Source organism: Periophthalmus magnuspinnatus, chromosome 6 (assembly GCF_009829125.3).
Source record: "Periophthalmus magnuspinnatus isolate fPerMag1 chromosome 6, fPerMag1.2.pri, whole genome shotgun sequence".
In the NCBI taxonomy this organism is placed as follows: Eukaryota; Metazoa; Chordata; class Actinopteri; order Gobiiformes; family Gobiidae; genus Periophthalmus; species Periophthalmus magnuspinnatus.
The window spans coordinates 20811369-20955547 of NC_047131.1; the positions used below are offsets into that span (position 1 = coordinate 20811369).

The window sequence follows — 144179 nt, forward strand, 5'->3', positions numbered from 1 at the left end:
AGATGCAAGCCCGCTCACAGTAAGGACCCATATTTTTCTATGTTTTTCAGTGCAGTGTGTAAAACACAAAAAAGCTTTCAATTTTTGGCTAAGGTGGCACAGAGGGGCTTTAACAGAAATACTTATGCATATTTCTTTCCAACTGTTCCCAACTGTTATTCCAATGGTTAAACCTCCACCACTTTGGACATAGGTGACACTGTCTGCAGAGATGAAGTCTTTAGCTCCACAGGAAGCGGCCCTGGGACATTCATTGGAAGTGACTATGCATCAGAAGTGTCAGCTCTGACCCCTAGAGGCCACAGAGGTCAGCACCCCTCACCACATCCAAACCAGATGCTTGATGGATTGCACCTCATAAGAATTCCTGTTTTACAATGAACCGTGCCGTGTGTCCAAATAGACCAGTGCTGTTACGTGACCAGTGCACAGTTGTTAAAATTCTTACAGGCTATTTCACAATGGCATTTGGATATGTTTGGGGAATAGGGAGATGATGAACTTTTCACAGAGTGTATCCCAGGCTAGAGGCTACACAGACTCTGCCCAACTGCGGTGAACTGCAGTTGAACTGGAAAGTATTGCTTCTCCTACACAGATGTTAGCTTAATTTGCTGACACATTTCCATCACTGAAGCTTATTAATAAACGGTATATTTTCCATATTCTTATTCACTACAGGTTTAGTGAATAAGAATGAACTGTCCAGAGTACCATTTTATTGTCCTAACTACTATTTTTGCATTGAATTTAAGTAATAATTTGTGTTTTGTTGCACAAAATTTAAGACAGATTGAGAACTGTTTGTTTGAGTAAAGATTTAAAGCTGCACTCTGTAACTTTTCTGGTAAACGATCCACGACCTGCTTGTCTTTGAAGATATTGCTTTGTCTCCACAGTATCACATATACCTCCATGACAAGCAGATGGCATCTCCAGGCCAAGTTACAGGTCAGATCTGTGGAGATGAGCCTGTTCTCAGTATGAATGCATAATTTAAAAATTGCTGTAACTAAATAAATACAATATAGACAATATCGGCTTAATTTCATACAGTAGAACATTCCAGGGAAAGTAATATTTCCATGGAGACCCATCATCTGAAAATTTACCTAGTGCAGTTAGCTCATACGGTCACTATAATTTCTGCTTTTACCTTCACTTAAAAGATGTTTCCATTACATTCAAATAAACTGTTGAACAAAGTTGTACTCTTTCAGTAAAACAGTACTGGGGATAGAGGACCTGTAAAACCCTGTGCTGTAAACAGTGGAGACAGCTGTCCGGTGCTCTCTGTTGTAGCTGTGTGATAGACACTGGCCTGGCCCCTCCTGCTCCTATCACTGTGTGTTGTTAGCCCCACTCCATCAGGATACTGCTAAACTCTGCAGACAGGACACGCTGCGTGGGAAGAACCCTGTCAACATGCCACTACGCAGGTTCACAAGTGAGCACAAAACAATGGGGTGACATCAAACATTGCAACATCACTGTTTAAAGGTGCACTATGTCACTTTTCTATAGTATGCGCTTGTAAACATGTGGCAACGATGTTCCCTCAGAGTTGTATTTCGATGCATATTTGAGTACAGTATACCGCTATTGTCCTGCATTCAAGGTCTCACCTGTCTCCGCCCACTTCTTTGCACTTACTTGTGATTATTTAACAAAATCTGTCTCTGGGGAATACACTTATAAACTTGTCACATAGCAATTTTTCACTGATTAAAACATGTAACTGTAAATTTGCTGCTTGCTACATTTTTTTGAAGTTTTGACTTAACAAAATGTAAAATCTACATAGGTTATAGCTTAATACACATATAATAAGCATAATATGTCTTCATAAACACATCTATCTTGCATTTATTCAAGTTACAAGTGTTTTATCAGGTGGTAAAATGGACAAGCAAGCTGATCAGAGAGTCTTGACTTTATCTACGTCTCTTTACTCTAGGCAGGTACAGAGACTGGCAGAGGTCATTTTAAAAGATCGCTCCCATCCTCTTATGAATTCCAACTGCTCCTATCAGGACGGAGGTTTAAAGTACCACCCTGTAAAATCAAGTGCACAAAAGCACCTTTGTTCCAGCAGTCATACGTGCCCTGAACAAGTCATTTATATATTTATCACTTTTCCAGATGCAGATGGAAACACACATATTCTATTGAGCAGGATCGCCTCTCCACAGATCTGACCTGCAACTCAGCCCGTTTCTGCCAACTGCTTGTCTCCATGATAAGTTTAATGCCATACTGTGGAACATCTAGGAAAGTCAGTACCACGGCAGCTGGCGAACCCTCAACCTTTGCAGGTCTGTCTCTGTTCAGTTCTATTTGTGATCTCATTTTAAGTAAGTAAGAGATTAAACATGTATGCATCTGACAGAAACAGATGTTCAAAGGTGTATGTGTTGGGATGACTTTGTTTTCCAGTAAACATGAAGACAGTTGTGCATCAGATGTGTGATCCCAGAGGAGAGGTTCAGACCGTACAGGGATGGCATATGAGCTGTGAACACGTGTGAAGTGTGTGCATGTCATCCTTCAGTGTGTCATCAATATACCATAAATATGAAGGCCCTAATTACAGATTTGTGTATAACTGTTTATCTAGTCTTATTGAGGTTCAATACATGATCATCTCAAACCCTGGATGACTGAGGGATTACACACACATCATCTCCCTTACTTAAAACAAACGCCCAATCAAGTTTTAAATTACATGCATGGAGCCACTTAAATTGCGTGATTGCATGGCACTAAGTTTCCACGTAGCTTTTATCTGAGAACTAGAGACACAATGTTTCAGTTTGACATGTGAATACATTTCAGGTATTTGGAAAATTTCGGGACCAAACCAAATCTGTCTCATTTTGAGCGTGGAGGACAACGCCTGCTGGGCTGGCAGAGCAGGCATCTGACGCTGCTGCAATCTCTGGTCCGTGTTAGATTCGGGACTCAGGGTGTGAATGAGCTCAGAGACACAGCGGACAGTTGAAGCGCGTGTTGTGTCAACACTTTGGGATTACTCTTTTTACAAACAATAGAAAAACATCGCCAGTGCCACTCACGCGCACTTGGTTTGGGCATCGGTATCTTGGAAAGTCACAACAGGAGGACACAATGGGCGCATGAAGCAGAAGGATCGGACAAGGAGCACGCTGACGTCCTGCGGGGACTCCAGCCTTTATCGTTACCGCTGCCGCAAGAAAACAACATGACAGGAATCAAAGAGACGCGCTATAAAGAGGGGCAAAGGAGGACGCGCGCGTGTGCGCGCGTGCGAACGATCGGTGTCCTAGATCTGTAACATCTGACTTTTCCTTTATGTTCCCGGTGAATCCCAAGAATCCCAGTGACGGGACGCGTGGCCAGTGAGTAAACGGAGACGCGACTTTTCAGAGTCCGGTCAAACATGTTTTTTCAGTCTATAACCTGCTTTTACCACATGAATTACTTCCTCCTGGTTCTTTTGTGTCATGAGTGATGGCTATGCCTGCGGACTGTGACTGTAGGGGCGCTCACGACAAAAGCCTTAATGGTTACGTTAAAGCACGTGCTGTCCCATTGAGCCCAGACCCACACGAGCCGTGGCTCAGGCTGCCATTGTCCCGAATATGGAGTTCTCACAAAGTGGCACTGTGCGTTGGGTCGCTCTCTGCGTGCCTCGCGCTTCTGGTCAGATGTGCAGAGTGGAGGGCTGAGCACAGCACGCGCTCTCACTCTGTCCTTCACTTGGTGTCGAGCTGCGTGGCGGAGCTGATCCAAACTTGCTGGAGCGCGCTCTCGCCGCTCTTCAGCCTCTTATGTGCCTTCTTTTGGCTGGGGGTGTTCCTGTTCCGCGGAGGGGTCCTGCTCCACACTGTGCTCGCACTGCTCACCCTGTGGCACCTGGCCGAAGGGGCGGCGTGCTCTCTTTTAGACGGGACACATGAACCACTTTTGTCGGTCCCCAGCACGGCCGTGGTCGTGCTCGCGTGCGTGACCGCAGGCGCACTGATGGTAGTGCGTCTGAACCAGGGCATTTCCGTGATCTTGTTCCTCAGCGTGGCCAGGACTTTATCCGTGTTTTCACTCCACAAAGTGCGCGCCGCGTGGAGACCATACGTGGCGTACCTGCTGGGAGTGTTGGGCATCCTGCTCGCGAGGTATGCTGACAGGCTACTACCCGGGACATTGCACGAGGAGGGCTGCACCCCTGCGAGGGCCACTCAAGAGGTGCCTGTGTTTAAAAGGCGCAGAAGGTCCAGCTCTGTGATCTCCACAGACATGGCCCACAGTCACAACAACAGCAAGTCCCACCGAAGGACGTCTCTGCCCTGCATCCAGCGGGACCAGGTAGGACCAGCCCGCACTACTCCTCTGCTGTTTGTTTGGGAGGGAAAACACGGGACAGTTTGTGTCCAAGACAAGGATGGAGCTGTTATGGCTCAGATTCTGGTGGTTTGGTTAAAACATTCTGTTCTCGCTATCATTATTGAATTTAGAAAGTGTTTTTTTGATTTTATTTTTTTCCACATTTCACAAATAAATACTACATAAACACCCTTTTAGGAATAATCTACAAATCAAATATAACCTCTTTAGACAATTTATAACAAAACAAACATGCATGTAAAAAAATAAAAAAACAAAAACTGGTATAACACCATAAATTATTAGAAAGCACAGTAACACAATTTTAAGCATATTTCTGTTGCAGTCCTGTTCAGATCAGGGGGAAGCTGGGGACAGAGTGATTCAGCTCATTACTATTTGATTGTCTTTGATGCAGTGTGCACTAATATGCTTTTATGATGTCTGCATATCTTATCAGATACTGGACCTGAGTTTCATTGTTGATACCATATAGTGCCAATAAGCCTCTTAGAGCTGCATGGGACAAGTGTGTTATATGTGTGTGCTTAGGACTTATAGGGTGTCACTTATAAGCAGGGCCACATCACCTCATGACTATTATGGACTGTTGAATCAGTGATAGTGCTTAAGGTGTGAATGGGCATCAGGTTTAGAAGTAATCCATAATTGCTTTTAAATGAGAAGTCCCAGCCACTTGAATGGTAAGTGGGATAATGGAACATGTGCTCTTTTTGTTGTTGTTTTTTAACTTTTTTTGTAGTTTGTGGTTTCAGTGAGATTTAGGTTCAGTTTTACTCAAGCTCAAATGTAAAGTTAATACTGCAGAATTGATTTGGCTCGGATGTAGATAGGATGTGGTCTTTTAAATATTCATGATTTTTACAGTGTGCTGACGACATCTCGCACACAGAAGTGGTAATGGTGTAAAACATTTATCATTCGTGCCTCGCAAATGTGTTGTTGACGTATGCCTCATTCATTATGAATATGTTTTGGATGGATTAGGTGGTTTAAGAATTAAGCTGTGATGTATTCTTAGTTAACACAAGCAGTGGCCTTGGGAGCTGAGCACAACAATAATTTCTTAATGATTTTACTGTGTTTTCTTAAGTAGATGTTCCTATACCACTTTGAAAGAGTAGACAAAGTAGCACACTGACTGACACACTGCTTTTTGATATGATCGTTTCAAAGACAAATTACATAACATTTACGTCGCATCCCATAGAGATACAGCCAATGTTTTTTTCAGAACGGCACCATTTATTAGAGCAAAAATAAAAAAAAAATAAAAAAATCTAATTGCAAATTTTCTAACAATATAAGATTTGTGATACAATTTTTAAAAAGAAGGACTATGAATGATTCCAGGAGCATTAACATTTCAAAGAAGACTGACATATGAACTAATGAACTAATACAAGAAGCATGCATTTCAGAACAACAGATCTAAACTAAAGGTACATGTTTTTTCTCGATAAAAAGACAGGAGATTTTGTCCTTTGCAGAGGACATTCTAAATAAATAATAGCTCCCTTTGAGATTTGATAATGTGCCAACTCAAACTGCACCTTAGATCTGATTGTGTACCACCTAAGAAAATATTTGGCCTTTCGAGTGTCACCAGATTTAAGCCAGGTCTATTCCAGGCCTGAACTAGGACTAAACCAGGCTTGAGCTTACACCGTTGCTGCAATACTAAAAAGCATAACCCAAAGGAGGACAGCTATGACCATGACATTTAAACCACAAGTATACTGACATGATTACAACCTTAATCCACTTATTTAGCAGCTTTAGAGGAAAATTGGGCATGTAAAATGTGTTTATCAGGTTTTCAGGAAGTAGCCTTTTGCATCCTTGGTGGCACGGCTGCAGAGTTGACCAGCGGGCTGTAGTAGAGACGCATGGAGGACATATGATTAGTCTTTACTGTATCTTGTGTCTTGTCTGTGCGCTCTGTAATGTCCAATTAAGTTGGATGTGACCCACCCTCGCATCCTTTCACATACAGGGGGCACCGGTGTCCCTCAGAGGGTCACATCACCATAGAATCACAATATCCTAGGTCAGGGGTCACTGGAAAATGAAGTTGATGGAAGTATTGATTTCAAGTGGGAAAACAAATATTGTTTATTTGAATATTTTATTGTGTTATAGTAGATAAAGTGTAATTATTTTTAATCTTGAAATAATTGGGGCACAGGTGTAAATCTACACAGACGATTTACTATTTTTGAAAAAAATTCCCAAACTGGAAATTCACAGATGCTGAATATTTTTGAAGGATCGGGCCCACAGTTGTACCATCTCAACTGTATGGCTTTAAGTCTTTTCACTGACAGTGATTTTCCCTTTGTGTAATAATGCCAATGCCAATTTTTATTGATTGCAAAAAATAAAGAAGAAAAAAGATGAAAAAAATCATCTTGCCGTGGAAGAAAACATTGAACTTGGTGTCACTTTCTGTTTCATGCGAATAGGCTAAGTAATTACAAAGATATCAACGATTAACTTGATCAAAACATCTGCAATCTGATTGTTAAAAGCCAAAGTCTACCATAGAATTCTGACCTTTCCTCCCACACTACACATTAAAATAGGAAACGTGTACATGTGTAATATGAAGGTCTGGTGCTGTGTCAGGGTGGAGTGTTGGAGGAGTAATGGAGGTTTAACATTTTCACTTTATCTCCATCGCTCCATCCTCAAGAGCTCTTCACACGAAGCCTCCAACTTTCAGTGTTTACGTAAATAACGCAAAGAGAGGCATTTGTCTTCCCATGTTCATGTTTGTAGATGGAGATCTGCCTCCTCTTTTCACTGTCTATCTAGTACAGGTGCAATGTGTGTAATACAATACAATCTACATTTGCTTAGATGAGATAAGAGTAACCTTAAGGTAAAGGTGCAGTTTATTGTCCCTGTGGGGAAATGAGTCATCTACATTTGACCCATCCTTCAACTCAGGTGCAATTCAAAATGTATTTTTTGTAAATTGTGTTTAAATGTGTGCACTCTATGGGTCCATTATATTCGAGGAAGTTATTGCAGCTCTATACTCCACCCAAAGACCTGAGGACAGCTGACCAGCTGCTGCTGCTGTGCCCCATGGCTTAAGACCAGAGGTGAGAGGCTTTTCTGTGGCAGCATCTCCCTTTTCCTGTCATGTTAATTAAGACTAGACGGAAAACTCACCTCTTCTCCCTGACATTTAATAGTAACTAGACAGGTTATCGTGGTGTATTATTGTTTTTTCCCTATGTTTTGTATTATCTGTGTATTTGTTTTTTGTTGACTGTTATGTAAAGCACTTTGGTCAATTAAAGTTGTTTTTAAATGTGCTATATAAATAAAAGGCAGCATGGGAGTCGAACCTTTTTGACGTTAGGTGAGAGTGCTAGCCACCACACTGTGCAAAGATTGGCTTCATTTGTTAGTGTTTGTTCATGAGAAATTGAGGAGAGCTCTTCTTTTGAGGCTTTATAATAGCTTGTTACCACAAAATGCGAGATATCCAAGAAATCCTCAAGTAATACAGGTAAAAAATTACAAAGTTCATATTTTAAATCAACGCATTTTCCTAGTCTTCCGTTTTATCGAGTTGCCGGCGTGTATCAACTCCCCAAGTCGCAGTGTCCGCCTCATCGGAGTGCAATAAAGAAACTCATTATCGGCTGATCTTTGGTGCTTAGAGGGATCGCTTTGAGACCGGGGTTAGACCAGACATAGTGCTGTGCGACGAGGAGGAAGAGGTGGATGGGATGAATAAGACAATGTGTGGAAATTTGAGTTTGTCTGTTCTGTTCTGAAGATTTGAATAGCATATTTATGGTTTTAGCTACACGTGCAATGCTATGTCCCAGGCAATTATATAGCAGTAACCATTTTAGCGTACTTTTTTCATTCGAGTATCACTGGGTTAAGTTTGCCCATCCACCAGAGGGTAGCCTGTTCTAGTCCATCCTCACAGAAGTGTATCTGACTTGAATTGCTTGTATACATATGTCACATAATTTGAATTTGAACCATAATTTCCAATATTCTCATTCAAAAGCCCCTCCCGTTTTGCCTCATTGCTCCACCTTTGTCCTCTCTCCAACTTCGACACAGATAAATACTTCCTTAACGTGGGTGATAAAGAGATTCAGCGCGTCCTAATGGCTTCCTGTGAACTGGCATCCAAACTCAATTACACTTACTGTTGTAAATGTTTCCTCTTCCTCTATTTTCCCCCCTATAGTTTATAATTGAGTGGCGTTTGGCACTGGGAGGTTGTTGACAGTCTGCCGGACAATGTTTTACCTACACGCTCCTCTCCTCTTTGCCTTGTTTGTATTGTAAACACACAAGCGCACCGGATATGATCTGTTAGAGCACTTAACACTAAGGAAGGCCTCATAATATTAGCACATGTAAACTGCGATCTGATTGGCTGATCTGCTTTACGCTCCGCTCAGCCCCTGTGTTAGCGGCGCAGTGTTAGCCGTGCCGTGTGTGGATAAATTGGGGTAGAGATGAAACTAGGTCATTGGAGGTTTTGTTTGGTAGCCAGGCACAACAGCAGGCCTGCTCTTACCCCCTTCTCAACCTCACCGCGGTTTGGGCTAATGCATTGTGGGATTTTGTAATTCTGTTAGCTTAATGTTCAGAAATACGGCTTATTTGTTATATCATACACAAAGTACAAAGCTGTAGTGTAAGGGAAATTTGGTGTGGAATTTTGAGAAATTGGTACAAATTTGAAGCGTGTATAAATTCACCCGTTAATGGCAAAGCGTTTCGTTGATGTAATGAGCTTTGATATTAAAGGGCCCATATTACACTATTTCCTGATCTACGTTATAATGTTGTTTCATCATCGAAAACATACCTGAAGTTATGTTTTGTTTCGTTCACACATGTTTAACACACAAACCCTGCATATTTAGGCTAAGTTCTCAAACTGAAAACACACCTGTTCCACCTTGTGATGTCATGGGGTAAAACAGGAAGTGTTCCACTGTGTTTTTAAACTACCGTACATATTCACTTAGAATCATTTGGATCATTTCAGCCCTGTAATTGCCAATTTCTACTGAACTGAAGATAAAAGGTAGCTGTTAACTTGAAAACTACTGCTTCATGACATCACAAGTTGGAACAGAACATTTTGTGCTTTGGAGATGTAGACAGATTAATAATAAAGGATTACTCAAACATGTGAATGAAATAAAACACAACTCCAGGTATGTTTTTGAGGAAGTAACAGCATTATAAACTCACAAGAGTCTCTGAAGATTGTTGAATTTTAGTGGAACAAGTGCTTATAACTGTAGGGTTCTATCTGTTTTCTGGAGAGTTTGTAAGTTCTTTTCACAAAGGCTTTCAGTTAGAGTTTTTCCAGACTGACAAATGTGTAGAGCTCAATTCAAAGTGATTAATCAGATGTCAGCTAAGTTACCTGAAAAAATATATGTACGCATAAATTTCAGACACAGATAGTACTTTGTTACTACAAAAGAAGCCTCTTACACTAAGGCGACTTAACTGTTTACACTACTTTAATCACACCTTAACTTTTCAAGGCAAAACTTCAACCTCAAGAACACACCTTTCACTCCATAAACACCATCGTTCTTAAATTGTTACATATTCTAAACAGGCGCCAATACAACTGCGAGCTAGCCTGTGCCCTGTGCTTCTCAGAAAAACCATGGTAGACTTCTGGAAACATGGTGACGTAGTTAAAATAAACAAAGTGGCAGGAGTACACCTCTCAGACACTCACACGCGCCTCTTTCCACATTACCTAATTACATTTCAGAGATAAAACACAACTGGCCGCGTGATGGATGCTCCTTGCAGCCTGCTCATCTATTATGGTGGAGATTAGAGGCTGCTATCACTTACTAAAGCATAACAAAGTAAAACCAGAGTGGTGTTTGTAATGTAAAGGAGGAGAACTGTGAAAGCATCATACAGTGTATTGTATAGAAAATAAAAAGACGTATCAAATAGGCTCTTTTTAGAAGGTTTTACATGTGCTTGCAATCGAAATACAGTATACTGCCATTGGCTGTTGTATCATGATGGCAGAAGTTTAAGAAAGTTTCTGTTTCCGTGCTAATATTTGAAGGTGGTGGTTCAAAGCTCACTCTCTCCAGTCATTCTGTCCATGGGCATGACACTTGTCTTACCTGCACACATGGGTGCATATAAGTACTATTGACTTTATGAGTGTGGACAGTTGAACAGCTTTTTATTAAGAATTACAGAAAATAAATTGTTAAAGTGACCTTACTTTCTGTAGTGGATTATGGAGATATAATATACACACTACAGCCTTTACTTTGAAATCTTTAGATACACTCTTTCACTCAGCCCTTCGTTTCATAACAGGTGATAAATTTAAATCCACCACTGGACACTCTATGAAAAAGTAGGTTGGCCATCGCTATCTGTCAGAACAGAACAACACTGAATAAAATGTTTTTATAAGAGAGCACTTGATAGACTGCCTGAATATCTCACTTGTTTGTTGAACTTTGAGGCGGGAACTTTTAATACAAGATCTCATGATTGTCTAAGTCTAAAAACTGGCCGCACTGCAACTGTCATGGAGAAAAAAAAAAGCTTTTGGTTATTTTACTTCCCAAAAATGGAATATATTTCAAGGACATGCAAAACTGGATACACTGGTGCCACAAATGCACTTTAATAACCTTGTGTTAAACATTTATAACAGGACCTGTGCTTGTTTTTAATGTTTTAAATTGACAAGTGAAGTCTTTTTTTAATATTTTTGTGTTTGTATTTTTCTGTATTTTAAACATGAAAAGAAGAGTTAGAGTGTTCTCATTGGGCTCTCTCTGTATAGATAAAGATAAATAAATAAATAAAGAAAGAAAGAAGAGTGTGTATTTAAAGCACACAGTATATACATTACATATATTAGTACAAAAGCTACCCATTTAAACAACATGCTAATATAAACATGCAGTTGTAACGAATGTGATTTGACAGCAAAAAATTTTGGAGATTTATGAAGTTAAAGACAGAGCAAGACACCTCTGTAATTCTATGTGTGATGTTACAATCCAGGGAATATTGAAATGGAGTGAGCCTCAGAGCAGAGTTAGTAAACAGGATTAATGATACAATTATATATGAATAATTCAAAAATATGAATATTAAAAGATCACAGTTCATTTTGCATACTGCGTCTCTTTTAACATTAGATTTTTTTAATTCAATTGATATAGTGATCTATCTATCTATAATATTACAACTACATTTCTGTCCCAGGGCAGCATTGGCTAAAAAATTACATTAACAGAAATTATGAAGAAATATTTTAGTCAACAAAATGAACAGTATCAACAGTATAATCTCTGTGTACATGTGGCATACCAGCACCACATTTTGAGACCCACTATCCAAACTACAGTACCTCTCCTCTCTTTTCCCCAAACCTCCTCATAATCACTTTCTCCCTGGCTCCTTTCACTATTACCATGGAAATTATGGACAGACGATTGTAAGCGGTTGAGCCAGGACTGTGATGACTGCCAGCTGCAGGAACCCAGGGGCCTCTAAAGCAGTCAGACACAGAACACAGCTGGAACCTCTGCTCGGGCCCCACACACAAAGCATTAGTAACACCTCAACATCCGCTGCAGACGTCGTTGTACTGGAGGATGTTCTGATGATGAAAAGTGAAAAAAGTATGTATCTGATTTGGGTGTTAAGAGAAGCTGTGAAGAGCGATGGAGGTGCACAGAATGTTCTTGGCCCACATGTGGATGGAGCAGTGCTTGCCTATTGAGTAATCGAATGGAAGTGGTTACTGTATGTTTGATCTGCTTTCCAGACCATAAGATCGATTAGCTTTCTGATTTTCAATACTTTCGACAACCCTGCTCACTACAAAACATGTAATTTTAGATCCCCAGTTATTAAATTTTTACCGTAAACGTTTTGATCGGACAGGCAGGCTAATAGTCCCATGCATGTTCTGTGGAATGGCAGCACATCACTTTAAGGAACCGAATGCAACAAGTCGGGCTTTCATCTTTATTTATCCTGCTCAAGGGGCTTTTCAATCACACCAGGAGCACGCCTCCGCACAGACTTTCCTTACATGACGGCACATTCCATGCTGCTAAATGGACAAGAATGTAGCTACAGGTAAAGCAATGGCTCCTCTCCCCCCTCCCTACTACTCCTAACCCCCTCCAAAGGCAGCCCCAAGCCCGCAGCATGGTCCCAGGCTGTCACCAGGTGTGGAGGTCATGAATGGACACTCTGACTGGCCTCCGGGACATGTGTATTTGTGCATGTTTGAGAGGGCGAGCTAAAAGTGCACAGGAGGGGGGAAAGAGAGGTCCTCCGGGCTGTAAATGTCCGCAGTCAGGACAGGAGAATGTGTGTAAGTAATTGAGACAAACAACTAAGTGACTCTGGTTCATTGGCGCAGCAACTTTAGCATCACTTTTGCTGTATGGTGGAGTAAGAGAATGAGCTGCTCAAGTTGTTGTCTTGTTTGGAGGTTTGAGTGATAGATTTAAAAAGTGCCATTGAACAAAACAAGTTGTATTTTTCAAGTGTGTCTTTTACTTTATAATTTGGTGCTCTATGTAATGTAAGGAAGGAAGTACTATGTTTTTACTATGTGTCACAGTAGGCCATTAAATCTAGGGTATAATCTATATATCTACGTGTTTTTGTTGCAAAAAAAAAAAAAAAAAAAAACACCTCTAAATGCATACAGCAGGCTTACTTCTCCACAGATCTTACTTGTAGCTTGGACCGGTGGCGCCGCCTTCTTGTCTCACATTCCAGGTGAAGCAATAATAATAACTCCATGGAGACAAGCAGGTGACAGACCCTTCACCTGAAAAGTTGCGTGATGCACCTGTAAGTTTGTTGTCAAGATATTCAGTTAATGTATGGGCACGATTGCGAGATATGGCCAATGCCTTAGTAAAGGTCTGTCTTGTTTGCTCAGTTCTCTCACTGATTTTAGTTGTTGGTATAAAATATGTTTCCCATTACCACAGTTTTGATTGTGATTCCTCGGCTCAATTAGAGGCAGTGCAGGCCATGCTCTAGCTGTTCTGAACCATTTAACGTTCAGGAACATTTTGAACTTCCACAAAAGAGCCCGTCCAATCAATCCATGTATGGTCCGATTTGTATTCATGAGTTATTTCTGTTAAAAGGCCCTGCGTCTTCAGATATCTTTTAGGGTTTCTGAAACTCTCCTGATCTAGAGGAGTAGAGTTATTTTAGTCCAGCACAAATCCTGCCTTTGGGCTACGCTCAGTGCTCATGTAATTGGAAGCTCAGATGAGGGTGAGAACATTTTTATACTATTGTAGTTCCACTCCTGGTTTAGTCCAAGTTTAGTCTGGGTTAAGTCCTGGTTTTGCACAATTACATCAGTTTAAACTTAGTGCCCTATGTAACTTTTTTGCTTTGCGTAAAGATAAGTAAAGGACAATATCAGGCTAAGTGACAGGTCAGCTCTGTGGGGCATGTTGTTGAAGGTATTAATCTTCTTGTATAATTAAATAATGTAAAGTATGTAAGTTTAATGGCATACTGTGTAACCTCCCATGCAAAAGAATACCATTTCCAGAAAAGTTACACAGTGCAACTTTAACCCTGTTTTATGTTCGTTAAGTTTGTTCCTCTATTTTCCTTTACCTGGCAAATGACAAGATGATGAGCTTAGTGTTGGAATGTTATTTTAATATCAAACCAATACAGTAGAATTAGCAACATCCTCGCTAACATTATGTCAGTTGTTGCTGCAAAGATTTATGTTATTACAAACTACCTGGTGCCCTCCCCCCTCTCCTCCCATCTCTGCCCACTGCCCTGCTGCCTCTCCATGGGTCTGTCTGTCCCGGCTACAGCCAACAAGGCCTGTGCTGTTCCCCATTCAACACTATGTTTTACTCGCTAAATATGTTTTTGGCCTGAAATAAAAAAAAACTGTACATCTGTCAGTGGAGTCATTTCACCACTTGTAACGCTGTGGTCCTATGATTTTGGTGTATTTTTTTTGCTGTCAAATTTAATTAAAGTGCATATGACAGGTTAGACTACTAATTTTACAAAAACATAGCTAACATAACTATATTTTGTAGATTTTAGTGAAAATATTGCCTTGTTTTTTTGTAGTTTTCATCCTGGTGAAGATTATAATTTTACTTCCTGGTTCAACAGCGGCTGTAGATATAACATTCGCATAGACTGAATAAAGAAGTGGACTAAGGGAGTGCGACGTCACCCATAGCGCTCGGCTCCTGTCAAATGAAGCTCATCGAGGCTAGCAGTTATAGCACATTAACAATTCTGACTGCAAGTATCATAGCAACCAAAGAGCCAATCTGAAGCGAGGCTATTGAAGGTAACGCCCCTTCTCTCCCTTAGCAACACTGTCGATCAAACCTGTTGCTAATGCTAGTCGGAGTGACCTCGGGGAAAGAAGGTGCGTGATTTGTCTGTTGTTAATGTTCATATCTTGAGTTACGCACACAATAGTGGAATAAAAATGCCAGGATCATGTAGGGTGGGTTAAAACAAACATTATAAGACCAAAATGACAACACTTACAGCAGCAGTTACAGAGAGAGGGGTGACAGTTTTCTAATGTTTAGTAAATTGGAGCCGGAGTCGATGGAGCCTTCTCACTTCTTAGCTATGTCCATTTAGATACACAGTCTATGAACATTCGTAGTGGTGAGCAACAGTAATCTTAACAGCAAAAATGTGTCTAAATTGCACAATAGTTATGCTTAGACAAATAAAAATCAATGACAACACCTTTATTTTGTCAAATGAAGGTTTAAACTGCCCTACTTTAATTAAAAATGTTCAAATGGCAACTTCAGAGTGTTCAAAATGAGACTACAATAAAAGCAATTTCCATATTAGGTTTTATAAATAACTACACAGTCCTAATTACATTTAAAGTGGTTTAAAAGAGTGGCTCAAACATGGTAGCATGGGGGTGGGGGACACTCCATTGTTAATAGGATCTAAATTCACATGTTGGTAAATGGTAAATGGTCACTTTCAAAGCACTGAGGCATCAAGGAACCGCTCACCGATTTACAAACATTCACACACAGACACTGGGGGTGATGGGGGTTAAGTGTCTTGCCCAAGGACATAAATAACAGCACTCATCTGTAGAAGCTGGAATCGAACCACCAACCTTCAGATCAGTGGATAAACGCTCTACTATCTGCACGTCCGTTGCCTTTAGCATCTTAGCACTCCCTTAGCTCCTCCAACCAAAAATGTCTGGCGCCGCCCCTGCCGCTCCTTCCTGTATTTTCGTACTCTTCTTCTCAACTTTTTATCCACAAACTGCCACTTGAATACTTACCACAGGTACTATCCCACCAAACCAAGTAATAATTAGAAAAACATGCAAACCTGTCACATGCACTTTAAGTTACAAAGACCAACATAGTGCTAGTATTGTCAGTGCATCACGGAACATGGCTGCAAAATTTCAACTTGATGCATTTAAATGACTTCTTCTTGACGTCAGTAGCCAGTTTCGCAATCATTTTATTTATAAGCCTGTCCCCACGTAAAGCTCGATTTGACATGCGGCGCGGCAAAGTGAAAGTTATTGCGTGGTGACTTATTTATGTTGGATGGTAAAATGGGTGGGAAGGACTGTTTCTCTTTGCGTTGATGTGCTGAGTGCTGTAAATAATGGATTTTATTTTGAAACTTAATGTTGACTTTGACTTGTTAGGTGAGAGGACAAGATGCCAGAAGGAGAGGGAGGGAGGGTATTCCTAGATTTCCGTGAATTTCATGGCATGTTATTGGGTTAGGAGGAGTGTGCTTTCTTTCGGAAAAATGTCGGAAAAGGCAGCTGGGGCCTGTCCTCGGCGCTTTCAAATTAAGTGGTTAGCAGTAATAAGTTTTATGTAGTATTTATTCAAGTTGAATTGTTATTGCCGTTGAATAAACTACATATGAAAGTATCTTTGAATTGTGAGCCTTATACTTGTCTCTTTGTGATATAATTTAATTTTCAAAGGTTTCTCAAAATGTAAAAGAGTTAGGGAGTGCTTTAAGTATGTGCGTATTTGAGTCGGTAACTGATCGGTAACTGCTAATCTCGGTATTATTGGCTTTATATTGTGAAATTATGGGCTGTGCAGATTAATTGAGTTTTTGTCATTTGTAATTACTAATGATATGCTTAGTTTTTTTTAACTGAGGGGTTCACAGCCAATCTTCAGTCAGTAAAAGATTTTGAAGGAAGACATTTTACTGTTTGTCATATTAAAAAGTATGCATTGTTTAAATTCAGGCCACCCATTTTTATTTGCTTTTAATAAGACAAAAATAAACTTCAATCAAAAATTGAACATTGAAAAGTAGTAAAATTTCCAATTTGTTCAAAGTTAGTAAGTATGTTTTGACTACAGGTATGTTGACACTTCCACACAGACTATATCAAAATGACGACTAAACTCAGAACTAAACCTGGACTAAACAGGACCTAAACCAGGACTAGAACAGGACCTCTCCAAATCTACACCAGGATTAAACTGGTTAGCTATATCCATTTATGTATACAGTCTAAGGATATTCGTAGTGGTAACTGTTACCTAGTAACCATAGTTATGATTAGACAAATAAAAATAAATGACACCACCTTTATTTTATTAAATGAAGGTTTAAACTGCCAGAAAAAATACCTTCCTTCCATTTTCAGTGATGAAATAGGTGGAGGTGTTCTGTTTTACAGCTTGCCGCTACTTTCCTGTATTTTTGCACTTTTCTTCTCAACTTTTTGTCCAAAAACTGCCACTTGCATAATACCACAGGTACTATCCCTCCAAACCAACTAATAATTATTACTAAACTGGGATAAACCAGGACCAAACCAGGACAAGTTTGACAATTACCATACTTTTTCCTTATAAATTTGAAGTTGAAGTAACTCCTGTTGAGCCCATTCTGTCAACCCTTCTCGAACCCTGTATGTTCCAGTGTGTTTTCTCAGCACTGTACCTCATGCTTGAGCAGACAGGCCTGGTCCATTGATTTGTTGCTCCTATGCTGCACATTGCCTAGAGACACTGAACAGTCTATGGGCTGACGTGTACTTGTGGAGGTGACATCCGTTTGTCCTGGTTGACAATCAATAGGAAAGAACAGCCGATCCTCCATGCATATGTGTGTGTCTGCATATGTGTGTGTGAACTCTACTATAAGCTCTGTTCATGTTCAAGATGTACCTCATTGGTTGTAGTTTTCACGAAATAACTTAAAGGGCCCATTTTGCGCAATTGTATAGTTTATGTTATAATGTTGTTTCCTCATCGCAAACATATCTGGAGTTGTGTTTTGTTTCATCCACATATGTTTAACACACAAATCCTGTATATTTGGGTTGAAACAGAAAGCACTCTGTTCCACCTTGTGATGTCATCTGATAATACAGGAAGTGCTTTTTAAACTCCATACACCTTCACTATAATCATTTGGATAATTTCAGCTCTGGAATTGCTAATCTCTACTGAACAAACGGTAAAGGGCAGCTGTTAACTTGAAAATTACCTCTTCATGACATCACAAGGTGGAATAGAGCATTCTGAGCGTTGAAGATGTAGAGAGACTAAAAAAGCAGGATTACTCAGACATGGGTAAATGGAACAAAACACAACTTCAGGTATGTTTTTGAGGAGGTAATGACATTATAACATGGCTTAAAGCTCACAAAAGAAGGTTTTGAGTGATATAGGCGCTTTAGTGTGAAAAAATAACAAGCTAGCCTGGTCGATGCAGGGACTTTTTCTTATAAGACAAACTTGCTAACCTTTGTGCCAATATGCCCTCAATGTTTTAGTAAGCATTAGCGTATTTGTTTATATACGGTTTTACATGGCATGCAGGTGGTTTAACTCTAGGAAAGGTGAAGTAAGAGACAGCATGTCCAACAACTTTATGAGTATAAAAATAAAAATGCAAAAAATAACACCAGATTTTGATGGCCTAAAGGTACAAAGTTAATTTCTGTGAGAGAAATAATCATAATCATAATCATTATTTCATATTTTGTCTGACATGATACACAAATTTAACAAACAAGCTACACGAGGACAGTATGATTTACTGTACCTCATGTCCCCAGCGGTCAGTTCTTACCAGGCCCGACCCGGCTTAGCTTCTGAGATGTGATTCGATTGGGTATCCTCGAGGTGGTATGGGCACTAATGAATAATGACTTTAAACTATGTGATGGAAACAGAAAGGGTCATGTCTTCAATGGCCATAGTGCTGTAGGCTAGTTCAGGTTACTCATATATCTCTATAATGTTTTCCATTAGCTGCTGCTGGGGCTGCATTCATCCTGGGGTACATCCGAGTCTCCTGAGAGCTGGAAAGACCTTTGTAATCACCATACCTCTGCTGCACACACCTCCACTTTAATATTATCTGTACATCAACTTTAACTTTCTCTGGTTTTGATTTAGGAGACTGAGTGTGACTAAATGTACATTTCATTTGGGCTCTATTATGATTTCTGGCATTATTGACTGTTCATATATGAGGTGTTTAATTGTGCTTTACATGTATATTAGTTGCATGATTATGGTTGACTTGTGTCTTTGAAAAACTGTTTAATAAAATGGGTCAGTGAAATGGCCAGAAATCTAGTGTTTGGCTAGGGCTGCAAGATTAATCACAATCAAACTGAAATTGCAATTTCAATGTGTGCAAGTGCCATAATTAACTCCAAAAACAACACAATGTCCTGTTTTATTCTACATAAAAATGTGATGTGTCAGTTCATAATTCAATGTTTTTGTCAATTCTTCTGGACACGTTTAAAATATGAACTGTGAACAGAGTTTATTTTTAAAAAACGTAAATTGCATAAATCTAATTGTATTCACAATTCATGTCAGAATAATAGCAAGTAAATATTTCTCCCTAACTGTGCAGCCCTACATTTGGCATTCCCTGTGGTCTCCCAACATTCTCAGTGTTTTATGACCATAATACTGTCACTCTGCTAGATGTTTATGCAAGACAGAAAAACATCATTATACTAACATAAAATCTTTTTCCTGCTCATATCTCTATTCAGTGCTTCTACTTCAGCTCCTCGATTATTATTTTTATTAGACATGCACCGCTACCAGTATCAGGTATCGGCCCGATACCAGGTGCTTGTACTTGTTAATGTGCTGCCGATATCACTATAATTGCCTATAACTATGGTGTGTCTTTATTTGACAGCTCGCCTCTCTGCTGAGCAATGACCTCTGAGCCGTGAGGAGTTGACCATAAAGAGGCTGTTCTACACATTAAGCTTAACTGTTCTGAACATTAAGCTCAGCTTTTATCATATGTGACTCTCACATGAACTGTAAAAATATTTAGCACTCTTAAAGGCTTTTATAGTTCAGAGGATATCAGTGCAGTGCTTGTGTTTACATAGCAGCAGGCTAACATGCTAAGTGCTTGCTTGTGCATGTATTGTGTTTTATTGTAATTGACAACAACAAACAAACAAACAAACAAACAAACAAACAAATTTAGCGACTGGATAGAGTGAGTTCCATGCTTTTAAAAGAGGTGTAGTATACTGTCCAAACATGTGGCCAAAACAACATTCACTGTTATGCTAAAAGCTGCTCCTTTTGGTGCGGAGCGCAGCCTGCGAGGATGAAGGACTAATATGATAGATAAGGTATTGTGTAAATTATATTGGAACAGCTACAGTGATTTTAGCAGACCCTCAAATAAGTATTCCAGTGGAAAAGGATCTACTAAAATGAATGGTAAATGTATATAATATTATATAATGAAATAATTCATTGAATAATAATACTAAATAGTAATAGAATCCCTGTAAAAAAAAAAAAAAAAGTGTGGTATTGGCATCAGTATCGGTACTTGGTATCGGCAAATATTCAAATTAAACTTGTACTCATTGTGGAAAAGTGGTATCAGTGCATCCCTCATTTTAATGTTTACACTATGAGATGATGCGTTGCTACTTTCCTACTTATCAGTATTACACCAGAAAAAATAGTCCCACATGATTCCTCCTGGTTTTGGACAGAGCATTTCTATTGTAGGCATGAGGAATGGTGTGCAGTGGTCGTGGGTTTGGCCCCTCTCCACAAACGACAGAGGCAGAAGGACTTTTGACGTCATCAGGAAACGTGACCCACTTCTCAGGAGCCAGGAGCCTTGGGCCAATCCAACAGATGTTGCACAGATGAGCCTTTATGCACATACACACATACATGGATAATATGATGTGGCTACCTAAAACACTTTGTAAAGATTATAGATATATCACTTCTCTAGGCACATTTACATATACAGTACATGCATATGCTGAATGTGATATGCAACTGGTAGAAATGGGCAAATATAGGCTGAGGTGTTGCTCAAGGACATAATGATAGTATGCCATGCAAAAAGTGTGTACTTATTAGACTTGGTTATTTCATAAAGGTACACAATGTAACTTTTCTAGCTCCACAGTATGACATATCCATCTTGCATTTGATCAATTGCAGATTTTTTTCCTCATGAATACTTTAAAAAACATAATTTCTTAATGGATCGGATACCGGCTTCCAAATATCGAACCAGCAGATACCCTGATTAGACATATAAACTGATGTAATATTACTATTTACTGACCATAGTTGGCCTGTAAAGTCAAATTTTTGGGATTTTTATTTATACAAAGTTGTTCTGTATTTATTTGAGAGATAAAAAACCTGCTACATAACACATTTTGATCAGTTTTGTGTTATTTTATGTTTGTTTAAAGGAAATAAATGCTATTTTCAATCCCTGCTTTGGTATCGGTCGGGTATGAGCGGATACTGTGGAGTATGCTGCAGTATCGAAATCTGTATCGAAACTGAAAAAGCTAGATCGGTCCATCCCACCCTTTATTTTCCATTGCATCAGGCTCAGCAGAAGAACCAGTGCAGTTGCGTTGGCCCCTTCTCATGTGGGTCAGGAGTAATGCGCTGGTCCACTCCCGGGCAGAGGGGGCAGTGCGTCAGCAGACATTTTATGGGACCGTTTGTTCTGGTGCTGATGGAGCTTCTCTGTGCTGTTATGTAAGGCACAGAGTGAGGTGAGGTGAGGCTCGCGGAACGGCAGCCCAGGACACTGCTTTTAATGGGCACATCACTGTCTGTTGCACTGGCTTTGTATTATGTCAGTGCTAATCCCTCACAAAGTTCACATGCAAGTTTAAGGACGCTCAATAATTGCCTGACAAAGCGAAAGCAAATAGCCTAAATAGTTCCCTCACCAATTATTACTTTGTGTTTTATCGACTGGTCCAATGTAAGAGTTGGCACTATGATGTTATAATATTGAATTGTGATGTACTTGTAGATGACCTTCCTCTTTCTTTTCTGTTTAATGCATTTGAATTTCTTTGTACAATAGATGGTGGATTTTGTCTGTCTACTTGCCATTTTTTCTGACAAATATTGTAAGCAATTCGAAATTCAAGTTTTAATTAAAAAACATTGTAAATTAGTTCTGAAAGATGACTTGTTAAACTAAAATCCCATCATTTCAGAACATGTTTGTAGAGGTCTAAACTACAGAAAAAGTAGATTTTAAGCACAAGAAGATATAACACTTAGTTGCTTACAGAGGAAAATGTGTTATATAACTGGTGCCGTCTTTGCGATTTGCAAACAGAGACACTTCAAATTGCGATTTTGATTTGAGTACAAGTACAGCGCTTCTTCACTTGTCTTCACTTTGTCAGGCTGTGAAAGTCGTAGAATTACAAGAGCTGAAGGTTATTAAAAACACTGAAAACAGCTCCATGAACTCAAATACTGTTTTTACGAGCGTGTAGTGGCTGTGTCGTGAACTTGTGGCTTTGTTGGTGCCAGTTTAATTCAGCCTCATTTGATGGAGCTGATATTGTTTTGTCTAATCTGCTTTGCACCAAACCTGATCCAGACATGAGGATTTGTGCTGTAAGTGATCCTGTACATCAGCAACGTAATGACAGGGAAAAGTTCAAGCATTTGGGTAACTTCATTGCATTCAATCTTATCAAATGAAGGGAGGGTTAGAGTGTGTATGTTTATTTTTAGATGAAGAGTGTATTTTCTTAATGAATTATGTATTTTGACAGCTGGTTTGAATATGTCTTTTCAACAAGAGTCGAGCCTATCAATAAAGTGAAATATTCCAAATTTCTAGAAAATGAAGTGACCCATTATTTTGGGTTTCAGAGAGCATTTACACAAGAAAAACACTAGGACGGAAAATTATAGTACATCTCCTGCCAATATTGCACCAAAACATTGGAAATTAGAGATTACAATGCCCAATCCTTATGTTGTCTACCAAACATGTAATTAACAGAGGCTTTGTCCAATGGGCTTAGCTATTGATACACTATGGCCATCATTACCTCCTTTTGTGTGCAACAAACATGGATTTATAATAAGAACTGGATAAGACCCTTCTTCTTCTCCCCCATGTGAGATTGATTAGTGGCCGCTCCATAGGTCCTGCAGCTCCCGGGAGCTCTGGCCCAGAAATAATTTGTCCGTAGGGCACAATGCATTTTGAAGAATTCAAACTGTTTGTGATCGGCTGACAAGGCATCCACAGCAGAGGTCGGATTTTGTCAGGATTCTTCTCTATTTTCAGAACCTGAAGTTTTTAAAAATTTTAAATCCTCAAAGCCTGATCACACGGTGCACGTTTCCGTCCAATATTCAGGAAGTAATGTGGCACCATTGAGCTCAGGCCATTGAAGACAACACATCGCCATCTTTGGTTCATCTTCCGGATCTAATTATACTTCCAACTGAATTTTTACCATTCTCAAACAGTTTATTTCAAAAAGATTGCAACAATCCATACTCATGCCTCACTTTCCTAAGGCATTCTTTAAATACAAATTCGTCTACTAAATCAGTTGATGCTAACAGCACTATTGGCCATGTCTGCAATAGATGAAAACACTAATAATTGTATGCAAACACCTCATACCGATCTCATTTTGTCACATAAATAGCTGCCTTTATAAAACAGATTTTACTTTACTACATGAGAAATTTGTCACCACAGTTAGCGTTGGCTTTTTACATGGTCCCTATAACATGTTAGCTGATTGACAGGGGAATGCGCTGGGCGATTGAAGGAAACACAAACATTCATACACATTCACGCACTCTCACACAGTAGCTTCAGTGAGCACTCTTTTATTTACAAACTGGACGCCTGAATATTTGGGCTAATTCACGGTCGGCACATGAAGAGTTAGAATGTGGGCTTGTTTTGAGTGAGTGTAAGATTTCCATCATCGCGACGCACGCTCCACTAAACCAGCTCCTAACTACACAAACTATGTCTATGAAACCTCTGACAAGCTCCGCTCCGCAGGGCCGGATTAAGCCACAGCGTGCTGTGACTTTTATGGGTAGGCAAGCGGGCTTAGGGTGAACATCATTATGAGGTCAATAACAATTAATAACACCACTTTTTAAACAAACTACATCGTAAATGAGTATATTCATTTTTACTGACATACTATTGTTCACCACTTCTGAACTATTGTTATCTATGTAATTATCAGAATCAGAATCAGAATCAGAAGACTTTTATTGCCATAGTCTGTGAACAGAGTTCACAAACTAGGAACGGTGAAAAAGTGCAACATAAACACACTGAATAAATACAAATACAAATACAAATAAGGGCATGCACAAAGTTAAAAAGATATGCTTAAAAAAATCAAATGAAATACTTAAAGGGAGAAAATATGTACAACAGCAGCATCAGAACAACAGTGCAAAGTGGCTTATTAAAGTGACCGGTGTTATAAAGTGTCCAGTATAGTGCAGATATTATAAAGTGTTCATGAGACAAACAGCAGAGGGGAAGAAACTGTTCTTATGGCGAGAGGTTCTGGTCCCAATGGACCGTAGCCTCCTGCCAGAGGGAAGTGGCTCAAATAGTCCATGTCCAGGGTGAGAGGTGTCAGCTGCTATACGGCCTGCTCGCCCCCGAGTCCTGGAGACGTACAGGTCCTGTATAGATGGAAGGCTGCAGCCAATCACCTTCTCAGCAGAGCGCACAATGCGCTGCAGTCTCTGTCTGTCCCTGGCAGTGGCCCCAGCGAACCACACAGTGATGGAGGAGGTGAGGATGGACTCAATGATGGAAGTGTAAAACTGCACCATCATCTGGACTGGCAGCTTGCGTTTCCTCAGCTGCCGCAGGTGGAACATCCTCTGCTGGGCTTTTTTGATGAGGGAGCTGATGGTCGGCTCCCACTTGAGATCCTGGGTGATGCAGGTGCCCAGGAAGCGGAAAGAGTCCACAGTGGTGATGGGGGAGTCCGTCAGAGTGAGGGGAGGCAGGGGGGCTGTGACTTTCCTGAAGTCCACGATCATCTCCACTGTCTTCTGGGCATTGAGCTCCAGGTTGTTGCTGCTGCACCAGGACACCAGCCGGTCCACCTCCCTCCTGTAGGCAGACTCATCGCCGTCCGAGATGAGTCCGATGAGGGTGGTGTCATCCGCAAACTTAACCAGTTTGACGGAGTCGTGGCTGGAGGTGCAGCAGTTGGTGTACAGGGAGGAGAGCAGGGGAGAAAGTACACAGCCCTGTGGAGATCCTGTGCTGATAGTCCGAGTGTCCGAGACATTCTTCCCCAGCCGCACGCGCTATTATTATGCATGTAGAAATCAATGGAGTGACGTATGGCCTCTATTAAAAACAAAAAAAACAAACCTTACCAAACAAAATCTACAATTTAAAAGGAGGGTCAGCGATGGCTCCAGTCAAATCACACTTATCCTGTGATAAAAGCCTACATCCACCTGATGCTGGTCAGACAACTCACCTGCTATCCTCCACGACACGAGTTTACATGTGCACACACACACACGCGCACGCACACGCACCCCCCCCCCCACACACACACACACACGCACGCACGCACACACACACCCCCACACACACACACCCACACACACACACACACACACCCACACACACAGCATGCACTGCTCTGTGTTTCACCTGTAATCAGGGCAGGCCACCCTGATTACAGCCAATCACACTGTTGCTCATATTTCTGCTCTTTCCTGTATACCTCCTGGCACTGCCAAGTTTAGTAGTTCTATTTGAAATGTGGTTGGGGGAGGAGTTTAAATGAACTCATTGGAGCAGGCATGCTTTACTGACAGAGGATTGGCTGTTTAGCTCTTGATTTAAGAGACTCAAGATGATCTTTGACAATTAGAAATGATAGAATCTTGATTAAATATTGATTTATGAGCCAGGCATAATTTGTGTCTTTATTAGATAGTGATTTTACCAGTAACTGTATTTTGCTTCCAGTACTAGCACACCTGCACAGCCTCTGTCTCCACACTTGTGTAGCCATAGCATCTGTTCTCAGGGACAGTTGAAAGCAGTGACACGCACACAGGCACACTCATTTTGAGACACGTTCCAGGACTGGCTCCAGGAAAGTGGCATCTGTGCAGTGCATTAGCTGGGGATGCTGGAGACCTGTGTGGCCATCTTACATATGGTGGTCATCTGCCAGACAGGAACCTAAAGACAGGGGTCACATTTGAAAAGCACACATACAGGAAGAGACAACCGCATTTCAGAGCTGTTGGCACACAAGGCAACATATGTGCTTCCAAGTCCAGCTAGTAACCTATATCCTTGACCTGCCCTAATGTTTCAATGGTTTTCACATCTGCATTCACCCCAACTCTTTTGCAAAAGAGAGAGCTAAAGGGCCCATATTCCACTATATTCTGTTCTATGTTGTAATAATGTTTCAGAAACATACCCAGAGTTGTGTTTTGTTTTATTCACACGTTGAACACAATAATCCTGCATATTTAGGGTGTGTTCTTCTCTCAAACATTAAACATTCTGTTCCACCTTGTGATGTCATGAGGTAATACAGGAAGTGTTGTGTTTTTAAACTCCATACACTACCACTTCATGACATCACAAGGTAAAACAGAACATTTTGAGCTTTAGGGGTCCAGACAGACTAATAATAAAGGGTTACTCAAACATGTATGAACAAAACAAAACACAACTCCAGGTATGTTTTTGATTAGGTAACAATGTTCTAACATGACTAAAAGCTCACAATAGTCAAATTTGCATAATATATGACCTTTAATTCTATGATGAGTAGAAACCACCTTGTTGGAGTGAAAGCTGAAAATTCCTAGTCAGAGGAAGAATCTTGCTTTTTCAGACTGTGCAGCTGTGATTCATTAATATATTTGTGTTGTCAGCTCCAAATGACTGGCCGTAAGAACAAGAAACCAGTTGGGACCTTTCGGCTGTTCAGACTTTTTCTGTGGATATGTCTCATTGCTTAGTATTACGCAATAATACATTTCTTTGGCAAACAGAACATTTTACAGGAAATGCGTCAAGACAGTGTTTCAAATTGTACTTATAAGTATATGCAAATCCACGCACACTAGAAAGTACATGTTGTGATGACCATGGGAAGGAAGTGCTTTAAGGCAAGAAGAATGCATGAAATTAAACCAGGAAGTAAAGGTTGTTTTGTTCTTTCTTGTGTCGTATTTGCTGTTCCACTGCCATGAGGTGTTGTCAAGCAGTTTTTACACATACAAGTCATACTGGTTCAAGCAGCTCCTATTTTTCAGAATTACTACTACTACTCTTCACATATTTATCATGGCTTAGTTTTGGACTAAAAATATCTTTGCAAGTAACCATTTTTCATTTTAATCATTTATGTGGCAACTAGTATCAGTGCATAGTGAAACAAATGCAGGGAGTGTAACGTTTGTAGTGGAGGTACAACACTTGTTTGTCCCCAGGGAGACAGGTAAGGTGAATAACATAATTTGGAACATCATAGGCAAAGAACTAAAATCTCCATAGTGATCGAGCAGGTGGCGGACACTCCCCCAGAAAAGTTACATAGCGCACTTTTAAATTACATTGCAAAAAAAAAAAAGGAAGTGCTTTTCAGGACACTCAAAAATGCTTCACAGAACTATAATAAAACTGTAAACTGAGTTATTTTTGTGTGTGTTTTTTGTATGTATTTAAATGTGGATACCAACTGAACATTTTTCCACGATTTGAAAACACGATATGGGGAAAATTCTCAAATCTATAGTTGAAGAAAAATTCAAAAAGTGGCTTGGATGAGCAGCGAAACGGCTTCACTCCTACAACTTTTTCTTCCGTTGCCAGATTAAAATTTTTCTCATACTTGGATGACTAAGGGATTGCACAGACGTCTCAAATCTATAATTTCTCAATCCATTTTTGAAATCACTACCAGAGATTTTGTGACTACCTCACATCCGTTACGAAAAACTGTTGTAAACCTCATGCAGTAAAAAGTCATTAGTGTTGGTTTTACTGTACAGCTTCTGGGTGGTATAGTCCCGCAGTGGTCTTACGAGAAGCAGGGTCCTGTTTTAGGTTTAGGGCAATGCACCTGGCTCATTAAGTCGGCCAGACCAGGTGGACAGCAGGCGCCCTCTCTCTCTCTCTCTCTCTCTCTCTCTCTCTCTCTCTCTCTCTCTCTCTCTCTCTCTCTCTCTCTCTCTCCATCTTTCTCTCTCTCTCTGGGTATTACAGTTTGCGTGATGGTGGCTAATAGGTACACAAACATGTTCACACAAAACACAGGATGGGGACAGAGGACTTGCGCTGGTTAGCTGCTAATTTCATCAGCCCCGATCACTGTATCGCGGTAACTACATTAGCGATGATGCACACTATAGTATATCAAGTTTTAGCTAGCGTGCAGTCACATTTGTGGCAGAGATGCGACATGCAGTGCTCGTCCCAAATGCAATAAAAGAACTTGCGTCATGGCCCATTAAGGAGGACAGTTTAAAATAGTGGGAGAGCAATGGACCCATGTCGCACCGTACTAAAATAAAGAGTGTGCCGTGGATCAGAAGACTTTGGCTGGATAAATGTGGTTTTCTTACTGTATTCTACCTACAATAAAAGTACAAGGGCATTCGAGCGTTTGTCCACTAACCCGAAGGTTGGAGGGTCAATTTCGTTCAGGCCAAACTCTGTCGTTGTGTCCAGACGCGTGACACTTGTACGAACGTGATGTGTGAATGTGTGACTGGTGGTCGACACAAGTTACAAGTGTAAAGCATTATTATTATTATTACAGATATATTGTAAATGCAGCTCTTAGAGTCAAAATTAGACCGCTGTGTGCTGCCAGATTCTAATTATAAAACATTTTTATCGTTGTGCTGTTAGCATTACTGTGAATCATTAGGATGCTAGAATGCTTTATAGGAATGTGAGGAAGTTTGGACCACTGCAAAATATTTTAATTCCAAGAGAGTTTCCTGACAATAATATTTTGCAAGTCATTATACAAAACATTAATTTTATCAGGCAGAAGTGTTTGTTGACACACATTACATTTTGGGCTGTACGTTTGACTTTCCTGGGGATCATTTTCAGAAATTTGAAAACTACTATTTCCCTCAGTACTGCATCTAAACATTTAACTTGTGTCTTACCTGTTACAACCAATCTCAGGAATATTAAATGTATTGTATTGTATGAACGTATATAACGGAACAATATTTAATCATTTTCATTTCTTCGCGGGTATTCTGTCCCCCGTGTAGTGCGTTGACCTTTGCACGTTGCTACTTCCCTCTCCACCACGCCGATGTTGGGCTGGGTCTAGACTGCGCTGCTGGGAATGCACTCGGAAACTTGTAATCGTGTCTGTATCACATGTTTGTCGGCTGGTACTTCGCTCTGATTGGTCGATCGGTCCTAATTACTACGCCGATTGTTTATCCACACTGTTTGCCCTGGATCCTTATCAGCTCTAAGTGTTTTAACTCTCGGTGGAGAATGTAAGGGAGAGGGCCAGAGGAAGTATGCCTGTGAACACTCCTCAGGCCCATGTTTTGGATGGGAACTGTTCTGATTGGTCGAGGTGCTGTGGTATGCAGAACATGCAGATAGAGTGTCCTGATAGCTTGCCTGTGGTTGTCCTGATGAGGTATATGTTTTGGTCTTTGGAGCATTCACTTCTTGTCCAAATTGTGGGTTTTTTTGTGGCGTAGAATCACATTATGGTTTGCTGTTTGTTGAGCAATGAGTGGTCAAATTTCTATGATCAGGAAAGGAGGGAAATACCAGAAAATTCAGATGGAAAAGTACTCCTATGTATTTCAAGATGACCTGATGAATCTATGAAATGTGGTCAATGTGAAATTAAAGGTGCAATATGTAACTTTTCTGGTCAGATCTCCATAGTATGACATCTAAATATTTGTTTCAATTATATGTGTTTTTTTTTTTTTTTTGGCATGTATTCTTACTGTGAGCAGGGTCGCCACTCCACAGAGCTGACCTTAAACTTGACCTGGTGGTGTCACCTCTTTGTCTTTATGGTGATAAATAAGTTTAATGCTATACTGTGGAATGTCTCAGGCAAAGCAATAGCATCTTCATGACACAAGCAGCTAGTGAAAGCTACACCAGAAAAAGTTACTTATTAGTGGATCCGATTCAGCATTTGTGGGTTTTTCTTTGGGATTTCAGTAAGTACTATGTCATCAAGGTGTAAAACTGCCCCCCCTATAGGACTATGAAATCTTTCTGTTACTTCTACTACAACTTTGTCAACTATTACTCTGCTGCTGTAATTATTTCCACGTCTGTTAAACTAATTTGCAACCAATATACCCACTACTACTACTACTACTACTACTACTTTAACAATTATTTCCATTAATATTATTACTATTTCCTGAACTCGTAAAACTGAATCCTAAAGCGATCGTCCATCCTCGTTGCTTTCTACATTATGTTCCCTGTAAAACCGACTTCTTTTAAAGTAAAAATTTCCCTTTTCATCTCAGTACAAAGTATATAGTTCCTTCCTTTCCCGTAATTCAGACATTCCTCCTAGCTAACGTTATCATGTCAGATATTCCAAATGAGCAGCTCGAGTAAAAAGTGACTATTTTATTGCGTCTGGGGCCGTAAAAGTGTTCGCACCACAGCTTGCTTCCATTAGGCCTTGTCTTGTGTTTTTGTGCATATACAGTATTACAGTGTATCCTTGTGCCTTTGTGAGGCTGGGAACCTGAGCCCGGCCCAACTCCCCCTGTGTGAGTAATGGCCCTTGTTTTATTGGCCCGCTCCTCTGCACAGTCTATGAGTAATCACAAAATGCCTGCTCTGACGTCAGCAGCGTTTCCATGGTAACATTATCCCCACTCCAGGGAGGTGTAGGACTTTTTTTTCCCCTTACATCTTAACCTATGCGTGCTGAGGGCTGCTCCAGCTCGGGATGGAGACATGAGTTGAGTTGAACCACGTCCCCCTGATCGTACAGTACAATACTCTGGTATAGTTAGACCACCACTACACTGCACAAAGTTTGCGTGTTTAGGTTTATGTTGTGAGTGAGCTTTCTGTCGCGGCCGACTTTTATGATTAAACACCATTTTAAACCCAAAGCAATTTCTTCCTTACTTTAAAATTCATCAGGTTTTTGTTTAACATCTTTGGCTCGTTTAATGCTGGTTTTAGGCAGACCATGGGCGTCAGTGGCTAGAGCGTTTGTCCCCTGATCCAAAGGTCGGTGGTTTGAATCCTGCTTCTGGGATATAATATACAGCATAATGTACAGAATTAATGTTTCATTGGTGGTTTTCAGATTCTAGGTCAATTCACAGATATTAAGCCTGATCTTTTCTATTAGTGACTAGACCCTAGAACTCACAGTATTACAGCAAAAATCTACATATTACCAAATCTGTTTTTAGCTGCCACTCATCTAAATTAACAGTTTGTATTGACCTATAGAATCTTATGATGTAATCTGAAACCCAGCATAAAAAAAAGGTTAAAACGCCAGGCTTCAAGTTTAGAAGTTCAGAAGTAAAATGCAATGCCTTCCTAAAATTGCACCTTATTCGGCAGAGTACATGTCCTCTGATCCGAAGGTTTGAATCGCGTTCTCGACATAAACATCGTTGGTTGAGCAGTCAGATCCACTGACTAGTATTCCAGATTCCAGCTCCCACAGATGATTGTTGTTGTTGTGTCCTCGGGTAACACACTTAACCTCCTTGCCCCTTGATCCACTGTTGTATGAATGTGTGTGTGAATAGTACTTTGAGTGTTTTGAAGGTAGAAAAGCGCTATACATTTACCATTTAACCTATATACTGCCGCAATCATATTATTCTGTACAAAATAAGTTGGTGGAGAACAATGGTGAAATCCTTCCAGATGCCCTGTCTGTCTGAGTATCTGTCTGGTGGACTTGTTCAGTTTGGCTGGGTCCACTGGCTGTCACAGATAATGGGTCTGTGTTATGTCTGCTGTCACTGCGCTCAGAGCCTGAGCCCGAAGCAGCACATGAACTTTTTCCGTGACTGTAAAAGAAAGTGATATCACAGTAAGAGATGGTATTGTCGTCTGTGGTTCTCCAAAAATGCTAAAATGGTTAATAAATATTTTAATGGTATTTAGTGTATTTTAGTATTTTAAAAGGGGAGAAAAAATATGGTTTTAAAAAATAAAGTGATGTTAAATAAATGTACAGAGATGTAAAAAAAATCCCAAATTCCTACATAGTACTTTTTTTTTTTTTTTACATTTTAATTTATTTTACATACTTTTTCTTTAAACCCATGGGAGCTCATTTTCTGTCACAGTACTTCCAAATGCCTTTCCCATCCCTTCTGTTACTGCAGTGCTTCCATGTGGGTGTGCGACAACAAGAAGCATGACTTTTTTTTGTTGTTTCGCAATCTCAAATCAATATATGTCTCAATTGTATCTTTCCTTTGTCAATTCCAACATTTTTCCACACTTTACTTGTAATTCAGGATCTTTGCAGCAGTGACAAAAGTTCACAGAGTTAGCACTTGAACGCTTCTGACCCTATACCGTTTGGCAGAAAAGCAGCCGTACCAGATGCAGGTTGTTAAAAGTGCAGCCCTGGAGTTATGGTGAGACTTCTGGCTGACTTGGCTTTCCCTAACAGAGCTGCAGTATAAGTGCGCTGTTGCATGTCACTGGAGTTGTACCCTGGCAGCTTTACCCAACCATAATGTTAGCTCAATCTATGCTCGGGGCTCAGACTTTCTGCCAACAGCGCCAACAGTCGGGCGGTGCCAGCTGAACCTGCAATGAGTCAAGGACAATGGCAAGGTTATATAGATTTACAAATTCCATCAGTATTCTATGTGGCCGCAGTGGTAGGCCTTCTGTGACTAAGTGATTGGGATGTGATATGACAGATGCAATTAGACCTTATTTTGTAAAACCCTCCCCTTTGAATTGACTGGCACATGTTATTTGTGCTTATTATTGTATGTAATTGCGTTCTAGATTGAGGTTTTATTGGCAATGGGATGTGGTAGAAATTGAACTATTAAAGGCACTTTTCATTTAATAGTTTAATATAGAATTTCAAATGGAAAAAGATGCAGGTATGAAGACAGAATGAAAATAAAACAACGAAGAAAAAAAAGCTTAATTAACATGCATGTGGCATTTTAGTGGTGAGTGCAAAGGAAAAAAAATCATATCCACAATTTTGATTAGATTCTTATCCATGTACTTGCATAGTTTTATATAGTTATTTTAGCTCTCTGATTCTGAGAGTTAACACCTTACTATAATTGAAATCCACATGTCACTCAGGGATGGCAGAGGGTGACCAATAGGAATTATGGGTGAGTAAAAAGCATTAGGACTGTATTTTAATAAAATCATCCTCTACATTTGACCCATACTTTATTCTGCTGGTGCAACAGTTGGTGCCACAGTGCCGGAGTCATGGACCCATCTATAGATCTTCAGCTAGGCTAGGTCAGGATTACCTTAGCTGGAGGGTTGTGCATGTTTTGGGTTGATGGGGAAAACCGGAGTGTTGAAAGGAAACCCACTCAGATAGAGGGAGAAATGTGCAAACTCTGCACAGAAAGGCCTGGGCAAAGTTGAACCCTAGCCATGGAACCACAAATGACAAAGACACCAAAGAACTAAACCCCTAGAAATCATTTGCGCTTTCAAACATTGAACTGTATTAAAATGACAAGCTCGGAATAACAACTGAAGTGTATGACAATGTCCACACACCTTTTAAAAATATATAGTTATAGCTCAATAGTCTCATACCGCAAGATCCCAGTACTTAACTCCCCGAATGTCATTTAGTTGCTCCACATTCACTGACATTTTGCTGCCCTGCTAATCTCTTTAACAAGGGAGAACTAATTACTCCTTGGGCCTGTTTCTCATTATACACACACACACACACACTCACACACATTCACATACATAAAGACATATGGAGAATGGAAAAATCATCGTTTTCATTGTCTTTAACTTCGGGGTGGCCATGTGTTACAGTGGACTCTTATCTGCAGTGCCCATATAACCTTTTATTGCGTGGCTTTACGACCTCTCCCCTCCTCTCCTGCTCTAATGAATTGAACTACTTCCCATTATAGTAGATTATGTTTTCCAACTGGCCATTTTCGGAGCCAGGATCATGAAAACAGTGCTTGTCTGTTATCCAAAGTTGTATTGCTATTATTATTTATATGGTCCACGGAAAGTTCAGGGGTGGCAATTACAGAAGCTGGCACTATAGACTACTTGTTTTGAGCGATTTGGATTCATTTATTCACTGACCTTCAAATGCAACTCTGACGGATTTGGGGGAAAAAATCGAATTGGGATTTTTCTGACGTATTATGATTGTGATTAGTTTTGCGATTTATGTTTTGATAATTCTGGATTCTGTTCAAATTTTGCAACAGGGGCGATAGTAGCTGAGTTGGTAGAGCATTTGTCCACTGATCCGAAGGTTGGCAGGTGCGATTCCAGCTCTCACAGATGAATGCTGTTGTTGTGTCCTTGTGCAAGAGGCTTAACCCACCTCACTCCAAGTGTCTGCGTACACTGGTGTATGAGTGTGGCTTCTTGATGTAAAGCGCTTTGAGTGCCTTGAAGGTGGAAAAGTGTTATATGAAAGTGACCATTAACCATTCCCATTTTAAACATGTCCAGAAGAACTGACAAAAAGAAACATAAACTAACAAACAAATACAAGAATCCAGAACATGTTTGCACAGAGTTAGCAGCTTTCATGCAGAATAAGGCAGTACTTGAAAGATTGCAACCATTGCGACTTGCTAATTGCGTCCATTCAAACTGTGATTTGGTTTCAGTCACGATTAATCTTGCAGCCTCAGTTCTTCAGATGTTAGAACTATTTTTTCCATTTGTATGTAGCGTGCAAAGCTAATTGTAAAAGGCAAAGGTCCCTGAAGTTGTTTCCTCAGCTGTGGACCAAAGGGGGCTTGTTGAGAACTTTTGAAGGCCTCCCGTTGTCTTAACTTTATACAATACGAGAGGTCTGGAGGATTGCAGCTCAAGAATGTAAACTAAAAGCCGCAATTTAGTCCCTCGAGTAATGAAAAAATGAACAAATACAACAAAAATATGTAACTGATTGGATGTTTTGTATACAGCTCAATGTGTTTTGTGGAAGTAATCAATTATTTTGCAATAAAGTGGTTTGGTAATGTACTTGGTAATCAACATAGGGAGTGGGAATGATCATTATTATGTGATTCAGAGCTTTTTTGTTTAATGCAAGTTTATGTGGTTTAGGTACCTCCGAAATGAAAAATTAAGCTGTTACGTGTACATTAATTGTGATCACATTGAAACTGTGACAAAGGCTCTAAGAAAATCTTCCCATATTGCACTTAGCACTCAATTTGGTATTTCACTTATAATCTACAATACAGTAATACCATGAAAAATATGCATTTGTACTGTGAGTGGGGTCACCTCTCCACAGACCTGATCATGGCCTGGTGGTGTCACCTAATTGTGCCCATGGGACTAGAGAAGTTTAGTACCATACTGTCATTCCAGGCAATGCAATCGCATCTCCATGGAGACAAGCAGGTGACAGACCCTATACCAAAAAGTGCATATAACTTTTAGCTTCTCAGATCAGTTTACCTGCAGAGTGAAAAAGACTTCTGGATGGAAACTGAAATGTCTTGATTTCTAAAGCATTGTCCAGATGATCACCTTTGAAGGAAGGAATGGAATTAGGGATTACACAACTATACCAAAAAGATACTTGCAGATGATGTTGTCCTGATGGCTTCTTCGAACCAGGACCTACAGCAAGCATTGGGGCGGTTTGCAGCCAAGTGTGAAGCAGCTGGGATGAGAATCAGCTCCTCCAAATCCGAGGCCATGATTCTCGACCGAAAAAAGGTGGCTTTCCCTCTCCAGGTGGGTTGGGAGTCCTTGCCTCAAGTGGACGAGTTCAAGTATCTCGGGGTCTTGTTGACGAGTGAGGGAAGGATGGAGTGTGAAATGGACTGGTGGACCGGTGCAGCGTCTGCAGTGATGCGGACGCTGTATCGGTCTGTTGTGATAAAGAAGGAGCTGAGTCGAAAAGCAAAACTCTTGATTTACCAGTCAGCTACATTCCTACCCTCACCAATGGTCATGAGCTTTGGGTAATGACTGAAAGGACAATACTGCAGATAGAAGTGGCCGAAATGCGATTTCTCCGCAGGGTGGCTGGGTGCTCCCTTAGGGATAGGGTGAGGAGCTCAGTCACATGGGAGGAGTTTGGAGTAAAGACCCTCCTCCTACACATCGAGGGGAGCCCGCTGAGGTGGCTCGGTCATCTGTTCAGGATGCCCCCTGGACACCTCCCTAGGGAGGTGTTCCAGACATGTCCCATCGAGAGGAGGCCCTGGGGAAGACCCAGGACACGCTGGAGGGACTGTCTCTGGGTTGGCCTGTGAACGCCTTGGGGTCCCACTTGAGGTGCTAGAGGACATGTCTAGGGTGAGGAACAGAACTGTAGGAACACCTGTCTTCACAGTTTGCAGTATCACATAGTGTAGCAAAATTGTGATCCTCTGACAGAATACATACAGAAATGCAGTGTTGTAACAATAGGCCGCTCTCGAGTGTGATGTAAAAGTCAGCCTTCATACATATTAATGCTGCAGTGAGTTGTTTGTTCCCTGGGATCTTTCTCCTGACAGCACAGTTGTAATTATTTATGGATTGTATGTTTTAAATGGAACAGGAAGACTATTTCAGGAGAGGGGCTGCTCATGAGCACAGCAGCTTCAGAACACAGATTATAAAACAAAGCAGCATTTATTTATTTTATCACTAAGACTTTCTAAAGGTTTGACATTGTAGTACTAACTAACTTTTCAATGTTTGGTAATGCTGCAATGGTCATATTTTAACATACAGTTTATCTAAGGACAGTTATAATACAGATCTGCTGTTCTGTATTATGAGGCTTCAGGTATTTTTGTTGTCAAATGCATTTATACATTGTTCAATCTTTATTTTTTATTTTTTGGAAACTTTTAAAAAATCTATTGCGCTTGTGTCTGCTATATAGTTATCATCTATGACACCCATTGATCATTAGGTTATTAAATTAGATCATTTAAACCGCAATATTAATCTAAAACACTTTAGATCTTAATAAAAGAAACAAGTCCGCTAACAATACTGCTTTGCCCAATGGGTTAAAACGGTCGTTGATCGGCAACATGGTTTCTTGAAAATAAGAGATTAAATATTGCTCAAACAGGCACAAATCACAAGTAAATGGTGAGGAGAAACCATAACATGGTTGATTTTTTTTTTTTTATCGAGTTTGCATAATATGTCTGCTTTAACTACTCTATAACAATAATCTTAAAACCTCACAATCTTTCTAATTGCACACAGCAGCCCCTTTTTGTGGTGTTCCTCTTGGTTCAGTTTTAGGGCCTCTAAAGTTTACTTTGGCATTAGCTGTTTTGTTCATTGCTAGCTAGCTCAAAACTTAGATTATATTCAAACTGACAGCATTAACAGAAACAGTCCAGTGGATAGTAATGAAGGCTGTCCTCTGTCACATTGAGCTGTAAACAATAGCGGTATCTGGAGGTGGCACTGGTGGTTTGGGTGTGTAACAAAGTCAGGATCAAAGTGCCCCTGCTTCATACTGTTGTGGGTGAAACTGTAACAATTGCTGTGTGTATTTTCACTGGGACTCAGGCCATGTTTGAACAAAGTTTGAACAATGTTTTCATAGCTTGTGGGTAGAGCTGGATCTGGAGCTTGGGCAAATATGCAACACAGACACAATTATTCATAAAGTCTATCACTGTGCATCATTTTTTTTTTTTTTTTTTTTTTTTTTTACAAATCGATTATCCAGTTGAAATTTTTTGACTTTAATGTGCATGGGTTTTTATTTCTTTATACACTCTATCAACTGTATTATACAAGAATTTAGTAGTAATTTGAGAGAAAATTATAATTCATTGCACATGTTTGAAATGAATCATCATCAGGCCCCATGCAGCCCCTCAATAGTTTAGATTTATATGGTCACCACATCTTCAAAGACTGTTCTTACATCTGAAATTGTAATACTCGATTGCATGTTTTGTATAAAGTTACCAAAATGAAATTAAGCAGGAAGTTTGTGGTTAAACTGGTTAAGCTGAAGGTCAATTGTTGTACTTTCTAAGCCTCTGAATTAATTTTACAACAATATCACTATACTACAATGTGAATTTAATTTGGTGACTTGAAGATCACAGAGTTTTGAGGCAATATGTTTTGTAATAGCCAAACCTAGAATTTATTTTAAAATAGTCTAGTTTGGGGGAAAATGCATAATTCTTTTATACTACAGAACATCCCTTACATTTATTTCTTGTAGGAATTCTAAACCAGTCATCAAATTTTGCAAGTGTATTTTTAGAGCCCCTGTCATTTTGGTCTACATCTCTATATGTTAATACATCACGATACTCTTGCCCGAAGCAAAATTGTTGATTTAAATATTGTGGACGCGTTCTGCTGTTTCTACCATCATGCTATATTTGCTGTTGGGGAAAGAATTATAGGAGAGTAATGTATGTATTTGTCATCTTGAGACATCAGTCATGTTGTCCATTATAAGTCCCCATATTATTGGACTCTGTGCTAAGCTTGGTTTCTCTTCACGCTTCGTGCCAGCTCCACTCTTCTTATTGGAGGGTAACCATCCTTTGGGAATATTTTGACAAAGCCAGCGTTTTAGCGGCTAATGGCTGAAAACATGCCCGAGGCGCTGACCCGAGCGTCTTCAGGTGGGAGACAGGAATCTTGCCACCTGCACAAATAACAGGAAGCACAGACTTACAATGGCAGAGTGCTCACCTGGGTATGAACCAGATGTCCTCTAGTTCAGGTGTTAATGCTTTATATTTTTTTAAATATATTTCACATATATAATGACCATTTGTGTGTTTCATATAGTTTTAGCGTTTATCAGTGTAGAGGGGCAAAACAACTGATATATGGTTTCAGATCACTCTTGGAAAGGTATTTGCAAGGAATTTGACATATGGGCCTAAATATCGCCTACATGTACACTCTTTTATGTATCTTTATGTATTTTGTAATCATAAAAGGGACAGTTACATCTGAATTACGTCTGAAGTATTTACAGCTCTATATTTTTGCACATGCATTTTATTCTATTTTTGATTAAAATTGCATTATGTAATTTTTCTGCTGGAGTGTCCAGCACACTTGCTTATTTCCATAGAGATGTGGTTGTTTTGCCTGAAATGTTGCACTGTATGGTATTGCAGGCTTATTCAAGTGCAGCGTTTTTTATTCCTCAAAACACCTTGAAAAACATGCATCTTATGTTTGAATGAATTTGCTTGTCCACAGATCCGTCCTATAGCTGGGTCTGGTGGCATAATCTGCTGGTCTTGTCAAAGATAGCTAAGTTTAATGCCATACTGCAAAACATTTTGGGTAAAACAACAATATCTCTTACCAGTAGTACACATTTTGAGAAAACTTTAGAAAGACAAGTGGGTCTGGAAGTGTATTCTGTCCCTCCAATTCCAGAAAGAGCTATGAAGAGAGAGCTATAAAAAAAAAAAAATCAAACAAAGAACCTAAGTCTTATTTATCTCAGGTAAAACAAGTAGCATATTTTAACATATTTTGTTCTGAATCACACAAGTTTTGAGAGATGTCTTCTGCATTTGACCACGTGCTACAAATTAGCTGCTGTGGTTGGACCGTCCCAAGTTAGGATGGAGATTTTTTATGCTCTATGGTGATTCGAGATTCGAGACCCTTCTGGATTCAAGTAGAATGTAGCAGGGACTGGCTGGTCAGGTAATAATATCTCCATGGAGACAAACAGGTAGCAAACCCTCCATTAGAAAAGTCAGGGCACCTTTAATGTCTTTTTTTCTTAGTTTTAGATCAATAGCTTTAGATCAATGCCCCCTACAGTCTGTAATCCTCAGTGTGGGCAGGTACACATTGTCGTACTATGGGTGACTCTGTGTTCACACTTGTACTGGAGTGATTTATACAGGTCTGTGATTTAGAGCTGTTTGCTTGAGAGGGCTTGTTGACTGGACTCCAGTGGGAATCTTGACAGGATTGTAAATGCTCTGTGTGCAGCTGAAGGGGGAAGAGATGTGGCGGGGGCCGAAGCTCTCAGATGACCACATACACACATGCACACACATGCATATACACACACACACGAGGGCTGTGCTGAGTCAGCCTGTGAATAAAAGATGAAACAATGTATTAGCTGAAGGACTAATGCATGCAAAAGACCTACAGTTCATTAAACTCTGTTCTGAAAAAAAGAAAATAGATTTGATTATTTAAAATTAACAAACGGAAACAAGGATGAACTGAAGGTGTCATAAACTGCATTTGTACCCCTGGTTCGGTCCTGGTTTGATCCCAGTTAAGTCCTGATTCCTGTTCCTAGTCCTGAATCCTGTTCTATTTCTGGTTGAGTTCCGGATTAGTCCCAGCTTTGTCCTAATTCTGATATGGTGTGTTTGTGTGTGTGTAAAGACTTTTTTCACTCCAAACTTGTCAGGCATGTTTTGGTGACTGGTGGCCTGCGTGTGTTTAGTGTGAACAGCATCATCAAACCTCAGAGGAGAGCAGTGGAGCTCGGGGGGCCCATTTTTTGGAGGATTCCTCTATAGGGTCTGCGTCACCAGTCGCCACCCACAGAGCGCTCTAACTGGCCTCATGCTCCATTCACAAAATTCTCTTTTCACTTGCATTTAAGATGAAATTACCCCTGGAATAAAAAGCAAACTGGGCACTCTACAAGCTTGTCCTCATATAAATGTTATTGTATTAAACATATCTATCAAGGCAAGGCAAGTTTATTTGTACTGCGCAATTCGTGCAAAAAGTAATTCAAAGTGCTTTACACAATAACAAAGACATTAAAATCACAATAGAAATAAGTATTCATACGGTTACACTCCACGCAAATCTGATCTGCAACTTGGCCTGGTTGCATTGAAATACATTTAAATACATAATGGATGTTTAAATGATAAATTATAGGTCACATAAGAAAGTGTAGCGCAGTGAAAAACTACTATGAATTGAAGTCATTTTAATGGAATGTGCTCCAGAGGAGAGGTCAGATAGTGTACATAAGAGGGATTGCTTTAAGGAGCTGCAGATGAAGACCAAAGATGAGATTTATCGATAAAAACAGCATTCTGTCAGTGGCCTGAAATGTGAGTGTATTTAGTGAAGTTGTCCTTGCAATGATTCATTGGGAGGATAATTGTGGGACAAAGGCGCCCTGGTGTCACTCTTCCCCAGTAAAATGTTTTATGAAGCCATAAGTCTGGCTGCGACAAGAGGCTGTAATTCATTTGGACCAGTCTGTTTACGTCACAAGGGCCTTTCAAAGTTAATCAACAGCTAAATAACAAAACAATAGACCCAAAATGAACACGCCGCACTTTTGGATAATGATAATTGTGGTTTATGTGTTGGTATTGTTATTGTGTGCGGAAATCTTAGACTGGTTATTGCAAAAGTAAAAATCTTGAATTCACAAAAATACAGAAAAGGGAGGCAAAGCGATAACTTGATGTTTAGTTTAAAATAAAAATAAAAATAAATCAAAATAAAATAGACAACAGTGTAGTCAGAAGCACTGTCAGACACACATAATAATATAATAGTGTGAATAATTAATAATATAATAAATATATTAAATAAGTCAAAACTACACAAATCATTATAAAGATTGGGTAATAGACATTTATGGGGTTTTAGTTGCTAACAAGTAATAATATGTAGATCACCACGATACCTTTTATTGTTTTCAAAATGCTGTATTTGCTGAAAACAACATATTAACATGTCTAACATGTTTCGTTTGTGACATTCTGAGTCCTCCCTTGCTGTGCTTCACTCCCTGTGCTCATTCAGAGTGCTATCATACAATCAGCATGCATTTCGCTAATGAAACTACTGCACATCGTATCAGGTTTGTGAAGTTGTAGTGTAGTGTTTTGCATCATGCTTTAGTATATTTATGGGTGGGTATATTTATGTGTGTATGTCGTGTGGGAGCTTGTGCACTTGAGGGCTGAGCATTAGACAGAATCATACTGTGAATTGTTTGAATATAGCCCAGAAGAGATCACTAGATTACTCAAACATACATGGAGAACATCAAGTTCCAAAAATTCCAAAGATTCTATAATTCAACATATTTTAAATTAAAATAATCTAATCTTTTTGCAATGCAATGTCCCCAGTAGTGCAGCCATTGTTAACTGTCTTAGGGTAATTTATTCATAACACATTATAAATGTTTTCAGTCTTATCTCTCACCTTTTCTACCCCTCCTCTCTACAATACCTCAATAGGAGTAAGTTTTAGTTGGACTGGCATTTATACTGGCAGTTTTCTGTCCAGAGCTGAGGCTTGTAAAGCAAACAAACAAGTGGGCACTGTGTCTGTCCCTAAGCTCTCCTGACTGGGCCATTATACGGTAATGGTTTTGGCAGAATACTGGAGGTGGGCTGCCAGGTTGGACCTGCCACATCCCCCTTTCTCACCCAGAGGAATGTGAGGAGCTGGCAACATCATTACATCCGTCAGTCATGGCTCATCAGCCATGACTCACCAGCTATGACTGAAGACTAATGTTTAGAGATAGGGCTATGCAAATGATAATAAAATCGGAGAATATTGACAGAATATATACAGTAACTCATTTGGTGTTAGTTGATATATAGAAAAGATTTAAAGGGTCAGAGTTGGAAAGGCCATTTGTTTAAAAAAAAAATAAAAAAAAATAGAACTTTATTATTAAGTCTATTGGATACTGTCAAGCTAGGGCTGCAAGATACTTCAGCTGAATTGAAATTGCAATTGCTTACAGTCCTTTCTCAAATGTTACTCCTCCATAATTTGCTTTCTGAATGGATACTCACAAAAAATAAAAATAAAATAAAATAAAAATCACACTATATGTAATATCAATTGCAGTACTGGACAAAAAAACTTAATATTATTCCAAAACAGCTTTTTTGTGGTCAAAGGAGATGTTAAGTGACATACATTATATTTCATACAGAATATTTTGTGTGCATCATTAAAGAATGGATTTAATTTCTTTAACATTTGACCTTTTGGGCATTGTTCATCGAGCTAGCTCTAGATTAGTGCGCTGTCAGTGGCATACTTCCTGCCGCTCTACGCTGATGATTTTGAGGTCAGAATATTGGAGTAGTCCCAGTGAGCTCCCCTCCAGGCCACTCTTTCTCTGCACTTTCCCTCTATCTCCTCCGCAGCCTCTACACCCTCTGAGGATAAACCTAAGTCTCTCCCAGGAAACCTAAAGAGGATAAATCCCATTAGTCACACTCCACAAATGAGAGGAAGAGGAAGTGCGCAGGCCAGGAGAACCGTGGACAGAGCGAAGACGGTACAGGGCAGGAAAACTGTGGGTCTTTATTAGAATATCCACGGGTTTCTGAATGATGAAAGTTTAGGGCTGTCACCATAACAATTAACAATATAAAACAAAATAGTATATCTTTTGCATCTTGAAACGTTCTCAAAATGTTTATGCTTAAAAAGATGAAACATATAGTACAGATAGTATTCATGGCTGTAGATGTCTTGAAACATTTAGACTATCTCTTATTATAGAGATATGAATATGTAAGTCTTGTAAAGCTAATTATAATTTTAAAAAGGGATATTTTCTGGCTAGTTTTACCGTCTATTTCATTTTTGTGTGATATTCAAACCTAAACCATGGCATTTACAGGCCTGTTTAGCACATTGTAGATGGATTTCCACAATAGTAACTGCATTTTGTTATTGGAATTATTAGATGTCATAATTCCCTACCCCAAAGTAGCATTTGGTTTTACCCTATTAGTAATGGTTTAGTCCTAGTTTTGATTTAGTCTACCTATTTTAGTCTATCTATCTTTTTTTTTTGAGTCTTTGGTCTCGGGTTAGTCCATGATTAGTCCTGGTTTAGAGTCCTCGTTTAGTACCGCTTCAGAATGTATCAAGTCCTGCATGGTTTGAAACAGCTTTTGCATTAAATGTGTCCTTATTTTGATGCAACAATGTAGACAATGCATTCATCTACTTACCCTCCAGAGCTGAATCTGCCTATTTTACACTAAAGGAATTTTAAACCCAAATATTTTCAAAGCAGGCAATTTGTATGAACACTTCAGAATCCCTTTTTCCTATTTCGTCTCATTCATTTTACATTTGTGTCTGGAAAAACAAGCCCATGTGCACAACAGCTTTAAGAGGACTTTTCTCTTCACACACATTCTCACAAGTTCCTCATTCCTCGCTTTGGCCTCCACGCTTTGGCAGCCCACCTCTACAGCTCCCTTCCCACCAGTGATGACGCAAATGACCCACAATGACTGACCCCCAACGCTAAAAACCTGTAAAACATTAAGCGGTGGTGAATAGGAGCCAGTGGAGGCGCAGGCTGAGGGATGGATTTATAACATCCCCGGAGCGGACAGCTGCGGCAGGCCTTTTTATGCACACTCACCTGGACGCTCTGGTTGGAAATATACTAGACCTACGGCGTTACGGAACATTCCCACAGTCAAGCCATGATCGCTGCTTTCTGCAATATAGCTTTAACTGATGGGTTTCCTAAATAGATTTTGAAACTTTGAGTCAAATGACCATACTTGTGCAGAAAAAATAGAAGACTGAAGAAATTATAGTGTAGGAACTATATAGGTAAGTGTATGAGATAGTTTGAAGGTCACTAGCGTCTTGTTTAGAGGTGACATTTTGAGGAGTTTTGACTATTGGAAAAAAAAAAAAAAAAAGTTTCTTTTGATTTGTTGATTGCTATAGTAACTGCGCAAATTATTCTTCATTCTAAAAGTAAATCTCATGCAAACATATACTTTCTTTTTTGCAAAAATGATACATCTTACGGAAATAATGGCTAGATTTTGAGTTCCATTCTGCTAAATAAGGTTAGGTTGCTATCATAACTCCAAAAAACAAAAAAACAAAAACATTATTTGACTCTATGAGATATGTATAAATCATTCACCATTCATCATTCTCTTTTAACTAACATGCAAAAATGGATATTCTAAGTAGTGTAAATACTTGCACGTTCTTGGAACAGTTCTGAGTTTTATGGCATAATGATACACCTCCAGCTTCAGGTTTAAGTCCAGATTACAGTGAATCACAAAGCCTTGATGAGCCCTTTATCCCAATATTTGTGCTGCCGTGTCATCCCGTGGTCTAAGCTGCTGTCACTGCCTAAGCTTTCATATGAATACTCTTTTTAGTCCAACGCGACCTACTTTTATTTTGTCCACCAAAGCTAAAGGCGTAGTAGTGAGAGTAACGCTATAGAGGAGAATTTATAAAGAAATAACAGTATGGCCTGGGGCTCTTTGTGTGTGCGTGCTCTGGACTCGGCCAGAAGAAAGAGAGGTAGTAATTGGATGGAGAGGTGCTGCAGAAACCCCAGGGTCAGGACTGCACTGATCTCTGGGCTCCTACAGTAGCTTCATTAACCTGCATATACTGTGAAATCAGCATATCAAAATATGTCTATGCGGTCTTACTGAGGAACCGTAAACTGAATCCAGGGATCAAGGGCTTATCAAGTAGTTTACAGAAGTTAAGGTTCCCATATGCAGTGTTGTTGTCTGCATTGGTGCTGTTAATGTTCTTTTTTGTTTTAAATAAGCATAATTTATAACTCAGCAATACTTTTTCTTGTCAATGAAAGCAAGAAAGTAAACATTTCATTGTCTATTGTTCAACAGTTACATAATGTTTACTTTATGGATCATGTGCACATGAGCACATCATCTCTTCCATGACAAATGCTTAAGTGGAGGTTTAAGAGCTCAGACTTTTTAATAAAATTAAGTATAATTAGGGTCAGCAAAACACCTACTTACCAGCAAACATTCATACTCCTTGCTGTGAGACATGCTATAAACCATTGGCTGTTGGGCATTTTTCCTCAAATACCCACAAACAAAGGTAACTGAAAGAATTGTTTCTATATAGATAGAGAGAGAGATAGATGACCATGATATTTTCATTACACTTCACCATTGTGTTTCAGTCAAAGTTCTTCAGGAACTCCCAGCTTCCTGCCCTCCTCAGTCTGCCTGCAAAACGGCTGATTGGTTTGCCTAGCACAGAGGCTTGATTTGTGTATTTTCATCTGTTTTTTTATAGTTGTTTTTATTGTTAGCCTACTGATATGTGTTGATGAATGTGAATGTGCTCTTGTTATTTTATGGATGGAAGTGTTGCATCCCTAATTACTCTGACGTTCTGTCTGCAACTGAAGTTCTTAACAGAGAAGTAAAGTTATTTTAACTTTGACTGATTTTTGCACCTTAACACAAACTGGTAAGCTAGGCTCAGAAAATCCTGTGTTTGAACAGTTTGAGGGGTATAACAGCCCTCAGGACAAAAGTAGTGGCATTTCTCACACCTTTCCCAGGTGAAGCCTTCAGTCGTTCCCATATTCTGCATTGGTTTGTTTACTTTCACACTGTTTGCATTGGGCCTGAGAGACTGGCTGAGTTCTTGTGCATTGGCTCGGCTCCACAGCTCCTCAGTTCTGGATGGGGCAGACTTGAGCCCTGGCACCCTCACAGTGCCTCTTAACACTCTCACTCACAGCCGCTCTGGGACTGCCCCTGCCCCACTGCAGCGCTGCCCATGTGAGAGCTGACCATCTGAAGTGGCCACAAGGTGCTTATCTTGGGTTACATGCGTACACTTTACTTTTATTGCACCTTTTGAAGACTGACAGAAGATATTAAAAATGCTTAAAGACAATATTTATTCTCTATAATCTCTATTGAGTGTGCTAAACATGCCAGCTAATTTCCTCAAATTAACTATAGTCCTGTGTACTGCCAAAAATAGCTCATTTAAATGTGCTGAATAGAATGGCCTTGGCTGCTTCATTGGTAATCGGTTGATGGTGTCTTAGTCGATCAAAATTTGTATTAGTCGGCTAGTTATTATACTGGGATTATAAGCAAAAAAAGCAAAGAAATTCATTGAATCAGCTGAACTCAGTGAGAGAGTGGGAGTGACTGGTCCAACTATTCTATTATTAAAAAAAAAAAAAAAAAGTATATGGAAATATATAGATTTTAACTATTGTGCAATTTTTGCATCAAAACCAGAGCGCCCAGAGAAAACCCACCCAGACAAACTCACACAGACAAACTCCTCCCACACAGACAAACTCCTCATAGAAAGCATTGGCGGCGCATGATCAAACCTCGAACCTTTTTGTTGTAAGATATGAGTGCCAGCCACTCAGCCACCATGCTGCCAAACCATTTATAGCCCGCTTTGGTGAATTCACTGTGATTGGTTAAATTTACAGGTGGGTTACAGGGTTACAGAGCTGAATCACACATCATTTATTGACCAATTTGGATCATTATGTACAAAAATGCCTTTTACTCTTTAGAGTCCAAAACCATCTCTTACTCATTGTTAGATGTATGGGTCAGTGGTCTGTGCTGTATATCTGCCATAAACCCAGTGAACTACAAGTGACTTTTCCACAACAGCTCAATGAGGAGATATTGTCTGTGCTTATCTCTTTATAGATGGAAAAATAGCCTCTGCAATACAATACATCAATAGTGTGTTCTTATGGTCTACACAGGGATCACTTTGAAGCCAGTCTTTCCAATATCATAGTGTATGTTGACAGCAAGGTTTGTGGTTTTCGTTGTAGCCAAAATGTTGTTCCTGGAAGAAGAAGGATGTGTTGATTTACATAAAACAAAATGTAAGAGTTCATGTTTGAGGCTGTGGGAGGGTGTAGTGGACATTTGCTCTGTTTGTCTTTTACATCTGAGGCTGTCTCCTATAGAGCCCTGAGGCCTCTGAGGCTTAACCTAAGTAACATCACATTGCATTGTCACACAGACCTAATATTACTATTTCAAGCCTTATTTAAAGTATGAAGTCAAAACTATGTTAAATACACCATCTGAATTATCCAGAGAATTGACCACTGGCCCTCTGTGTCAAATATTTTTCAAGATATGGCCCTTGGTGAAAAGAGTTTGGGCACCCCTGTCTTAGATGCAAAATGGCACAAACCCTCAGTATTTATCCCAACTTGGAACTGGCAGCTATAAAATAATTTGTGTTTGTTTGTTTGTTGTGAATTTGCGTATTTCTCAATCTGTGTATTAGATTTGTAAATTGATTTGAAAATGTAATGTATAATGAAATCCTCTCTGATTTTATAGGACAAAATCTTCTTCAGAATTATTCATTAAGAGCCATGTAATATGTTGTTTCTGCATTTGAAGTCCTGTAATGGGAGTGTGAAAGTCAGGTCAAACTGGAAGCTATGATACACTAGAGGCTAATCAAAAGACATGCTTAGAAATTCTATGCAGATGGACTACTTCTTCAGTTTTACCCGTTTCTCAAGAGCACCGCTAAGTACCGTAAATCACCTAAAAAGGCTCACGCTGAAATCCAAAGACAACACAGCAGTATGCTCAGTTGAGTTTGTCATGTTTGTAGTAGAGATTGAGAGACGTGGGTCTGTTATTTACAACATTTTTCCGCTATAGAGGACTTGCGTTAGTCACCTATAAATCAGCCATATTACCCCGAGTGATGGAGCGCATACAGCTAGACCCTTTGTGAATTATATTTTCAGTGTAATGAATGTAGCAGGGGTGGAAGCACACGGCAGCACATACATGTATCAAGTTGTTATTTTTCTCACCAGGTTCCGCTATGCTTTTAGGACAAATAAATGAAAAATTTCGTCTGCGTGTACACCTCTCGCAGATGTACTGGCAGCTAGAGAGATGTCATGGGTTTTTAAGAAGAATCAAAACAAGGCAATAAAAGCTCAAACATGACATTTTGTGTTATTATTCTTACAGTTTTATGGTTATTGATGTGGTTTTGAAAGGATTAACAAGCTTGGATAACCTCCTTCTTTCTTCACAATTCATGATTCTGTTGTTGATGAAGCTCCATGATGAACTTTGCCATTTAGTTGGGTTAAAAGTTCACAGTGAAGCAAATTGAGAGTGATTTTTGTTGTGAAAGAGTGGTATGAATAACAATTGTTGCAGCTGGTAATATGCTGCATTGTGTATTTAGAGTAAGACATATTTATCACTAGGATTGTCAAATAATTGATACCCAAACTAGTATCGAAGCTAGAGCAGGTATCAGTATCAGGAAAGTTTTGTGTTGCGTTATTTTGCCGTTACTACTATATCTCAATAGAAACTCAATAGAAAAACACAATTTAAAGTTGCTAGCTTCAGTTCTTATACTGGATGCCCTGAATCTGGCATCTCTCATAGCCTATTATCCGAGATCAAAGCAAACAATGCATTAAGCGATGGCCTACTTTCCATGTACAGTCTCTTATACGGTGAAAATGAACATGGTTTACTTGCAGAGGAAAATCTACAACATTGCAGATATTTTCCAAGGCAGAAAAAACTAAATATAAACTGGTTTTGGATGGATAAAATGGACTATATTCACGTAGATAAACAAGCCAATGCTAAAAGCCAATATAATAGTAAAGTATCGATTATGCTTTAACTTCAGCAAGATAGTTCAGGAATATGTTTTGACATAGCTCTTGGACATTTACTCAAGCTTAAAGAAATTTCATAACTTCTCTGGCAGCGTCTTCAAATAACACTTAATAAATTTAGCAACTTTTTTTGCCTTCTAGATTCTTGTAGTCACACTCTGATACCGAATTACTGTAGCTCTAAGCCCAACTTGGTCTGTAAAATCGCTTAATCTGCACCTTTCCTGCTTTAGATTTGACTTGTTTTGGTTTCTGTTTCAAAGCAGAGCATATAGCCTCGTCTGGAGAGTGAGAGATGCAGATGAAAGCCTGCGTTACATAAGTGCGCCTGCAGAGCCTCACTATACTACGGTCGTCTTATGTTTAGCAGCACTGCACTGCTACTGTTGCCAAAACCTATACCCTGAATGCAAGAGGTTGTCTTCAGCAGTGTTGGGAAGTAATGAAATGCATGTATTGAATATATGTGTTCAGGTTCAGAATACTAATATGGAGTAACTGTATTTAGGTACAGTCACTTTTTTATTTGGTGGTATTCATACAGATGCTTTACTAAATTCTAAGAAATACATTACGATACATGTAATTTAGGCTTCAGACTGCACTATTAGTATTAGCAAGAAACAATCAAACCCTTCGCTTTTGGTAAGTGGCTTTGCAAGTTTTCCTTCTCTGATATGTCTCAAATAAAGCAGTTTTAATCCTGTGTTCTGTTTTTAAACTATAGTATAATGCAACTCAGTGTGAAAACATACAGAACGCAATACCAGTACTGGAACGTAACAAAGTAAAATGAGTAAAGTGCTGTACTTAGATAGAATTTTTAGGTGCTGTATTTTGCGTAAGTGCATTTTACAGTGCATACTTTTACTTCGCTTTGAGAGCAGGTATCTGTATTTTCTACTCCACTACATTTTTGAACTGGACTGAAAAATAAAAATGACTTTTCATATGATTTGAGAGAGGTTATTTTTACTATGTTTGTGGTACCTCCAGATTAAAGTTTTGAGTTCAAGCTTCTACTTTCAAAACAAAACTTGCAAAACTGATTTATATTGTTAATGTGGACCAAAATGTATCATCTATAAAGTAATATCATTACATTTAACACTACTACATACTAACAAATGAACCACACTTGTTTGAAATACTGTACTTTTTGGTACAAATTTAAAGGGGTACTTAAATACTTTAACTTAAGCAGATTTTTTCATGTGATACTTTTACTTTTACTTGAGTTACCTTTTTCCTCTGTATCTGTACTTTTACTTAAGTAAGATAAATGAGTACTTCACCTACCACTGCACAATACTCTGATTTAGGGCTGAACAACTTGGGGGGAAAACATCAAAAACTTTTTTCTGATTAAACGGTTTCATTGCAGTTGCGTTTAGATTTGTATTTTGTGTTTTAATAATAGGATTCTGTTCAAAGTTGACATTTTAAATATGTCCAGAAGAAAAAAAATTAAATATGAACTGACAAACTGACACAAGAATCCCATTTCAGAACATGTTTGTACAGATCTAAACTACAGGGTTAGCTGCTTTTATGCAAAATCAGACAGGATATTTCGTTGTTTGTGGAAGAAATTATGGTACTTCAAAAACTGCAGCTGTTGCAATTTGTTAATTGTGTCCAATCAAATTACGACTTCCATTGCGATTCATCTTGCAGCCCTACTCTGACTTGACCATGTACGGGACAAGAAAAAATACATATTCTTTAACTAAATACATTCTCAAGTATTCTTCCCATCCATAGTCATCAGTGCAGTAAAAATCCACAAATACTATAATTTACAAGTGGTTTACATCTCAAACATGGAGACGCAGATCTTTTTGACTTTTTCCAAACAGCCCAGAGTGTGGTTGAGTTTAACGCATGAGAGAGTAGTGACTACAGCCCAGCGCGAGTGAATCGAGCGTATCAATGTGCAGCCTGTCAGGAAGCACTGCTCAGAACTGCAGAGCCCAGGACAAAACAGAGGACAAGGGCAGACAGGACACGCGACTGCTGCAGTGGGATCATTGTACTTGGCATGTGTAGAAAAATGTCTATTCGCTGCAATTTGAGTTTTTGAGTTTCTGAACTTCTGAACTGACGATTTCACGAGTACTGGCATCTTGATCCCTGTATTTATTTTGTACATGACCAGCTTTCTGAATGATAAGTAAAATGAATGTGTAGTAAAAGAAAAAATTCAAATCTGTCAACTGGACAAAAATACGTTTCGCTGCTCATGCAATCTGCTTCTTCACTTCTGGTCAAATTACTGGTCATCAAAAACATGTCTGAAGAGGTTTTAGATGTCATCCATGCACATTTCAGTAATTTAGCGATCTCTCCTGGGCCCTATTTGAACCCACCTTATGGTTCTCTGAAAATATACAAAAGCATGATATAAAAAAACTGTACACAACAAGTTGACAAATCTGATGCGATGTGCAGTAGTTTCATTAATAGGAGACATGCTGATTTTGTTGTGATAGTGCTCTGAAATGGGAGGAGAGAACAAAAGTGAAACTTATAAATTCTGTTAATACATTGTTTTCCCATGCAAAGCCTTCAAATTGATCAAAAACTAGGACTGATTCCATAGCAGTTAACAATTTAACAAAATATTATAGCTTTCCAATGATGAAAAGTCCTCAAAATGCATGGCACATATAATATGGGCCAAAATGTGTAAGGGGGGAGTTCTGGATGGACAAAAATAAACATTGACTCAGGATTAAATATAATTGTAAGATATCAGTTGATATTCTAAGGCTCATTTTTTTCACAAATTGAAAAATAGTTTGGTCCACGCAAAATGTTTAAACCTACATCCTCCGGCAGCTGCATAAATGCACTCTTAAGTCTCACAAAGGTTGTTACACAAAGGATATCAGATGCTTACGTAAAATGGGGTTTGGCACCAGAAGGCTCCTTGCTGCCAATAGCTTTAGTGAACTGGTCAGGAGCATACCTCTTGTTAAAGATCTTGATTTGCAGTTTACATCTCAATAAACATTGGTGTTCTTGAATAAAATCACCTTATTGTCCAAATTGAAAGGTTTGTGGTTTTACAGAGTTGAAATAGTGAAACTGTACCTTTTGTTTGTGTTGAACATGATTAAAGATAAATTCTTTCCAGTAAGTTGCTTCATTTTGACCCAGTGACCGGGGGATGCTATAGAGCTGTGGTTCTTCTTGGTAGGAAGTTGGGTTACAATTTGAAAAGGTCAAATGAACGTTGCTCTGTAGACTTCGGGATTGAATGTCACAAAACTTCATTCTATTGGAAAACCATCCATAGATGCATCAAGAACAATATAACTGTATAGGGTCGAGCAATTGATCAAATTTATTTGATTCAATTGCAAAATTGTGATATCAAGAATTATAACGAAACAAGTTTCAACTTTCTTACTTGCAGAGCAGTGTTGATGCAATTAAACCATTCTAATTTAAACTATTCAAATTAGATTACATATCTTTATATGTAAGTGAAGGCAGGTTACAATTTCTTAAATAATAGGATATGATAAGAATGAAGATGTAAAGAGCCTCCCAGTCCCTGCACTGAGTTCCATTAAAATTGTAGTTGTCCATTTTGTGCAAAAAACATCAAGATCAAGATAAAATTTTTGGCCATACCGCCCAGGCCTATAACTGATTAAAAAAAAAGAGCCATCAAACAATCCCATTAGCTGCTGGGAGGGAAGATTTTTGAATGAGAAACAGTAGTTGAGCAGGTAGCAGATCTTCTTAGTGAAGATATGATAGTTTACCTTTGATATTCCATAGTAAAATTGTCCATTTGCATTCATTCAATTACATGTTTTGTTGTTCAAAAATGCCTTGAAATTACACATTCTTACACACAAGACTCACCTCTCCACAGACCTGTAAGTTGGTCTGGTGACATCACTTGCTTATCTCCATGGAGATAAGATAGTACTTTGAAGAATGTACTGGGGCTGTGGTGAGTTGTGGCTTGACTTGGCTTTGCTGCAGTGTACCACACAAGAAACAGTGACTGAACACTCTTGATGCATTCACTGACTTCCAGGAAAGTAGGAAAAAGATTTTACAAGGCATGTGGGAGGAACCCACAGCCAGTAATTAAACAGTGTTAAAACCCACAGCCTCTAGCCCCACAGCCACTAAAGAAAAGTGAAAGTAAACCAATCCAAACTATGAGGTTAAATTGTACAGGGCCTATTTGCAACTGTATTTACAATTTAGATAAGATTCGATCACAATCATGTCTCAGATTAACGCTTTTATGACAAGGGAAGCATCATTTTCCATTTTTCAGAGATGAGAGCGATTTTTACACATTGTTCCAGCCATTTCAGCATTGGGGTTGTTCAAGCATTTTGGATTCTCTTACTCTTTACATGGACTTCCTCTATTGTAAAGCTATATTCAGGCTCATACTGGCGACTGTGTATGGAAGAGAATGTAGAATGGAAACAGGAAGTGGTCTGACCATGTGTGTGTGTCTCTTCCCACAGATCCTTTCCCGCTCCGACTGGGACCACAAGAGGGGCTCCCGAGGATCACAGGTTAGCCACGTTCACATAAGAACTACTCCAAAACAACCCCCAGACCAAGAGCTGAACGGATAACATACAAAAGAGATATTATAGTCAGAAAAAAGCATGTTCTAATGTTTATTGCAAGAGGCAGTTCAAGATCTAATTGTGCTTTTAACCATGCTACACTGTTCTATCATCAGAAACATACCTGTAGTTGTATTTTGCTTCATTCACGCTTATTTCATTAAGCTTGTTAAAAAAAAAAAAGTCTCGCTCTGAGTCTCAGAAATCACTCCATTTAAAATTTCCTACGTTTGTTTCATCACAGGTAGAAATCCTGTACAAGTCCATAAAATATTGTTTTGAGTATTTTTGGCATCAAATCATTACAACTGTTTCATTTGAGCTGTGACTTTTCAAATAATGCATAAACTGTGTTCTATAAATAGTAGGCCCGTCGTGATAATTACAATAATGACTTGTTCAAGGAGCCTGGATTCAAACATTCTCAAAGCATAAAACTGAAATGCTGATTCCCCATATTTAGTCCTGACTCTGGGCACGAGCAGGAGGCCGGTCCCTGAAGTCCTCAGAGTGCGAGATGGTTCATCTGGCACTAAAATGTCAGATGTGTACTTTGGTGCTAGGCCATGGAGAGATATATGAAAGCTGGAACAATCTATTTTGGGGCTTAATATTTATCGTGTGCACAGTTTCTTTGCAACAATGAGGAGATTTTAGCCATTTTTATGTCAAATGATACGATTTGAGCTGTGGAGAGTTGAATAGGTTCATTCTGCTATTTATTTGTTGCAGCTCATGCCTTTTCATGATACAGTGTATTTAAAAATAGATTGACTGGGATTATCCTGCTTTGTGACAGTGGTATGAAGTAGTTTCAATATTAGCATTTATCGCAGTGTTTCTGTGTAGCGATATATCGTGCTTCGAAATGTTTTACAGTGACAGACCTAGAACACTATACACCTATAGATATTGTGGATAATGTTAAAATACATACATTCTTATTGTGGTGTGCCCCGTGTGGTTTTAAAAATTCTGAACATCCTTACAATATCTCAGCTTTTCTTTCTCGTCTACTTTTTTGTTGGCTCACCTTTTGACATACAATTACCCTTTTCTTTGCTGATCTCTTAGCTGGGTAATGCTCCAAAACCAATGTGTCTCCAAGTCGAATGCAAATATTGAAATAGCTCTCCATACATAACTTTGCTGTCAATCGCTAAGCTAAAACATCCAGCACTAAGCTTTGGAATCAGACAGGAGGGGAAAAAAAATGCGCTTTTGGAAAATGGGTTAGCTAATGTGTCGATGGTAGTAAAAAAAAAGTTTGTTGGAATGGTCAGAAGACAGGGGAGGAGAGGAGGTATCGGAGCTTACAGAAGTCCTAGCAGCTCCTCTAAATGTTAACATGGGCCAAACTGAAGTAGCCACAGGTCGAGTGCAGGTGCCAACATAAGCCCACGCTTCTTACACGTCTTGTCAGCCTGGGGATTATTACAGGATTCCACTGACGAATGCACGGCTGTAAAGTAAATAAACTGAAGCAGACTGACCACTGGGGTCTAATGGCGGCCCAATCAATCAAATATATAGGGAAAGTATTCTGACATTCACAACATTATAGAGTTGTAGAGAAATTCTCAATATTTGGTAAAACGCTGGTTAAAGACCTTGTTTATATTATTATTGGACCTTTTTTTTTTTTTTTTAAAGAAAACACTTAAAGCTCCTCTGTGTCACTTTTTAGTCAAACATATAGATAAGAAAATATCATGCTTTTAACATTTTGGATGTATTTGCATTGAAAACATAGAAAAAACTGCATCCTTACTCTTGAGTGGGCTTGCATCTCCACAAACCTGACTCTTATTTAGCCTTCTTTCTGGTTGCCATGGAAATGCTGATCCTTTGCCTATAATATTACACACTATTGGTAGTTTTCAGACTCTAAAATGTCATGATGTTATACTCTCAGATGGGAAAGGGGATTAGTTTGCAATGAAATATCCAAACAGTAAATTCACAAATGTTGAACCTGATCATCTCTATAAGTGTCTAGACCCAAGAACTCACAAAATTACAACAAAAATCTGCATTTTAACAATAGCTCTCCCTTGTCTGTATTAACTCAGTCTATACAGTGTTGTTCCTTTACCTCAATGGTCTTTTGAATCATAAATTTGCGCTATGTGATAAACTTTCTTAGCATGATGCCTTTTGGAAGACATCTGACATTTAGAGCGGGTTGTATTTATAGACATGCCATTTTTACCCGGTGTGATAGTCCCCTCTGCAGCGCCACTGTGAACCCACTCTTAACATTTATATCATTTTGTCATGTCTTATTTAGATCACAACATCCTATTCGCCTGTATGGAGGTTCGCAGGAGAGGCCCAACGCTTTTGAAAACTAGGATTTTTTCTTTTCTTTTCAGGAATGGGCAGTTTGATGAAATGTTTCTTGTTGTTTATTCGTGATTTGGGATTTCTCTAAAGCATTACCATTGTCTAAAAATGTGTGAGCTTTACTGTATCTTACAGTGCATGACAGATCAGACAAGAAATTTCACAAAAACATATTAACATATTTCTATTTTGCAGATCTTACTGAAAATCTTGTCGATGCAATCGATAGATGCAATTCCATAACTGTTACTTAGCAACTTTTATACTAGCATTTCCCAGAACTTGTCTAATTTGCACAATACTTATGATTAGACTAATAACTGGAAGCCAACTCACCACTACTTACTGTATTTTTGTGCTTTTCTTCTCAAATTTCTTTCCATAATCTGTCACTTATCTCATGCCAACAATGATAAATAATATACCACCAAACCAAGAAATGCTTTCTCACTTCACCTGCAAGCTTTGTATAATACATTGTTGTGTCCTTGGGCAAGACACTTAACCCACCTCGCCCCCAGTGACTGCGTACACCGTTGTATGAGTGTGTTTGTGTGTGAATGGGTGAGTGGTGTCTTGATGTGAAGCGCTTTGAGTGCCTTGAAGGTGGAAAAGCACTATATATGAAAAAAAAGTGTGTGTATATGTATGTGTGTGTGTGTGTGTGCACTGGGTTGCACAGGGTCAACATATTTTGTACTGTTATAAACTTGAGCTTAGCATCTTCATATCCCCTGGCTGCGTTCTCCCTGATCCCCCTTCCTGCTTAAACTCAGAAACAGAAAACTACAGTGTAATGATTTTTCAAGCCTGCTGCGTCAATCAAGTCAAATTAGTGAAATATATTGCACACTTTGGATGTGTTCTCTCCATTCTTCTCTCTCAGCTTATTTCTGGCTGTCAACTTATACTTACCACATGTAGCTCAAATTGCTTATATTATCACAAAGTGTTTACTGAGACTATCAAATAACTCTCTCCCCAGTAAAGCCTCTGGGGCATTTTTATACTTTTTGGAGACTTTTTCTCTCAAATAGATTTTCCACATTGCACAATTTTAGAAAGCCCCAACATGTAACGGCATTTTTAGCTATCTTATTTAGACCAGTATAAAACCCCAAATGTGTGCCTTATTATTATTATTAAAGAGGCAGCTGCATCAGTGTAGCTTTTATTGCACGTATTATATCATGTAAAGGAAGATTAAAGCCACGCTATGTAACTTTTCTGGTGGGAGGTGCTCCGCTTTCTTGTCTCCATAAGTTATTTTTGATTTCCCTGGAATGTTCCACAATAAGACGTACCTTACATTTATTATAGGCATTTTTCCTACTCAACTATACTTCTCATTATTACTCCACCAGAAAAGTTATGTAATGCACCTTTAAAGCCGACCTATTATGCAAAATGGACTTTTCAGAGCTTTGAACCATGTTATAGTTGTTTCCTGTCACCGTTTACTCATCTGAAGTTGTATTTAGAGTGATTCATGTATGTTTGAGCAATCTTTAATCGCTTATTTTCAAGACACCATTTTGCTGATCAATTTTTGCTTTCACCGCCACCGGCATACGCCCAGTGCTCTGTACATACTTCGTTCTTGAATTTTACTTTCTTAATCGGTGATACGCACAGAATTTGGCAGCGATGTGTAGACTTTTTGGTTCAAGAGGAAAAAAAAGGGTCCGACAGCTGCATGGCTCTTTGCTTTGATGTCATTTACGGCGACGTCAGCTCCCATTGGGCACTGCAGTTTTCTAATGTGGAAATCAGCAAACTTGTCTCTTTTATTAAGTAATTTTCTATAAATATTACGGTTTAAAATGATCCACGGGTCTCATAGATTATAACTATATAGCACACACAAGCACAATAGTTCTTCTTTAACAAATATAACCATAAGAGCACACTGTTCTTCTAATTTGTCGTAAGTTTATCCATGGACTTTTTTGATAGATAAAGCAGTTGAAGGACTCTGTTAACTGTGTCAGAGTTGATAAAACTCAAACAGCATTTTTCAATACGCAGTTTGTAATATTTGTAGATAACATTTATTATTCTATGACCCAGTATCGCAACAGCTGCCTCAGAGGGGTTCACATACTGATTCATACAAACAGATATTGTATCAGACTATACAAAACAACATCCCCATGGCCTCAGACCCTCTTTCACGACCAGGGAAAAACAGCTATGGGAAAAATGAAGAAACCACAGCCGAACCACGGGAGAAAGGATGCACTCCCATAGCTGACATGACTGGGACATATGTAAGGCAGGATAACTTTCTCCACATACATATTATATAGGTCAACTGAGATATAGCTATTTGTATTTTTGTTTGAACTGTCATCATACTCTCATGGATAAATAGGAAAAAACTAATCATATGCAGTTACATGAAAAACTGAAAAAACCCAAATCTGATTGCATGATCATGTTTGATTCTGGCTCGAGACACGACGGAGGGTGTGGTGACCAGGCTGATCCCTCTGTATAAAAAAATACATTTTGGATTTACCAGGCACGTTTTATGCAATACTTAAGCGAAAACATTTACAATCAGAATTTAGCACATTTCTGATAAAGATCGGCCTAACGTTGTCTGAATATTGCCTAAGGGATAACAATACTCCTACATGTATTTTCTTTGCTGCTCTCAAAAACACTAAGGACCTCATGAAATGCTACTACAAGAAATAAATACTCCAGAATGGACAATGTGTAATTACGTTTTTCATTCCGTGGTATAAAGTAAATACACTCTAACCAGTCCTCCGTAGCACATCCACCTGCTCCGAGCTGCACATACAGAGCATATGTGTGTGAACAGCTCCTCAGTGTTAGGCTGAAGGCCGCTTTGTTTCGCCTGGCTCACACAGCGTTTACATGAACTGTACTCTGTGTTAATCTATGACATGTCTATTGACTAACTGTTCAGGCTGCATTCACACGGCCCACTAGGAGCATTGATCACGTTAGCTCTTGTTATTCTCAGGGAAGTGTCATAACACATCAGGTACACACGGCTAACTTACTAGCTTGTTAGCAATCAGGGAAAAAAAAGAGTTTATTGTGGCTAGGAGTCAGACAGAAGATCTATGAACGTGTGTTACTATAACAAATAACTATTGTGCTTTTTGAAGAGATCCTGTTGCCCAATTAACTATATACAAGATTTTCAACCAGGATGCCGGGGAACACTAGTCTGCTGTGAGGTGTTAAGGTTAAAGTACCCCCTGTATTTTACTTCTATGGGGTATTAACTGTTCACACACAACATATTAAGATCACCGTGTTACCTTTTATTGTTTTGAATAAATATATTTGCCAAAATAATATATTAACATGTTTTACACGTTTCACTTTTTGTTTTTGATGCCCCACCTCCCTTTGCTCTCTGTGTTAAGTCACTGCCACTTCAGAGCACAACACTATTTTTTTTTTTTTTTTAATTTGATTTAATCTTTATTTATTTATTTTTTATTTTATTTATTTATTTTTTTAAATCATGATCTGACCAGCAGGCACCAGCAGAACAACATGCATACAAACTGTACACATCCAAGACAGAGACATAATACATAGAGCTTATCCACATTCAATAGGCTAAAATAAGAGACTAGTGTAAAAGTGCCAACAAGAACACGTGCCAACCACCATCTGCAGAAGTTTGTGTTTAAAACCAGAGACAGACATCAGAGAAGTGAGATTAAGGCTATTCTGCAGAGCACACAATCAGCGCGCATGCCGCTAATGAAACTACTGCACTACGAATCAAGTTTCTGAAGCTGCTGTGTAAAGTTTTCTGATTTAGCATATTTATGGAGAATTGTAGTGTGGAAGCATGAGTGACATAAGCTTGTGGACAAATCTCACAGCGAATCATAGGGATAGATTGCTAAATGACTTAAACATGCATGGATGACATCTAAAACCTCTTCAGGCATGTTTTTGATGAGGGAACATTGTTATAATTTTTTGCATAATACCCACTCTTTAATTTACAGTTTATTGTCACTTTCGTAAAATTTGTCCTGTGCATTTGACCCACTCTTCAATGTTCCTGGGACAACCTGTCAAGGCGTGATCAGTGCTACCTTCAGTGGTGTAACATGAAACTTTGGTCACTGGATACAAATCATCGAATCATCTTGGTGGATTCGCACTACATGTTGTTTAATGAAAATGCCCATTACAGACTTTGTAAAGGGCCCTCCCTGTACTGACCATCATCAAACATCTGCACCAAAAAAGAAAGGAAAATAATCACTATTGCCTCAGATAGGTTCACGGGCAATATTCGGCACAAGTTGCTGGGATAGACACTATCTACCAAAACCCCCGTCAAAGAAAGAGTTAAATGCTTTTACATATAACCTTGCAACAGCAGTCTTTTGATATTTTACAATGCAAATTTTATAAGTTTTACTCTTGCCTGAAACACATGACTCATCTTCATTCAAATTTTATAGAGCTAATAATATCGTGAAGAGTCTGTAGTTAAGGTTCACTCACTACTTCTAAGGTATGTGGTTCAATCCCAGCCTTTCTTTATGCATTAGTTGTAGTTTTTAGGTTTAGCGAGACACTTCACCCACAATAATATATGAGGAGGTAGTAGAATAACCATTGTTTTTACATAATGCCATACTATATCTGAGAAAAGTATTTAGTTTTCCCTTTAAAGGACATTTTATTCGCTTCCAACTTGAAAAGATGTTATTGTGGATCTATGTCACTATGCCGTCTTGAAGTACACCATATCTACTACTTGGAAATATATTGCTTCACTCTTGAAATACACGGCTACTACATCATTTGAAGAGACATATTTTTCTTTATCCCTTATCTCGCCGTTTTCTGATGTACGGTGACTGATACATTTCTAAGAGAACAAGTCAGGGGCAGAAAGTTGTTACACCACTGTATTGTCTCATGTGGTGGTAGTAACAATGTTTTGACTCGTTCTGGTTTTGAGTAGCCGTAGTTGCCAGGTCAGGCGAAACCACACGCTTTGACCATACTAATTTCACAAAGATGTGTGGGTCCAGAATTGGATCATGTCTCCCCGATTTCAGATAGACGGGACTGACTGGTGGATTAACTGGTCAGAAAAAAGGCAGAGAACTGAGACACCGATTTTTTGCTGAATCAACAATCAAAAGTCTTATTTCTAGTAAAAGATGTTATATATTTTGTTGTGAACAATATGACGCATTTAAAAAGCCACATGCTTCAAATTAGCATCTGTGATTGGACAGTTTGTTCTAGTTTGTTCTAGGTTACAACTGCTTTCATTCTGCTTGAGATATGCCTATTGAAACCCCTGATATAGACCTGATGTGGTGTAGTTTAGGACCAAAACAAGTCAGATTCTCCGAACATTCTTTCATTATTCCTCAAAGATGGTACTGGCTTGTACAGAGCTGACATGAGCCAGTGCAGGTGTTAGCATTATTAGCACAGTGGCACAGTGGTTAGGACTCCCACCACACAGCCAGAAGGTCCTGGACTCCAATCCTAGATGCACTCTAATCTACACTGTGCAAATTTATAAGAAACATGACATTACGGTTGACCTAACTTATTTCCATTGTAAACTCAGTTATGCTTGCGGTATCATATAAGGAAGGAAAGAGTGCAGTCCATTCAGATACAGGTCTCTGGTTGAGCCTGTCCAGTCCACTACATCAGGTTGTAAATGAGCTACAGCTCATGTGTTTACATCCCAGCATGCATTAGTGAGGAATACAAAGAAGAAGAGGTCAAAAGTGCGGAGGAAATGAGGGGGAAGTCTTTTAAAGAGATTAGTGTCCCAGTGCTGATCATCTTTCATACTTATCAATACCTGCTCACATGTGCGTAAGAGGCTTTGGTTGCTAGAGTGTTTCTCAAAATAATTGTTTTGTTTTTTTCTAAATTGTGATGATTTAGATGATATTATGGCAATCTATCAGAAATTAACTACTTGATGTACCGGTTTTGCAAAGCTGCCTAACAACTACTGGAAATACAAACATTTCAGACTTTGATACTATTGATAGTCATTACAAATCTTGATAACACAATGATAATAAAAACACTATTTTATTTAAACAATAGAATGTAATCAACTCAGTATACCTGTATACTTAATTTTTACCATATGGTTCTATGGTAGGTCTGATATCAAGAGCATCCAAACTACTACTACTTTGTCCTATTTCTGATTTTAATAGCAATCGGTATCTGAGTATACATTTTAAACAACCCAAAAAATGCATACAAGTGGTAATATTTTCATTTTTTCAGTACATTTCTCAAATCTAATCTAGAGGCCTTTCCAATTTGATCAGGAAACACAACATTGCTGGTCTTACTGGTCCCTTGTGTGGAGAGCCGTGAAAGCCACCACAGGCCAGTGTAAACAGTATCATTCTTTGAGCTGGCGGAGGCTGTCAAGAAGACATGGATGGAGGAGGAAACTAATCAGATAACATTCTTAGGCCAGAGTATGAACTGTGTGAGTGTATGTGATAAACAGGATTGTAGCTCAGGCTGGGCAGTGTTATAAATTAGCAGGTAGTTTCATTCTGGCAGTGGTTCCCAAACTATGGTAAAGCTCCTGGTACTTGGGTTTCCACAGGTCTATATCCAGCTTAGTTTAATGCCAGTTTTATTCCTGTTTTAGTCATGACCTGGTACTGTATTTTAATATTTTAAATACATTGTCCATTTGAGGGAGGTACCATATTCTGTAAGTGTTTCATAATGTGAGTTTAGTCTGTATTTAAAACCAGTGGAGCTCAACAATGACCGCCCACCACTTGGTTACAGAAGTAAAATGTTTCTGAAACAAATTTTGATATATGCTTTTTGGACGCTAATTACCTAATTTTCCACTTTCCATGAAAATTTTAATGTTTGAAGTTCTCGAAGTCTATGGCACAAATAACTAGGAAAATTACTTCAGGTACTGCAGTGGCCTTAGGGAAACATTCATTACCTTTAAATTCTGCTGAGTGCTGATTTGGTCAGTTAAGTTCTGTAGTAGACCTGGTTTAGTTCTGGTTTAGTCCAGGTACATCCTGACCTCTGATGTTGATCCTGTTTAGTTACTTTGGGCTCATAAATTCAGAAACTGGATCATTCCGTTCATTACAGATGTGACTTGGAAAGCCAAATATTGACATGTGCCTGGTATGAAAAGCTTTGGGCACCAGTGATTAGGAGCAGGTTATGTGAAAACACCAGCAGCACTCACACACGCTCCATCAAAGCTTTGAGCAGACGACACGAAACACACAGTGGCTGTGGGTGCAAGGGTCAGGGGTGAGGAGGTCAGAGGTCAGAGTCTACCGGAGACATGTTGCTAATGAGCCCATTCATTAAGGTCTAGTACCACATGCCGCCTGAACGGGTCCGGCACGTCATGTCGTAGTGATGTGTAATAGATTTTCCATATGCGGCTAACACTAACCCTCTTACATACATTGATGTAGGGATGAGTGTTGCAAAAGAAATTAAAATCATATTACAGTTTACCTGGGGTCAGACTGGAAAAAAGCCAAAAAAAAGACATGTCTTTTATTCCTCTTTATTATAATACATTGTATACTGTTTTGTAAATTAAAGAAAAAAGTTGTCAGTGCACAATTTGTGTGAGTATGCACGAATAAGGAAGTGTGGTGTTAGCATGGTAGTTGTTAGCATTACCGTGATGGCAAAATTCTAAGAAACACAGCAAATAGTTTTTTTATGTTTTAAGACAGCCGCTTACCTCTTTTCTTTCTCTCTCTGTCTCCAGTCGTCAGGGACCACAGTCATGGTGGACATTGCAGTGATGGGAGAAGCTCATGGACTCATCACAGATTTGTTAGCAGACCCCTCTCTGCCCCCCAACACCTGCACATCTCTGAAAGCTGTTAGCAACCTGCTAACCACCCAACTCACCTTCCAACCGCTGCACCGGCCACGCCCTGCACCCCTACTCAACCCCAGTGACGCCTACACCTGCTCCGACTCAGAGGACGTGCCAGAGAAGGGGGAGAAGACATCCATACACAAGGTAAGCAACATGATCTACACTACATGTATTTGACATGTTCAAGATTTCAACAAAAATAAACTTGTTTATGATTATTTTAAAATAATGCAAAAAGGGCAAATTAAAACAGCAAAGACCATTTTTTTGTTTCTGATTAGAGTTTTTGATAATTAGATTTCTTTTTTGCATGAAAACATAAATCAAAAATCAGATTTAATTAAAACTCCAAGCAGTGATAAAGGACCCCCGCAATCCTTGCAACCACAGAAGGACGTGCTTCAGTAAGAGTTGCCTATCAAGCCTGGCTTGACATTTGTTCCAAAATTGCCACTGTCACACTGGAAACAAATGTTTCTGTCCCGTTTTAACCTTGCAGGGGGTGCTGGAGAGCTCTTTTTTAAAGATAGACTTTAAATCCACACATGGCTTTGTCTAGGTAATCGAAATAGACATTGGGTCCTTCTGAATCAAATGTCGGATGTCGGATAAAAACCCTAGGACAGGTTTATTAAAGTACGAGGGCTAGATTTTTCAATTGTCTGCATAGTTTGATCAAAAAAAAATATCACATCAGAGATAGGGTGTGGTCCCCATAGACTTTTTTGCACAGGGGCACATAAACAATTTGTGGACTAAATTTCACCAGATTACAATAAACTAAATGTTTTCACTTCCCCTGACTTTTTTACGTTCTGGGTGGTAATGTTTTTTGTCTATCTCAAGATGCTCTATGTACCTGCGTAGTTTTATGTGTCCACAATGAAAAATTAGGCTCCACCCACTCTTATAATGTAATGTATTAAAATTTTCTAGAGGGCGCCACTGACCCGTCTTGTAATGTACCTTCTTAGCGACGTTATGTAAATTAAATTTGAGTTCACCTCTAATTTTATGGCAAGATTTTTAGCATTTTTGGGTTCTTTCAGGTGCAATTCACTTGGCAAAAGGAGATAATAATTAAAACTACAGGCAATGATAAAGTGCCCTTGCACCTGCAGAAGTGCACACTTCAGTGGGAAGGCTGCCTATCAACCCTAGACAAATTAATCTTTGTATGCACATAGTCCATTTCAAGACAAGTAAAAAATTAGAACATTATGACCCCACCGTAAACCCTACAGGAAGTCGGCCATACTGGTTGGAACCAGTTTTTTGTTAAATCATACCCCTCATACTTTCACTATCTCCACCTTGGACTTTCATTCAAAAGGCTTGAAAATTGGTCACAATAACTCAGACCCATGTGCAATTAAAGATTATTGTTTAGATTTTCTATTAATTTTAAAATGTGGATGCCGCCAATCCGCAAAGCAGTAGCAATTTTGAAGAGCTTAAAAACATACGTATTTCTCACAGGTGATTTAGTTGACCCCAGCGGAACACTTGTGTGAACTGACAACTTGAACAAACAATATATATATAGATATGATATGAAACCGTTCTGCAGCATCTATACGAAAATTTGAATGGGGCCTTAAAATTTAGTTTTTCGTAGACAATACAAATTTGACACAGACATCCTTTTGGTCATACTCAACAAAAAAGCCAATGAGGACATTCCTCCATCTGCAGTTATTTTACCATGGCAACAATAAAAGTGTCAGTCAAATACATGGGGTTCAACAGCTGTAGTTTGTTGTAGGCTAATATGCTTTAGACTAATCCAACTGTGGCCTAAAATTCAAGTTTCCCAAGAGAAGGATTTATTTAAAAGCACAATTGGCATAAAAATAGCCCATGTCGTGACAATTAAAAAAACAAAATAATAATTATGACCCCTCCCTAAACCCAACAGGAAGTCGACCACTGTGGGCAGATTCAGTTTTATTCAAAATTGTGAACATTGTACTTTGAATATTTCTAAAATTCAATTGAAAATTTGAATGGGGCTAAAAATTGACAGTTGAATTTTGGCACAGACATCCTTCTGGCCATGCTGAACAAAAAAGCCAATGAGGACATACATGTATTTGCAACCATGTTACCATGGCAACATCCAACATGTACCATAGAAATATGTGGGTTTTGGTTAACTGGGATGAAAAAAAAGTGTTTGTGTGTGACCGTGATGTCAGAAAATGTCTCATTGTAATAAACATTGTTTTTAGGGGGAGGATGGTGTTTGTCATAGACGACTGAAATTTGGCACAGACATTCATCTGGCCATATTAAACACAAGAGCCATAGAGGACTTACCTCTATGTACACTCATGTTACCTTGGCAACATCCAAAATTGGTCGCGATTGTGATGCAGAGATGGTTGTGATGCAGAGGCGGTTGCAGCGTAAAGGCTGTGGCAATGTAGAGGCGGGTGAGGTGTAAAATTAAAATACATTATGAGGTAAGAGGGGGCAGTGCCTAATTTGTCTTTGTGGACACATTAAACTAAGCAGGTACATAGAGCATCTTGAGATAAACAAAAAAGTATACATCACACGCCCCACATCACACAGGGCGTCAGCCATATTGATTCAAATTTGAGATGTAAAAAATCTAGGCCTCATATTTTAACAAACTTGTCCTAGACTTTTTATCCAGTGGACTTAAAACTGAGGTTGCATCATCAGGACATATCTGGGAACAAAAATTGTTAAAAGAATATATCAAGTCTCAGAGTATAGTCATAACAAACTCTTAACAAAAGTTACATGGGCCGGAAACATTTATCTCCAATGTCACACCGGAAATATTGGATCAAATGTCAAGCCATGATTGATATGCAGCCCTCCCACTGTAGTGTTCCCTTCCACGGCCATAAGGGTTTTGAGAGCCCTTTATCACTGCTTGCAGTTTTAATAATAATAATTTGTTTACACTCAAGCTATAAAAGTTGCAATGGTATTATGAATAGCCTCTCTTTAAATTCTTTCACAAACAGATTGGCTTTTATTAATTTTTTAAAGATAAAATTTGAAGGGGGCACTAGAGAGCCATTTTATAAGCTACAGCACTGAATCTGCATGGGCGCTTCATTGGGTCCATTCAAATCCATTCAAATGTTTGCGAAAGATTGACAGTTTGTTGAAAATTCATCAAGACCACATTTTGCTCAGGCCCTTATTATTGTGTTATCTGATTACTCTAGTGATCTGATTTGTCCTGGCCATGTAAATATACCCACTGACTTATTTTTAAACACAAAGTGCAATTCAATGCACTCAAATGAGTCTGCAGAAGTTTCTACATTAGTTAAATGAATTGGCAGGACTGGTTTAAAGAAGAAAACTCACCTGGGATCAAAGAACATGCAAACTCCATACAAAATCCCAACATACATCTGTTTTCTGTGATGCAAAAAAGCAAAAAAAACATTTGACCGTTTAAACAGTGCAGAGATATGATAGCTGAAAATCACTTGAGTACGCCATGAACTGGATGCTAACTCATAAGAATGGTCCAACATAAGCAAGACAGAGCCGTGTATCGTCCACTTATCCAGAGCCAAATGATTTATACTGCACGGACTTACGCACACATGTTAATCTTTTAGGCCATGTTTGGGCTAATGACTGCTTCCTGCTCTCTAAGCTTTTAGCATCGACTGAAGAAGGCCTGTATTTTCCTAAAGCTGAGCGAAGAAAAATAGAACGCGTCTACGGCTCACTACCCCGTCCTCTCTTTCATAGCCCCATGCAGCTGTGTCAACAAGACAGATGTGCTCGGCCAGAGTGTATGTGCGGACGGGACGAGCTCAGAGTGGTGGTCTATCTCAAGGAGGAACACAAATACAATCTATGTCCCTGCATGGATCCAATTAGCCTGACACTTCAGTTGAGAGAAGGTCCTCTGTGGATTTGAGGGAAGCCTGTCCATGGCCTTTAAGTAAATGACATGTCTGACAGGTGTATTTTTACATGGTGGGGACTTTGAAAGAGAAGCTTAAATAAACTGTCCGAGGAGTGGTCAGTCTGCTGGGCCTATTAAGCTTGTCTAACTGCCTAACATGTGAACAGTGTGTTTTTGTTAACGTGTGTTGTTTTATAGCTATTTGATAATGGAATGGAATTGACATTTTCCAGTTTATTATAATGAAATGTAAGGGTTAATAATGCATGCAGAAGTGTGCGTTGTTTGCCACAGTACATCCTTGCTGTCTGAGAAGATGGCCATTCAGGAATAACTGCTCATTATAAAGAAGTGGTTCTCAATGTGAGGTATAGGTGCCTCTTGTGGTAAACGAGTCAGGTGGTAGTCAGACTGCTCTACAGTTCTAGTTACTCCTTTGGGTAAGTTGGTTAGAGCCAGTGCAGCAATGATGTAGTCCTATTTTAGACTTGGTTTAGTCCAACTTTACAATAGTTGTGTTATAGCCAAATCTTTTCCTAGACCTAAGATTGAAGGTATAATACGACCTGGATGATTAATTAAAGATGGCAATCGGACTGGTTTCAGTGGCACATGTTCAAGTTGACGCATGAGACTAAAAATGTTTTTGGTCCATTAGCATGACTTTTGAAAGCTGTAGAACCCTATCAGCTGAATACAAGCAATTTAGTTTTATGGAAAATACATTGAGCTTCATGAGAGAATTCTTTCTGGATCAAAGTGCCAACTAATAATCAAATTTACATCAGAACAGATTATGCATAAATCCATGGACCTAGGTGGTACTTGGTACCATCTATTTGAAAGCCACTGGAATATAGGCAATACGTAAGGAGATAAGAAATAGAGATTAAAGTATCTTAATGCCATTTGACTGTATTACATAATCCTGTTGTACCACAAATTACTTAAATTGAACTGAACAAGAGAAGCTTTTTGGTAACTGTTTTTGTTGTTTGTGGGCTCTGGGTTCACGGCAGACCACTTCCTGTCTGAAGGTCAAGAAGGCCTGAGCTGACTCTTATCTGACCTGAAACAACAACAAACACTTTGTTTGTGGCTGTCCCAACAATTATCAACATGTACTTACAATCTGCTATGGCCAAAACAAAATCAGATATTCAGTAGAACATGATAATATTAGGAAAGAGTTGTTTAGACAGAGATCTTGAATGTTAGGATCTCAAAATGGTTAGTTTTGTTTTGTTTTTTTCTAGTAGCGGTACTTAATCGCTGAAAGCTTTCTCAACTAAGATGTCTGTCTGATCTTTTAAGGACATGAGGACCTTGCTTGGATGCAGTTGAGATAACCAGTGAACAGTGTGGGTTGTGAAGGAAATGTGAAATATTACAGGTTAATAATGTATCACATTTCAGTAGGCCTAACAATTATTTTAGTAGTCGACAGTTGGTGACAATATTTTTTTTCAATTAATTGACTAGTCAAACTATTATTTCTATAATTTAAAGAGATTTTCAAAATACATATGAAATGGCCCATATTACATTGTTTTCTGTTATAATGTTGTTTCCTCATCAAAAATATACCTGGAGTTGTGTTTTGTTTGCTTCATACATGTTTAACTCGCAAAGCCTGCAAATTTAGGTTGTTCCTCTCTTAAATGGAGGACACTCTTTTCCACCTTGTGATGTCATGTGTTAATACAGAAAATATCCCACTGTGTTGTTGAACTCTATATACCTTCACCAAATCATTTGGCTGATTTTAGGAATTTCCAGTCTTTGCTGAACAAAAGGTAAAAGGGAGCTCTTAACTCAACACTCTTTGGTCTTTGGGCAAGTGTTTCAGAGTCTCTATACTCTAGTTAATGAATTATGATTGTCAAAATAATTGTGATTATTTGAGAAGACAACAATAGTCACAAACAGATTACTCATTGCACATGTTATTATGGTAACGGACCAGGTTCCTAAGCTTCAGTGCAGAGAAAAACAGATATGAAACCCAGACAAATGTAGACAAAGATATCCCCTGCATCATTCTCTTTCTCTCTGAGCAGGTGAAGCCAAACAACTGTCTCATCTAAGTGATGGATTTGACACATGACTTGGCCATAAACATGGAGGTGGAGAGCTGAGTGCTTTTATCCAAACACTCTCCCTGTGCTGTTGCTTCACCCTTGTACAATACTCCGTCATACTCACAGATGTACTCATAGTTATTAAAGAAGACATATTATGCTTTTTCTAGTGTTTACTATGGAACAATAACATACAACAAACAACAATTTACATTTTGTTTGTTGTAAACTGCACAATGCGATTTAATTAAAGAAATGGGACTATTGACTTTCTGTTAAAAAAAAGCAGGATAGATAGGCCACACCTTGTACATAGTTGCTTGCAAGCACTGAATTTTTATGTGTTTGCGTGGCACATAACATGTTTCAACCCTATGACCTGTAGTCTACTTTTTTATTATAAACACAAGTTAGTATCAGGGAAGTTGGTGGGCTAGGCAAAAAGGAGAATTTTTTGAACACTCAAACACACACTCAACACTCAAAACTATTTGCAGCTCTATGCTCAAACAAAGGCACTTTTTTCCACAACTCCTCCTATTGGTCAGCTTCAGCAATACTCTGAGAGGCATTTGGATTAAAGCAATATCAATGAAGTGTGGACTTTTGGGAGAAACAGATCTTAAATTCCAAGAAAATTGTGATATGAATGAGCGCATGATGACGGAACATCTTTAAAACATGGTTAGATTTATACATAATATTTCCCCTTTAATCATCTGATTCCATGTCTTTGTGCACAGCGTCTGAGGAGGAGTCTGCACCCAGGACTCTTGAGGAGGATCTCATCCACGTGGACCACCACCACCTCAGCCACAGGCCTGCCCACCATCGAGCCCGGCCCAGTCAGGAGGGACCGCAGCGCTAGCATCAAGCCCTACCACGAAACACTCACATGCAGGTACTCCTTATTCTGCCCTGCCCACTTTTATTTCTACTGCTACTGACCCGCGCTTCCAATTGTCTTGGCATTTCTGCTTCAATGGAGAACTGTTCATTGTTCATGTGCACTAACAAGTCAACAATGCACCCTTTCTCTTTGGGTGGCTTGAAAATTGTTTTGTAGTTGGCGAAGCAGTGAGGCAGTTATTTAGCTTAAAATGTAGTGCTACCTCCCTAATGTCCCACTATGGAGTATTACATTGTTGTTATACTGAGATAATATAATAAAAAAACTATTGTTCATTGTGCTCACTGTGGTAATAGGGCTAAGCAGATGCCCCTCCTATGACTGCTTAAGATCTAAACATCCATCTTGAGCTTATAAGGCCACTCCCAGCAGAGCACCCGGGTTTTTGTCATGAGTGCTAGCGCGCAGTGCTAGTTGGGAAAAGACTGCGTGCGTGTCTGTGTGCACAATGGGAGCCAGAATGGAAATATTGCCCAAAGGTAAACGCATTAACCTGAATAACTAAGACACACTCCCAGAGCATTACCGCTGCAGATAGCACTGAATTACAGCTCCGCTGATGCCTATCTCCATAGGCTTTTGTATTTTAGCTTCATTATACACTGGCTGTATATATAGTGGGAACTTTAAGGCAGTTTCTGTGCAAATTGCAATTAGTTTGAAGATGGATTAATCAAATAAAAATATAAAAATGTTACCCATGGTAATTTTCTATAGGAGCAACAATTACTGACATCAAATGAACTGTTTTGTGCTAAACTGCAGTGCTAAAACTTCACCATTATTTTATTTATAGGGTTATATTTATGCAAATCACATTATAAAGTCCAAAAGAGGGTTTGCAGTGTGCAAAATATGCAAGAACATTAAGTCTGCTCACCTCCATCGCTTTGCCTGGAATATTCCTCAATATGGCAGTAAACTTATCAAACATATCTCCATGGAAACAAGCAGGGGAGCACCAGGCCAAGCCACAGGTCAGATCTGTGAAGAGGCGATCCTGCTCACACACAATAATTGAATAAGTGTATGATAATACTGTCAAATGTTTAGGCAAAGCGATAAAATCTCCATGGAGACAATAAGGAAAGTTACATAGTAGCTCTTTAACTAAATTCTTCCTGGTCTTGGCCTCAAAAGGACAAGTACAGAAATGCTCAGTTCCATGTCAAGGCAAAATATACTGCATCACTGTACCACAAATATACCCCAGTGTACTTTGTTTTACGGTTAAATCACCATGGAGTCCAGAATAAACACAACTGTTAATTTATTAGACTGATTACATTATGGACGAATTGAATGTAATTCACAGTGATCAAGCGTGCGCACATTCCACACAATTAGTTTGGGATTCATTGCTATGACGTTGTGTTTGGACAGTGTTAAAACAATTCATAGTTTTTGAGAAATTTACAGAATCTTGGCTTGAGAATTTATGGTCCCTGTGTACTTGAAAATGAGTTATTGTATTTTTGAAATGTTTTTATGTGATGACAGTAAAGCAGCGGGCAGACATCACAATCTAGCATTGATTATAAAATACTTAACCCAGATCAGAAAGAGACTGGCTTGTTTTATTGGTTTATGTAGTTTTGTAGTGTAGTTTGCACTGGTTTGCCCTCTCATATATATATATCGAACAGCTTAGTTTATTGTAAAGTGTATTTAGTGTAAATAATTAAAAATAAGCAGAATCTTATTACGTTGCAACTTAGATATAAATATGGTGTTATATGTCACGTGTTTATAAGTCTACTTTTCAAGAAAACAAATGAGTTTACTGGTTGAATGCTTAAAAGGACTGTACCCATTTTTTTTTTTCAGGAGATAAAGTGCGAATTTGTCTTGCCCCTGTATAAATAGCTGGCTGTAAATGTATTGTAAAAGCAAACTCATTGTGGTGAATAATTAGAAATATGTTTGGAAAGTGAGGAATAAGTTAGGAATAATTTAAAACTGACGACTTTTTAACTTTTTTTTTTACACTTTGTTTGCTTCAAAAACTATTCATGACAATATATTGATACTACCTCATGATATTAGTACTGTCAATTGTTTTTGTCACACTCTAAGCACATGTTTGCGTAAAACTTGAGGTACTTTACTGCAGCCTAGGATAATTACACAATATATAGCAGTGATACTTATATTTATTCCATATAAATGATGTAATAATCTGGTAATACACTGATGTCACCTTGAGTAGCTTGCCTAACCGTCTTAAACTAACGATCCACTTCTCATGATGTGTGTGTTTAATAAATGAGCCTCAATGAGACACGGCCAATATGAGTTTGCAGAAAGAAACTACAAAAAATTTGCCATGTTTTTACGAATACGCCAGGCTCATCTAATACAGAACAGAGGCAGAAGTTTATATTGTTATGACTAATTAAACTGAGTGTGTACAGTGCAGATATGAGCTCTGTCCATGCATGAAAGAACACAGACTGTCAGTGTTGTGTTGATGCTAACGCTAATTATCAAACCCAGTCCAGTGTTCCAGTGAAAACATGTGGCTCCATTCCGACAGCGAGAGGCCAAGCGGGCAAATGAGTCACACTCTGCCCCCGGCCAATATTTCATATACACTGCACACTGTAAACAATCAGATTTATGGTCATTTGAGCAAAGATACACTGACATGTTGGTGTATACAGCAGTGCAGTAACAAGAAACAATGTGCCAAAGCAAGAATTTGTATCAGCAGCACGGATTAAATAGACAGAAGAATGGGACATATATGTAAAAATTTCATCATAGAAGTTACTCTGAGTTGTATTTTGGTTGATACCGGACAGATACAGGAGTAAAAAAAATATTAAAGTACCTGTTTAAAAAATAGAGTTAAAAGTAAAATATGTCATGCATGTTCAAGGTTCAAATATAGTGATTTTGATAAACTTTTCAGCTGAAATCTTTTATTTGCATATTTTTGTTTGCTCAAACTATGAACATGCTAAAAATTAAACACCTCAGATTTTCAGCAGGTCTCAAACAGTAATAAATAAATACTTTTACTATTCAGTCCTGTGCAAATGTAGTGAAGTAAAAGTAAAAAGTTTAATGTGTCCTTAAGTAAAGTAGATACCTAATATATTTATTTAGTACAATACTTTATTACTTTTACTTCATTACATTCCACCATAGCTTGTTTATGTTACCCTGTATTGTCCTACTTTTGAGGCTTGACTGCTCAGAAAATTACGTCTCTGTACTTACTATGATTATTCCAAAAATTCAGTCTCCGGGTCATGTCACAAATCCATTTTTCAACAATATAAAAAGAAAAAACAAAAACATGCAAATTTACTGCTTGCCGTGTTCTTGTTGTTTTATGCCACTAAATATTTTTAAATAGTAATTAGTGTAGTGGTTCTGTTTAGGTTAGTTAATTTAGATTCTTATAGTAACAAGCTGTGCAGTATGACTTCATTCACAGCTGCCATGTTGTTTACAGTAGTGAATAGGCCTGTTTGTTTGGTGTCTGGGTCTTGGCCTGTGCTGTGGCCGCTCTCTTTCAGTTGTTTGGGTGAGTTTGCGAAGTATGAGTAACATTTTCAAACCTTGAGCATTTGTGTACTTTTGAGATCGTGTAGCTACTTAATGAACCGTATACGACTGCAGTTACTTATAAGGATTACTCTCATTAGTCACTCTCTGCCATTTGTTTGCAGTTCTGAGTGTATGGCATATACTAGCTTGTAATGTGCTTTGTGTGTTCTGTTAATTTGGCTAAAAAACTAAAATCTGAAATAACTGGCACAGTGGTTAAGACTTGCGCCTCAAAACAAGAAGGTGCAGGGTTCTGTGCAGAGGTTGCATCTTCTCCTTGTGTCTGCTTTAGTTTCATCCAAGTAATTCCTTTGGTTTAAAAGTACTACAGTGGTAATATTTTTATTACTGTGCAACCTACAGATACCTGTCAGTGTATTTTGCTCAAATCAGCCATAAATCAGCTTGTTTACAGTATGCTCTGTATATAAAATATTGACTGGGGACTAATAACTACTCGTAATGTTCAACATGTGGCAAATAAAAGGCGATATGTTTGTACTGTTTGTTTATTCCATCACCAGTTATTATAAATGTTAGGACATTTTCATTCAGCAGATAATTCTCATGAATGGCTGGAATTTTCAAACTCCCTCAGTCAAGTGACTGGCCAAAAAATCTGATCTGATCAGAATGTGATGTCATACCAGAATGTGATCTTATCGGAATGTGATGTTATACTGGAATGTGATCATATCAGAATGCGGTACCATATTGGAATGTGATGTCATATTGAAATGTGGTGTCTTATCACATTGCAATGTCATATTGTAATTCGATTATATCAGGATGTGATGCCATATTGGAATGTGATGTCATATCGGAATGTGATGTCATATCGGAACGTGATATCATATCGGAATGTGACATCATATGATCATGTGATCCCATGCGATCATAACAGAATGTGGTGTCATATCGGAATGCGATCATATTGGAATGTGACCATATATCAGGATGTGATGTCCTATCGCCATGTGATCTTATCGGATTGTGATGTCATTTCGGAATGTGGTGCCGTATCAGAGTGTGATGTCTTTTTGCAATGTGATGTTATATTGGAATGTGATGCCATATTGTATGTGATCATTTTCCACTGTGATGTCATATGTCACAATGTGATCTGATATGTCACAATGTGATCATATCAGAAAGTGATCATATCAGAACATGATGTCATAGCATAACATAACATGATGTCATAGCATAACACAATGTGATATATGGGAATGTGATGTCATATCAGTGTATATGTGATTTCATATACAAATGTTTATGTATGTACATGTTATGCACATAAAAAATACCCAGTATATCATAACACATCAGAGAGATTCAAGTAAACAAATTGACTTCTGACCCTTTTGGACTAAGACTAGTTCTATTCAATAGGAAAGCATTAAACAGCGGTAGAAAAAACAATAACACATGGCTTCAATTGTCTCCTCTGCGCCGCCCCATCAAATCAGTAAAATCTTAATTAGGACATTAGGCTTCTTGATTCCACTCTGTTTTTCCATCATGTCAGCTTGAAGTCAGGAAAGAACAAGACACACTTATCAGACTGGCCTCGCATTAGCGTTATAACCTGTACAATATGTTTGTATCTTCAAGTCTTCACATCTTAGCGTAGGTGGATTTCTTGAAGTTAAAATAATGGGCTCTGTGTTTATCGAAGCTTGGTCGGCTGCTGTCCTCTTGGGCTTTTAACCAAAAGGTGATCTATCTTCTTGCTGGGAGCTTAAGTAAGGAAATGGACTGAATTACAGTAAAGTTTCAGACAAGGCGGCAGCTAGTCACATTTGTAATAGAGAAATGTAAAGAAATAAGGCCGAATGTGTATTATTAACCTTCAAGATATGTTTTCATACAGTCTATCCCAGTCCATTTTGAACAATTCAAATCAGGTGTCAAATAAGAACGAAACTGAAAAAGAACCTAAACTATAATGTGTTTGCTAAGAGACAGAATGACTAACCACTCTGCCACCTTACATTATATGTTGAAGGTGTACTATGTGACTTTTCTAGTGGAATGTCATCTTCCTGCTTGTTTCCATGGAGATGTTATTGCTTGTTTATCTTACATTCATGCAATTAGAGGTATTTTTATTGCTAAGAAAATGCATTCTTACTGTGAGCAGATCACCTCTCCACAGACCTGAACTTTAACTTAACTGTGGCTCTATGGAGGAAGATACGAGGAACATTCCAGGCAATGCGCTGACATCTCAATGGAGATGGATCCAGAAAGGTTGCATTGTGCACCTTTAATTATTTAATAAACTTGCCCTATTTTTGTCCTCATGAGTTAATCTGATAGTCGAGCATAAACTATAAACATGGCACAGGCTTAAGATACAATTATTCTTTAACGATTCTTACACAGTTTTAAATTTCACCACTACAACAAAATATTTAACCTTTTCACATAATAAAACTAAAAGTCCAAACTCAAAAACCCTAACTCCAGACACACAGAATTAGATTTTCACCTTGTTACGCATTTAGTGGAAGAGGCTAATGTTAGTGGTCATGGGCATTGATCCAGTACATACCTGGAAAAGCTTACTTACATGAGGGGAGCCAAAACACTCCTTCAATAGACTGTTATTTGAGTAGTCCAGTACTGCTCTGGCTGCTTTACATCTATGAAAACATCTACAATGTTACAGTATGAGCCACGATTGACCTCTGGCTTCCATTACTAACATTGTAAAACGCAGACAAAACACGCTGGGTGGCACATTGATCCTCATATTATTGGTTAAGCTTTTTTAGACGTTTAAATTGCCCTAAGTGCAGTGCTTATTACTGTAACGTTTTTCATGCTGTAAAAGTGGAATGCCTGTGCAGTTGATGGACAGATTCCTGAAGTGAAAATGAGACGATCTTATTTACATTCTGCTCTGACGGCTCAATGTCACTCAGCCTGGGAATTCTGCTGCATTGGCAAAACAGCGAGGCTTGTAGTGTGTGCCAGTTTCTACACTTTTCAATAACACTAGACCTTGTTCAGATATAGGTATTCCAAATGTGTACTTGTGTAAAAATACAGTTACTTCAAATATTATTGCTCAAGTTAAAAAGTAGTCAATAAGTAGTCGTTAAAAGTATTACTTGAGCTAAAATACAGTTTCAGTATTGAAAAGAAAGTCAATGGGCCAGTTTCTGTTTCTTGTTGTTTTAGATGAACAAAATGTGACCTGTTTATTACCACAAAAAGTACAATGTATCTTCTTTAAAGTAGCTATAACTTATTTTTTTCCACAATGAGCAATATTTGTCTTGCCCCAGTAAAGATCTATTGCAAAAAGCAGCTCTCAGGCTCAAATAAGACCATTACGGGGGTGTCTGCATCTTATAATAAAGAGTTGTATTGTCCAAGAACCAGCAAGTAATGTTGGTGTGCTGTTAGCATGCTAGTTTTTGTTAGTTATCATGATAGTAAACCTCTGACAGTTGTGAAAAGCATTTATTAACTCATGGCAGTGAATAATTAAGTGAATAATTAGCAGAGATCAAACAATAAGGGTTTTTTTCATGGACAATGCCAATTTTGATTATTGTCCCCAAATTCTTCCGCCTAAGCCCATTTTTGCTGTGTAGTCAAAATATATAAGAGAGCTGTGTAGTCGTGTTTTGTGCAGCTGTCTCTTTGTATTAAAGTGTTAATATAAAGCTTTGTGTGTGTTTTCTAGGCAACAGAATGACCAAAACTATAATATCAGCCTGTGCTGGAGATTTAAGGCCAACTAGTTCTTTTTTTTCACATTTTTAAGACAGTAAAAATCAGGTACATCGCCTTTAACGACTTAATTAAAATGAGTAGTAGCTTGTTTCTGCTACCTTTTAATCCTCTGCAATATTGTACAAAGTGTTCATTGGCCAATCCATCAAACCGCTAGATACTCCACACCTGCTCCACATTAGAAGCAGCATGGTCAGTGCTGGCTGTGAAAACACCAGCTCTTTGTAAAGGCCGAGCGCGGAGCGTTAGTCTGTAGTGGGCTGGGCTCTGAACTGTTCACTACATGTATCAGATAGAAGCTGATCGACACACAACAGCTCTTTGTACCCCCTCTGACACCACGGTGCACACTGCAGGCATTTCCTGTGCTCCGGCAGCTCTGACTACATTTAAGTGGAGGTATTTTAATTGGAAACACCTCCTGCCACATAAGGAGGCATGGTGATGTAGGAGAAAGAGAGAGATAGCTATTCAGAGTCCCAAAGATATCGATGGACCAAGCGAGGTTATTCCCAAAACATCACACTGTTTGTTTTATTGACCACATAACTGACTTTTATAGAGAGCTTAAAGTAATAAGGAGTTGTGTTTGTTGATTTAGAACATTGCTAAAAGTGTCAATTTGTTTGTCTCCATGGAGATGTTGCAAAATATGTCAGTAAACCGATGGTTTGGGGCAACAGTAGCTCAGTTGGTCTCTGGTGGAGTCTTTGTCCACCAATCTGAAGGTTGAGGGCTCGAATCCCGTTCTCGATATAAACGTCTTCGGGATAGCGCTCAGATCTACTGACCCACAGGTTAGCGGTGTGATTCCAGCTCCCACAGTATGCCAAATGCTGTCGTTGTGTCCTTAAGCAAGTCACTTAACCCATCTTGCCCCCATTGTCTGTGTACACTGGTGTAATAATGTGTGGGTTCCTTGATGTAAAAGGAGTAAGTGTCTTTGAGTGAGTGTCTTGAAAGTGGAATATTGCTATATAAAAACGTGACCATTCACCCATTTACCAACCAACCTCTGTTCTGTTTTCAATAAGTTTAATGCCACACAATGAACATTCTAGACAAAACAATGACATCTCCATGGAGACAAGCAGGCGATGGACCCCCAATACCTGGAAAGTTACAAAATGCATCTTTAAAATAGCTTGAGTTGCTATTTGTGCATTATAAATCTGAGAAGACAAGCCAACTACCAATAAGACACTGGAGCTGATGTGTGTTTTGTGTTGATGTGTTCGTCTGTTAGGCTCGTTAAGTCTTTTTGTTGTTACGGGGATGGAACTGCAAATGTATCCCATTAAAATTTGACTTTTTAATCGTTTCTCACATCACATCAGATACACAAGGACTTCAAATCCTCACAGTCACTGATCCATATTCTCTTTGGATGATAGGTATTATATAGATTTTTTGTTTGTTTTATTTTTTAATTTATTTATTTAATTATTTAATTGATTTATATTTAATAGTTTGAAAGATTTAGTCATACAATTCATTTTAAGTCTAGTTTTAGTCAAAAATAGTCTAAAGTAAAAGCGTGTTTTTAAATAATTTTGGATGTTTTTTTATTGCACTTAAAAAATGTGTCCTTGTAAATTGTAATGCATTGACGTGTTCCTTGGGGTTTGTACATGGTCTGGTTGGGTCTCTGCGGTTAAAAAGCATTTTCACTCATAGTTTTTATTGTGAAATATCCATAATTTTGGAAATAAATATTTCAATTTTAGTCATACTGTTTTAGTTCAACAAAAATCTATGTAACTAAGCAATTTATTAGCTGGTTTTAATGTCTTTCTTATTCTGTAAAGCACTTTGTATTACTTTGTGTACGAATTGTGCTTTACTAATAAACTTGCCTTGCCTTGCCTAGCTTTAGTAATTTTGATACTTTTTATTAAGTTTTGTCATCTAAAATATTACAAAAAATGATAGATAATGTTTGAGTTGATGAAATGAATGCTGTTGTAGACTTGTGTATTTCTAACCTGTGTTCCTTCTGTTTGCAGCTGTGGGAGGCCATACATCAAACTGAGTCATGGAGAAGGGTCTATGGACAAAGGAGACAGGATACCTCGCTCAGGTATAGTCCCAGATACTGCTTATTGTCATGGCATTTACAGTGGGCATATGGGGGAGTCTCAATTCTGAAGGCATCCCAGACTGCTATAAGGAGAGAAGTGTTTACCTAAAACACCCTGAGAGAGAGAAAAATACAATTTGGCATTTGTTTATGAGATGGCATATACATTACATCCTGAATTCAAAACAGCAGCCTCGTTTTCAAATGGATATGATTGACAGGTGGATTAGCCAATCGGGGACACGCATGGTCTGTTCATATCGGAAATTATCAAGGGAAAAAATATCACAGCGAGGCACTAAACTCTGTTAATTTGATGTGAGAGAATTTCGATTTTACTTGTAAATTGTAGGTGACCAATGCACTCCTTTCTTTTACATGTGTCACTAAAGGAAAAAAAAACAAAAAACAGATCTGATTTGAACGATCACTTTTGACCGAGCTTGAGATGCAGCAGAGGGCATGAGGACCAGGATGATATCAATGTGTATAAAGAATATAGAGAGATATCACTCTGGTAACCAAACTGCTGGTTACCTGACTATTTGTCCATCAAATAGTCAGGTAACCAGCAGTTTGGTTACCTGACTGTTTAAGATGACATTTGTTGATTTGTCCATCAACAAATGTCATGTTAAAAGATGACATCTAAGCAGCACAAGACTGAATCTCACTGTATGACATAAAACAGTGGCGAGAATGATCTCCCTCTGTACTAAATCAAAGATGAGTACAGTTGCCAAAAAATGTACTCAAGTAATAAGCATGAATTTGTGGTCCAATAAAATACTCAAGTAACAGTATAAAAGTATCTGGGGAAACTACTAGTCACGTAGTAGTAACTGTTTGGATCTAACTTCTGATTTATAATTCCAAGTTACTGTGGTTGGAAGGACAAAACTTCAATTAATACACAAAACCTGGTGTTTTCAAAGGAGGCATCAGAAGAAGTGGTGCAAGGCACAAACATGTTGAAATCATTTTAAAACTTGTAATTGTCAACACAGCTTTTGTCACTTGAACTATCACTCTGTAAAATATTATTTCATAGTAGCAGTTAAAGCAGTTAAAGAACTGGGTTTGAAAACTACTCCAAGATGTAGAAGAATTTATTAAAAATGTTACTAAAAAGTTTCTTAAATATACTTCCCATCTCTACTGAGAAAATAAGTGCTAAGTGAGTGTTCAGTCCTGTGTTTCTGTACCCATTCAGGAGAGGACCCGGTGGTTGCGTCATCAGACTGCGAGAGCACCCATGAGGCCAACCACAGTGACAGCAGTGATGTAGCACCCACAGAGGAGGCCACCGAGGAGGGCAAGAGCACCTCTCAAAATGTCATTCTGCACCCACTTATACCTCCGGAGGTGAGCCCGTCTACCACAGTGTGTACAGCTGAAGGTCCTATATTACACAAAATTGATTATTGTGAGCTTTAAACCATGTTAGATTGTTGTTACCTCCTCAAAAACATACGCAGAGTAATGTTTTGTTTCATTTCATTCATTTTTTGAGTAATCCTTTATTAGTCTGTCTTCATCTCCAAAGCTCAAAATGCTTTATTCCACTTTGTGATGTCATCAAGTGGTAGTTTTAGTGGTAGTTATCTTTTACCTTTAGTTCAGTAAAGATCGGCAATTCCAGCATTGAAATTATCCAAATGATTCTAGTGAAGTGTATGGAGTTTAAAAACACAGTGGAGCTCCTTGTATTACCATATGACATCACAAGGTGGAACAAAGTGTTTTCTGTTTGAGAAAAGAACTCAGCCTATGCAGTTTTTTTGTGTGTGTTAAATATGTGAAAATAGTGTAATATGGGTCTTTAGATTTGAAATATCTGAGTGTTATTTTGCTCACTGGTTTTATATCTGCACAGGACAAACCCATTCTGGCCCCTGAACCCTTGTTGATGGAGGGTCTGGAGCCTCTGATGAGCCAGCTAAATAATTGGAATTTTCCTATCTTTGATTTGATGGAGAGGACTAGTGGGAAATGTGGAAGGATCCTCAGTCAGGTAAATATACCCAATTAACTAAGCATGTCCTTTATATAGCATGCATTAGCTTGTTCTAGATATATACTGATTTCAGTATACTAATTATAGACTAATTATAACACCAATTATGATTAAAAAACAACTGAATAGGCTGTCATTTTCAAGACAAAATAATAGTACTTTCTTTATGTCACCGTGTATACTAATATAAAGCTCTATTATACACGTATGGTAAAGCTGCAGATCAGGGGTGTCAAACTCATTTTCACCAAGAGCCACATCAGGAAAATGGTTACCGTCAAAGGGCCAGATGTAACTGTAAGACAGTATAAATGTAACTAAATGCAGCCAAATGTAATGCAAAATAAATGTAACTACTTTTTTTAACTTATTTAACTGTTTCTGTATTTATCACTTATTCAAGTTACAAATATTGCATATGCATTTGCATAGATGTAAAAATAATATGGCTGTATAACTGCATATCTCCTGATAAACTGATATTTTAAGACACTCATACCTGTTAATTTACATGTCGTGGGCCACATTTGGCCTGTGGGCCTTGAGTTTGATACATGATTCTAAAACTCTCCAGGAAAGATACAATTTTATGTGATTTTTCTCCTTTTTTGTGATTTTTATCATTTTTTGCCCCTTAATTTTAGTAGCTGATTTGCAATACTTTTTAAAATTGTAAAATCATATTGAATTATACACTATATTTGGTCTTTCTGCTTGTATTGTATTTTAAACAGGGAACCCTTAAAAAAGAGAGCCCACATAATCTCATTGGGTTCCCATATATAAATAAATAATTCAATAAGTCATTAAATAAATAAATACAATTCAAAGTAAGATATTTGTGGCTATGTGAGATTATCAAGACCATAAGAAAAAAATAAAACATAAAAAAATAGCTGGGATGCATGAAATAAACCTAAATAATAAATAAATAAATAAATAACAATGATACTAAAGTGACAGAAATGATTCATACATTATCGAGTAATTGCAAAAATAAAATAGTAGAGACATAATAATAGTAGTATTTGGGCCGGGCTTCTAAAAGCATGTGATCCAGGCATCATGGTGAATAACTAACAGAAGACTGTTGTGGTGTAGGTCTCGTACCGACTCTTTGAAGACACGGGCCTGTTCGAGACCTTCAAGATCCCTGTTAAAGAATTCATGAACTACTTCCACGCCCTTGAGAACGGTTACAGGGACATACCATGTAAGTCTACTGGCCTCTCACTGCTGGAGTACTGACACTGAACACTAGAGGGCAGCAATTTAGACTTTGGAAAAAATGTTGAGCGCTTGAATTGTGACTTTTGATCTTAAAAGGTGGAATGAGTTATACTGGTGTGGTCCTGGTTTAGACGTAGTTTTGACCTGGTTTTGACCTCGTTTTGACCTGGTTTTAACTTGGGTTTGACTTGGTTTTGACCTGGTTTTACACACGTACTTTTCTAGCGGAGGGTCCGCCACCTGTTTTTCTCCATGGAGATGTTATTGCTTGTCTAGAATATTCCACAGTATGGCATTACTGTTATTTATCTTGCATTTATTCAATTACAAGTTTATTGTTACTATAAAAGGGCTTGGATCTCCACAGATCAGACCTATAACTTGGCCTGGTGGCATTATTTGCTTATCTATGGAAATAGATCAGTTAAATGCTATGTTAAATGTACGCACAATCAAGGCAATTAAATACAACAACAACAACAAACAAGCAAACCTGAAAAAATTGGTGATGGGGAGAAAAAATCATTCTGGATGCATGGAAAGGTATTGTTAAATCTAAATATTTAACATTTGGTCTTTGCTGTGGAAGAATCACTGACCTGGAGAGTTAAATACAGAAGCCAACACTGCCCCCTCGTGGATTCAGATGGAACTCTTAACATAGTGGTGTCTTTTTTTTTTTTCCTCTTCAGACCACAACAGGGTGCACGCCACAGATGTGCTTCACGCGGTCTGGTACCTCACCACTCAGCCTGTGCCTGGTCTGCCCAGCCTCCTCAATGACCACGGATCGGCCAGTGACTCAGGTAATTCGCACTGTTGTCCACATGGGGGTGCTGTTATATACATTATCTGAGCCTAATTTGCAGCTAAAATAATATGGACTTCTAAAAGTGTTTCAGTGCTGTAAGTAGCCCAGGTTTGTGTTATTGTAGCTTTCAATTGCTGCTAGTTTTTACAATGTACTGTTATATTATATGTATACAGAGCATCAAACCCTACTCTGTTTTTCTTCTTATCTGGGCCCGGGCTTTGGTGGTAAAATTCACTATATGAAGAGTAGAAAAGCATGAAATTGCAGGCAGATTAGCCCTTCATATTTCTATAACCATTGTGTGCGTTACTTTGGCCATCCCTTTGATCCACATATAAGGGGATTGGTGTGGTGTCTTTTGTGTTTAGACTTGGCTTGGGGTGAAGAAGTATAGTGCCTGAGAAGAAATGAGAGCACTACTTCAAAATAATACTGCTCATGCAAAGAGTAGTAACACATTGAAATTTAGAGGCTGGAGTACAGAAGTCAAATTTCACTCATTGCCTGGTAATTATGTCTGTCCATGAGAAAGCAGCCATCAGTGCTGCAGTTTGAGGTAAACCGTTTCTTGTTGCTATAAGCCCGCTCTTTGTTTATTGAAAGGATCACCACAGCTAACTGTAACACATCTCTTCTCCTTGTTGTTTCTGGTCTTGTGCCTAGACTCGGACAGTGGGATAACACACAGTCACATGGGCTTCCTGGTGTCTAAGACCTACACTGTGTCAGAGGACGGCTACGGCTGCCTGTCCGGCCTCATCCCTGCTCTGGAGCTCATGGCTCTGTATGTGGCAGCAGCCATGCACGATTACGATCACCCCGGGAGGACCAATGCTTTTCTGGTGGCCACCAGCGCACCTCAGGTACTCACACTCTAACTACTGTTAATACCATACTGGCAATGTGCACAGGAACCATGTGCTCGTCCATGTGCTCGTCACATGATCATTTAGTCTTTACAAATGTCATTATCACACATTTCGATACATTTTAAAATGTAATTGTTGTTGTTTTTTACATGTTTTAAGCTATTAACTGCAACTGCATCTTTATTTATAATGCGCTTTAAAAACAACCAAGTTAAATTTACACAATTAAAACAATATATTAAAACCATTTAAAACAGTATAAAATCTAAAATATGTCAGAAACTGTGTCAAAACTCCAAAGTGAACAAGCTCGTTTTAAGACGTGATCAGGTACAGAAGAGGCCTTCTGACGTGCGAAGGCTCATTCCACAGTTTAGGTTCTGCCACCTCTGAGCTTCCGGCTGGTCTTTGGCACATAGAAGCTGGTCAGCTGACCCAAGAGACCGTGCAGGAGCATAAGAATAGAGAGCTCAGAGAGGTACAGCAGGGCAACACCATTCAAACACTTAAAAAAAAATAAAGGCATTTTAAAATGAACCGTAAAGTACACGGGCAGCCAGTGAAGGGATGATAAAATCCTTCTGATGTGCCAGTTAAAAGACGTGCAGATGAATTTTGGGCGAGCTGCAGTCGAGCAATGGAGGACTGACTCACCCCAGAATACAATACATACAGTCACCTAAGCACCTGCACATCTGGTGAGAAATGCTTTAATGTGTCTTTTCAGGCAGTCCTCTATAATGACCGCTCGGTGCTTGAGAACCACCACGCCGCCTCGGCCTGGAACCTGTTTCTGTCGCGACCCGAGTTCAACTTCCTGGTCAATCTGGACCACGTGGAGTTCAAGCGCTTCCGCTTCCTGGTCATTGAGGCCATCCTCGCCACTGACCTGAAGAAACACTTTGACTTCCTTGCTGAGTTTAATGCCAAGGTAAACTTTTTTTTTTTTTTTTTTTTGCTAAGTGATAAGTAGAAGTATTTAAATTTGATTTTAAAATAGACTATCCACCTTATTCCAGATGCATGGGGCTGCCGTGACAGCAAATAAGTTCTATAAGGACTACAGTGTGATTTTAAAGCTCCCCAGAGAATCAGTGCAGTGTTGATTTATTGGTCACATGAACACTGACCGTTTGACACAAATGAACCTACTTCACGTCATATTTCAGTAGCAAAGTTTTTCTCAAATTCTCCATTGAAATGAATGGGGTTCCCAATTAACCAGAAGAGCCACCACAAAGAAAATGCAGTTTAGTTGCATTTGAGTAAAAAGTGGCCTGAGTGGAATAAGGTCAATGAACTAGCAATTAACTGGACCAAAAATCTGGACAAACCTATAATGAGGCAGTTCATCTTTGTAGGAAAAGCATGCAGTACTGGATTCATAGTTTTGCAGATAATATACCTGAGAATTAGAAATAAAAAACACATTAAAAATACATTTTTATACACCGTGGCATACTTTGTGAGATGCTTCATTGAAAATACAAAAAAGAACAAGGATGTGCCTGGCTCGGCTGTGCACAAACTTCTATACACACATAGTTCTTTTGTGAGCTATAGTGCAGAAGAATGTTGACCGCCAGTCCTGTAAACTGCACAAGTTTCCTGGAAGCAAGTGTATGTGACCCACCCTCACGTGCTCTGCTTTACTGCACTTCCAAGGGAAAAAAGTCTATTATATAAAGTGTATTTATTTGATCCAAAACATATGAAGAGAATGTGCCTGTATTGAAAAAGTTATAAGATTGCATATGTTAAATTTGAGTGCTATTGATTTGGCAGAGATTACAAAAAATAACAATAACTAAGATCATAAATTACTGAATGTATTTCTTAATAAGTCTACTCACTTTTTAAACAACAGCAACAACAGCTCCTCTGCTGGACAAAACCTTAGGCCATCCTGTAGTGCCTATGCTACATCACCTGCCCTACTTGTCTGGGATCCAGAATACTCATCCAATACTTTACGAAGATGTGAGTCTGGCCCTCATTTAATCTCTTCGATTTCAGATGGGCATGATTGACAGGTGGATTAGCCAGTCAGGCACAGGCAGGGTCTGTCCATGTCAGCCATGTCATGGCTGCTTATTAGAAATATGAAAAAAAAATCACAAGGGACTGAAAAACATTGCAGATTTCAAAGCATTAAGTTGTGTTCACTGGAGGTGAAAGAAATTTAAAAAATTTATTTGTAAATCATAGGTGACCAATGAGCTTCTTCTTTTCACACTGAAATAAACAAATCTGATTGCATGAACAAACTTGATTCTGGCTCAAAATGTGACAGAAGGGGGGACCAGGCGGAGATCCCTCTGAATAAAAAAATACAGAGAGATACCATTCTGGATTTGCCAGGCAACAGTCTTTCCTCTGTTTCTGTCTTGAACTATTTTAATAGTTATTGACAACTGCAGACCAGGGACATCGCCATTTCCTACTGGTAACATATAAAATTGGATTAAAACAATTTCTGAAAGCTGTGTGTTGCCTAAGGGCACAACAACAGTACGCACTGTAGCTACTACTGTCCCATTGCCTCACCTGGTATTTTCCCATCCAAGTACTAACCAGGCCCAGCCCTGCTAAGCTTCAAAGAAGTGACAAATATTATCTCCACAGTGATTTTGTATCTTGCTGATCTCCTCAGGTTGGTGATGACCCCTCCACCGGGATCGACTGGTCCAATGAGAACGACCGTCTGCTGGTGTGTCAGATGTGCATCAAACTGGCTGACATCAATGGGCCTCTCAAGTGTAAAGACCTGCACCTGCAGTGGACCGAGGGCATCGTCAACGAGTTTTATGAACAGGTACTGCCTGACTATATGTAGTTACAATAATTTTATCACTATCGCAACCTCACAGCCTGCTTCTTCACACAGCTGCACTGCGTTCATTAAAAAAGGGCACACATTGAAATAACCAGCCTTTTTTGACAATGTTTGATTCAGTCTGAAACTGACAAACAGAATGGATAAAACATGGCTATCAATTCTTGGGCTTCTGCTTCTTGTTAGGTGATACTTCACCACCATTCAAAAGATGTAATATTTTGTTTTTAACTGTCAATTGCCATAACAATTTAAAATTGTCATCATTTTGAAACCCATGGATAGTCTTTTCAGCAATCTCAAGACAAACTTCACCTAGACTTCCCCAAAGTTCTCATTTATACACATAGGGACCTCAGATTGACCTTCTGGTTTGCGCTGCTACTAGTCCAGGTCAGTGTCTCTCCAATACAGTTCTGTGCAAAAATAACATTAAGGACAACTTCAATATGTAAACTACTCCTGGTCAAAAAGATCTCAAAAACACGCCTCACATCACCACAAAGCAGTTTGATGATCCCTGAGAGCATTTTCTAGATCTTGTTTTTTTGTTGTTGTTGTTTTTATTTTTTACTACCGTGGGTCTTAACGAACAGAATGAGATGTAAAAATAAGATGCATTTTGATTCCAAGGACACTCATGAAAAAAAATGTCCATTGATTTCCATATCTTCAGCTCTGTGCCCATTCACTCATCTCTACAAAATCCTACCTCAGCTAGTGTGTCACAGTCAGTAGCTCAGCAAATACAAGATACTTGAATTCAATTGGATCAGGGCATTATTTCACCTCCTATGTCCCCAATGCTTGTAGTGTTGTGACCCGATTACATGCTATACTCTCATAAAGACCTTACACTGCCATTTCTCTGCTGACCCCAGTAACCTCTGGCACAATTTCCCCAAATGCTGTAAAAGTGCGTCTAATCTCTGCTAATTACATCTGGGATTGTTCTCCACACTGCCCCCTGTTGACACAATCATGATGTTACAAGACACATGAGCAACAGGGTAAGATTCAACAAGAAAGTGTGAGAAAGAAAGGAAAACATATAACATTGACACATGCAGGGAGCCTAGGCAACTGTCAGATACAGAAGAGGCTGCATATGATTACACAAACAGCCAGTACCCACAAGCTTAAGGACCTTCAGCTGAAAACAAGCCCCTAGTACCTCTCCTCTGAGCATGTGCAGTCTAAAGAGATGTTACGTTGTTCAGAGCTATTGTGAAAAGTACGATAAGATATACTGTTGAAGGCTTTTGTAAAAATCTGTTGTTAAGGTTTGCATCAGGATGTAAAAGTAGAATCTATTATCTTTTGATTTTCTTTGTGATTAATAGGAATATAAAAATTGCAAATTGTTTGTGTTAATACTTTCACTAACTAAATAAAATATTGTTGTTTGATTGAACAGGGTAATTGATTAAAACGTTTGTTAGAAAATGTTACAACACATACAGATATATAATATAAGGAGTGCCAGCAGCTCAGGTGTGTGCTCGTCCACTGATCTGAAGGCTGGCAGATGGGCAAGACACTTAACCCACCAAGCCCTCATTGTCTGCATACACTGCTGTACGAATGTGTGTGAATTTGTGAGTGGTTTCTTGACGTAAAAGGCATTGAGTGCCTTGAAGGTGGAAAAGTGCTATATAAAAATGTGACCATTTACCATAAACAATTATAAATATGTTTTTCATAATTTATTTACCTGAAAATAAATGTCTAAATAACTGCACACTGCCACATTATCATCATGACATCTGAAATAAAAAAGATTATAATGTTTGAACTGTTAAAATACAACATTTTACTATATATGAACTATATAAACCTCATAATCTCAAATAACCATGAAATTGTATTCCACACATTCCATATTCCAATTATTGTTTAATTTGGTAGGAAAAATACATATGCTCATGGGCTTTTCATTGTATTTGAATTGTTGAAAGCTAATCTAATCTAAAGTGTATGGGATGACTTGGGGTCAGTTTCCAAGGCAACGATAAAACCTCGTTACAGTCCTTGTTTTGTCCATCTGCAGCATATGTCCAGTATACACAGGAGCGCTGTACTGAGACTTCCACTGTTCTCCATCTCAAATCTTCTAATACACAAATACGATCGTCTCCCGGTGCGCTCTGTACAGTATGTGCCTCTGAGAAGTACAGTAAACGTTAGAAGGAACAAACCTCGTGACCCGGTCCAGCTGATATTATTTATTTAGGCTTACCGCCCTTTGATGAGAAACATATGATAGTAGCAGCTAATCAGGACCTGCTGTGGCCGTGTGACTGTGGAACCAGTGGCAGGAGCATAGAGCATGTTCACTGCTGTACATGTGATTAGTCTATGGGGATGTAAAGTGATGCTGGTAATTGCGTTACCACTGCAGGTGTGAAGCCATTGATTAGCTGCTAGAAGAGCCACGGGGAATAAGGAAATGTATATAACCCACTAGACATGTCCTATCCTAATGCTGTGGGGCTTGGTACACCTGTTGCTGAATCTTAATCAGTACACTTCAATGAGAATGGCAAAAACGGTTGAGTATGAGATGACCATGCTTCTTGTACAAGACCCACAGGCCCCGTGCTCCCATACGGCAAAATAAATATTCATAAATATACATACAAAAATGTTATAAATATACCAGAGAAGGGTATTAACAATACTCTACATCTTCACAAACCTAATAGCATGTGCAATAGTTTTATTAGCGGAATGCAGGCTGATTGTGTTAGCACTTTGAAGGGGGAGTGACGTGGCTCAGGGAGCAAGGGGCAACATAAATATATAAATGGTTTGACCTCTCTTTCACAAAGGTGATCAGTATTAAAGCCTTGTGTGTTGCACTTCAGGGTGATGAGGAGTCCAGCCTAGGCCTTCCCATCAGCCCCTTCATGGACAGAGCCAAACCACAGCTGGCCAAACTGCAGGAGTCCTTCATTACACACATCGTAGGGCCCCTGTGCCACTCCTTTGACTCTGCCAGCCTCATGCCTGGGAGGTGGGTGGAACCCTGCTCTGAGGAGGAGGAGCCAGAGAACGAAGACGAGGAAGAGGAGGACACAGCAGAGGAAGACACATCCACCAGCTCAGAGATATCACGTAAGAAACATATTTAATATTTAGCAAAATACAGTATGTCAACCCAAAACATGTACAACAGGTAAAATAGATAGGTAGTTTAGATCAAGCATAACATAGCATATGTGTGTGTAGGTCTATTGAGTTTTCTATTTATCAAAAATCTAATTGCACTACTCTTCTAGAGCTGCTCTCCATTTTCCTGTTTTACTCGCCTCTACCAATAATGAACTTAATAATACTTTTATTTCTGTTTCTCTTACAGAGAAAGCAATCCCTAAAAAGCGGAGGAAAGTGTTTTGTCAGATCACACAGCACCTGCTGGAGAACCATGAGATGTGGAAGAAGGTGATCGCAGAAGAGACCCCCAAACAAAGCCAGGGCACTGAGTCTGTGCACCTAAACAATGTAGCAGAGCCTATCCTGGCTATTCACGAAGAGGACGAGGAACCGGGAAGCAGGGAGGAGTTGGTGGAGGGGGAGGAGCCAGAGGTGACTGTGGATGAACCTGATTGGTCAAGACAAGAGGAGGTAGAAGAATGAGACAGAGAATCATGGGAGATGAAGTATTTTTCGTAAACGGACTCCTGTTGTTGCCAGCACATCACTTAGACACAACACTGTAGATGTTTGGGATAAGTGTGCCTATTTCACAATAACAGGGTGGTACATTTTGATATGACAAATTTTATTATATTCCATTTCTGGCAACACCAAACCCTAAAGGAACTTTCCAGATCGCAATACACTTGTTTGGGATAAAGACTTATTTTGCTACTGTCAAAGGACCTCAATCCAATATGGAGACACATGCAGGACTGCAGAGATTTGCTGCCAATTTATACCTAATTATTTTCTGAATGCAATTATATTATGAACACGCTACACTTTTACTTGTGTTTCAAGTTCACCGGGTTTTGTGGTCTCACGCGCACCGCACTATAGTACTTTTATATATATGGATGATAAGGGAGCAACTAGGGAACATTGGTCATTCTGTTTTATTTAAGCCAAAATTTGTATTCCTTCCACTTTCATTTCCTATGCTTTTCCTATAGATGACATGGTTGTTCATCTTGGTTCATTCCATAGAACATTTACATTACAGAGGATGCTTGACAGATCAGAGGGTAGCAGTTGTGTTTTTAATTTATTTTCAATCCTAAAATAAGCATATTGGGAAAATATGCATTAAAACTAAGCTGTAGGTAGAGCTAGCAGGTCGTGGTTCTTCAAAAGCACTAATATTAACTTCCTTTTCTTCTTATTTTCGGACATGCACCTGAATATTGACTTACAAATTCTCAGGAATCCATTAAACTAGACCTGCATTGTTCTAATTATAGCCAACGCGTTACGACAAAGACAACTATGGTAAATTGAACGCACTTCCCTTTGTTACTATAGCATTGTTGTATATTTAACTTGACTCAAATCTTCATCTGGCAGGTACACCTCAGGGAGACATTCACAATGAGGGATCAGTGTAATATGTGCTTCTTATTTCCATTGGGAGTCACGCCACTAAAGGCTATAGGGAAGTATACTTGGGACAGTCGTTAGCTTGTTCCATGGCTAATCCACAAGCGTAAATGGACAACATGTGACAGAAACCATAATAACTAAATGAGAGCATAATTTCACTCACAGAAACTCGTGCAGCCCAAGTAACCACCTCTCCAGCTAACACATGTCATTTAAACTGTGTAAGTAGCTCTCAGTTCATATACTGTGCAAAACCGATTTAATGAGCTTTTAAGCATGTTACAGTGGAGTTGTGTTTTGCTCATGCATGTAATTCTGTATTTTCCTGCATTTGAGTCTTGAGTGCTCAGTTGGCATATATCACCTATGGCCAGTCTTTGCCAACATCTCTCTACTTCCTTGTGTATCCTTGAAAAATATAGTCCCCAGGTCATACATTTAAATTCCAAAACTGTGGGATATTTTCCAAAAGTAAAAACACCATAACTTTGAAATGCTACTAAAAAGAGATGAACCCATCTGCAATTAGCAGAACATGTGATCATTTTCTATCATTGGCTGTGGTTATAAGCTCACCAAAATCTCATGAATATCTGATTTGTAGACCTTTAAAATTACTTATAGATAATGCAAACTGCAGACTTGGATATGAGTAATTAGATGGACCATGATCAGAAAGAAGCCAGATGGTTTACATTTCATCTTTTAGCTCCAAAAATCTGTTAATAATGTGATTTTGAGTGTGCATGTAACAGCAGCCAGTGAGTCATTTTAGACCAATATTGATATACATATGCAACTGGTATTTGAAATAGGTATTGTGTCCACTATACAAACTCATTTGCATTAGCCATTGTACACATTAACCCCACTGATATAACATGCAACTCAGTGAAGCAGTGTGCAGTGAGTCATCTCCAGCTAATCTCGTACTCTGACCCGTTCGGATGTTATTGTACACACATGCTGCCTTCTTCATGCAGTACAAGTTGTATGGCAATTGTTACAGCTGAATGCATCTACACTTTAAACTTCCATTGACCGTTCTTTCCATTATTATCTATTCATAGTTATAATGGTGTATGATAGTCCTTGGACATGATGGGCAGAGACCATGGGACCACTTAAACATTCTTCTGATCTCAGAGAAGCCATGTTACAAGTAGTGTACTAAATCCATTTTAGTTTCATGCAGTGCTGGATCAAGTACTCAATTTTGTTACTTAAGTAAAAGTACAGTGACAGAGGTAAAAAGTTACTCAAGAAAAAGTAAAAATATCACATGAAACAATCGACTTACGTCCTGTTTCACACAAGTGTTGCTGATATGTTAAACTGTTAAATGTAGTGATATTGATGAAGATTTTGCTCAACAGTAGCAATACGAATTTCTTAATTTTTCTTATGGATTTTGTGTTTTTATTATTTGCTCAAAGCCGAAGCTTGAACTCGAAAACTTTAGTCAACATGTTACCACAAACATGATAAAAATAACGCCCGAAATCATATAAACATACTTTTCAGTCCAGTTCAAAATGTAGTGAAGTAGAGAGTACAGATACCTGCTCTTAAATATAATAAAGTAAAAGTAAAAAGCATCCACTGTAAATGTACTAAAATAAAGTACAGACACCTAAAAAATTCTACTGAAGTACTTTACTTTACTACTTTGTTCTTTTTTTTACCTTCCATCATTGGTTTTATATAGTCAACAATAGTACTGTATAACTAAGGTTTTGGGTTCTATACTTTCTATACGCATAAAAAGTGTAATAATAATAATAGAGTTTGCCTGTTCCTATGCCAGTCTTTATAACATCTGTCAAGCCATGGTCTACATCACAAGAGCTCGCCATCTCTCCTCACCGGCTCATCCATCACTTAACATTTAAAGCAATAATAAGAATCGCCACAAGGATTTCAGAATGTCCACTTTTACATATATTTCATGAAAGTTACAGTAAAAATAATAATAAGGTGTATAATCAATGGGCTGGCATTTCATACAATTGCTATGTCTCCATCAGTCCAGCTCAAGGATGTCGTTAATGTACAATCCTATTACATTATTTAAGAAAATGGCGGAAAGTGGAGTAGCTACCCAGAGCACACCGAATTAAATATCCCAAGAAATTCAATGATACATAAGAGTTATAAAACAAAAATAAAGGTGAAATTAAACATATGTACAGTAATAGTCAGAAAGAGAAGAAAAACAGGAGAGGAGAATGTAGAAGACTGAACTAATGGTGAAATAATATGTGGATTTTGTGCATAAAATAAAATAAATAAATACATTTTTCTTTTTGCTTATAGTTAATATGTTGGTGTGTATCGGAAGCTAATGTGTGAACCGTACAAAGCACAAACCTTTCCACCATTTTCTGTTAGTTGATAGGACTTAAAATACTGATTGAAGTTGGGGAACATATATTAAAGGTGCACTATGGTCCGACATGTTTTTGGTTATCCTGGAATATTCCACAGTATGGCATTAAACTTATTTATCATCCATTTATCAATATACTATATAATATACTATAAGACAAGTGTTTTTTTTTTTTTTTTACTTTTTTATTGTAGATTAACTTGAAACTGAAAGCATGCAATCTATCTGAGTGGTCCTTGCCTCTCCACAGAATGGACCTGCTTGTCTCCATGGAGAGATAAGTGCCACTCTGCAATATTTCAGAGTAAGGAATAAAATCACCATGGAGAAAAGTTACATAGTGCACTTTTAATCTTAAATTGCTCCCTAAATGTGACTCTGCTCTGTGTTTTTTGGCTTTTAGTTTGGACAAATGGGTGAATTAAACCTGTTTTTTCACAACTTTCAGAGGCTAGAGTGGAGTTCTACTTCACAGTAAAACTAACAACAGCTAGAACGCCTACCTCCTGATTATCGCAAAATAAACACTTATTAGATGCAGACAACACAGCAGACATATTTTGACCTCAAGAGCTGCTTATACAACATATCTGTATGGGGGCAAGACAAATTTTGCTAAAATACTTGGGAAGAAATTCGGTTACAGGGCCTTTAATACAACAGGGAAATCTTTGTTAATGTTAAACTTGTGCATTTCTTCTTAGTGCTTCCTCTTTCATGTGAGATTTTCCACTAACAGACAAAAAGACAATGGACTATGTACCCCGACTTTCACCCCAGCACTACATGTTTTGATAGTGATATTTTATCTATGGCTTGGTTTGATTAGCCATACATGTGCACACCTATAACATAACTGTAACCATGGGAACCAAACAAGCTTTATGAATATGTAAAACAAAAAGGAGAATATTTTTCTAGCTAACACCTAAATAATGAATTGCTGTCTTATATCTTTTCACTTACATACTTTGCACTTATACCACGTGAAAATGCTCCAACATGAAGTTCAAATATTTGTGAAACCAACAGCATTGATTCTTGCAGGTTCATTTTGTACATGCTGTACAGTAAAGAAATGTTAAAACGTCAAAAACTCTTTGAAATATACATTATTTATTTTTACCATTTTGTAATTTAGACACAATACTGTAGCTTCAATATTGCCAGACTTACTGGAAGTGCCTATTGGTATTATGTATGATAACAGTGAATATATCTGCAGATCAGTAGAAGTTGTCACAAACTTAACTATGTGGATGTTGTAATGTGAATACTTTCAATTACAAAAGATAACTTCTGTTGTACTGTCGTCTTCATTCTTTTTCTACCCTGATCATTGACAGTTGAAGTGAACAGACTGGAGTTATTAGGTAGTTAGTAGTGAATAAGATTGCACCATGTAACTTTTTCCAAAGGGAAGTCTGCTATGAGCTTGTCTCTCCTTGTTACTTTGCCTTGAATATTCCACAGTATTGCATTAAATTTAACCTATATATCTCCATGGAGACAAGCAGTTGACGCCATCAGGCCGAGTTACATGTTTAGGGTTTATGAAGAGACTGAACTGCTCACTGTTTAGAATGCATGTTTTTCAAGATATTGTTATAGCAATTAAATCACCTGTAATTTCATAAATGGAACATACAGAAGCCTAATGCCATACTGTGGAACATTCAAGGCAAAGCAAAAAGATCTCCAGGAAACCATCAGGTGGCAGACCCTCTAAAGGTTATACAGTGCATCTTTAAGGAGAGAGGAGAGAGTAAAGAGTGATTTGTAATGACAAGACAGTACTTTCCAGCCTTTCCAGAAAGACTTGCAACTCACATCTTCAGAAGAGCTTCTCTCCCAGATCCCGGGGGAAGCTGGGAACATGGAGTTAGGGTTAGGGATAGGGATAAGGACAGCACCTCTGGACTGGCAGTGCTGGGTGGTTCTCCCTCTGTTTAAGAAGGGGGACTGGATGGTGTCTTCCAACTACAGGGGAATCACAGTCCTCAGCCTCACCAGTACTGCCTTGGGCACTGGAGAGGAGAATCCAACCAGTAGTCAAACCTCTGATTCAAGAGGAGCAGTGTAGTTTTTGTCCCAGACAAAAAACACTGGGCAAGCTCTATACCCTCCATCGGGTGGTCAAGGGTTTATGGGAGTTTACCCAACCAGTCCACATGTGCTTTGTGTACCTGGAGAAGGCATTTCACTGTGTTCCTTGTGGTCTCCTTTGGCGGGTGCTCTGGAGGTATGGGGTCAGGGGCCCTTTCCTAAGGACTGTCTCTTTGCTGCCCTTTGTCACTGGGTCTGTTCATTGTTTTTATGGACTGAATTTCTAGGCACAGCCAGGGACCGGAGGGGGTCCAGTTTGGGGACCGCAGGATCTCATTTCTGCTGCAGATGATGTTGTCTTGATTTTGTCTGGAGTGATGCAGTCAATGTATTGAACTGTTGTGGTAAAGAAGGAGCTGAGTCGAAATGCAAAACTCCCAATTTAGTGGTCAATATACATTCCCACTCTCACCTATACTCATGAGATAGAGTGAAGAGCTCAGTCACATCGAAGGAGCTCGGAGTAGAGCCGCTGTTCCTTCACGTCGCGAGAAGCCAGCTGATGTGGCTCAGGTATCTATTCTGGATGTCTCCTGGACATGTCCCACCAGAAGGAGGCTCTGGGGAAGACCCAGGATACGCTGTCTCTCAGATGGCTTGGGAACATCTTAGGGTCCCCTTGGAGGAGCGGGAGGAAGTGTCCGGGGAGAGGGGAAGTCTGGGAGTCCCTGCTAAAACTGATGCCCCCTGACCTGGCCCCGTATAAGTGGAAGAAGATGGATGGAAGACAGTACTTCCAAAACTGGGCCTCTAGTGGTTTAGTCTTGACCTGCAGGGATTTGTGCATGTCAAATTGTCCTGTCTCTCTTTCAGAAGAACATTTCAAATTGTAAAGTTGTCAGTGCATTGGAAGTGAAAGTGCAGATGGCTGTAGCCTGATCTATGTAGTTAACATGGGCTTAAATCACGGAGGCATCAAACAAATTTGAGCCCTCTAAAACTGAATGTAACCTGAGCTGTTCACGTGTGACTGATCCTTCAGGGTCTGTGCTAACATGTGGAGAGAGGAGCTGTATATATAGACTTCCCTGCTGTCCCCATGGCAACAAAAACACATGAGAAATGCACCGTGGCCACCTGAACGACACACGACAGACCTTATCTAATGACATTTCATTAGATTTGCCCAAGGCATATTTGTTACTGTACATTATGTGTAGGCCTATACCAAACATCTCTGCAGTTACATGAACACTTTTAGTCACTCCCTTTTTCTATAGGCTAAGTAAAAATCACGTAGCCTACTGAGTAGAAATTATAGTATGCTACACAAATGAAAAATGTCACTATGAAAAACAATTTATTATCATGGTGGTATTATGGTTAAAACATAATATCATAGGCCTAGTCTCCACTCAATTTACTTTCTCAACCTACTGGTCCACTTTGTGACTCATCTTTGCTCAGGAGTCAGGCTGTAGCCTCTGTGGGCTCTAAACACACCTGTTTTCCTGCCTGACACTTTGTTTGATAAGTTGTTAAGGCAACGTTATTTTCCATGTAGGTTCATCACAATAAATATTTTAATGAATGAGCTAAACTATAATTTGCATATCAGGTGTAGTCTAGTTGTAGTAGAGTATCCCTTCAAGCCGTTTATGATGCGTAAAGTATCGTTTTACGTGGTTTGGCTTAGATGGCGCTCTGCGTGCGTTCTTTATTATGGTTTTAGCTGTGCTCCTCATTGTAGAACACGTTGTTCCGGGACTTTTGAAATTTTTTTGTGCAACTGGATACGTTAAATGAGCGGTACTCTAAAACAGAGCGTATTGTTTTCCACGATCGTCTTGTTTCAAACGCATGAGAGTCCTGCTGCGAGTCAGTACAGTGTGGACAGCCTCACGTCAGAGCGCACGCTGGGAGCGCACGCCGCAGCTGCCTGCTCCCGTACCCACCCTGCAGCACCCCCACTACATAACTCCTGTACTCCTGCACACAACGGCACGCACAGAGCGCGAGGATGCACTGCACGCAGCAACCGATCCAGACGCGAGAAGAAGTCTTTGTGTCTCCCGAAAGAAGTTAGAAACAGCACGGAACAAAGACATACTGGATACTGGACAAGGTAGGCTACAGTAAATGCAGCCACGTTTCTCATTTGACGCACGGTGCAACTAACGAGGCATGGATAATTAGGAACTGTAGAGTTTTGATGCAGACAAATGAGTTTACACAAGGCACAATGATGATGAGTGGACCGGAATGAGAGCACGTGGCATCGAAAGTCGCAGAGCACGTTCTGTGCTTAGTGCGTGCTCTACATTTGGGTTTGTTTTGACTGGAGTCTAGTCGTCGCACTGTCAGCGGTTCTCTTCTCCTGGATAACACAATGTTCTTCACACCAACCATTCAAGAGAGAACTTGAGAGAAGTGTTGTTGAGATGTTATTCATTTATAGTGGGCGGGTCTAGTTGTAGCCAGATAGAGAATGTCTATATTATATTCACTATGCTGCAAACCTTAGCCATCTATAGCAATGAGGATGTCAGACAATAATATCCATGGCTCATTTTGTAAGGACACTTGGTTTTTGAAAGAAAGAAGGGGGAACCATAAAATGAAATGATGTGTCCTTATGCATCAGGCTCATAACGGGGACTTTTAGTTACTATGGGCCTTAGGCAGGGCACACCCTGAACAGAACAAGGGATAACTATAAGTCACAAGTCTGTGGGCATAGGTGAGGAAGATTCTGATGAAGCTGGGAGGGCAGAACGCCAACCACTCTGCCAAAATCCCTCCTCATAAATTTTACATTTATTGCATTAAACTTGATTGCATTCAAAATGTAGTTGATAGTTTTACAAATTTAAATAGTATCTGCGCTGGGTCGTCTTGTTTACATTGACAGACTGCTTACAGCCTGCTGTTGTTGACTGCTGTTACAGTTGGAGGAGTTGGACTGTTGTCATGTTCTCATCCTATGCTGCAGTTCAAAGCCTGAGGAGTGTCTGGGGAGCTGTCTCGTCTCAGCTTTTGGAGTCTGATTTTGTGTGGGCTCTGCCCTGATTTCAGCACCACTCTGTCTATGTCACACCATGTACTGTAGACACCAGGAAACTTACACACATAAAGCACATGCCATGTCAAGTTTCGGAAGGCCGCAATCAGACACAATGTCATTCTAATGTCATAAACTTATATTTTCAAAATATTCAATATTCACCAAGACAGTAGTGTGCCTCTATTCAACAATATAACTAATTATTGTGGCTTTGTCACTCATACTGCCTGTATTAGCTCTGGCTGTCACTTCTGTTCACTGTTGTTTAGATTTACATACTGCACGGTCACTTAACATCTGTTAGTTGCTCACTGAAATGGATTGGCTTGTTAGTGTTCCCTACAGTAGCTCCTTAATATGCACATTTCATAAAGAAACACCAGATATACATACTTCAGAAAAGATTGTTTATAAGAATACATTTTCAATTAAAAAAGAAGAATAGTTTTAATGCACTTGAGAGTTACATGTGATTCACATAAGAAGTGCTTTACACAAAAGGGAGATCTTTTACTTTAAAATCTAAAAAAACTATTTTGGGACAAAACATTGCAGTAAAAGCAATAAAAAACTAAGGCAGCAGGAGACCCATGTACCATTGACAACCAAGAGCTGTTCAGTCTGGGGAGGGGTAAATGTGGTATATATGTGTATTTGACACCATGATATGTACTAGAATCAATCGTATCTTTCTGTTTTAATATCTTCAACAGGGAAGAATACAACTTACTGTTTAATCTAAAAAAAAAAAATCAATAAAAAAAAAAATCAATCATGAAGCCAATAGACAAAGCCACAGCTAACAACTGGATGCTGGACAACCCCCTGCACTCTTCAGCTGAGAAGAGCTCCTGCCATCCCAACCTCAAGGTACTACACCAAACAACAGACACGTGACATGTTTATTATGCAAGTACTACATTTTAAACTACATGGCTCGTAAGTTGGGTGGGGCTTTTATTTGTGGAGTTTACAGATTCTCACATATCTATAAATAGATTGTTTTGGCCACCCCAGTTACCCCATCATTGTAAGAGCAAGTTGCAGAACAAATTTCCCTACGAGGACAACCTTACTTCACAACTTTGGGTGTCTACATTTACTTGTGAATAACCTAAAGGCCTGCATGTTTGTAACATTTGAGTAAACCAAATATTAAAGGTGCTCATAACATTTCCGGTGAAAGGTTTGTAAACTGCTGGTCTCCATGGAGATATTACTTCTTTGCCTGGAATGTTCTATTGTATAGCATTAAATGTATTTATCTCCATGGAGACAAGCGGGTGATGTGATCGATACAGTTTGGAAACCACTGTACTTGTTGATAAATATGTTTGATGCCACTCTGTTGAACATAAGAGACAAAGCATTAGCATCTCCATGGAAACAAGCAGATGATGTACCATCCACCAGAAAAGTTCCATAGAGCATCTTTAAAGTCCACTAGTTACTTGTGTTCCCTACATTATTTGAAGGCTCTGAGCCAGAACAAAAGCCTAAATAATGTATGATACAGTTCAGATATACAGTGAACACACAGTATTCACACAGAGACAGCCACAGGATCCACATATCTGTCAGTTCAAAGTCACCTGACTGGCCCGAAGCGAAGCAAATCACATGAAAGTGAGCAGCAGAGCAGTGAGGCTGCACATGTGATGGTCAATATATCACTGAATGCACTTTCATGGACAGACAGTGCTGTACTGTAAACAGACTGCCCTCCTCAGACAGTTCAGAAGCCAAAGAATATACACATACGTAGATCTAAAGTGAAGGCACAAGTTAGTGGGGGAAGTTTGAGTCACCTCAGTAGCAACTACGGGCCATAGGTGCAGGTAGTCATTATCCAAAGTGCAATTTAGATTTTTTGTGTGTGGGTGGACTAGTATTTATCACATTGTGGGGACCTGCGTTCCTCATGGGAGTAGAAATAAGGTCCCCATGATGTAAATTCTTTATTATTAAATCGTCAACATGGTTTAAAGTTCAAATAGATTAAGGTTTAGGTTAGTTAGACAAGTAATGACTGTGGTTAAATATATAATTTTCATTTAAAGATTAGTAAACATGACCTATCTGTGTCCCTAGATAGGAGATAAACATGTTTAAATCAAACATAGCTTTTACTGATAACAGTGGTAATGTTGATTCATTCAACATTGGACTTGATGTTTATTGGTTATTTGGTGTTTTTGTTGTCAAGACAATTACCCAGTCAGAAAGGAGAACTAGCCTCACATGAGTCTGTCATTTGGATTGCCAGTTTCAATGCTTAAATCCAGTTGGTTTAAACCTAAAATGACTCTCTGATTTGAACACTCATTTGATGTATGTTAATGTAACGTCCCCAAAAATCATGGGCGGAAACTCTCTGTCTGACTTGTTTCAACTTTTGTTTTTTATGCCCAACTGGCTAAACAAAAAGATAATATTATATTTCAAATATCTGTATCCTACATAATCATCTGGTCAGTGAGTGTACAGTCTTATAAATTGGTCTTTGACAAAGTCTGAGGTTTTGTAAAAGGTCACAGTCTGAATTAGATTAAGAAGTAATGGACAATTATTCCTAAAGCTGATTAGCAAAATACTTGGGCAACTTTATAGAGAAAGCCATTTATGCTATTGTTTAGTGTACTTCATTTCTGGTGCTTGGTAATCCAGCGTCTTTCTGAAACACTTACAATATTGGTTTGTTTTTCTAAATAAGACCCAGTTGTGTTCATGTGCACATGTGTTGGTCATAGGTGTTCTAAGCATGTTGGTTTAGCTGGGATTAGCACCGTTCTGTACAGTAAACCAGGGCATGTGCTGCGTAGAACAGACGGACAGGGATGTAGGTTGACTTAAAAAAAGCATAATATAAATAAAACATGTATACTCTTTAATATTGTTTCCATTAAAGTAATTTCAAATATTTAATGCATTTTGTAGATAAAGTAGTTGGAGGCCACATTCACATCAATGGGACACTCAGCAGAGAACACATCTGAAAACTACTGTACAGTATGAATTCAAAACCACATTTGTTGAGGACTTGAATAGGCTATAGAATTTTGGTCTCGCATATTTTCAATCCAGTCCATTTTTGTATAGCCTAAAATCACAAAAGCACTCACCTTGCTGGCCTTCACAGAATTGTTTCTTTAACCAATGGAAACAGTTAAATATTGAAACAGTCATTGGCAGAGAAGCTGACCATTCCATGAGAAATTCTTCAAGAAAATAGCACAAATGTTACAACTTCACATTTTTCAAAAAGGTGAACACTTGGCCTCTGCTCTGCAGCCCCATTGTAGTGGGGCATATTCTTTTATGAATAGCCAAACACTCCGAACATTCATGTAAAGCCCAGGCTTATGCAAACTCCTGTATTAACCCATCTCAGACCACCCAGATGGTTGCCATAGCTGCATTTGTGGCTTGAACCCTATTCTCATTTATATGCCAGTGCAGATACAGGTTTGAGCTGAGCGGATACAAGTTGATCTCCACAGGCTGCTGCTAGCAGTTCATTCTTATCAGCTGACACATTGTGTACCTGTACATTAGCTAACAGTCTCCTCTGTGCAAAGCTCTCACACAGTAACCGGAGAAGAATGTATCTTGAGCTACTCTGTTGGGACATACAGTGTTGAATCAGTTATATGAAAAACTAGAATATAGTTTCTTCTCCAGAGGCCTCACTGATAATACAGGCAGAAAAAGTTGAGAAAGTAAAGTACTTATTTTTTTTCTCAAAAGATATAGAAATGATCTCTTCATCTTCAGCTATATAGACTATAGATAGACTATATAGACCTTTGAGCATTTAATAGTCACAAAACTATGTGGTCCCTATCTCGCAATATTCACTATATGGACATGTATTTACTTACAGTGGGTAAAAAAATTATTTCCCTCTAATGAGAATGTGGCTGATTGATTTGATTAGCTGTAGTTAGTGTTATTATCCTAGCGTAGACACAGATGTGTGAACTGTCAGTCATAATAGTAACACATTACAGATTGGTGGGTGGTGAGCTTCCTCTTTTCACATCTGTGTATCCAATTACTGCTCCTGTCGTTGCTCCGTCAGGTTTGTGTGTACATGGGTCTGACTGAGAGGTTGGCTCTAATCCTGTCATTGTTGGCAGCCATCATGTCCATAGGTGACTGCAGAAAAGAAGACACATGCAATATAAGACCACTATTGTGTGCTACTGTACTATACACAGGTTTCAAACAGAGAACTCATCCATATGCACTCTAGTCAAAGAGAACTATTCACATTTACATATTTTAGTTTTAAAATTAGAACGCGAATTGAGTTTTATCCCCCTTTGCATTTGCTAAACCCATTAGTTGTGGAATGAGTGACTTATATAAAATCAGTAAAATCAAATACATAGTAAATGAAGTATGTATCAAGTATCTCTTGATAACAATACATGTTTGCTACATATTTTTATGTCTGGTGTCACAGCCTTGTCCTTAGAGGGCCTGTACCTGTTTTGAGCAAAAATTATATCTGTCTTGCCCCAGTACAAATTATATAAGCAGCTCTTGAAGACAACTGTGTACTGTCTGCATCCAATTAGAATGTTTTTATTGTTCGATAATCAGGAAATGTGCAGTTAGCATGCTAGTTGATAGCCTTGAGCTCTGACCTAGCATCCTAATTATTGTCCTTGTGGTGATTAATTAGGATGTTCAGAATGCATAAGGTGAAGAACCACTGGTCTGTTTAAAATGAACTAGTCTTTCACATTTCTAAGGCAGTAAAAATCAAGGACAGCACCTTTAATCCCATTCATTAAAGTACAGTATCTCCCTGTCCTTACCTGTGCTTGCAGATGTTTCTGGCTGCGCTGTCTTTTGCCTATTTTGCCAAGGCTTTGTCAGGCAGCTACATGAAGAGCACCATCACACAGCTGGAGCGGCGCTTTGACATCCCAAGTTATCTGATCGGCATCATTGATGGAAGTTTCGAAATAGGCAAGTCTTTATTACCGGCTCCAATGTCTCTGGGTAATTGAATGCAAAGAATGTATCCTATAATGAGCGGAGAGAAGCGGTGCAATACGTTAGTGAAAAATATTATAACCCTATTATTTCTATAGAAAACAATAAGACAGAAAACGTGCTCCAAGCAACATCTGCATTCCAATAACACAGCAAATATAATGCCCATACAAAAGTAAGAAGAGGCATTCAAGGTCTACCGTAGTGACAGAAAATAAAAGCAACTGACTGGAAATGTTGGCATTGTGAAGATACATTTTAAATATGATATGTTTTCATCTACATTTCTGATCATTAAAAAGATTAATTTCCCCATTTGCAGGAAATCTGTTGGTGATCGCCTTTGTGAGCTATTTTGGGGCTAAAATGCACCGGCCAAAGATCATTGCGCTCGGATGTGTTCTCATGTCATTTGGGACCTTCCTGATCGCTATGCCTCACTTCTTAATTGGCAGGTGGGTGCAAAGCTGATGTGTTATTATATATAGTATTTTTACACAGCCTTTTTGTATATTTTTATAAAAAGCCTTAAGACTTAAGGTGAGACAGAACCATAGACTGTATATATAAATGGACATAAAGTGGGGGAAAAAAAGTATTCAGTCAGCCACCAATTGTGCAAGTTCACCCACTTAAACAGATTAGAGAGGCCTGTCATTTTCATCATAGGTACACTTCACCTATTAGAGACAGAAAAGAATCCAGGAAATCACATTGTAGGATTTTTAATGAATTAATTGTTAAATTTCTCAGTAAAATAAGTATTTGGTCACCTACAAACAAGCAGGATTTCTGGCTCTCACAGACCTGTAACTTCTTTAAGAGGCTCCTCGGTCCTCCACTCGTTACGTGTATTAATGGCTCCTGTTTGAACTCGTTATCAGTATAAAAGACACCTGCCCACAACCTCAAACAGTCAGACTCCAAACTCCACTATGGCCAAGACCAAAGAGCTGTCAAAGGATGTAAGAAACAAATTTGTAAACCTGCACCAGGCTGGGAAGACTGAGTCTGCAATAGCTTGGTGTGAAGAAATCAACTGTGGGAGCAATTATTAGAAAATGGAAGACATACAAAATCACTGATAATCTCCCTCGATCCGGGGCTCCACACAGGATCTCACCCCGTCGGGCCAAAATGATCACAAGAACGATGAGCAAAAATCCCAGAACCACAAAGGGCGACCTAGTGAACGACCTGCAGAGAGCTGGTACCAAAGAAACAAAGGCTACCATCAATAACACACTACACCTCCAGGGACTCAAATCCTGCAGTGCCAGATGTGTCCCTCTGCTTTAGCCAGTACATGTCCAGACCCGTCTCAAGTTTGCCAAAGAGTATTTTGGTGATCCAGAAGAGGATTGAGAGAATGGCAGTATGGTCCGATGAAACCAGAATAGAACTTTTTGGTAAAAAACTCAACTTGTGCTCAGAATGCTGAGTTGCATCCAAAGAACACCATACCTTCTGTGAAGCATGGGGATGGAAACATCATGCTTTGGGGCTGTTTTTCTGCAAAGGGACCAGGACGAAATGTGGTTGGGTCATTCAGCATGACAATGATCCCAAACACACTGCCCGGGCAACGAAGGAATGGCTTCGTAAGAAGCATTTCAAGGTCCTGGAGTGGCCAAGCCAGCCTCCAGATCTCAACCCCACAGAAAATCTTTGAAGGGAGTTGAAAGTCCATGTTGCCCAGCGACAGCTCCAAAACATCACTGCTCTAGAGGAGGTCTGCATGGAGAAATGGGCCAAACTACCAGCAACAAAGTGTGAAAACCTTATGGAGACTTACAGAAAACATTGAACTCTGTCATTGGCAACAAAGGGTATATAACAAAGTATTGAGAAGAACTTTTGTTATTGACCAGATACCATCATTTGCAAATAAATTCTTTAAAAATCAGGCAATGGGATTTTTTTTAAAATTTTGTCTCCCTTAGTTGAAGTGTACCTATGATGAAAATTACAGGCCTCTCTCATCTTTTTAAGTGGGAGATCTTGCACAGTTGGTGGCTGATTAAATACTTTTTTGCCCCACTGTAGCTAACCTGCTGGCCGCCGCATTCCTAATAGGAAGTGGGCATGGGTGTACTTGCGGCTCCATCGACTCTGACTTCAGTTAATTTTACACTGAAAAGCCGTGGCTCCTCTCTCTGTAACTGCTGCTGTCAGCCTTGTCATTTAAATGTTAAATGTTCATATTAATCCACCCTACATGATCCTGGTATTTATTTTACTATTGTAATCAAGATATAAACATTAATAACAGACAAATCAGGCACTTTCTTTCTCCAAAGTTGCTTCTGCTAGCATTAGCAACAGGTTTCGTTGACAGCGTTGCTAAATGCCCGCTCCCTGCTAAACCAGTGGTGCGGGTGGAAAGAGACTTTACCTTCAACAGCCTCGCGCCGGATTGGCTCTTTGGTTGCTATGATACTCGCAGTCGGAATTTCAAATATGGAACTCAGCTCCAGATTCCCCTCTTTAACTGCTAGTCCCGATGAGCTTCATTTCGCTGAAGCTGAACGCTATGGGTGAGGTGACATTCACTTCTTTATATAGTTTATGGACACTAGAGGCAATTTAATCGCTTTTTGGCCACGTCAACAAAACTGTCCAATCTGCTGCATCTAAAGATGTTTTAATCAGCTTGCATCCATAGATTTATATTGGACATTAAAATTTATTTTCCTTACATAGGAACATAAAGACCACCCCTTAAAGAAGTGTCTGCATACACCAGACCTTTCAATCTTTTATTGAAATAGATTTTCACAGACTGTACAGAAGGATTTGTTCATATCTGTAAAATCTAGTTTATTCAAATACTAAACAAGAAATCCAAAATCCCCTCTGTAATCTTTTTTGTATCTAATATATCAACAAAGTAATGCAAGCAATTTCACCCAGGCTCTATCCATTTTTCAGATTCATATGTCCTGGATATGTTTCAGTTTTGGTCATAAAATACACATAAAATGCCTTATCTTTATATTAAACATTATATGATGAAACACTTGTAATACATTTTTGTCTTACATCCATAAACTACAAAAGTTCATAATAATAAGTTATAAATTTATAGCTTTAATTTTAAGGTTTTTTCCTAAGCTTATGCATGTGCATGGCTGTGTGTATTTCACCTTGACATGTCTAACTCTCTAGAATACCTACACTCTTTCTATTGTGTGCACAGCTACAAGATCCACACAGCAGTCAGACCTTCCCTGAATTCCTCCAGTGTACTTACTCCATGTTCCCCTGGCCCACCTGAGTCGTCCATGACAGGTGAGCAGGCAACAATTACTCCTTCTGGGAATACAGCATTATTTGATTATACATTTTGAGCTCAACGCTTTTATTTTGCAGGTTGCGAGCGGGAATCCAGTGTCTCCATGTGGATTTATGTGTTTCTGGGAAATGTCCTTCGTGGTATTGGAGAAACCCCGGTTCAGCCCTTAGGAATATCTTACATAGATGACTACGCTCGGTCAGAGAATGCTGCTTTCTATATTGGTATACACACCCTCTGCTTTAATATGAGAAGCCTGTTTTCAATATTTGTACTAAGTATTTGTACTAAATATTTGTACATTTTTGCTGGGGGTCCGCTACCTGCTTGTCTCTATGGAGATAGACAGGAGGATGTGCTGGGGGAGGGATAGAAAAGTTTAATACAGTGGAACCTTCTAGGCAAAACATTAATATCTTCTTGGTGACAAACAGATGTTAGGCCCATTACATAGTGCCCTTTAGAAAGTACAGCTTCATAAAATGAAAGAATGTTTTGTTATACCATTATAACTTTTATGGCTATTTCTATTTTAGTTTTATAGTAAACATGGTAACTTGGGGACTTAAACCTAGCCTATTTTTAAACCATTTTTCATGTAAAGTCAAAGAAATTTTATACAATTTTTTCATGATATTTATATTGGTTAAAATGTGTCCAAGTTTTGGTAACAACAGGTTGCCTTTATGCACAGGTTGTGTCCAAACCATATCTGTGGTTGGTCCTGTTTTTGGATACCTTCTTGGTTCATTATGTGCCAAAATCTATGTGGATGTTGGCAATGTGGACATGGGTAAGAAAACACAATAAAACTAGTATCATAGTATTTGCTCTTGCTAAGATATGAATGTGATTTATCCTTTTACCTATTCCTAGAAACTGTGACTATTACCCCTGGTGATGCCCGCTGGGTTGGGGCGTGGTGGCTTGGGTACATCATTACTGGTGTAGTGACCCTCATGTCGGCGGTACCTTTCTGGTTTTTACCCAAGTCTCTGCCCGTCCCTCTGGAGAAACACGACTCCAGCAGCAGTCCGGAGCAGGCACGCTTCATCAAGGACTCCCCACGGATGCAACACAAGTTCAGGCAGGAAGAGCCAGCCGACCTACACCAAATGGCAAAAGGTAATTCAGGGTGCATTCACACTTGTCTTGGTTTGGTTGGACCCAGTTTAGTCCTGATCATACAGCATTTGGGTTCAGTCACAATTTTATTATTTATTGTATTTCATTGTTTTGGAAATATTCTGTTCCATTCAATTTTATTTTTGTATAGGCCAAACTGTAGTCCACAGTAGTCCGTCTCAAAGGGCAAAATTGTTGATTTAAAGGCATTTTACTGTATTTTTACTGTCTTCAAAACATAAAAAACAGAATTAGTTCATTTTAAATGGTTTACAGTGGCACAAGGTTATTTCTCACTTTTGTAATGTATTTATAGCTTTCTGATTATTCGTTCCAATGAGTTGATAAGCGCTTTTCACAGCTAGAGCGGAGTTTTTCAGTCATGGTAATACTAACAACTAGCACACCAGATTGCTGCCTGGTTCATGGATGATAAAATGCTTTATAACTATGCAGACAGCCAAAAGCTGTCTCATGTTGATCCTAAGAGCTGCTTATACAGTATATCTGGGGCAAAACTAGTTTTACTTGGATAATAAAATAGAAAAACATGAAATATTGCCAACTAGTGCAAGTTGTACCTTGATAACACACATTTGTGTAGTGAAACACATTTTCCATTGTGTAATTTGAGTCAGTATATGCAGGGCAATATTACATTTTTTAGGCAAAAAAAAAAAAAGTTCTAAACATGACTAATTTGACACCGTTGCAAAAAAAAAAAGTTTTGCTGAAAACAGAGAGAGAATTAAAAGTAATAATTTATTTGTTGGATCTAATAATGTTTCCAGTCCACCTAGGAATGAAACTAATGAATAGATGAACTTTTCCCATTTGTACAAGTGTACTTAATTGAAACTAAAGAATATGTTCCATGTGTTTCCACAGATTTCATTCCCACCTTTAAAAGTCTGCTTGGAAACCCCGTCTACATCGTTTACCTATGTGTGACCATTATCCAGTTCAACTCTCTGATTGGAATGGTCACGTACAAGCCCAAATACATTGAGCAGCACTATGGTCTGTCAGCATCAAAGGCCAATTTCCTCATGGGTGAGTTGGCTCTGTGAGTTAGCTGCAGCCTCCCTATTTAAAGATGCAGAACACAGGGTGTTTCAGGCCTTATGTTTGATGAATGTTTTCTGCTCAAGCTCACACATTTTAAATAGATGCCCCACGATTGGTATGAGACTTTTTGGTCATTACAGAATACTACAGAATAAGTGTGGACCAAAGTCAAGGTTTCAGTGAAGGTGAACATAACATTCTTTCAAGATTTTTTTTTTTAATTTTTATTTTACTTTACTAAAAGGTGCACTATGTAATTTTACTGGTAGAGGGTCTGCCATCTGCTTGCCTCCATAAAGACTGTATTGCTTTGCCTGGAATGTTCCTTATATGTTTTATTCATTTTCAATGCAATTACAATTTTAGTGCTCAAAAATCCATTGAAAACACCCATTCTTACAGTGTGGAGGTTTGCCTCTGCACAAATCTGACTTTTAACTTAGACTGGTGGTATCGCCTGCCTGTTTCTATGTAGAAATAAGTTTAATGCCTTCACCAGAGAAGTTACATACTGCACCTTTAATTTGAAACAAGAGAACATACAAAATGGGTACACACCTACATATTGCCAAAGCTATAGAATGTATTTGATACTGAACAGGGACCAGACAAAGTCAGAAGACAAGAGGAAGTGAGGGCTTTGGCCGGATTGATGTTCAGATCTTTCACATTTCAACAAGACTGGACAGGCAGTAGAGTGTATGTTATAAGATATGTAAGGCCTTTAAGTCCTTCTATACATTGATTGCTGATCCCGTGTCATTTCGTGTAGGCATCATCAACATCCCAGCTGTGGCCCTGGGGATGTTCTCCGGAGGACTCCTTATGAAGAACTGTAAGATGGGGATTATGGGAGCAGCAAAGTTTGCCTTTGGGACGTCTCTGCTGGGCTACTTCCTGTCACTGTTCTTCTTCGCCATGGGCTGTGAGAATGCCAAGGTGGCAGGCGTCACTGTTTCCTATACTGGGTAATACTAATAATAGTATTGCATCATTGTACAATACAACACAGAGAATTAATCATGTTATTAAGATCCCTGAATTGTTAGATTTAGTATTATACCTAGTACTAGGTGGGATGCATTGGACAGCAAGTGAACCTTCATATTATTATAAGCAGAAAACATGGGCACTATGCAGACCAGGGGATTTTTACACAGTTGATAGTAGAAGAGTATGTAAAGAACACCATATTATGTCTTATTAAATCCCATCTTGACCAGTCCCATGGTGAATTATACAACTACATAACTTTGAGAAACTAATACAACCAAGTCATCATTGTTATTATGCAAGTCTCTCCAAAACTCCAAAAAGTGTTTAACAGAAGGAACCATGCTGATCCAGTGATAGATACACATCTGGGAGAAAGGTGCTAGAATACACAATCAGTCATAATATGTTGCACATATGTACATGCACATTGCTCAAACTAGCAAAGCTTGAATTTTAAGTTAATAATCTAATCCTACAGTCAGATTTTTTCTTATAATTCCCCTTGTATTGCGAGCTGAGACTCATTTCTTATGCACTTGTTGGAAATTCTTTTTGATGTATTTTTCATATGCAGTCATAATACATGTATTTGTATGTTGCTTTGTGCAGTGTAGAAAGCTTGTCCTACCAGGAACGCTCGCTCTTCTCTGAGTGTAACTTGGGCTGCTCGTGTTCGAGGAGAGAGTGGGACCCAGTCTGTGGCAGAAATGGCATCACTTATGTCTCTCCATGTTTGGCCGGATGCACCACCACTTCAGGCTCTGGCAAAAACACAGTACGTTATGATTTATTTTACTCAAAAGTATAAATTATATAAAATATTGTTGAGAATTCTCTTAAAGTTGCACTGTCTAACTTTTCTGGTGAAGGGTTGTCCTCTTTTTTTCTATTTCTATTTTTATTGTTATTATTTTGCCAGGAATTGTTCAAAAATGCCTTGAAAAACATGACTCCTTAATTTGATCTGGGTTGCTTCTCCACAGAACTGACCTGTAGTCTGGCACCTTTGAGTTTTGTTGTTGGGTTTAAAATGAATTTTTATCTAAACTAGACATTGATGAAAATTATACTTGATACTTGAAACACTGAAATTTGTAAATAGCCATATCCATAATGCTTTATTAGGTAACTGATAACAGATAACTAATAGAGCTCTTCTATAGCCCATATTAACAGAATACCTATATTGTGTCAAATGACATTTAAGTTGAACAACAATGGCAACATGCCTGCAGGCCTCTTCTCTCCTGCTGTGCTCAACCCCCCTTACATATTATAGCCTTTTTCTCTTGATTTCCTTCTATAGGTGTTTGAGAACTGCAGATGTGTGGCTGTACCAGATGCCCTCCCAGTGAATCTCACAGCTTCTCTTGGTCAGTGTCCACGGGGAGACAGTTGTGAGCACATCTTTCCGTACTTCCTGGCCCTGTCTGTGCTCAGCTCCTTCATCATATCTCTCGGGGGAACACCTGGATTTATGCTGCTCATCAGGTTAGACAACAACCACAAAAATAAACAAATCAAAACAACTCACAAGAGCTAAAAATGGATGCTGGAGTAATTTGAAACGCAATTTGAAAAGTACGTCATGTAAAATGTAGATAAATGGCATCACTTAAAAAAAAAATCATGTTTGTACAGTTAAGTGGATAAAATGGGTGGGGAAATTGCATAAAATCATCTTCATTGATATATGTTCATGATTAAGAATAATTTGGGGCAAGAAAAAAAACAAAAAAAACAAAAAAAATAGCAAATACTACTTGCTGAGATGTTCCTGTATGACCATAATGCATTTCAATAGGAAACATCTGTGAATATGATCAGTTTTGAGTCAGAAGCTCAGTTAAAAATGTTTGTATATAAAAATGCATGTATTATGTTTCCATGGGAGGGAAATCAAAAGCTGCAGTTTGAATGAGTTTTAATCCTGCATTTTATGTGCTTAATGTCACAGACATATTTGATACTACACAAAAAATAACAATGCACAAAAACTATTACTGCTGCCAATTACTGACCTACCCCAGGCTGCAATAAGAGCTCAAAATAATCTGCTTTGCATTTCACATTCTGGAAAGACATAATCTATGTAATTTTCCACTATAATCAGGCTCAATTCAAAACAAAAATGACATTTGATGGGTTAAAATATGAAAAACTACTTTAATATTATATATCAATATTAAGAGCAGAAGTAGCTGAAAAGAATGAGCCCAAAAAAGTAGAATATAGTAATGAACAGTGCACAATTGATGTGCTTAATGATACAAATGTATTTCATATTACACAGAGAACAATGCACCAAAATTCATGTGAGCGCCAAACATTGACCTGTCCCAGACTGCAAGGAAACAACACAAAATTATCCACTTTACTTTTATTAAATTTGAAAATTATCAAAATGTCTGTTTTTGTCCTCACAAGGATGCCAAAACCCATTATCACTGGGCAAGTCACAGATAGAGTATTTAGAGAAGCAAACCCATGCACAGATCCCTTAACATAAAACTTACATTGTCCAAATTAAAGGTTTGCGTTTTCTCTTTTACATACATGCTGCCTAGACTTTTCAGACCATTACATTACTGTCTGTATATTGTTGCTTTTAGGACATTTAACTCCTAACATACAAAGAGCAATACAGAAAAAATGCATTAAGATTTATAATAATGTTCCTATGTGGTGTACCAGATTTATGTAAGATTAGACCAAGACTGTTCTTGTTGCGTTTTCCTTTTATGGCGGTTATATGTGCTCAGACATAATCTATCTAACATATCTAACACATACTTTCTCCTGTTTGCTCTTGTAGATGCATCAAACCTGAGCTGAAATCCCTTGCACTTGGAATCCACACACTGGCCACTCGAACTCTTGGTAAAGCGCTGGACTTATGCTCTCAGTAGATTTATATTATGGTGCTAGGTCATTATCTATACATGTTTAGTTAATGCCTTATAAGAAAATAATGGGTATTATGTAGAGGAATAGTATTTTGAAGATAAGCAGAGAGTTAGTTATTGAGGGAGCTTTCTATGGGTTGATACAGTGTTGAAGGAGGCTGTCCCCCAAAGTACAATTATTGGATTTGATAATGACAGGAAAATTGACAGTGAGATAGCGCAGTAAATGTAACTATTTGGGTGATTTTTCTGGTCTTATTCTATGTTTTTGTGGTCTTGGGGGGGCTGTAGGTCCGATTTGGTTTCATTGGTTGATGATGTCTTAGTCAAACAAAATTGTTATTAGTTGACTTATGTTTTTATTTTGATTATAAGGATATATATGGGACAACCGCAGAATGGAAAAAGTTAGCTGTCAGTTAGCTGCCTTTAGCTTTTACACATAAATATGTATTTTATCAAGTACTTTTCAGTATAAATAGTTATTTTTTGCATGAAATCCCAGCAGGTGTAGTCTTGAGTGCCGTTTACATCAGATACACAGAGATTTTTTTATTTTTTTAAATTTAATTGTATTTTTATTTATTTTTTTACTTAATAGTTTTGAGTGTTTTTGCAACGCACCCTTTTAGCCGATTAATCAATTGATGGAGCATGTCTTCAATCATTCAAGAATTGTCCATTACAACCCTAGTTTTTGGAATGTTTAAGTTAAAATATTAAATAAAAAAATCAAGAATGAGGACTCATTTTGCTGTAGTTAATTTGAAAGAGCCAAGGCATATGAAAACTAGCATATTTTAGGTTCACCAAATTGTAAATTAAAAATATTCTCCAAATTGTCCTTTTCATAAAAATAAATTATACTTTATTGATCCTGAAGGAAATTAAAACTCAGCTGCCTAAACGTTTTCACTGCTCTTCCCAGTCACCCTTATGTCTCAGTCATAGATTATGTCAGGGCAGTTTGAGGAGAGTAATTGTCCTCAGTATATATGCTGCATGTATAGATTATCTGACCAGCATGTGCTTTTAATCCTGAAACAGCCGGAATACCTGCTCCTATTTATTTTGGAGCCATCATCGACTCAACTTGTCTCAAATGGGGATACAAGACGTGTGGAGGTAGAGGAGCATGTCGAATTTACAACACTTCTGCGTACAGGTATAACACATTTCAGATACATTATCCATGCTATTGTTGGCATATGGATAACACTTCTTTTCAAATTCCAGAATAGTGTACCTCGGTCTGACGTTGGGCTTACGGACAGCGTCTTTCTTCTTGTGCATTTTGGGTTTTGCCGTTCTTAAAAAACATATTAAAATGGAGGAGAAGAGCACTCTACCCAAAGGGAATGCAGAACAGGAGACTCTAAAGAAAGACGAGAACAACTCCAGACAGTGTGAGCAGTTTATCTTGGCCTTGAACTGTAACTCTGACAGAGAAACGCGATTGTGACCAAATGTTGCACAAAAACCTCTCAGCTACGCATAGCATCTCAGATTTATACAGGAATAATGCACTTTTGCTCAAGCACAGGCTATATATTTGTACAGAAGTTTCAAATTTTCAAAACCAAGAATTTTTCAAAATACATCATGGCAAGAATGTAATGTGTTTGTAGATTCATATTGTGACGTGTGTTGTACATAGATGGTTGTTTTTACATTTTAACTGATTAAATTCTTACTAAATGGTTTGACTCTCTGACTTCTATCTTAAGAGTACATCCCTGGTTTAGTTTAATAATTTTCTTAATTTTCTTTTATTTTTTTATTATTTTATAGTATAATATTAAGTTATTTTCTTCTCCAAGTAATTGCCAATCAATCCTCAAGCTTGTCTTTTTCTAGGCCTCCTTAAATAGTAACATAGTACACACAATAGTTACATAGTAAACATCATTATATTCAAAATTTAACTAGCTTTATATATATATATATATGCCTAGCTTTATATATATATATATATATATATATATATATATATATATATATAAATATTTTTTTTTTTTTTTTTTTACTTCTTGGTTGGACACAGGCAGCAGATATGACATACGTAGAGGTCATATCCATAACAGTTACCTAGCAACCAAAGGCCCAAAAGGGGCCAAATTACATAATCGTTTGGATAAGAACAAATAAATCTTTTTTTTTTTTTTTTTTTTTTGTTAAATGACGGTTTAAACTGCCTTGTGTGTAAATTGTCGTTGAGAGGAGCCAGCTGAGGTGGCTCGGGCATCTGTTCAGGATGCCTCCCTAGGGAGGTGTTTCGGACATGTCCCACAGGATGGATGGATGGAATTTGGATAGATTTTCCGTGTTGACATAGGTAGAGGTATCCCAGTTTAGAACTCACTGATATTTCCTGTATTTTTGTACTTTTATTTTCAATGTCTGTGTAATCCCTCAGTTGTCCAGGTATGATCCATAGTAAATAGTAAAAGTCCTCAGAACTGAAGAAGCCTCCTGGATGAGCGGCAAAACGTCTTAACTCTAAAACTTTTTTCCACTTGACAGAATGAAATTTTTCTTTTGCTATTTTGTTTTTAACTTTTTCCCCCCACAAACTGCCAATTGACTATCGTAAAACTTTGATAAATATGCACCACATGTACTATTACACCAAACTAAGTAACAATTAGAAAAACACGAAAAACTGTTATATACACTTGAAATAACAATGTACGATCATACATTAGGGTGAAGGTTTCTCTAGGTCCATGAAAGCTCTTGTATTTGGAATGATCTGAATAACAACAAGCAAAATATATATGGTAAATAATTTATTCATGGTACAATGCTATAGTGATACACCATATAGCTGATGCCTATTTTATATTTCACTGATGCATCAGTGAAATATGAAACACTTCTACTAAACAATTTTGAACATTTGGCTAAAATAATGCAAAAAAAAAATTAAAATTAAAAATGCCCTAAACTACTGATCCTTTTTGTCTGAAACACCTGGTTGATTCTGTGGAGGAAATACAAATATATCATAACCTTTCTGCGAGACTCGTTCACAGAGCTTGTTTATTTTTACCTGTAGCTGATGATGCTCACACAGAAGTCTGTCGTACTCTTGAGCCAGACCTTTGGCCTGCCTCCTCATGGCATCGACCTCTGCCTGAGACCTGTGCACAGCTGCATGCAATATAGGAAACAGGGCTTTCATGTACAGTATATGATATATATATATATATATATATATATATATATATATATATATATATATATATATATATATATATATATATATATATATATAATATGCTTGAGAGACTGCAGACCCTAGTCTGTTTCAAGAAATGCAACATGTTCAGGGTATCCCATTGCAATACCAAAGTACAAGAGATCCAGTACATTACAGATTCACAACAATAACGTTCAAAAATAGTTGCTATTGCTCACCTGACTCAGAAGTCTTTAGCTGACTTTCAAGCTTCTGAATTTTCAACATAAGCAGCTGATTTCTGACTACCACTGTCTTTTCCTCATCAAGCATCGTCTGGGGACCATATGAATCAAAGTCATATTATATGATGAATAACAGTGTATTCCACATAAGATTCTGTAATGAAACTAGGGTGGTCCAATATGGACTTTTTGAGATGATACTGATACCAATATTTGACTTGCTGATGTGATAATAAATATTAGATAACACAATCCATAGCAAGGCCCACAGATGTACATTATGTTACAGTAGTTCACAATTAACTTCTCACTTTTATGAAGATGATAACAAAATATATTTATCCGGGATACAAAGGAAATTGTGGCCTTACTATGTAAACATACAGGGATAATGTTTTGCCTAATTGGTATTCCCATTTCTCCATTTTTGCCATTTTCACTAGTCTGTTGAAAAAACAAACTAATCTGATAGGAATGACAGGGTACAGAAACCTACAGATGGCCCACCGCTAAATGAAACATATACTTGGATTGTTGGATATTTGCACTGCTCACCTGTCTAAGCCTCTCATTGTCCTCTTCATGCTGTTTCACTACATTTGTCATATTGTCCATTTGTGCTTGGAGAGCAGCACCGTTCTCTGCACTCACAGCAACTTGGTTTAACAAGGTCACAACTCGAGACATTATTCTGGGATATGCATTTCAGAAATGGGAAACAAGTATAAGATTATATAAATACAAACCGGCATGTGTCAGCACTCTAAATTATAATTATAGGTAAATCAATAACACAAACAGCCAGAGGAAGATAGAGAAGCCAGAGATGTAGAGGTTTCTTTGGGCTCGGAACAGCTTCATATGCACATGGTCATACGCATTGGGGACCCTGGCGTCCATCAGGGGTTCCGGTCTGGAATATTTCTGCACCTCACGGGCTGCATCTGAAATTGACCACACCAGACAAGTGATGTACTTGAATGTTGCTGAAAAAAATGTTACACCACTTCTGAATGACAGCACATGGACTGTGTGCTGTCTGCTTACCTAGAAACAGAACAAGAAGGACCATGGCCATAGTAAAGAAGCATTTGTTCCAATAAGGGCTGAGCCAGTTCCAGATACCCCAGCTGAAAAACCGCCTCCACCTGCAAGTAGGTTAAAAGGACATTCACAGTGTCCACTAAACTGAGCACAGCATCTGCTAAAGGATAAGATGAGGGCGCCATCTGCTGGACATAAAGACGAACTGTACCAAAATATTATGACTTTTTATTTTATTTTAAATGTTATTAGTGTGAAATTAAAAGTAGTAGTAGTAGAAAAAAGCTAGAAAAAAACTCACAAATATTTAACAGACTACAAAATAACAAAATTGCACAATCTAACCGAAACAAAAATATTAAGAGTGTCTTATTTGGTTTTACCTTTTAGCTGATATGAATGGTATACATAATATCACATTCGCTACGATCTCTGCATAGAGAAAAAATGCCACTGCGGTCCACTGCAGGGTCATATTGTTACACTTTAGAAGAACCTGTAGAATAGAAAAGAAATACAACTTTTCAACAACAATAGTGGATGATGTAGACTAGGGTAACTCCAAAAATCTAGACTCAAATACAACAACAGCTGCTTGGCCTGCTACAATACTATTACTGTACTGCAGACCTTAATACAAAGTAAATAATGTGTATTAAGAGAATCTTGGAAATGTACGACGGAGTATAAGGGTCACCTAAATTTAAAAAAATAAAAAAAAATAAAAAAAAGCGGGCGCTACGAGAAAAAAAAGTCGTAAAATTACGAGAAAAAAATCGTAATATTACGAGAAACAAAGTCGTATGTTTATGAGAATATAGGCTGCTGTGCGTGAATGAGTGACCAGTGCGTTATGAAGAATTTGGAGCATTTTGTTCAGATATAGCAATTTCTTCTAAATCTGTCTGGTTCCTCCGACTAAACAAACTCAAATGCTTGCAGTGTCCCTTCAAAGTACTTATACTGATGATAATGTGGTGATGGTGGGCTGAAAGACACAGTATTTCATCGTGCATAAACCCCAGTTGAAAGTTTATCTGAACAAAATGCTCCAAATTTTTTTTTAAGTGACTCCGTCGCAGAAATGGGTTCTTACAAAGGACAAAGATTTAAAATAAGCAACAGAAAATACAAAACACCCATGCTACATTCAACTATAGACTGTAAAATTAAAATGTAGACTACAGACACATGAGTAAGTGAGCAGGATTCACGAGGGCTGCACATATGTAGTTGTTTATGTAGTTATGAGCTTACCTGCTAGTTCAGAAGAGAGTGCTGGGAAGACACAAGAGCACGTTCAACAGCTGCGACGCGCGCGCACAGCCAGAAATAAAACGCCATCTGACTCCACTGGTAAGTCCCCGGGTAAAACCATGTGGATAAAATGAACACATTTACTATGAGCACAGAGAAATGAAACCATAAGTCTGCCTTAGTGCAAAGAACTAAACCACGTGTCATTTTTCTCACGAGTGATCTTGATTTGAACATGTCTCTGTGCCAAATTTAAACAATCGAACAATTTAAGGCTAATTCAGGATTAGGCCATATTTTGAAAAGTTGTGATATTTTAATATAGTTGATATACCAAAAATAGCCTAATTGTTTTGCAAGTGGAGGTCATTTGTAGATTGGCCACCAGAGGGCGACATCTTATGACCGAACCACCATGTGAGACAGGCCTTTACTAGACATGATGTTTAAATCCAGGCTCAAAACTGTTCTGTTTAGCTGTGCGTAAGACTGAAAAGTTTTTATTCTGCACTTTTCTCCTTTAATGTTAATTTTATGATGATTATTTGCGATTATTTATGGAAATGTATTTCTTATTCTGTAAAGCTTTGTGCATGAATTGTGCTATACAATTAAACTTGCATTTCTTTTGTTTAGCATGCAACTTTTCTTCAAATGTTGACTAAATGTGACACCTTTTAGACGATGCAGAGTTCCTACCCCGCAACAGGCCTGTTCTAATGTGAAACACTGTGCTTTTTAAAATATGACAATGTTAAAGGTGCACTATGACCTTTCTGGTGGAGGGTTCCCCACATGCTTGCCTTCATGGAGATGTTACTGCTTTGAATTGCTACAATGTAAAACACATTTTTTCCTGTTGGCCGATCTGCTTTTCGCTAGCCATGGATATGTTATTGCTTTGCATGAAATCTTCCAGTGTGTCATTGAACTTATCTATCTTGTCTTTATTTAATTACAGGTGTTTTATTTCTCTAGGCTTTATTATTCCAGGCTAAGCTGTAACATATTTGATCATACAAGCAAGGTGGCAGACCCTCCAAAGTTACATAGTGCACATTGAAAAGTGAAAAAGGAATCTATTTTTTAACTATAACTATGACTATTCAGAAGGGGGAGCCGCCTCCTGCAGTCTTGAGTAATGTGCATGTGGCTTTGTTTGCAAAGGACTTTAGCTTTATTACTGAGATGCACAAATCCACATTTATTTTGGGTAATGCAATGCTGGCAACAAATAGTTTGGATCAGGGGGTTGCCCATTGAGCTGGATATAAATAGGCCTGTTGCCTTCATCTGTAATTACACCCAGAAGAGATTCAAAGGAATAACTCTTTATTTGTGGATTTGACATAAAAGTGGTGTATTCTTAAACGCCTGACTAGCATTGGTCTTGCACTAAAGGATTGTATGGACCTTGTCACTGGTCCACTCCTCTTTGAGTCTCTAAGTTGCATCTGTTGAATTCAAACCCTATTGCTTTAGTGGATTCTGCCCCTCGCCACATTAAGCCCATTCATCTTGGCTTCCTCTGAAAAAAGAACCTGATATCTGACTGTGCTTTTCACCGGGTGTCTCAGGAGTGTCAGGGAGGAAAATGTTTACAGCTGCAGTCAGTGTGATAGCTTTTGGAGAGAGGCAAGAGGAGATGACGGACGAGGAGTGAATGCACTTTGATTGCTTCGCTCCTCAACGCCATCCGCTGCTGAGGTCATGGCTCGGGGGACCGGCCGGGACAGTCATTACAGCAAAATGCCCGCAATAAGCAGATGGTCAGGCCGAGGTGGTTGTAAGCCGGGCCCAGTGCGCTAACCTGAGAGGGCCTGTTCATTTTTCATGCTCATGCTGTCACAGTAGTACAATCACTGTCATAACCACTGGGCCTTAAGACATTACAACATGCAGCATCACATAAGGAGATATTGATGCTTCTAAGTCTAAGTTATGATATGCCATATATGACAAAATAATGGGAAATTAATGGAAGTTAAAGTTGCACTACGTAACTTCTATGACAAATTGCTTTGCCTGGAATGTTCTACAGCACGGCATTAAACTTTATCTTCCATTTATAATTGTATTTATTGCTCAGAATTGCCTGTTGGGAGGCGCAAAGAAGAGAGTGAGGCAGTAATGTAGTGTAATAATTGGGATCATTGTGAATTCATATGTGAATGGAGGTTGGGTTTCTAAAAATTGACCACTATGTTTTTTTTTTTTGCAATACTAATATTTTAGAATGCAAAGTGGTTAATGGGCGATTGATTACCTCTGCTGATAATTGTGGGTCAATATTTTGGACCGATTTTGATATTTATCCCAACAATGTTTGAAATGACTAAACTAGAAACTTGAAACAAGGTTCTCATTTGAGCAAGTATCAAAACTAAAAAAGTCACATTCACAGGACAGAAATTAACCTTTCCTGAATAGCTGTAGAATGATCTTGAACTGTATGCACTTTGATTGCACTCTTATACCATAAGAGTATAAGACCACCTAGAGTAGTATAAACCCATGGACCTACCTGGACGACTGAGGGATTGCACAGATAAAGGGCCACGTGGTAATGTTAAAGAACGTGCTATAATTTAATGTTGAAAGTCATATTCTATTGTTTTTTTAATCATTGTGGTATCAAAATTGGCATCAAAATTGGCACATTAAATCTATCACAAAATTTTACTATTGTGACAACGGTAGGCTGAGACCAATATTTTAGAATCCAGAGTGACCGATGGGTTATAACTTACCTCTGATGATATTTTTGGGTCAATATTTTGGACTGATTGAGATCTTTTTTCCTCAAAATATCTTATTTGAAATGTAAATGACTATAAACTCAATTCATCCCTACACTATGCACTGCTCTGCATAATAAAAGCATTAAACATCCACAGCCTTGTTTTACTACCAGAGCTTGGTGTTGGTCATATTGATAATACTTATATCAGACCTATTCTGCAAAATCGACTTTTCAGAGCTTTTAACCATGTTATAGTTTTTCCCATCCTCATTTTTCCTCTCAAAGTTGTATCTGGAGTGATTCATGCATGTTTGAACAATCTTGAATTACTTGTTTTGAAGACGCCATATTCAGTGTCACCAGCATACGCCCACTGTTCTGTTCTTACTTTGTTCTCCAGTTTTATTTTCTTAAGCGGTGTTACACGAAGGATTGATACAAATGAAAAAAAATAAATCTGCTACTTGTTAGAGTGATGTGCAGCTACCACGGATCTTTGTTGTGACATTTACGACGACGTTAGCTCCCATTGGGCACTGCGGTTTTGTAATGTGGAAGTCAGCAGACTTTTTTTTTTTTTTATCTAATTGTTTTAGATGAATATTGTGATTTAAAATGTGCAAATTATAACATCATGATCCATGGATGTCATTGATTGTAGCGGACACAAGAACAAAATTTAATATCTGAATATTTTTCTCTTGGATTTTGCAAATCTATCAGGAATGTGCATGACTTGCTTGTCAATGTTTTGGTTGACATTTAATTACCATAAACTCTGCTGTACATGTTTGTATTGCATGTCCTGTGTGCACACTGATAGCTAGTTTGCTGCGGTCTCCACACTTAAGAGGTGCTAAACTGAAAACAGACGAGGGGGTAACACTGTGAGTTTGAAGTCTCTGTGGGACTAGTTCAAATAAAACAAATCCATTCATTTGACTGGACTCTCCCACTCAGGTTAATCTTTAGCAATTGTTCTCTTATAATATGACTCAAAGCAGTTAGTTTGCTGCTAAATTGGTGAAAAGGCTTTTCTTGTTGTATATTGTACAAAATGAATTGGGGTGAGCACATGGTAAAGAATCCTGTTATGTTCTCCCTTTGGAAAGTCACTGGGTGTTAACATGTAATTGAACAGTCCAAATAAAGCAACAACATCTTCAACAACATCTTCAGACAAGCAGGTGGCGGACTCTCCACTAGAAAAGTTACAGTGTACCTTTAAGGCTGAATTTTCAGAGAGGTATTATATTCATTTTAGGGTTTCAGGAGATGTAGTGGGCATAAAATATATCCCGCAGCATTAATTTTAGACTGAAATGTGAACTGCTAAATTAATACTAAACTAATAAGTCTTTTTTTTTAAGTTAGTGGATTTTACAATACCTATAGCCAAGATATTGTTGTTTACAAATGACATAATATTGCCTACAAAACTGGAGATTATAATGGCCATTCAAACTGTGATTTTGATTCTATTGCTATTCATCTTATGGCCCTATAGGAGTATAATGGGATGGTATATTCTGGCTGAAGTCCCTGTCCATAGAATAGAAACCATTTGGACTTGGACATCTGCGACAGTGACTCACCATCACCAGTCTTTAACATGAGGCCACACCAGGACACCGCAAACTATTCTTCTTTGTTGTTCATTAGATCCAATACATACTACTGCAGTCCTGTCAGACAGAGCACCCCCCCCCCCCCCCCCCCCCCCCCCCCCCCCCCCCCTTCCCTCTCTCTCTTTCTCTCTCTCTCTCTCTCTCTGGTGGAATAATCAGAGCTGGAGGGCACCAGTCTCTGCTCTCTCTCACACACACTGTGCCTGACACTAGCTTGCTGCCCCATAAAACAATTGGGCTGACACTTGGCTCTGTAGACACATGCTGTTTGTATCCACACGGAGACGGGCAGGTGCACATAAACACGCAATAAGAACAGTCTGGGCTCACTGCCATGCAGACACATCTCTTTCACTATTGCTCATTTTGGATTTTGTAGGTAATAAGCTTGGTTCTTTTATGGGAACCAAATCTTCAGATGAACTGCATTTCTTGTTAGGTGTAAAATCATACTACTACCAATGAGCATGTAACCTTGACTAATATGATTTTTTTTTCCATCAAAAGATTGTGCTTTTGTAAAATTTGCAATGCTTCTAGACTACTGAGCAAAGGTCACTACTGGCCCCTCTCGTTGGAAAATGTTGCCTGAAATGTATGGCATTAAACATATCTATTTTGCAAAGCCACACCTATTAAGCATAGGCCATTGTCAAAGCATCAGTGTGTCGTGTTTACTTTGCCAGCCAGAACCACACACTTTGACAAAACTTTACAAAGACCTGTGGGTCTGGAACTTTATCCTGTTTCCCTGGTTCCAGAGTGCATGATTGACAGGTGGATTAACCAATGAGAGAGATGCATACTCTGTTCAGATAAAAACAAACATTGTGGTTTAGGAGGAAAAAAGAAAAAAAAAAACAACAACACAGAGAATCAGTGCAAATTTATGCAGAATCAACAGTCGAAGCCTAAACTGTAAACATAGAAGTTATGTTCTGAATAATTTGAGATTTTTCTAAAGGAGATGTCTTCCACATTGAGAAACACGTGATACAAATTTGCGGCTGTGGTTGGACTGTCCTATGTTAGGACAGAGGCTTTTCATCCTCTATCGTCTGATTCCAGACCCTTCTTGATTCCACTACACTAGAAGTGACGGGCTGGTCAGTCACGTACCATTCGATAACTATCACAAAACTATTTTGGTTATTGTCATATCCTGATTCACTGTGTTTAATAATGCAGCTTTATGCTCAAACACAGACAGTATTCCCTTTAGCTTTTAAATCACCTTTAGCTAACTGCACTCTCACCTTTGAACAGTACTTTTCTTTGCTTGTCCTGCTTTGCTCTTGCTAATGCAGTTGCCCAGTGATGCAGTGTGGGTAATGAACAAGGGGCACTCTTGTGTACCATTAAATGTCTGTTTCTCACTGATAACCCACAACAGCAATCTACAACGCATTGATTTAAAAACAGATGCTAGATACTTCCTCAACAAAACACGATGAAGCCATTTTAACACAAGGCATTTCCTCCTTTTCCCTTTGCTGCCACTCTCGTAAGTCTACTGAAATCATTTTTTATCAAACCCATAAATCTACCATCTTGTATGAAGTGTCTTACTCAAAACGTGGCTTGGTTGAGATTTTTGATAATGACCATGAGTTGCTATTTGTCACTGAGTTGCTGGCTGTCGCCTAATTCACTTTCTTCTCCTCATCCCAAGCAGAATCAGAGTTGAGTGTTCGCTGACCTAATACAATAATGGCCCCAAACAGACAGAATAATGTGATTTTCTCAGCTTTTATTCTGTGTCTGTGGCAGGAGATGGAGAGAGAGAAAGAAGACTGAGAGAGAGGGGGACGAGCCACGGACACAGCATAGCGGTTGGAAGCACGGTCGTTGAGCACAGGGGCCCTATAATGTATGATGTGATAGAGATTCCCCAGGCTTCGGGCTCCAGTGATGGGAGAGAGGGAGGACACAGATGGGTCAAGTGATTGTAATAAGGCTCACAATGAAGCCCTGCTATTGACCCGCTCATCAGTGCAAGTTGGAGGTTAGTGGGACCAGACGCTATCGTCCGATATGCTAACGGCTAACCAGGAAGACATACTGACCTTGAGGTGCGCCCTCCCGGCTGCTCTTGTCAACTACCTCCATATATATCTATTATACAGCTTCAAATGGATAGTATTTTGTGGTAGGAATTTATGAATGCACTGAGCGTATGAGATGTAAGCAAATCAGGATGTTGTTAATAGCAAATCTAATTTAAAAATCAAAGCAAAACAAAATGGCAAGGCGATGTGCGCTCATTGATTTTCTGCTGCAGTGACAAAGTAACTATGCTTTGATAGTATGGCTTCTGTTAATGCTACTGACATTTCAGAAGGAGAAGACAAGGTTGTTGTTGCACTGTTCAAGCCTCATATGAGAAAAGCACCAGGGGATTTTTTTTTCCTCTTGTCCACAATAGAAACTAGGCCATTTGTTCTCAAATGTGTGCGACATAATGAGAGCATAAATGGCCACAGAGAAATTGACTGTTATCCCATGTTTATAGTATTCTTGTTTAAGTCATGCTGCACATAAGGTCACACAAGTATTAGATGTGGTAGTGGCAGACTTCAGTGAGCTTTGATAGTCTGTATGCCAAAAGTTTGCTCTGCGTAGATTGAGTATCTGTCGCTGAGAGGGTCAATACCTCCAGCATGTGCCTGCGTTGGCTGTGCTTAAAAGGCTTTTTTGGGCTCATGATGGAAACTAAAGAGTGACCTCAAAGTCCGATTGGTGCTAATTGTTTAGCTCATTGACTGCTCATTTTAGAGCACAATCAATGGCAGTGATTTCTGTTCAGAACCCTAATGAAGCTTTGAGCGGGAGCACCTGGCATTTGTGCTGCCTGGATTGGCCGTATATCTGTTTGTTAGACATGTCCCCTGGCTCACAGTTTCATCTCCTCATAGGTCACTGTCCATCGCTCTTGTCAACTCATGTGCTGCTGGCTCTGATCCCATCTCTGCTCTCAATCACGGCTCTTCCCTGAAGGCACGCAGCATGCACGCTGCTGTTTACAGCGGCTCATAAAGGAGCTTTCTCCATCAATATTCCCATATCAGTCGTGTGAGCTCCACACCACACACTGAAGAACAGACCCAGTGTAATCAGTGTGTGGTAGCGCACCATCTAAAGGGCTCTTCAATCCTCCACTGTAAGACAGCACTCTAGAATAAGCTCATTACTGACAATTGTATGAAAGCATACGTATGCAGTCCTACAGGACAAAAACTAGAATGTAATGCTTGACCTGTATATCCATAGTGTAGAAATGAGCTGACAGACGAAGCTGAAATGACTTTATATGCTAATGAAGCTATACTTCTCCATCTAGATGAGCTCTATGCCTACATGTTCAGAAGAAAAAAAGTTTTCATTTTTTCTCCCATCTTGTGATGGCTTTATGAATATATTACTCTATTTGGGGGATTTTATATTCAAATGAAGTAAAATATGGTTGGCTTCATTATAATATCTCTGCAGGGGGAAAATGTAATTTTCTCACCTTATTTGACAAACACTGCAATACATGTATTATATTGAGACACTCACAGAAGAAAAACGTCATTAACTGCTGTTTTGACTTGTAAACAGGAATTTTATTAGGCTTAAGACGTTTGCACTTGTTTATTGCAGTACTGATTTGCGTATTGTGTGAACATAGTTGCTAGACTACCATTATTAAAGTCAAACAACTTTGTTTTCATCATTTTGCTATGGGAACGTTTAATAACAAAAAAAAAAGCAAAACAAAGCATAACTTTTTCAATTCATAAGTATAAACTGTTTTAAAGTAAGAGCCTACTTTCATTGCAGTGTATCACTGTAAATTGTTCTCCATCAACCATAACAGAAATACAGCAGCCATAGATTTTCCATTTGGCTCAAACAAGTGACTGCTAAAGTAAAACAGAGAGGGTTTGGATTACATCTGGTCTGTGTCAAACAAAATGATGAAAACTGATGTGTGCTGTTGTGTCTGTGGAGTGTTTAGGTTAGCCCTAAATGAGTGTTAACAGCACTCAAGCTTATAAAACAGCAACATGGCGTACAGTACTCCTGTCTATACCCTGCATGTCTGACCTGTCTGTTCTCATATCTACAGTTACATTGGGATCGGAGGGTCATCCCCCACTGGACTTTAGGCAATAAGGTCAGTGGTCACTGGGGATTGGTGTCAAAGCAAGGGGCACATTGATGAATGGGAGTAATCTCACAGCTGTTACAAAATCACAAACAGTTTACTTGGGGGAAGGGAGAACAGGAAGCCTTTTGCTGCTTTAGATGAGAGAACACAAAATGTATTATAAATATCTATATATACAGATACGCAACAACTCCTAATTCTGTCTCTCTCTTCCTAGTAGTATGTACGCAATGTCCTAGATGTTGCTACGGTTACAAAAGCCATGCAGTATCTACATTACAGTATATAGTACATCTAAGAAATCTACTTTTGATCTCAATAAATAGTAATAAATTATCCAACGTCACCTCATTCTATACATCCTATTGCACATAATATTTACATTTCTGCTTTGGATTAACATGTTCCCTTTTTCATCGTGACATATTGTCAGTGTAGCTGCTTTATTGACTGCATACTGCATTAGGAGAATGAGTTCACTCCACATCTTCAGAAGATAGACACTTCTGTCTGGCATCTTTGTCGTCAAAAGTCACCTTTTTGTTCCTCTTTGGATCTATCCAGGAGTTGTGTATGATGGCATTGTTTGGAGTGGGGTCTGCTTCAATTATGGATACCACACGCTTTTTCATTTTGCTTTTTAACACTTTCTGGAACTTCTGCCTGGTGAAGGCATACAGTAGTGGGTGAAAGATAGTAGTCCCATAGGCCATGACCAGGAAGCCTAGTCTGAGTTTGACCATGAGGTCACTGGGCCCCATGCTTAGAATGACTGTGTTAAGCACTGTAATGGGCGTCCAGCACAGCAGGAATGTGGACACGATCAGCAGGGACATCCTGAAAACCCTCTTCTGGCGTTCTCTGCGTTCCCTATGCCTCTTCACTGCGCGCCGTAAAGCGATGATGACAGACACAGAGGTCCGCATGCCCAGAGTGGGGTTACGGCTCCCACTGCTCTGGGAGCCGTCTGTTGCCTCCTGCTGCGGTGTCATCGCTGTCATGGAGGGCCGCTTTTTCCTGCGCGCCTTCTTCTTCTGTGAGTTATGGAAGCGCGTGCCAATACGGATATTGAGCGCCTGCAGGATCTTAGAGTATGTGATGAGCATCACCACTGCAGTGAAGAAGAATATGGGTATTTGGGCCAGCAGGTGGTAATAGAGTCCTAGTTCAGTGTAGTACTGGTTTGTATGCACTACATTCTCTACCACTGTCTGGTTGAGTTCAGCATGACCCTGGGCAAAGAAGCCCACCTCAATAAAAGGAACAAGGAAACTAACAAAAGATAGCACCCAAATAGCAGCCAGCAAGGCCAGGGCCCGGCCCATAGTCAGCACCCGGTTGGCCGGTTTCACTGAGATGTCATAGCGATCCAGTGTAATGGCCAGCACGTTTGCAGCCGTGGCCACACTAGCAAAGGAGACACAGGCCTCATGGAAGCAGCAGACCAGGGCAGTGTCCCCCTCCAGAGACAGCAGCACCACCACGATAGTCAGTGGGATGCAGCAGAGGCAGATGAGGACGTCGAGCACGTGCAGGTTCATAGTCACTATGTTACTGACGGAGCTGATCAAGTTGGACTTCATACAGTAGAGGGCCAGCACAGTGAGGTTGGAGCTCAGACCCAGGATAATCTCCAACATAAGAAAGCCCGTCAGCGAGACCTGGAAGCTGACAGGGTAGGAGTAGGGGCTGGGGGGGGCCGGGCTCATGGTGCGGCCGATGGGTTCAGTGTTGTCTGTGACCGTGACGTTACTCATGGTGGCTTCTTCTTCCGGCTGGGAAAGGATATGCATTATCCTGCATGTGTGAGAGGAAAGCCCATGTCAGATTAATGCAGCCTCTTTAGATAAGGAAGTCTAGAGTTTGATAAGAAAATACAATTGTTCGGTAGATCAGATAGGCCCATTACATACTTTACATACTTATACTGGCTCTCTACCAACTGTTATTACCCCATCAATAGGTCTTTTATATCCCTTTCTTTTAGACTATTTTGTAGATTGAACACACACGCAATACAACTTGATCTTTTGGTATTTTGAATAAATCAATCAATCTGAGTTTCTAGTTCACAACAAATTCCAGCGTACCTTTCAGATTATTGAAGTAATAATAACAGATCGGAGTGAGAATAAGTGGCTAGCTACTCTGCATTGGTATTCTTGTCTTGTTGCTATTTTAGTCAAAGGTGTAAATATTTCAACTTGAGCAGCAGACTTCTCACCATTGCGTCTCCAGCTACAGCAGCTGCCTATGGCTCTGGCAATACAAACACACCAAGATGGAAGTTGCTATTTTATGTAATTAATATTGGGTTAGCTGGGAAATGCCATACACAGGCCCCTAGACTAAATTAAAACCCACTGATTAGCACATGCAATATTAAAATCCCACCACTTTCCCCCTAGAGAAATAAATCTAGGCTGAATAGGACCCTAGACAAGGAGAAAATGAAATTGATTTTAGTCATATTTACCCTTCCCTCCAGCACTATCTGAATTGCGGGTCTGTGTAATCAGGCCATGGAGTCCGCGGCACATCCACAGAGATGAGCATCACATCCAAACACTGCCGATGGAAAGAGAGTATCTGTTCCAAGCAGCCCCTCCAGTCAGGCTCTCCCTTTCACAGCTAGTCTGTCACTGAGCTGCAGCCTGCCAGAACAGCACCTGTCTGGAAAGCCAATGGATTGTCAATGCACTGCCAGTAATATTTTGACCCCAAACGCAGGTGAACTTCCATCCACCTGTCCCCACAAGGAAAGGTGATGCAACACAGGCTATTGTCTTTACAGTTTGGATTGTACGGTTGACAAATGAACAGGAATTACGTGTCAAGCTCCGAACCTCCGCTGCCTGTTTAAATTCTCTTGGTATTCCCAGAAATCATGTAAGCGAGAAATAAACAAAAAACACAACTCTTTCCTTTTGGTGCTCGGAAGGTAGCCTGATCCAAATCTTTGTTGTCATAAGACATCTGCTGATAAATCAGTTGTATTCCTTGGCCTGTATATTCCATGAGTGCCTTGTCAGATCTCCATAGTAATGTATAGTATGCGCCCAGGAAAGGTCATCGCGTCCAGGTTGCATCTCGCCCTTTCTCTCTTGGGAGCGCTAATGGGAGCAAGCGTTCACTCTCCAGCTTTCTCATCAGTCTTGGTAAGCCTTGCTCCGGTCGTCACTGACTTGTAAATGTATAGCACAAGTCCCTGGTTCTCCAAAGCATGTGCCAAACCTTCCATCACTCTGCTAGCATGCGAGGAGACCCAACATCACAGCCCCGCAGAGTGTCTAATCGGTGTGACATTCGTGATCAACCGGATTTGGATGCGGACATGAAAAGGGGTGGTTGATTCAACAGTTGGAGATTATCCCAAGAGGGGGGAACGTAAGCTTGTGAGGCCTGTCTCCTTTGTACATTTGAGCAGAAAGTCATGCAATGTCGGATCTCCTTCAGTCGTCCATTTTTTAACCTGGAAAATAAGAAAATAGAAATAGTGATTCAAGGAGGCAAGGGGTGTATGCTGATGAAAATAAACATATCCAGGACACAGAGGGGACAAGAGAACTAATTAGCATAGCAACAAGACTTTGATATCTAATCGTGTTCTTGTTGCATGGTGCCTGACGCTCCTTGTCAGTACATTAACATATCTGTTGCGCCGAAAACAAAGCAGTAGGGGAAGAAAACCTGTGATTTTCTATGAGATTAGACGACGTAAGATCTGGCAATTCAAGTCGAGTTAAATTATGCATGTAAATTATCCTACATGCCAGCTACCGGGTGATGAAATGGTCACATAAATCTTGGCTATGGGACACATTGTGAGCCGAAGCACTGTGGGATTCCTTTGGGAACTTGTCATAAAAGAGACAGAGCCATCCTCATATGACAGTCATGCAAAACGTGTAATCGCTTCAGAGGAACCTATCGGTCACTCTCCCAAGGTTGTCACTGAAAGGAATGCTACTGCTTAATGCTACTTCTTAGTGCTATAAGAAACTGAGGGTTAGTATTTGTAGTGTTGTGCCAATTTGATAAGCTGAGAAGAAAATGTCAGGGGGAAAGTTGTAATTAGGTCATGCTTTGAAGTTTTGCAGAAGACAGGAGATTTAGAAGCACGTAGTTACAGAAACAAATGTGTTGACAACCGTATGTTTAAAATGAAACCTCAGAAATGACATTTTTATCATGCCAGCTGTCTATTTCTTTCCAATTGCTACTGTTAGTGTATAGCATTGGTTTTCAGAGTAACATTTTCCTTGCTGTCAACTACACTTTACTATATGGTGTTAATCAAAGCAGCAAGTAAAGTGCCCCTCAAACGCACAGGTAAACTCACCTTTTTGGGCTACCACAGATGTTCTTCTTGTCTCCAGAAAACCTCCAACAATTTAGGTCGACTGCCACAAACCCTGTCCTGGTCCGGTAGTTGTAATCCTGAAAATATTGATGAATTTCCAGGGGTCACGTCAGCTCCAGATGTTGGTTAATGCCACAGCTGGATAGATTAGTCCAGTGCTTTGTGTTTTTTTCCTCTTCTCCCTATTTATCCCTTGATCACTGTCACAGCTCACAAACTCTGGTGTTGTGCTGCGTGTTGCTGTTACTGTCTGGATAAGTGTGCAAACCACCGGAGTCTGTATCTCTCTCGATCCATCCCGCCCTCCCCTCCCTCCCTCTCTCTCTCACTGCGGAGGTTTGCAGTGCTCCCCCACTCCTGATTGGTCTTTTGTAATAGGCTTAACCCTTTACTGGCTCAACACCGGCAAGGTATTTCCTTTTTGTTTCTGCCCACACATACAACATTCCAAATCACATCCCCATGCACGTATATAGTTTTACTGTCTTACTGTTTTTTGCTACGGTGAGTTGTCCATAAGCTAAAGCATGCGTGAGAGAACACATGACAGCAAGCATTAATTTGAATTGTCAAGCTGTATAGAGGAAGAAGTCATGTGTGATGTGGGGGAATGATGGGGATGGAAAGGCGGCATAGACAAGCAATATTTTTCATATCCAATCGCAGTGCGCTCATAGCTCTTAATATGCGAGCAGGCATGACAGTAGTTGAAAACATTTTCACAGCGGTGAGAGGGAGATTATGCAGGCGAGAATCAGAAGTCAGAACTGAAGAATATGGAAGACTCTCCCTGTATCTGATTGATAGTTTCAATTAACTTGCTCCGTTAAATCGGCAGGGGCTTGACCACCCTCTATTCCTTTGTCAAGCCTCATTTGTCAAGTGCAATTGTTGCCAGGGGGGCATCCGGATACCTGGTGAAAGTAGGAGGAAGGGCATCTGTTGCGCTATCAGATAAACTAATGATTGCAGTTCATGAGGGCATACATCAGGGCATCCTATTTGTGCAGTGACAGTCTAATAATTGTGGTTTAGTGCAGCTTGGGGATGTTCTGCTTTTAAACGTAACTCTTGGGAACAGATACAGAAAAGGGGCCATCTAATAGGCGGGGGATACCACAATCGTGGTGGTAAGGAAGGAAACGGTCTGTCAGATAATCAATGTGTTTTAATAAATGGAAGTAGCAAATTTGTTTGTGAGCTGGTAAATGTGCACAGGCATGGGTTAAAAAGCAAGCGTCTGGTTTGGCAATGAAATGGAAAGCAGGTCTTGTCCTTCCATGTTACAGAAATTAACCTTGAATTCTGTGTAGCATAGAACGGTGTACATTGCTTGTTGGTTTGTTAATCTGTTGAAAAAAAAAGGAACATTGGCAATACCAGGACAAATGAACACACCATAAATATTTTCATTATATATATATATATATATATATATATATATATATATATATATATATATATGACTGTGCATTTAATCTTATTTTTATCAAGAGCGAGAGTCTTTTCTTATCATCAATGATACGCTTGGGTCATTTTAATTGAGAGGTCAACAACCAATCTTCCGTCAGTAAAAACATGTATTTTGAAGCAGAATTCTGACTTGGAGATAGAAATTTCAATATATTTTGCAATGATATATTGTGTACCTGTGTTCTAGGAATTGATATTTAAAACCACCGGTACATATTTTTGTAAGGTAAAATAAAAATTGCGTTTCATCTTGATATGTATTTTCCATATTACCCTGCTCTAAATTCTTAGCTTTAACACCTAGATAACTCAAATTTAGATCTGTGATGAAGCCAATGTTTTTGTAACCATGACCCAAAATGTCAATTTGGTCAATTAAAGGTCAACTGTTGACCTTTAATTCTCCTACATTTAGTTTGGTGGATTTGCATCACCTATATTATGTGGTCAATGAAAGCTTGTCTCTTCTCTCGGGTGAACTGCCCCTCATGCTCCCCTCATGCTCTATGTCACAGAGCCATTACAAAAAGCAATAAAAAATTAAAAGAATGAATAATGCATGCACCATTGTTGAAATGTTGAAATATTGACATTGCATTTGACATTTTCAGCTGACCGCCATGTAAACAATAAAGGTTAGGGACACAACCGCAATTTTGCCTACAGCTTACAAGGAGTGTTTGGATGGTTCTCACTGTGTTTCTTTCTACTTGTTAGAAGAAGGCTGCTGCTGCTGCTGCTTACGGCTGGATTAAGATGAGGAGATATGTTCAGATGTTAAGCCTGTCATTAACTCTAATTCTCAGCAGATCTTCACACTGCATTATGAGAGGCCTGGCACGTGCTACTCCACTAAATGAATACATGTGCTTCTTCCATGTAATGATGTTGTGATCAAAGTAACAGCTTGTAGCTCTGTCTTAGTATTTGCATATGGGCTTAAGCAGTTCACCTTGTATGTATTTTGATTGGTGGATCAACTTCATGACACTTCATGCCTCATATAACCTTTGTCAAAAGTTTGTATTTCCATATTTTAACAACTTAAACTTCACTAGAAAAGTGTCCATGTTCAGACTAGTTACTCGAAAGTTTTTGTACAAAGATGTGTAAACAGTCTGCTGTGAAATCACTGCATTCCCAAAACTTCACAGTTCAATGCAAGAAAGAACTTCATATTTTATTCCCATTAATATTTTATTCAGTTTTTTTACTCTGTTCCACAACTCCTGATTGATATAATTAGAGTTTTCTCCCCTCTCTCTCAGAGAGAATAAGTGCCTAAGCCGCTCCTCCCTATTTCATATTTGGAGTGATCCAGAGTGAGTTTTGCTTTGGCTGTCTAATGTATGTCCTGTGTTTTACATGCTAAACACTCCGCACCTGCACGAGTGGAATGGAAGCGACTGGACCCACAAGACCCTGCACTCTCACTTTTATCTCCTTCCTCCAGCAGACTTCCTGCACCTCCATTTAGGGCCGCTGTGATTTGCTCCGGATTGACCAGAACAGAGGTAGCTCTGCACTAATGGACTGACTGGTCTCAAATGTTGTAGTGCTCTGCTGTCGCCTGATCTATTTAAATTTCCCTTTTCACAAGCCCTGAGGAGCTGCTGGGCCATCCCATCACAGATGGATCAGGCAGTAATATGGAAATGAAGAGACATGTGATGCCACTTCGGCTGCTCCATTTTTATTCCCATTTTAGATATCATTGCAGTCATTGGTATGTATAATTGTTGTTGTCATCTCTCTCTGACTTGAATAGAAAAACTCAAAAACAACCTCAGCAACATCTGATGTTTTTAAAGCTCATAAAATCTTGTCATGAGCCGATGTGTATTGAGTATCAGATATTTGCTTCATTTCCTGTGCTGCAGTATTAGGCTTCCCCAGGGATGTGTTCTCAGGCCCCTGCTGTTCTCTCTGCACTGAGAGCTGTCTGCTTGTTTGCTCATGACACCACCACTACAGGCTCCTGCCCAGACAAAGACCAGTCTGTGCGCTCACATAAGCCTCATGTGTGGTGCCAGGACAAGCCCCTCCTGTTTGTTGATCAATGAGACAAAAGAGCTGATGGAGGACACACATCTCCAGATTAATTCCATTTGTATTACTCTGATCTATATCACTTTGACCAGAGGCTGACAAACTGCTGTGTTGGTCACTGTTGAAGTTGAGACTTGAAAATACATTACTTACTTTTCTACTGCTGCTATGTCAAACCCAAGTTTTTTTTGTTGTTTTTTTACCAAATATGTCTGCATATGGGTCTTGTCTCAGTAACAAACTTTGAATTTTATATTTGAAGTAGATTTTACTACAGAAATATCCCCATAAGCTAGTAAATAATATTAGGAGTTAGTAGTAAATATTTACTGTTGCATAAAAACAGCTGATTCTGTAGTTTAGATCTGTGCAAACAGATGTGTTTAAAATATGAACTTTGAACCTCATCCTTTAATTAAAACATAAATTGTAAATCTAATCATGATCACAATTTTATCGTAGTACTAAAAAGTGCACAGTATTCTTTTGATACAGTAATTAAAATAATGGCCCTACAAGACAGTTGTTTTCCTCAATGATAACTTAAAAATCGTTCTACCATATCTATAGGTCTCTATCCTGGTAGTTATTGGATTGTTTACTTTTTCCAGGTGTGTTGTTTACGCTATGATCCTTGGCAGTGGCTGTGACTCACTGTCCTCCACCACTAAGAGGGATGACCTTCTGGACCTATGCAGTCAGCTCAGCGTGAAGAAAACCAGAAACTCCTCCCGACCCCGAATGACCCTGCCTCTGCCTCTCACACTCATCAGGCACTACGGCACGAGCTGGCACTACGCTGGAGTCCGCACCAAGCCAGCACACTAACTGACATCAACAAGGTAACATCAGTTTTTGGTCAAAAACTGTATCTGTCAGTAGAGGTTATACTAAATACTGAGCTGAAATCTAAATAGGTGTCGCCGCTATTGACAAAACGTAACATCTTGATATTTGTTTATATTATCCTAATGACAATAATCTAGTCACAGTTTAGCAATCCACCTGAAATGTGCAGTTATGCAAATTGTAGGTTATGTCGGTTGAGGGACAAGAACTGCACAGAAAGTGTGTGGACCATAAAATGAACCACAAAAATGCATATACATATATGACTTTATGCCTTTGTTTGAGAGCCTTTTTCTATTGCAGTCTTTTTAAATGTTTTTTTCACAATCCACAAAATACTCACTATCCTAAATTGTCATACATCCAAAACATGAATTATGCTATTATACCTTTTCTGATGTATCTCACACAGATAGTTACTTTTACTTTTTTTTTTGGTCTGTTCATTTGATAATTTAATGTTGGAACACTTAAAACATTTGCAAAAGACATTCCATATCTGTAGAGGAAATGCCAAGTGTTTTCCTCCAAGCCTGAGGCAAAGGTGTTAGCTACAAATAATTGGATTAATTTCATTACCCTTTTAAGTTGAGTCTTTGGCTTGAAAATTTGATTTACGTTAATTACATTTTCATTGCATTGTTTTGGAGTATTTGACATCAGGCACTTGAACTGAGACATTTAATTAACCTAATTCTTAATTAACTCAGTGTACTTTTCTGTTAGGAGGTTGTTTTATCCTGTTATACAATGCTATGATTGTAATTAGCTTCCATTGCAAACAATCCTCATGTTATAAAGACAGATATTTAGACAGATTATGCCTATAAAAGACTATTGCAAAGTAGATACATATTTAGATATAGGGGGTGTGACTAAGTTTTCAGCAAATATAGCATTTTCAAAAGAAAAAAGAAAGATAACACGGTGATCTAAATAAGCTATGTGTTAGCAATTAATACCCCATTAATACCACCTCTTTAAAATACCTTTGTTTATGAGTACTGTTATTGAGCAAAAAGATGTATCAGGATATTAATTTTTGTCAATATAGTCCACCCCTATTGTAAAGCCAGCTGTTAACCCCATCACTGAGTTTTCCATATCCTTTTAGCCTCTGCACTCTCCCTCACACACTTGCTTAGGTCGCCTCTTTTGCTTTTCTTAGCAAGTGACCGAAGCACGTTTTCGTCACATAGACCCCATCAGGCCTTCAGATGTGGGCCACTTCCTGTCATGGCCGCACATCTGTTTACGTTACAGATGTCAGAGTGCGTCGGCCAAGGCGTGGGAATGCCGGGGAGCACGTAAGGGACCCCCCAGTCTTCAGGGGGAGGGGGAGTGTGTCTTGGGGACAGGCACGTAGGGGACACTGACATAGACGGATTGACACTCGTCCCAATAGGCAGTTGGCTGTTAGAGCACACAGTATTTCTCCTTTCGTTACATTGGGACATGCTGCTGTTACCCACTGGGACAAACTTTTTCCTTTTTCTCTCAGCTGTTCAAATCATCTGCATCCATTAAATACATCCTCTGCATCCTCATACTTTCAATAACTAATTTAACAAATTATGTTACATTAATACAAAACAGTAAATCATAAATATTGAAACTGTATCAACAGTTACATTTTTAAATTTTATATAGTTATGGCTGACCCAATATTTGTTATGGTCTCCAGTCATCTTAATGGTATAAAGTATTTCTATTTAAGGTTCATGTCAGTCTTTTGATTTGTATTTTTAAGTCTGGCATATATTTACTGCCTTCTTTATTTAATATAAACTTTGGACTATAGCGTCAACAGTACACTTCTTTAACCTTCTATTTTTATCCATTCTTTGAACTTTCATTAACTTCATGTAATGGGGTTAGCAATCTTATTTGCATATATGTTTCTGTCTAATCTCAGGCCGCTTTATGCTAAGTACAGCGGTGCCCTGGAGGCCATATAGAGCTGGCTGCTAACGTGTTAGTTTGTCATTAAGATTTGAGGCTGCCATGCTGTCGCTGCCCTAATCCTGTGAGCAGCAGTAGCTCTTCTGGCTGACTTAAGTACACTCTCTTATACCCCTGTATATGCCGCCTTCTTCAGGAAATGATCTGCCCCAGGCTACAAAGACCATTAGGATCTAAGGCCGTGGCATACAGACACCACGGTCTTAATAGAGCACACTGACATTTAATGCCATTTCATGCCATTGTCACAGAGCTGTTCACCATTATGGAGTCACTGATGGTATTTGCCTCCAGGCATTTGTCTGTGTCATGTTCGATGGCCTCAGCTCCTCTTTGAAATGATCCCATGACTCTAAAGTGAGATTGATATATGTGGAACTGGCTGATTGTCAGTTGAAACATTTTCATTTGGTTAATACACACACCACAATTTCTTTGTTGTAAATGTAATTTTTTTTCTCTTTTTCCTTTCACTTTTTGGTGTCACAGTCACCAGTGATTTGGCAGGTTTTTACACCAGGAATTGGTCCTGGGATAACAGCTAGATCAGGGATCCTCATTGCGCAGCTCGCAAGCCACATACGGCCTTAATTGGTGGCTCGCATGATGGACTGTTATTTATCCCTTGAGCTCAGGAAACTCTGACCTGAGCGGCTTTTCAAACGTCTTCCTCGCACTACTTTCAAACAAAGCACCAACTAAAACCTTATGCCTTTTTTACGACTGTTAACTTTAGAAGAACTGCAAGGTGCGTCTTATGTGGCGTTTAATCTGCGACAGATGAGTTTGTTGTTCATTACCTCTTCGTCTGGAGACAGAAAGGGTGAGCCATGTGGTTAGTGCACCCACCTTCCACTCTCTATGGCAGAGAGTGGAAAGCCAAATAAATAGCATATGTTTGATGAGCCTTTACTACAATACAGAGCCGCCAGTGTGTACTTTTTGAGCGTACATCAAAGTTTTCTCCGCTAAAGTCACAGTTCGAGTCTCCTCTCCTCTGGGAAGAGAAAAAGCAGCAGCGCTGCTTCACCCTGCCCCTTTCCCCTCGGTGTGGGTATCCATGGTGACGCCGTCATTCTGGCGCTGGCACTCATCAGTCTGAGCTGTAGACATACTCAAACTTTTTAATATGAATCCAGTTTACTCCTTCCTGTCTAATAAGCAGAACATGCCTTTCATGCAGAGTGCAGGGGACAGGAGAGTCAATCCAGCATGAAGTGGATTGAGATAATAGTTAGGCCTATCAAAGATTTAGCCTACACAAAGACAATGGATGGGAATAATTACAAACAAATGCTTGAATAGATAAAGATTATACAGCCAGCTCTAAATAGATCCCCCATGCTGTTTGGTCAACCAATGTGGGTTTTGAGAAATAAAAAATAGCCACTGAACTAGATAAACTGACAATAGGGTGAAGTTGGGTGAAGTGTACTTTAGTTGTGATTTTTAACCACACTTGACCATCCATTACTAATGCCATTGTTATAAAAGACACTTTCATTATTGTTCCCTTCTTATGTAATTGATTCTACATTCTGCAGTTATTTCTTGTGCCAGGTTGTAGTTGCTTTCAATCCAAACATAAGGACTTGAGCATCAGTATGGTATAATCGGGTGATAACAGTTCCGGTCTTTGATCAGGACTTGTGGGTGGAACATTGTGGCCTTATGGGGACTCTGCTTGTTTGTTCTCTGATGAGATCTGCTCTTCAGGGGGATGGAGGGATTAGGCTGAAAGAGTTCTGAATGTAAAAACTAACAGGACATTCAGTTAGTTATAATTCAACTGTATTTGGTTGTCTATGTCACAGATTTTCTTTGAGAATTTTTGCTGCTGTTATCAGAGAAAAGTGCTTAGTTACTTTAGGCTTGTGAGGGGAAACTCAAAAAGCAGATGGCAGGTTGTATCAGTTTTAGAACGTTTTTAGTGTGTGAAATCAAAATCGCATTAACACCAGTAAGCTACCAATTAGTGTCTAAAGATGTTTGTTGACGTTTTTGGTCAGACAAACAGCATATTTTCTGTTGAATCATCACCACTTCCCACTACAGACATACACATGCACCTTTATTAGATTTTCACAGTTTAGAATATAGGCCTAAAATGATACAACTTTGTAGGTTATGTATTGTTATCGGCTAAAGACATGTCTTGCTGATCGATTAGTCAACTCGGGTGTGGGAAAAGCTCTCAAAGTAGTCATTATCTCAATGATCTGACCATGTAACTGCACTCAAAATACTTTGACAGCATTTGGGTTCATGCAAAACAACTAGTTAAACTGAAAAGTACTAGGAAAAAGTGTATTTATATGGAAAAAGGCAGATTAGACACAAGATTCACTCTCAAATCTTCAGCTGATCCACTCTTTCTGCACTTGTGTGGTGTGATCATATGCACACGTTTTGGTCGACTAAGTAATAAATAAAGTACTATAGGCCTAATGTATTGGTTACTGATTAAACAAAAACTTTGGTATAATAATTTTTTTTCTATTGTCTTAGCTCACCATTTTGATGTTTTATTTTATTTTTTACAACTGCCCCAAAGCACATGCTCCTAGTACTACATCCTGTCAACAAATAGAGCTTGACACAAGACTTTTTGCTTTATGCTCGGCTCCCTAAATAGACAGTTTTTTCCAGCACTCTGCTCCTTCACCTCTCTCCTGTCTTCTCTCTTTTTTCCGGCTTTCGTCCGCTGGACCTCGCAATAATTAGCCAGTGCTACCTGTCACCTTTCGCCTGTCCCCTTGCACTTGCACCTGTCAGGATGGCTCTCCTGTCGACAGCCCTCCACTAATGGTCCCCCGCCTGGGCCCTGGCTCTGTGCCTCAGCTGCTGCCTCTTCATTAAGATGGGCCTGGAGCTTGTGTGGTCCACAGATCAGCACCTATGTCTGAGTCACTGTGGCCAGCTGGGGCTGCTATGAGGTCCTGCCACAAGCGCAGGTCAATACAAAGTACATGCTCTGCTGTTGGACAATGTGAAGGCCAGGTTTGACCAAGAAATAGGGGAAAAAGATGTGTATATGATGTTTTCCCTTTCATGTTTTGTCAGTGGGAATGGTCTAGGTCTTGGGGTTGTCAAACGTATTGAAAATCAGATACTCATCAATATTAAAACTAGTATTGACGCTAGATACCCATTTGAACAAATAGCTGTTCTAAAAAGTCAGCAGGACAGAAATGAACCTTTCCTAAATAGCTTTAGAATGATCTTGAGCTGTATCTGAACTAGTGTGGGTGACTGAGAGGTTACACAGATATGAGACCACCTGGTAATATAAAAGAAAGTACTACATTATTTAATGTTGAAAATCACATTCTATCTAGTCCAGGAGTCGACCTTTAACACCCAAAGAGCCATTTGGACCCGACTTCCACCGGAAAAAAAACAACACAGGGATCCGCAAATACTTTTTGACATCTAAAATGAAGATAACACAGTATATATAATTTTTTTTTTTAACCTTTATGCTTTGTATAAACAAATATAGTGTGTTGCTTATGTAATCCATGAAGTGCTACAGAGAAATAAGTTTTTATTTATTTATGTTCAAAATCACATTTTGAAAATTTTGAACTCTTAAAAAAATATAATAATAATAATAATAATAATAATAATAATAATAATAATAATAATAATAATAATAATAATAAAAACGCTGAGTTGAAGGTAAATTTTAAATATATATTTGCAAAATATCTGCATAAATATTTTTTTTACCTGGTTAATGGGACTTCTGCTCCTGAACCTCTGCACACAGCATCTGCAAATCGGGGCTGCACTTTCATCTTTGCGCAGGACTGTAAGCTGTCGTCTGTGAGGTGTGAGCAGTGTTTGTATTTAACATAGTTTCGCGAGTGTGACAAAAAAAAAAGAAAATATAATTTTATTTTAACATTTCAAGATCACAGCAATCTTCCAATTTAGAACTTATAAAACAAGAACTAACACAAAATACACCTCAATTAAATACTTAAAATGTATTTTCCCATGCCACGCAGAGCCGCAGTATAAGGATGAAAGAGCCTCATGTGTCTCCAGAGCCACGGGTTGCTGACCCCTGGTATAGTTTAAATAAAGACTGTTATATATCATCATTGTGGTATTGGAATTGGTATTAAGTATTGCATCTATTCCTTAGTATCGAAATTGAGTTTGAAATTTTAATATGGTGAAAATGCTACTTGATTTTATGCTAGATCATGGTTCATAAACATAAACTTGAGATAAACAAAAAATAACTGTACTGTACTGTATGTTTTGAAGTAATTAGCTACAAATGTATTTACTTTCAAATGTATTTACTTTCATTCATTCATTTACTTTTACTCAAATAATGTTGTTAATAATGTAACCTTTAAATGACTCTGCTATTCACAGCTTTATTA

The 144179-nt window shown here is 38.9% G+C and overlaps 4 protein-coding genes across 5 annotated transcripts; 2 read left to right on the forward strand and 2 right to left on the reverse strand.

Moving 5' to 3' along the window:
* The first annotated feature begins 2990 nt into the window (after window positions 1-2990).
* Window positions 2991-96696, forward strand: pde3a (phosphodiesterase 3A, cGMP-inhibited). Its single transcript, XM_033968638.2, has 14 exons — window positions 2991-4341; window positions 53941-53991; window positions 64184-64444; window positions 71035-71192; window positions 80516-80589; window positions 81803-81954; window positions 82466-82603; window positions 83708-83819; window positions 84529-84642; window positions 85314-85513; window positions 86247-86450; window positions 88173-88334; window positions 91223-91472; window positions 91717-96696. Exons 1-14 carry the CDS (start codon window positions 3490-3492, stop codon window positions 91992-91994), a joined length of 3006 nt encoding a protein of 1001 aa, XP_033824529.1. The 5' UTR covers window positions 2991-3489; the 3' UTR covers window positions 91995-96696.
* A 2549-nt stretch (window positions 96697-99245) lies between these two features.
* On the forward strand, window positions 99246-116474 carry LOC117372791 (solute carrier organic anion transporter family member 1C1-like). Of its 2 annotated transcripts, none has more exons than XM_033968653.2 (15): window positions 99246-99496; window positions 101149-101305; window positions 105274-105415; window positions 105765-105897; window positions 108642-108733; window positions 108815-108961; window positions 109432-109530; window positions 109614-109862; window positions 110751-110915; window positions 111703-111898; window positions 112536-112701; window positions 113233-113417; window positions 114742-114806; window positions 115880-115997; window positions 116069-116474. In XM_033968653.2, exons 2-15 carry the CDS (start codon window positions 101210-101212, stop codon window positions 116292-116294), a joined length of 2079 nt encoding a protein of 692 aa, XP_033824544.1. In that variant the 5' UTR covers window positions 99246-99496; window positions 101149-101209; the 3' UTR covers window positions 116295-116474. The 2 variants fall into 2 exon arrangements, with proteins under 2 accessions (XP_033824544.1, XP_055078640.1); XM_055222665.1 differs by having other exon boundaries at window positions 99246-99506; window positions 116069-116468.
* Window positions 116475-117741: 1267 nt separating this feature from the next.
* Window positions 117742-120603, reverse strand: LOC117372824 (B-cell receptor-associated protein 29-like). Its single transcript, XM_033968691.2, has 8 exons — window positions 120560-120603; window positions 119686-119798; window positions 119306-119406; window positions 119058-119202; window positions 118814-118949; window positions 118253-118349; window positions 117885-117985; window positions 117742-117815 (listed from the first exon to the last, which is right to left on the reverse strand). The coding sequence occupies exons 2-8, from the start codon at window positions 119775-119777 to the stop codon at window positions 117780-117782; spliced, it is 708 nt and encodes a 235-aa protein (XP_033824582.1). The 5' UTR covers window positions 119778-119798; window positions 120560-120603; the 3' UTR covers window positions 117742-117779.
* Window positions 120604-128517: 7914 nt separating this feature from the next.
* LOC117372805 (G-protein coupled receptor 22-like) lies at window positions 128518-133701 on the reverse strand. Its single transcript, XM_033968673.2, has 3 exons — window positions 133426-133701; window positions 131560-132555; window positions 128518-130880 (listed from the first exon to the last, which is right to left on the reverse strand). The coding sequence occupies exon 3, from the start codon at window positions 130874-130876 to the stop codon at window positions 129560-129562; it is 1317 nt and encodes a 438-aa protein (XP_033824564.1). The 5' UTR covers window positions 130877-130880; window positions 131560-132555; window positions 133426-133701; the 3' UTR covers window positions 128518-129559.
* Window positions 133702-144179: the final 10478 nt, after the last annotated feature.

Coding starts and splice junctions, on each gene's coding strand:
- LOC117372824 (XM_033968691.2), bottom strand. CDS start 119,777: ATGACCCTGCAGTGGACCGCAGTGGCATTTTTTCTCTATGCAGAGATC. Junction 118,950..119,057: donor TTCTCTATCTTCCTCTGGCT/GTTTGTGTTATT, acceptor TGCATATCCCAG/AATAATGTCTCGAGTTGTGA. Junction 117,816..117,884: donor GTGAGCATCATCAGCTACAG/GTAAAAATAAAC, acceptor TTTCCTCCACAG/AATCAACCAGGTGTTTCAGA.
- LOC117372791 (XM_033968653.2), top strand. CDS start 101,210: ATGAAGCCAATAGACAAAGCCACAGCTAACAACTGGATGCTGGACAAC. Junction 108,962..109,431: donor GAATGCTGCTTTCTATATTG/GTATACACACCC, acceptor CTTTATGCACAG/GTTGTGTCCAAACCATATCT. Junction 111,899..112,535: donor GTCACTGTTTCCTATACTGG/GTAATACTAATA, acceptor TGCTTTGTGCAG/TGTAGAAAGCTTGTCCTACC.
- pde3a (XM_033968638.2), top strand. CDS start 3,490: ATGGCTATGCCTGCGGACTGTGACTGTAGGGGCGCTCACGACAAAAGC. Junction 83,820..84,528: donor CGGTTACAGGGACATACCAT/GTAAGTCTACTG, acceptor TTTCCTCTTCAG/ACCACAACAGGGTGCACGCC. Junction 91,473..91,716: donor CACCAGCTCAGAGATATCAC/GTAAGAAACATA, acceptor TTTCTCTTACAG/AGAAAGCAATCCCTAAAAAG.
- LOC117372805 (XM_033968673.2), bottom strand. CDS start 130,876: ATGCATATCCTTTCCCAGCCGGAAGAAGAAGCCACCATGAGTAACGTC.